This window comes from Equus quagga, chromosome 11, assembly GCF_021613505.1.
Source record: "Equus quagga isolate Etosha38 chromosome 11, UCLA_HA_Equagga_1.0, whole genome shotgun sequence".
Lineage (NCBI taxonomy): Eukaryota > Metazoa > Chordata > Mammalia > Perissodactyla > Equidae > Equus > Equus quagga.
The window spans coordinates 66,545,681-66,674,567 of record NC_060277.1 but is presented as its reverse complement, the minus strand read 5'-3'; the positions used below and the strand labels follow the sequence as shown (position 1 = coordinate 66,674,567).

Here is a 128,887-nt window from a genome sequence, read left to right as displayed (position 1 = left end):
TCTGACCCCCAATTCTTCTTGGCTCCTAACTCCTGTCTTAGGGAAATAGCCCTGCCCACAATAATGACCACCCAGAATAATCCTCACCCTAAATCAGGAAGTGGAAGGAGCAGACTGGTAAAGGAGAGACTGAATCCAAGTCCAAGCCCATTCCTCCAAATCAACAAGTCAACCACCACTACCACCCAGGGCTTTCTGGAAATTCCATGACCTAGGCAGCCCCGACCTGGTTTTATTCTTTCAAGTTTTACTGAGGTATGTCAAAGACTACAGACCACAGAACCTCTGCACCCCAACTCACTGAATTCTCCCCAAACTCCTTTGGAGTATTCTCCCCAGTGGGGATGAGAACATAAAAGCACATTTGTTAAATGATGTTAGCCTAAGGAGCTTTGACCTTGGAGAAAAGCCATGAGGGAAGGAACCCGCAGATATTTGGGTACAACCACACAGTCTCCACTCCCCATAGTATCCTTCACAATGCTAGGGTCTCCTGGAGAAACAAGCGTGCCCTCAGATCCAAGCCCTACAATGACAAGCACCGTCTTCTCATGGGGACATCCAAACTTTAATGTGCTCCCTTCCACAACTAAAGCAGCCCATATCATAAATGCATCGTTTTTAGTCCGGGGTCTCAATAAATCCAGATACTAACACTATGAAATAAGTTTTCAGGGATTTTTTGGAGTAGTTCCCTTAATGCCAACCGCAGGGGTTTCTCCTTCACAGAGCTTTTCCCAAGTTCCCATCCTTGTTTGCCACATATGCCCTCCCACCCGCCCCCACCCTTGACACATAAGCCGGTCTCTCCCTTGTTATAAGACCAAACACACACGGAGGTTCCGAATACCAGGAGGGTCTTTCATAAACCCACATCAACAGATTTACTGCCATCAAACAGGTGTTCCCCGCCTCTCGGTTTCTTTAGCAACAACTCTAGCTTTCTTACAGAGCGCCCCACCCACCACCTTAGCCCCCAAGAGTTGCCAAATCCTGTCCCCGGCTAGCCACCCCCATCTCGGTTCTACTACAAGGGTCTTTTTCCACCCCATGTCCAGCTAACCGTGCCCTAATTCTCTAATAGGAGAAGCTGCCGGCAGGACTCCGTTCCTAGGCCCAAACAGGGGCCCGACACTTTCCGAAAACCCGTGAGCACCGCTCGCAGAGGTCCCCACCACCACAAGCGCCCACCCAGGCTCACCGTGCGGATCTGCCTCCGCAAAAGGTAAATGAAGAAGCTCCAGAGCTTGGCGGCGAAGGCCACGAACGTGCGCAGCCCCAGCAGACACTGCGTCCGCATCATCCCGATGACCCCGGCACCGCCGGCCCCGGGGCCCCCGCGGCCCAGCTCCGCCAGCCCCCCGGGGGCAGCCCCCCGCCGCCGGGAGGGGGAATGGGGGCCCCGAGTGGCAAGAGAGGCTGCAGAGAGGGGCACGGAGCGGGCAGCTCAGAAAGCCACCCCGGGCGAGGGGAAAGCCCAGCAGAACCGGGAGCTGGGGGACAGGCGTGGGCAGCCCGCGGGGGCCCACATGGGCGGGGAGTGGCACCGACGGCTTCGCGGAGGCTGCGGGCCGAGACAGGTCGGGCTAGGATGGGGTCCTCCGAGACCAAGCGAGAAGGGGATGGAGAATTGGGGGAGGGGGTAGTGGGGGAGGGGGCTAGGGAGAAGGGAGGGAGGGAGAAGGAAGGGGGAGGGGAAGGGGGAAGCGGAGGGTGGCCCGCTGCGCAGGCGCGCTGGGGGGCTGCCCGCGGGAAAGGGGCGGGCGGGGGCAGCGGCGCGCGAAGGGCCTCGGAGGCGATGAACAGGCCCGCTGAGCGAAACAGCGGGGAAGGAGGGGGAGGGGGAGCCGAAGGACGCGGACGGCTGGACAGGAGCGGCCTCCCCCTCCCCGAGGTCGGGGGTGCCTTAGCCGCTGGGGAGCGGGGCTGCAGCCTCTACAGCTGGATTTCCCACTCTGACAGACGCCATTTTACCGCCCAAAGAGCTCCCTCCTCCTTTCTTCCCCCCTCCTCTTCCCCTCTGACACTACTTCCGGTGGTGACGTGTATTCGCTTCACCCAGACTAATGTTCCCCCTGCTCGGCCTATGGGGGCGGGGACAAGGAAAGTGGACTGTACCCCCAACAAGGCCGCAGTACCGCGCACGCGCGGAAGGTGGCAGTGGGGCGGGGCCAGGGGCGACGCAGACCCCGCCTTGAACGGCATGGGCGAGGCGGGGTGACATCACTTGCCACCCCGCCCAAGGCTCGGACCCGTCGGACGGGCTCGAGCGGCTTCCTCCCCCTCCCGCCGACAACTGCCCCAACGGCTCTTCCCGCCTAGTCGGGGTAAAAATGCAGAGAGGGACGTCGTCCCTACGTGTGTGCGCCAGGGCTCAGGAGGGGCCCCTCCGCTTGAACACCCCTGGGATATTGCACATAATCACCTCTCATTCCAGACTCCGGCAGGTCTTAGCGGTGGGAGGAATCATGGATGCCCCGCCCCTTTCACCTGGAGGGGGCGGGGCAGCTGTCCGTGACGCCATCAGAGAGCGTCCGAAGAGGGGCAGAGCGCGAGTTGGAGATGTTGGAGTCGCTGTTGGCTCTTGGCGGCCTGGTTTTGCTGCGGGGTGAGAGCCACGGGCACAGGGGCTTCGGAGCCGGGCTGAGGGAGCGCAAGTGGAGAGGAAGGGCCATGGGTCACAGGCCAGGGGTGGAGGTCGCGACAGGTTCGTGAAGGCGGAAACATCAGTGTTCTCACGCTGTTCATCCCTCGCTCGCTCTCCCCAGACTCCGTGGAGTGGGAGGGGCGCAGTCTCTTGAAGGCGCTTATCAAGAAGTCTGCAGCCTGGTGAGTATCCTGCAGCGTCTCCTTGTCCTCCCCGGGAAGGGAGCCTGGGCTCCGCTCTGACACTCCCCCTCATCTCTGCCTCAGTGGAGAGCAAGTCCACATCCTGGGCTGTGAAGTGAGCGAGGAAGAGTTTCGTGAAGGTTTTGACTCACATGTCAACAGCCGGTAAGTACGAACTGGAAGAGATTTAATTAGATGGGGGACCTCTGTTGCTAAACAACTTCCCTTACAGCAGTAGGCACAGAACCTCGTATGTATTAGCAACTACTTAAATATTCGTAGAATGAATGGATATGGATCTTTCAGGAGGCGAGAATTAGTAAGAGGAATGATGAGTGGTATCTGGAGAATTCGAAGCGGAGACCGTAGAAGTTGAGAGAAAAATAGAGAGTAATAAAAGGCCGACAGTACAGGTTAGCACGAGAGGCTGAACTGAAGGGTAAGAATAAACATCTTCTGCCTTTTGAGTTATTCAAAATCTAGCGATGCTTAATCCAGACGTGAATTCCAAACTTGCATCAACACCAGCTGTAAGCTACTGAGAGACTTGTCCTATGGGCAGAGGGAACAGCTTATGCAAAATTAGGGAGGTGTGGAAGGCATACTTGTTCATGGGAGGTGGAAAAGCTCTCTGAGGTCAAACAGATAAAGAGGTACCTGATAGTAAAAGGTCTTACAGAACATGAAAAGGAGTTTAGATGTTATCCTAAAGGCAGGGGAGACACATCTTCAATTTGGGGAGGAGAGTGATAACATCATACCTGTTAGATTAGTCCAGGGTGGACCACGTGTGGAGAATGTGTTGGAAGGGGCAGCCTGGAGATAGGAAGACTAAGTGGGAAGGCTATTGCAGTAATCCAGGTTCACTCAGGTGTATATGTACTGAGCACTAGTATATGTACGAACCAGGTGCTGTGCTGGGTACTGGAGATACAGCGGTGAATGAGGCAGACATGGCCCCTGCCCTAATGAATTTTAGAGAATAATGAAAGGAGATGACAGAGGGCTGCCTTAAGGCAGTGGCAGTAGGGATGAAAAGTTTAGGACAAACGTTAAAGGACTTTATCAGGTAGAATTTCCAGGACTTATAGACTGATGTGGTGTAGAGGAAAACATCCAGATCAGGAGGTCCCTGAACCCATCTAAGTTGCCTGGTTAAGAGAGATTACTTCCCAGTCTGGCAGTAGCTCAGTGGATAATAATAATAGTTTACATCTGTCTGTTGAGCCCTCATTTTGTGTCAGCCATTGTGATAGAGGTGGTGGTGTGTGTTCAGATGGCATTCACAAGAGAAGCAGAACATAGTTGTGTGGGAACAAGTTCTGCCACCATGAAGCTTTTCCAGGACTCCTAGCCCATGCCAGACTCCTTGTCCGGAAGTGGTATTTTATTTGTAGTTACTACCACATGACTTAGTTCTTGACTTTCTCTAAGCTATTCTACAGGCAGGAACCATGTCTCATGTCCTCTCCTTTCTCTTTATCCATCCAAAAAATGATACACTTTCGGCACCACTCAGGAAATATTTGATAGTGATGATAGCTAACATTTGTCAAGTATTTAGTATCAAGTACTGTGCTAAATGTCAAGAAGTTGATATCCCTATTTTACAAATGAAGAAACTGAGTCTTAGATTAAGTGCTTTATGAGTTAGGTGACCTTGGGCAAGTAGCAAAGCCAAGCTTGGAGCTCAGTTGTCTGACACCAAACTCCGTGCTCTCAATCACTATATTCTACTTCTCAGTTATTACCTTTCACTAAAATTTAGAATATTAAATCAAGAAAACGGAGCCACATAGATCAGAGGATGAAGTTCAAGATTAGGGGGAGGGGGCAGTATTATGTTGTCTCCTGTTTTTCTTTATGCAGGCTGGTTTACCATGACCTCTTCAGAGACCCTCTCAACTGGTCAAAGACTGGGGAAGCCCTTCCTGAGGGGCCCCTGGGAGCCTTGAGAGCCATGTGCAGGAGGACAAATCCTGGTCCTGTCACCATTGCTCTGGATTCACTCAGCTGGCTGCTGCTTCACCTTCCCTGTACCACACTCTGCCAGACCCTGCATGCTCTGAGCCATCAGGACTCCTGCCCTGGTGAGACCCCTCCTTTGTTACTCCCCTCATACATCTTCCCCTGCTGAGGCAAGTGCCCCTTTCCACCCTAAGAAAAGACATATCAGGGATCTCCAATTGGACCTTCTTTCATCTCTTCAACCTTTATTCTAGTTCTTGACTTCTCCATAATGCCGTCCACCAGTCACTTTTTTTTCTTTTCCAAGTTCTTCCTTACTCATCCATTTTATTCATTCATTCAACAAACATTAAATATATACAATATGTCGGGTACAATTCTAGATAACGGAAAAATAAAGACTAACCATAGTCAGGTCCTTGCCTTCCACGAGCTCAAAGTCCTATTAAGGATACAGAAAGTAAAGAAGCAGTTACAAGATAGTCTGATAAGGGCTGTCATGATAAAGGAACATGCATAGAGTACCTTAAGGAAGGAACTGTCTTGAAGAGCAAGGGGTTAGTCAGGCAGATTTGGCCAGGCCAGGGGCACTGGGACTAGCCCTGAAGTACACTGTAGGTTCTAGAACGGGCTTTGGAGTCAGACACTCAGCTTTATATTAAGGTGCGTGATCTCTCAGTGTTTTAGTTTCCTCTGTAAAAGTGGGGGAGTTTGTAGTATTAGGATTAACCACTTGGAATTGCTGTTTTTGTAGGTCAGATATGGTCTTTTTTGTAGGTCACATGTCAAATGTCAGCAATTTCATATGATTCAACCTAAAAATTCTGACTTTTGTAAGGATTGAAACATTAAAGTGTTTAGTGCAGTGCCTGACGCTCTGTAAATGCTCCCGAAAAGGGAGGGAATCAAAGGCACTCACTGGGATCTTGGCAAGTTCCCATAACTGCAAGTAGTTCAGTGTGTAAGAATTGAGGCTGGAAAGTAAGCAGAGACCAGGTGATGAAAGCATTTATTCCATCCTGAAGGCCATGAGGGGGTCCTGAGGACTGAAATCAGAGTGGTGCCTTGATCAGATTTACATTGGAACCAGAAAGTGTGTTAAAGGTGAGAGCTGACAGAGGCTCAAAGCAGGGCAATGAAACTAGTGAGGTAAGTCACGATTGTGGCAGAGCTGTGATGGAATGTGGGCCTCTCCTTATTTTTTCCCTCTTCACTTTGATCCCAGTCCTCCTGCTGTCTTTTGTGCCCTACATTTCCTGTCCTTCTCTAGGTAACAGCACCCCAGTGGAGCCGGTGCATGTGCTGGGCTTGCTACATGAAGAGCTTCATGGCCCAGGCCCCGTGGGAGCATTGAGCAGCCTTGCTCAGGCTGAGGTGACCCTGAGTGGTGCAATGGGTCAGGCCTCTGCCCACATCCTCTATCGGAGGCCCCGACAGCGCCCGACCCATCAGGTCAGGAGAAGCATGAGATGACTGGAGGTTGGGGTCAGACAGAGGGTAGTCTTAATGGGAAAAGCAATAAAAAAAGGTGTGATTGAGCACTTCCCTGTGCTTTCGTTGTTTCATCTTTTCCCTCATTTAATCTTCACAGCTACCCTGTGAGATAGATTGTTTTATTATCCTCATTTTACACCTGGGAAATGAAGTCCAGGAAGGTTTAAATTTCAGTCACTTACCCAAGGTTACAGAGAGCAAGTGGTAGAGCTGGGATTTGAACTCAGGATTACCTGACTCAGATCTTGTGAGTTTAACCAATGAAAGATACTGCCTTCCGGGAAATGGAAAAAGAGGAAAGACTGAGAGTAGTTACTGCAGGGAGAAGGAACAAGTCTATATGGAGAGGTTTGAAGGAGGGGTGAGATGTGGAGAACAGTAGCTGAAAGCAGCCAGTTGCATAGGTGACTGGGCGCTGAGGGTCAGTCCCGAGTTCTTCTCTCTGGTTTGTTCAGTAAGATGGAAAAAATCTTTTTGATACTCTTCTTTCTTCTCCCCAGACTCAATGGTTCTCCATCCTGCCTGACTTCAGCCTGGATCTCCAAAGGGGGCCCCCCCTAGAGTTGCAGCGCCACCCAGATCCTCACACCCCCCCGGTATCTAAAAGTGCCAGGGCCAGAACAAGGGAATGGAGTTTGGGGTCTGGCAAAAGGAGAGAGGAGAATAAAAACTGGAGAGGTTATGGGTGGGATCAGGGATGCCAGTGATGGGGCAGAGTGGCAGCATCCTTTGTACCCACAGGTGGACCCCACGACTCAACTGACATTTAATCTTCACCTATCCAAGGAAGAGAAAGAAGCCAAAGACAGCCTGACCCTGCCCTTCCAGTTCAGCTCTGAAAAGTAAGGTTGGGGCCTAGGTGCTCAGATCCCTGAGTAGAGCTGAGCATCCAGGCCTGAGAGGTGGGGCGACATCAGGTTATTGATTAATCTCTCTGACTTTATAGGGGCTGAAGTCCACTCCAGAGACAAGTCTGGGGAGTGGTTCTCTACCCACCCATATCCCATCAGTGGCAAAGGGCTTTTATGTCTCTTCTCTCCATTAGAGCCTTGGGTCCCAGCTCCACAGTTGTCCAGAGTAATCTGGGCCTGGGCTGAGCCAGACCAGACCCTGGGGAAGTGGCCCTGTCTCCAGGCAGTGGTGCTAGGACAGGAAACTGGATGGGTATGGCAAAAGCAGGTTAATAGGGCTTAGCAGATGCCTGTTGTTCTGTGCCCAGTGTGTGGGTGGGTGAAGCAAGACTACAGCAGGATCCTTGCCCTCAAGCTGCTAAAAACTTAGGGTATTATTAGGAGAGCGGTATAAGAGTATCTATCACAGTACTGAATGGTGCTTCAGGCCTAACTAAACAAGGAGGTCAGAGAAAGGGGCTTGGACCAAGAAAACATAGAGGCCAAAGAGGGAGTCATAGGTGCCGGCCCAGTGGCGCAGTGGTTAAGTTCGCACATTCTGCTTCGGTGGCCAAGGGTTTGCCAGTTCAGATCCCGAGTGCAGACATGGCACCACTTGGCAAGCCATGGTGTGGCAGGCGTCCCACATACAAAGTAGAGGAAGATGGGCACAGATGTTAGCTCAGCGCCAGTCTTCCTCAGCAAAAAAAAAAAAAAAAAAAAAAAAAAGGGCCTGGCAACAGATGTTAGCTCAGGGCTAATCTTACTCAACAAAACAAATAAATAAATAAAAATAAAAAGAGGGAGTTATAGTCACCAGGAAGAGGATATCCAGATATGACCTCTATTACCTACCCTTACCCTCACCAACTCTCCTCTTCTCTCTCCTCAGACAGCAGGCTCTACTGCGCCCTGGGCCAAGCCAGGCTACCAGCCGCATCTTCTATGAGCCAGATGCTTATGATGACCTGGACCAAGAAGACCCAGATGATGACCTAGATGTTTGACTGGACTCTAATTGGAAGGGGAGGAGGAAGACCTCCGGCTCATAACCATCTTCCATTGGTCTTACCCTGTCCCTGCCCCACCTTTGTCAGTGTGTCTATGAAAGCCTTGCCCCGTGACCCATGAGCCAGGGAGCAGCATCCAAGTAGACCAAAAGTGAGATGGGGGTGTAGGGGAAGGTGAGAGAGTAGGAACTCCCCCCCAAAGCCTAATAAAATATTTTTTTATTAAAAAAGAAACTTTGGTAGCTATTTAAGCAAGAATTGGGAATGGAAGGGACTGGAGGATGGGAAGGGATGAGGGGAGCCAAGCACCTGAGTCTTCTATAGTCAAAAGTCAAAGTATTATATTAGGCCTTGAATATCAATGAAATTTGGGGGCAGAGATGACCTTGCACACTATTGGTGCTCAATAAGTGTCTTTAACTGAATTAAGTGTACTTTAGTTTCCAGGCTCCCTGCAAGGATCTGGACTGGAAGAAAGCAAAGGCCCTGAAGGGGGAAACAAAAGAAGCCTACTTTCCAAAACATACTGTTTATTACTGTACAAAAAGCACACCCTCCCCTCTTTTTGGCTCCCCCATCCAACCCCCCAGGGAACTGTACATGGTGTGCAGGGCTGGAGTGACCAGAGGCTTCTGCTCCGCACCCTGTCCAAGGGCTGAGTTGTCTACCCCAGGTCCTTTCAGGTGTCTGGGCACACCCATAGGCTGCCAGGCTGGGGCGAGGGGGTCCTAGATCACACGTACTCCTTGGCAGAGTTGGGCTTAGGGTAGGAGCGGGGTGCACGGTACCCAGCTTTGCTCTCACTTCCAGGACAGGAGCAAGAGAGCAGGGCACCTCCCAGGAGGACCAGAGCGGACCCTGCCCAGCCAATGAAGATGGCAGGACCAAACTCATACCTGTAGAGAGAGGAGAGTGGGGTCAGAAACCCTGGCCTGCCTCTCCTGACCCCAGAACTCCAGACCTGTCCTCTTCGTCAGGGCTCTCATACTTACTTAGTATTCATGGGGACCAAGGGGTTATAAAAGTCTGTGACGATCTGGTGGCCATACCAGGAGCAAGCTATCAAGGCAGCAAGACCTGGAGAGAAAATGAGGATTCACATATTCTGGCCCTCAAACCAGCACCTTGCCCACCCTGGCTCCTACAAGATGCAAGAGAGGAGAGCTCTTAGACTCGCCTTGGACCTGTGGCTCACCTGCCACGATGAAAATGATGCCTCCGGCCATGGCTATACGGGCCTTCTTCACTTTGTCGTCTCCCCCGCAGTTTGTACACTTCATGCCCATCGTGGCCACGAACATGGCCAGGAAGCCCAGCACCAAGGATACCACCATTAGGGCTCGGGTGGCTTGCATGGACGCTGCGGGGAAGCATGAGGGATGAAGGATGCCGTCGTTGCTGGAAATGCAGGCGGCACTCCAACGGCTCCAGCCTTCGAGCCGCCCACCAAACACAATAACTAGGCCCACTAAGTAGCCCGGCGCTGGATCCCGCCGCCGGCCTGCCCCCTCCCGCCCCGCGCGCCCCCACCACCCCGCACACAGATCTGCAACCAAGTCCTGTGCCAGAGCTGGGTGGATCCTGCCCCCTCCCGACTCTGCAGCCTTCCTGCTCCGGCACGCCCTCTCTGCTCTAGGACCCGCCCGGGGCGCCAGGGTTTCGATGAAACTGCCCCAGGCAGGGGGAAGGGTGAAGGGGAACAGCGACAAGAAGCGGAGGCGCCCGCCGAAGCCCCCGCGCGGGCCGCAGGTTCCGGCCCGCATCCCACCTCTGACCCCACTATCGGAGCCAGCGGGTTTGTGGCTTCGGCTAATCGGCCGATAAGATTAGAGGCCGCAGGCGGCGGCCCAAGTCTTACAGAGCGCACGGCTCCTCGGCCCTCGGCCCGACCCCGCGGCCTCCGCCCCGCGGGGCCTTTTGTCGGAGAGAAAAGGGCGGGAGATGGCGAGGCCCCTGCCTGCCCAGGGCAGTGGGGGAGGGGAGACCCCGGCCTAGGACTGGGCTACCCGCGGAGGGGCTTGGGCCGCCGGACACCAAGCCGAGGAGGAGGCCCGGCTGGGGGCGGAAGAGGGACGCAGCCTGCCGGCGTGCAGGCCCACATGCAGCCGCCGGAACCCCGGCCCGCTCCGGCCCAGCCCCACGGCCCCGGCCCGACCGCTTCCGCTTCCTCCTCCCCCGCCTGCTCCCCGGCAACCTAGGGCGTCGGGCCGTGGGGCCTTGGGCCCTGCGCCGCACCCCACCCCGCGACCTCGGCCCTGGGCGCGTCCGCCCCGTCGGTCCGCGGCCTTACCCGGCAGGGAGAGCACCGAGTCGTACATTTTGCAGCTCATCAGGCCCGTGCTCTGCGTGACGCAGTCCATCCACAGCCCCTTGTACATGGCCTGGGCCGTAATGATGTTGTCGCCCGCATACGAGCTCATCTGCCACTGCGGGATGGCGGTGGCGGCCACCAGGCCCACCCAGCCCAGCACAGCCATGGCAAAGCCCAGCAGCTGCAGGCCCGAATTGGCCATTTCCGCCCTCGGAAAAGACTCGGGGCGCCGGGCGGGCGACCCTGCAGTAAAACAAACAAACCTTGAGGAGCAACCCCACAAAAGACAACTTGAGGTGGAGTTTTAAGTCACCCAAAGAGTCAAAAAAGTTTCTGGTCGAGTGACTGCAAGTCTTCTTGACACCCGAAGTAAACACAAACCGACCCCGCCGGCGGGGCGAGGGTCTCACAGCAGAGGGAACAGGCTACGCCCGGAGGACTGGTGGCCGACAGAAGCGATCCGCGAAGGCCAGGCAGTTCCCTCCCGCGCTCTCGGCGACCCTACCTAAACAAAAGGTGGAGGGGCTGTATGGGCGCGGTCCCGGGTGCTGGAAGTCCCCCAAAGTACCCTGGCTGCGCCCGAGGCTGCGGTGCGAGGGAGAGGCTGGTCAGCGGTCAGCAGGCAGGTGCGGGCGGACAGGTGCGGCGCGCCTGAGTATATGTAGGGCGTCGGGGGCGCGTCCCCGCGGGCACCGGGAGCGCGAGATGGGGGGCGGGACTGGAGGGGCGGCCGAGGGTGACCTGACGTCACCGAAGGGACACTCACCTGAGCCGGAAGTCCTGGCCCCCACCCCTCCTTGCCCAGGTGAAGAGGAAGAAACCTGAGCACCAGGGTCACGCCCCTTCACTTGCCGGGCTTTGACCGCAGGTGGGGAGGTGGCGGAGGCTTCTCAGGAGTCCCCAGCTCGGAGTCAGCCGCTCTGGACTCGACTTCCCTCGGGCACCAAGATGCCCCTTCCCCTTTCCCCAACAGGTGCGCCCGGGACGCAGCCGAGCCAGAACGGGAGGGGGGGCGGGGGGCGGGAGGGGCGGAGGGGACGCCTCCGGCCAGCCTTGGCTCCGCCTTTCACCCCGCTTGGACTCTTGGTTTCTACTCTAGGCGCTCTTTGCCCCGCCCTACTTTCGCCCCCACCCTCTGCTCTTCTGCTGCTTCAGTCTCCTGTCCTAGCCGATCCCACCTTCAGGAGCCCTGGCTCCAATCCCTCACAACTCCCCACTTCAGTAGCCCTGTTGGAGTCTCCACTCCCAGAGCCACTGTCCCAGCACCCACCCGCCCCGGGCCCCTCTCCGTCGCCCTCCTGCCCCGCCCTCCAACAGACACCGGCTTCCAGACATGGGGCCCCAACACCCCAAATCTTCTTGACCCCCCCATTCCGATCCCTGACATGATTTAACGCCTGGGCCCTTCACACCCCATCTCCCGGTGGTCACTATCCCCTCCCGCATCAAGGGTCCTTGTAGCAGAAGGAAAAAAACGCTGAGGCCAGAAGCCAGCAGAGGGTGGGGAGCAGGGTAAGGGCTAGGTCAGAGTCTTGGCCACACCCATCATTCCCCTCCCTTGGAGCCTTTCCAAACCTGCCGTCCACCTTTCCATCTTCCTCCCTCCCCCTAGCCGTACACACATTTCTTGTTCCTTCATTCTGAGCCTGGACCTGCCTACTTGTGTGAGCTCTCCCGTCCTCTCCCGGTTCTGTCTACTCTAACGTCTGGCTCTAATGTGACCTGAGACACCCACCTCACCCTCAAGTTTCTTCTCTCCCTCTCCCCGAGCTATTGCCTATCCTTCCTCCAGACAGCTCTTCCAAGCATCTCCCATTTACTCGTTCCTCCCTCATCTTTAATCACCTCCCCTTTCCTGGCTTTCCCGCTTCCAGTTTCACTCCCCTCTTTTAGTCTACCTTGGTTCCCTATCTCCAGCTCCTTGGGAGGACGAGTATCGCCAAGTAGTCTTTCTCTGCATCTTCCTACGTGCACATCGCTGGCCCACCTCTTGCCCAGTTTCCTCCCAATCTATTCTTCTCCAACCTCCTCACACCTCTTAGACTCACACACCTTTCTTACTGTCTCTCTCATTTCATTTTTCTCTCTCCTTTTTTTACCTCAACTCTCTCACATTTACCTTCTTTGTTCCTCCTTCTCATTCTCTGTAAGTCTTTCCTTCTTTTATTCAATAAACTTATTAAAGGGCCCCTCATGCTAAGCTAATTAGCCTGCTTTTCTGTAAAATGCAGTCTTTAATGAACTCTTTATTATTAATTTTTATTGTTCTACTTTTTGATTAATGGTGAGGTTTTTTTAAAGTGCTTTCCAGCTCTCAAATTCCATGTTTTTCATTACTTGAGTAGATCCAACTTCTCTCCAAGCTCACTGCCACCATCTCAGGCCCAGCCACCATCACCCCTTGTCCGGACACTGCGACTGCCTCCACACCAATCTCCCTGCTTCCCCACTATTCTCCGGAGGGACCTTTTTTTTACAAACTTTGATCTTGTCACTTCCTGTTTAAAATTTGTTTTCATCTTCCAATGACACTCCTTTGTTCCTATTGTCTCACTGAATTTGGCAAATAAATGTCATACCGTGGCGTACCAGACTCTGTGCTTCAGCCACCCTGGCCTTCTCTGTTCCTGAACGGTAACTAGCCTCCTTGCCACCAAAGCGCCTTGCACACTCTCTACTCTATGGCTGGATGCTCTTCTCCATCTTCCCCACCCACCTTCCTCCGCCCAGCTAACCAACTCTTCCTTCAGCTATTAGCTCCACTATCACTTCTCCCAGGAAGCCTAGCCTGACTCCCCACCCCAGACTGAGTCAGATCACCTGCTGAATGCTCTCACCGCTACCTGTACTTATCTTTCAATGTCCTTATCATAGACTGAAACTGTTTACTTCGTGTGGTTCTTTATTCAGTGCCAGTCTCCCCACTGCACTATAAGTTCCAAGAGCAGAGAGATGTGTCTGCATTGTATCACTAATAAATATTTGATAAACGAATGAATAAATCTCAAGTTAACAATATTTCCATCCACTTGTTCAACAAATATATTCTGAGTGCCTATATAATGTCCCAGGCACCATGCTTGACACTGGGGATAGAGCTGTAAACAAGACAGATACAGAGACTGCACTCATGTCACTTGGATTCTAGAGGGAGGACGCAGGCAATAAAGACATGAAGAAAAATGGCGCATGTTTTGAAAGCAATAAAACAGAGCAATGTGAAGAGGTCTTCTCTAGAGTGAGGTCAGGGAGCACTTTCTGAGGAAGTGACTATTAAATAATGAGCCAGTCATGAGAGAAACATGCTATAGGCAGAGGAGACGACAAGTGCTATACCCTGTGTTGATTGCCTCTTTGAGACTTGTAATATTAATTAATAGCAGGATCTCTCAACGTCGGCACTATTGACGTTTGGGGCCAGATAGTTCTTTGTTGTGGGTGACTGTCCTGTGCACTGTAGGATATCTAGCAGCATCCTTGACTTCTACTGATTAGATGTCAGTGGAACCCTCCCCCGAACCCCAGAGTGACAATCAAAAATGTTTCCAGACTGCTAAATGTCCCATTGGGGGGGTGGGGCGGTGCAAAATCAGTCCCGGTTAAGATCTATCGATTTAAAGTGTGACCAGTCAGCATCGTTGTGGATTTTTTTTTCTCTAGAAGCATTCAAGTAAATAGTTGGGTGCAAAAGAACAAGCAGATGGATGGTTGGAATTAGCCAGGGGTGGGGTTTTGCTAAAAAGAGAGAAAAAAGATTTTAAAGTATTTGCATGAGAGTGATTATGTGTTAGATCATGGATATAAATTGGGTAAGGAGAGTAAGCATAAAAAGGTGTTGGTGGATAGTGAAAAACCGAGAGAGTCAATGGTTTAGAGATCTCCATGAAGTGAGAGGAATGGGGATACTTGTGAACTGGAAGGCTAGGAGGCGATCATCAAGGGTAGGGGGCTTGAATTCAATAAATTGAAAGAGGTTGTTTTTGGAGATGACAAAGCCCAGGGTGTGAGTGTGAGGGTGGGCTAAAGAGAAAGATCATTGGAGATGAAACTGAGGACCGAGAGGCTGCAATTAGATGGAATACCCTGATGGATTTTGAAGTCAACAACAATGATGATAGGAACATAGGTTAAAGAGGATGACTATGAGCCAGGTGTTAAAGTTATCAGTGAATGCGGGTGAATGACCAGGCTGGAAGACCCCAGCAACAATTAGATGTGGTAGTTGATATTACTTCCAGACGTGAACTTCAAAGGCACAGAGGATTTTGAAGGAAGAAGAATGGTCTAGAAGTAGCATTTGGGAGCAACACTCCCGGCTCTGGACCCTCAGGTATGTGAAGTGAAACCAAAACACAAGCCTCTATTAAGAGGGCTGCTGGGGAAGTGTGTCCTCCAAGAAAACCAGGCTTCAGTAAGGTCTAGGAAAGGAACATTCAGAGAAGACCCCGGGCATATAAGGATGATGACAGACGCTGAGTCCAGAGGTCACACTGGAAGAGTTTGAAAGATCGAGTCTGGTTGGAAAATTGGGTTAGATTAGGGGATATACACCACAGCAGGGCATGACAGGTCATATTATGAGGTAAGCAACCCGGTCTGGGAACCAAACCAACTTCTTTGCCTCTATGGGAAAATGTGTTCTGAGTTCTGAAAAACTTAACCAAATATAGAAGTACATTTAAAGAGTAATACATCACAAACAAGGACAGTTTATCCCAGGAATGCAAGTGTTTCAATATTAGAAAATCCATCAATGTAATTCATGACATTAATAGACTAAAGGAAAAAAAATTACAGTTACCTCAATCAATAATTTTAAAAAGCATTTTTAAGTTTCAACACCTGCTTAAGATAAAAACCCATAGCAAACAAAGATTAGAAAGAAAATTCTCATACTTAATGAAGAAATTTTAGACTCATCTCTTTTATGATTAAGAAAGGCACAAAGATGCCCACTGTTAGCACTTTTGTTTGACAAAGTCCTGGTGGTCTTGATCAATACTACAAGGAAAGAGAAGAAATAAGTAGTGCAAAGACTGAAAGGGACAAAATAAAACTGATTTTCAGATGATATAGTCATTTACTTAGAAAAGCAAATGACGTCAATAGGGAGACTATTAGAACCAGCAAGGGTGTTCAGCAAGGTTGCTGTAAATAAGATCAACCTACAGGAAAAAACCACTAGTATTTTACCACACCAGCAATAATCATCAGAAAATGTAATAAAAAATAACATTTCAATTTGCATCAGTGACAAAAATTATAAAGCATCTAGGAATTAACCAAGACCTCAGTGGAAAAAAACTTTTAATTCAAGTAAGGCACATAAAAGATGACCTGAATAAATAGAGAAATAATCCATGCTCTTAAAATGGGATCATTCAACAGTATAAAGATATCAGTTGTCTCCAGAATAACTTATAATTTGATATATTACCAATAAAAATCCACCTTTCTTTTTATTAAAGGTCTTGATAAGTTTACCCCCAGAATTGTATGGAGCAATAAAAGACCACAGATAGTTACGTCAACTTTGAAAGCAAAGAGTAACAAGAAGGGTCTTGCCCTTCCAGAAATTTAAACTTGCTACAAAGCATCCTGAAAGACAGCAACAATAACAGTATGATATTAGTGCAAGAACAGACAGATACACCTATGGAACAGAATACAAACTCAGAGACAGACACTGTATATATCAGAATTTGATATGTGACTCAATAAGAGAAAAATAAATTGGATCCCTAACACCCAAAATAAGTGTGCTCTAGATGGATTAAAAAGACATAAACGTGGGGCTGCCTGGTGGCACAAAGTGGTTAAGTTTTCGCGCTCCACTTCAGAGGCCAGGGGTTCGCTGGCCGGATCCCAGGCTCGGACCTAGCACTGCTTGTCAAGCCGTACTGTGGCAGGCATCCATATAAAATAGAAGAAGATGGGCACAGATATTAGTTCAGGGCTAATCTTCCTTACTAAAAAAAGAAAAAGAAAAAGAAATAAAAGATATAAATTCAAGAGTAAAACTCTAAAGTTATTGGGGAAAAAATGGAAAAGAATACCTTTGAATGTGCAGAGATGGAAAAGAACATATGTACATTTTCAAAATCACAAACCACAAGGGGAAAAAAAGATCATTTTGATTATATCAAAATTAAAGATTTCTATTCAATGAAGTTCACCAGGGAAAAATTAATAGGCAGACATAGAATGAGAGAAAATATTTGCACTGTCCAAATCTGACAAAGAACTGATTTTCTTTTTAATGTCTTGCCAATCAACAAGAAAAATACTACCAGAGAAAGCAGGCAGACTATAAGAAGGGAATTTACAAAAGAAAGCCAAGGTGCTAACAAGTGTTTAAAGGGATGCTCCAAACCGTAAGTAATCAAAGAAAACTGGTAAGATATCACTGTTCATCTACTGAACTGACAAATAGAAATCCAAACAATTTCTCATGTATTTGATTAAAATCTTGTATAGTCCATTCTGGATTTAAAAAGACCCTCGTCAACACTGGTGAGGGAACAGAGGAACTGGAACCCCATACATCGCTGGTGAGAATGTAAAATGGTACAACCACTGTGGAAAACAGTTTGGCAGTTTCATGAAAAGTTACGTATACACCTATCATATAATCCAGCCATTCTACTCTTAGATATTTTGCCAGAGAAATGAAAGCATGTGTCCATACAAAAACTTGTACATGAACGTTCCTAGCAGCTTTATTTACAAAAGCCTAAAACTGAAATAACCCACATGTTCATCAACAGAAGAATGGATAATCAAACTGATTATTACTGATAATCAAATCAATAATTTCAGCAACAAAAAGGAATGAACTCTTGATCCACCAAACAGCATAGATGAAGGTCAGTAATTATGTTAAGTGAAAGAAGCCAGACAAAGAGTACATTCTGTATGATTTCGTTTATATGAAATGCTAGAAAATGCAAACTAGTCTATAATGACAGAAAGCAGATCAGTGGTTGCCTAGGGGTGGGGTAAAAGGCTGAAGGGAGGGATTACAAAGAAGTACAAGGAAACTTTGGGGGATAATGGATATGTTCATTGTCTTGACTGTGGGGCGGTTTCACGGGTGTTTACATATCAAGACTTATCAAATTGTACATTTTAAATATGTGCACTTTATTGTTTGTCAATTATACTTCCATAAAGCTGTTTAAAAAAATAAAAAACCTTATTCAATTCAATCTACTCTAAGCACTATATGAGTATTACATTATTCACCTTTATTAAAACCCTAAAATGCAGGTACTATTATTATCTCCCTTCTCATCTTACAGATGAGGTAAATTAGGCACAAAGAGCTTAGGTAACTTTCTCAAGGGCACAAAGTTAGTAAGTAGCAGAGCTGGGGCTCAAACTCAGGCAGTTTGGACCCAGCATCCTTAACTCTGCTGCCTCTGGGCAGACACTGACTGAGAGGGTGAGGTGGTGGCAGACCCCTCCCACACTGCTGATGGGAGTGGAGACTGGGACAGCCATTGTGACCAGCGAGCTGGCAGTTCTTAGTCAAATTAGGTATAAGTATACCCTGTGACTCAGCAATTCTGCTCATGGAGATGGATATAAACAAAGACATGGACATGGGCATAGGCAGAGATATATCTCCCAAAGAAGTTCTCATAGGACTCCATAGGGAACCTTGTATGAAAATGTTCTTTGCCACATTATTTGTTGCGGTTGGGAACTGGAGGTCACATGGGTGCTCATCAGTGACTTTGTGAGCAAGTAAAATGTGGTGTGACTGATACTATGGGGTATTATGCAACAATAAATTTGATAACCACAGAACATGAATGGATTTTTTTTTTTTTTGAGGAAGATTAGCCCTGAGCTAACATCTGCTGACAATTCTCCTCTTTTTGCTGAGGAAGATTGGCCCTGAGCTAACCCTGAGTTAACATCCGTGCCCATTGTCCTCTGCTTTCTATGTGGGACGCCTGCCACAGCATGGCTCGATAAGCGCTGCCACCGTCTGCACCCGGGACCCAGAACATGCAAAGGTAACCTCTGGGCCACTGGGCTGGCCCCTGAATGGATTTTTAAAACGTAGCGCTTGCTGAAAATAAGTAAGATCAGGATGAAATTCATAACAAGATACTATTTATATAAATTAAAAATGTTTGCACAGGGGCCACCCCCATGGCCGAGTGGTTGAGTCCGCGGGCTCCGCTTCGGTGGCCCAGAGTTTCGCAGGTTTGGCTCCTGGGCGCAGACATGGCAACGCTCATCAGGCCACACTCAGTCGGTGTCCCATGTGCAACAACTAGAAGGACCCACAACTAAAAATACACAACTATGTACCGGGGGAGCTTTGGGGAGAAAAAGGAAAAATAAAAATCTTAACTAAAAAAATATTTGCACATAAAACAATTCATATTTTGCAAGCGCAGAAAGAAAAAAATGAGCATACTAAATACTTGGAATGGTTGCCTTTTGAGTGAAGACAAATGAGAAATGGGTATGGAAATAAAAGAATAGTTTTAAAAATAAAAACAGACTAAGACATAGATCAATGAAGACAATGTACCAAGAACTGTGTCATTAATTCAATGCTCTGCACCTGAGACCCTAACACACAGACAAAATGCAGCGAAGGGACGGAAGGGAGGAGACAGCATTGCTGGAGCTCAGGAGTCAAGGTTTCCCTCCAGAAGCTGGAAGTAAAGTGGGTCTGTAGAGTTGGAGCTGGAAGCAGAGAGAGGGACGGAGAAATATCCTGGCTTTCTCTTGCCCTCTGATCACTCACCTACCGTGGGCTGAACCCAGTCAGAAGGCACTGAACACACGAGCTTAGAAAACAAAAGCCTGCACGAATTAGCTCCCTATGAAATAGGGCAGAATTTAGGAAGGGCGACAATTGGTTCCGAGATCAAATGGGCCAAGGATTACTATGCGAGAACACACACACACACACACACACACACACACACTCACTCCAATGCAAAGTTCCCACTTGTGTCATGTGTCTCTCCTTCCTTTCCAATCCTCTATCAATCAACCTCTTTCCCCCACCTTCCATGACTTTTCTTCCTCCCTGCCAACTCTCTCCTTATTCCTCTCTTGTCTCCTCTTCTACTTCCCCATCACTTTCCCCACACTCTTTAAACTACTCCAACTCCTATACCCAGCTCTGACTGGCTTTCCTTGAGTCCACGTTCCCTGGAGTTTAAACACCTAAAAGGGACCCTGAGAGACATCTAAATGAAAGCAGGGATGTGCCTGGCCCCAAGGGGCAGGACAGACCCCAGGGTGCTGGACCCCAGCCCTGCACTCCACCTACTACACTGACTGATCATCTGCCCCCAACTTCTGCCTCCCTCCTAGTCCCTTTTTCCTCTGGGCACCTTTCTAGGCTTTTCCCCTCTCCCTTTGTGGTATTTCAGAATCCCTGGTTCTCCTTTTACCTTCCTGATCCGTCCCTCTTTGCTCCCATCAATCGCTTCTGCTCCTTTCTACTCGTAAATGATCCTCAATATTCAGACCTTAGTTCTTCATCTATATCCCCTTGGTCAGACAGTTAGAGCCATTCACCAAATCACAAAGCCATTCTCCTTTGCGATTGCTCCCCAGTCTGCATTCTTGGTCATCAGGAGCAGACCCTCATTTCATTCATCCGGCAAACATTTACTGAGTGCCCGTCCCTAGGCTGGGTGCTGGAGATACAGAGGTAAACAGGGTGACTTTCTGTCCTCAGGGTTGAAGTACAGAAAAGAAATGATGACAACATACTACACTGGGGACACATGGCTTTCTGGAGGAAAGCCAAGGGAGGTTTCAGAGAGGAGTTGAGGGTTTTTTGAGGGATGAATAGGAGTTTCCTGGTATTCCAGACTGGGGAATTAGTATGACAAAGGCACCAAGGAGTGGAACGACGCTGTGTGTTCTGGGTGCAAGAAGGAGTTAGGTATTGACTAAAACTTGGAGAGGATAGAAGGTGAGGCAGAGATAGGAAAGGAAGGAGGTTTTGTTCACTCTGAAAAGGGGTTTGAACTTGACAGAGGGGGCAACAAAGAGCCAATGATTTGGGGGGCAGGAGTGATGAGGCTGAACTTTTGGTACTATTGTACTCTGCCCTCCATTGTAAGGAAGAGGAGGAGCAGGAAGACCAGTCAATCAGGTGATGGTCTGGACCAAAGAGGCAGCAGCGCAGGTGGAGAAAATGAGATGAATTGTGACTTTAGGAGGTCAAAACACCAATGTTGGTAACTAACTGAATGGGGGGGGGGGGGCTGTGCAGGAGCGGAGGAATCAAGCATGACTTCCAGGATTCTGATAGGAGTGATAGGGTGGCTAATGGGACCATTCACTGGGATGAGAAAGGAGGAGCAGGTTTGGACCTGCTGATCGTGTGAGCTGCCCCATCCAGGCACTTAGCTCTGGAGCTCCAGAATGAGGAGTGGGTAGGATGTAACTGAAGCCTTAGAGAGGCAGAATGGCGAGGGACACTGGGCCGGAGACTACCCTGGCCGATGTGCTGCGGAGCCTCGCTCTCCCTCCAGGTGGCACTACAGCTCCGCGCTTCGGAGCCGCGCGCCCTGGGTATTCAGAGTGTTCCGCTTCTCTCAGGACACGCCGACTCTAGGTCGCGCCCTCCTGGCTGTGCAGGATTTAGCCGGGAATTCAAACCCCGAGCAGCCTCCAGAGAGTGTGTCCAAGTTGTCCACGCGGCCAGCACATGAGTGACGACTCAGAGACCTCAGGGCTGGTGGCGTGGTTGATGTGACCAACTGTCCCTCGGGCCTCCTCCAGAAAAAGTGGGGAACAAGTGTGGGGGAAGGGCCAAATGGACAGGGCCGGGAGCTGGGATGCATGGAAAGAGGACCACCAAGCCCAGACACCCGACCCACTAGGAACGGAATTTCCTGTCCCCCAAGGCCACCCCCGCGTAGAAAGCGTGTCGCGGACCCTTTAAGGCTCCATCTCCCTGCCCTCCCCTGCCCGGGACAAGCCAGGACACCCGGGACCTGACATTTGACGTCTCCAGACATGTGAGCTAAAAATAACCGCTCTGGGTTACTTCAGGCCATTGCTCCTCACCCACCCCGCGCGCCGCCGCGCGCGCCGAGTCTCAGGCCGCCAAGTATACCTGGCCCATCCCCTCCTCTCAGACCTCGCCGTCCCGAGCCCAGGAGCAGCACTTTTAAGTCGCTTCTTCAGCCCAGAACTTTGGCTGGTGGGCGGAGTCTTCACACGAGGAGGGGCGGGGCCGTCTGAGCTCCCGGGACCCTTTTCCCAAACCTTCCCAGCCGGCTGCTGGCGGGAACCTGAGGGGTGTGTCCCGCCGGCACGCTGAGGGGGCGTGGCCTCACTGGCAGATGCGAAGACTCTGCCAAACTCCAAACCCAGGGCTCGGGGAGGAGGCGTGGCCTTCTGGGGTGTGCGGGCTCCTGGCCAATGAGTGTTGTGAAGGGCGTGGCCGGGGGGCTGCGGGGGCGCCTCGGGTCTTTTCCCCTGGCCCGGCTGGGCCAGATCTCCCGGAGCTGCTCTCCGGCTCCTTGGCTTGTGGCTGTGGATCCCGCCAGGCCCGCCCTCCACACATCACTCCAGGACCCCAGTCGTCCCCGCGTCCTCTGCCCGCCAGGCCGGAACCGCAGACCCCCTGTCGCCTCGCTCTCATCTACTGCAGCTCCTGCGCCTCCAGCTCCTAAGACGAGATGCCGTCGGGTTTTCAACAGATCGGCTCAGAAGTAGGGTTCAGCATGCGAGGGCGGGACGGGGACATGGGTCCGGCTTTTTTGGGGCTGGGGTCGCGATTGGGGTCAACTAGGGGGCGGTCCCTGCGCAGGCGCAGGGGGTGAGGATGGAAACCTGGCTGTTTATGCCCGGGCTGGCCAACCCGTGACAGTCGGATTCCAGTCCCTCCAAGAGGCAGGGTGGGTTTGGGGTACCGTCCAGGGCCACAAGCCGCAAATGGATTCTGCGAGTCTGGGGTTCGGGCCATTCTCTAGTGTGCGGCGCGTTGCGCCGGGATTGGGAACACCCTGCCCTCGATCCAGCTTGAGAAAGCAGGTCCAGACAGGTCTTGCCCTCCAGGAACTGTCCGTCTGTCCCGGCTCGCGGGTAGTTTTTCGAGGACCGGAGGATCTCCGTGGGTCCCCACCCCCACTCCTGGCTGTCCTCCCAGACGCTGAACTTTCCCTTGGCCCCATGGTTGGTGGAGGGACCGGGGGGTAGTGTCAGCCCCCCTTCCCCGAGCTCAGGTTTCTGCTTGGAGACAATCTGTGCCGCCAGAGGCCACCACCGCCACCGCCCCTCACACCACCTTCCCGCCCCCATCCCCTGAGCGTGATTCTCCCAGGCAAAAGCCGGGCATGGCCCCCTGCCTTTCATTGGAGCTTAGAGGGGGAGGGGAGGCCCAGGGCGGAGACAGAGAAGGCCACCCCAAGGGCCATAGGCTGGAAGGAATGACCGCGATGTCCTTTTTGGAATTGCCCTTCTTGAGCTTGTTGGGGGCTTCCAGGAGCCGCTGAGAGAACCCCCGGAGGGGAGGGAAGAGGACAGAGGCTGATGATGATAAGGCTTGGGTCAGTTTATGAAACCAGCACTGTCGGGGATACTGTTAACACTTAATTTTGATTTTCACACTTTCTCTGACAGGTAGGCAAAGCAGGCGACATTAGCCCTGTGTCCCCTAAGCTAGAGGAAGCCTAGGTTCAGAGTGGGGACGGGACTTGCCCAAAGTCACACAAATCTGAACTCAGGGCTCTTAAGGCCAAGCCTGTCCCAAGGTCACAGAGGAATTGTGAGTCCTAGGTCCCAAACATTTCTCTGCCTGCTGATCTCAAACATCCAGTTTCTCCCCCATGCCCTGGTTACTGTCTGGTTCTTCCTGCTCCTGTTTACACTGAGCTCTTCTGGCGATTCCTAATATGGCCCAGTTTCCCTCACCCAGCACGTTGGATGGAACCCAGCATCTTAAGGCTCCGGCTCGGCCTGGGCCCCTGGAAGAAGGCAAGGAGCCACTATTCAGTGTGATGTGCCTCCTCTCTGCTTCTGCCTGCCCAGGATGGGGAACCGCCTCAGCAGCGAGTCACTGGGACCCTGGTCCTCGCAGTATTTTCTGCTGTGCTTGGCTCCCTGCAGTTTGGCTACAACATTGGGGTCATCAATGCCCCACAGAAGGTGAGGCCTCTGCAGCTGGCAGAGTAGGGGTGCCCAAACAAGGAGGCAGGGGATGTCAGGGGTGAGCAGAGAGGGAAGGGTCTCCACCGAATCACTCCTATGCTGTGCCCCCAGGTGATTGAACAGAGCTACAATGAGACATGGCTGGGGAGGCAGGGGCCTGAGGGGCCCAGCTCCATCCCGCCAGGCACCCTCACCACCCTCTGGGCTCTCTCCGTGGCCATCTTTTCTGTGGGCGGCATGATCTCCTCCTTCCTCATTGGCATCATCTCTCAGTGGCTGGGAAGGTATGGGGCTGAAGGACAAGGGTGGGAGACAGGAACGTAGTCACAGCACGGGTGCCCTGACTCTTACGTCTCCACTCTTTGCCTGCCAGGAAAAGGGCAATGCTGGTCAACAATGCCCTGGCAGTGCTGGGGGGCAGCCTCATGGGCCTGGCTGACACTGCTGCCTCCTATGAGATGCTCATTCTTGGACGGTTCCTCATTGGCGCCTACTCAGGTACCCACAGGCACCATGGCCTGCCTAGTGCCTTGCTCTCCTTCACTATCCCTGGGTTTGGGGGTGGGAGTGGGCAGCTGCCCTCAGCCTTCTCTTCTTCCCTTTGTCCAGGGCTGACGTCAGGGCTGGTGCCCATGTATGTGGGGGAGATCGCCCCCACTCACCTGCGGGGTGCCTTGGGGACACTCAACCAACTGGCCATCGTCATTGGCATTCTGATCGCCCAGGTGACTGGGCCTGGCCTCGTGTGGGGCTAGGCAGGGGTTTGGGATGGGGCTCTGGGGAATGGGCTGAATGGCCTGCCCTCCTTCCCATCCTTCTCCCACAGGTGCTGGGCTTGGAGTCTATGCTGGGCACTGCCACCCTATGGCCACTGCTCCTGGGCATCACAGTGCTGCCTGCCCTTCTGCAGTTGGTCCTACTGCCCTTCTGCCCAGAAAGCCCTCGCTACCTCTACATCAGCCGGAACCTGGAGGGGCCCGCCAGAAAGAGTGAGCTTCTACCCTGTCTTGCTAGCACCTGTCCTCCCAGGCCCCCTCCCTGCCCTCTCAGGCTGACCCTCCTCACCTTCAGGTCTGAAGCGCCTGACAGGCTGGGCTGACGTGTCTGGAGTGCTGGCTGAGCTAAAGGAAGAGAAGCGGAAGCTGGAGCGTGAGCAGCCACTGTCCCTGCTCCAGCTCCTGGGCAGCCGTGTCCACCGGCAGCCCCTAGTCATTGCAGTTGTGCTGCAGCTCAGCCAGCAGCTATCGGGCATCAACGCTGTATGTATGCGGCACCTCTGGGAGGGGCAAGGGTTAGGGAACAGCCCAAGAGGAGGGGAGAAGGGAGCCAGCCCCCTCCATTAAAACTCAGGGTCAGTCCAGCTTGGTGTGGCTGCAGGGGAGGAAGGGACATCCCTGCCATCTCCTTTTCTTCTCCCCCACCTCTAGGTTTTCTATTATTCAACCAGCATCTTCGAGAAGGCAGGAGTAGGGCAGCCAGCCTATGCCACCATAGGAGCTGGTGTGGTCAACACAGTCTTCACCTTGGTCTCGGTAACTGCTGGACTCTGGAAGGGCCCCCACCATTGGCTTCACATCCCTGGGTGTCCTGGAGGTCTACTCTTGGTGGCCCCCACACACCCAACCCCTTCTACTTCCTGTGCACTGAAGGCCCCCTGCCAAGCCCATTTCTCTGCCCACAGGTGTTTTTGGTAGAACGAGCTGGGCGCCGGACACTCCATCTCCTGGGCCTGGCGGGAATGTGTGGCTGTGCCATCTTGATGACTGTGGCTCTGCTTCTGCTGGTGAGGCCTAGGGAGATGGAAGGGGACCGGAGGCCCAACTCATGGGAAGTGCCCCAAGAGGCTCTGTGAACAGCCAAAGCCCCTCCTCAACATACATGCCTTCCATCCTGGGGCCAGCCCGTGTGCCAGGACTGTGGTCTATGCTCCTGAGGGACCCAGGCTGTATTTTCTCCCACTCTGGGAGGAAGCTGTAGCACAATTCTGGCAGCCGAGAAGGAGAGCCACTCTCAAACCTCAGGAACAATTCCTAAGGACCCAGCTGTAGAACCAAGGGGGAATCAGCCATCATAAGAGCTGAGAGACATGACATCCCCTCTGCCCTGAATTGGCATAGGGCAGTCAGCTGAATGTCAGCGTTCAGAAATGCTCAATCCCCTGTTCTAACCAAGGGTGGCAGACCCCCTAATCCTCCCCCCCCACGCCCCCCCTCCCCCAACCCCGGGGGGCACCCCCCCCCCCCCCCCCCCCCCCCGCCACCACCACCATGAGCTACTAGGAGGAATAGATTTCAGTTCTCTGGATGGAGGGCAAAGGAAGATCCAGAAAGACCTGACCTGAGTTCCCCACCCTTCCTGCCTGGTCCCCCACTAGGAGCGAGTTCCAGCCATGAGCTATGTCTCCATCGTGGCCATCTTTGGCTTTGTGGCATTCTTTGAGATTGGCCCTGGCCCCATCCCCTGGTTCATCGTGGCTGAGCTCTTCAGCCAGGGACCCCGCCCGGCAGCCATGGCTGTGGCTGGCTTCTCCAACTGGACGTGCAACTTCATCATTGGCATGGGCTTCCAGTATGTCGCGGTAGGTCTCCTGCCCCTGTCCCATTCTCCCACACCGTAAGCCAGAGGAGGGCAACTCACAGCTAGCCCGCTTGCTTTCCAGTCAGGGACTCCCCTGGCCCATAGACTGCTGGTCTGGGGATCACTTTGGTAGATCACATGGGCCCTGAAGACCACCTGCTCCACCAGAATCAAAGGAAAGAAGGGAGCTGGAGAGCCACAGAGGTGTCTTCAAAACAAACTAGTGGCATAACATATGTACGCTGGGAATAAAATTATAAACTTCATATTAATACTGCAAATGTCTGGGAATCCACCCTGAGTTCAATAACTCAGGATAGTAAAGAGAGAGAAACTATAGGAGAGTTGGGGTCCAGAGAATCCTTTTTTCACTAAATTCTCATTCCTGGTAATTTCCATTGTCCTGCAAAGGAGCCACTTGCTTTCTGCAGTATCCCAGCTCCCTATGAGGGTCTTTAGTTCCTGACTTGCCTGAGACCATCCCTCGCTCCCCCCAGTCAACACTTCTTTTTCCACCTGTCCCAGGATGCTATGGGTCCCTACGTCTTCCTTCTATTTGCGGTCCTCCTGCTTGGCTTCTTCATCTTCACCTTCTTAAGAGTGCCTGAAACCCGAGGCCGGACGTTTGACCAGATCTCAGCCGCTTTCCACCGGACACCCTCTCTTTTAGAGCAGGAGGTGAAGCCCAGCACGGAACTTGAGTATTTAGGGCCAGATGAGAATGACTGAGGGCAGGCAGGGGTGGGAGAGCCGGTGCTCTCTACCCCCCTCAGAGCCCCCTCCTTCTCTGCAGCACTTTAACCCTCTCTTCCCCATTACTTCCAGGGTGGAGGAAACCCTGCAGCCTGGTGGAATTGGGAAGCTGGAGGGAAGGGTGGTCTGAGCACCCCCTCAATCCCCTCGTGTGACTCTTGGATTATTTATGTGTTGTGGTTAGGCTGTGGTCATCAGGGTGGGCCATTCTCCCCTCTCGTCCCCTCCGTCCTCCATAGCCCACCCCCACCCCTTCCAGCCTCAGCTCCAGAATATTTTCATCCCCCTGCTAGAGAAGGGGGATTGGAGGGGGGAGGCGTTAGGACTGACTGTTTAGTGGAGGGGCAAGTGAAGCCAAGAGCAGGACTGGAGAAGAGAAACTGAGTGTCCTGCCACCCTGGACTCCTCCCACTCTCTGGCACTTTCTCTGAATTCTTGCCACATAGACTCTGGGTGAAGGGGTGGTCTGTTTTGACCCCTCCAGGGCAAAGGATGCACCCTCCCAAGGTCTAACCTCACCTCTGTCACTGCAGGCTCAGTTCTCTCGCTCCACTTTCCACGGCGAGAGGGAACACATGCCCTTATGTGGCGAAGGGAAGGGACAGCAGGCTCCCACCTCTAGACTTAGGGCTCTGGGTCCTACCCCCACTGCTCCCCAAGGCTTCCAGGTGGGGGTCCCAGCTCTTTCCTCCTCTCTCATCCTAGAAGGGTGTTGCACCCACAGGCTTTTGACCAGCTAAAGGAAACAAGAATTTGAAAGGCTGCCTGTAAACCCTGGGCTTGGAGGAGCCTTCAGATATTTTTGTATATGTCTGAAAAAGGGAGAAGAAACTGAAGGTCTGTTGTACTAAATGTATATATATAGATACGTATATAAAGTCACTGTATGAGACGCGCGTCCTGTCGTGTGGAGGCACTCAAGGATGGCTGAGACAGGGACTGTGACTTCCCTTCCCCCCTCTGCCTCCTCTCTATCCTGCCTTAGCCCGAGGCTGCAGAATCCTCTGGATGCTATCACTCGTGCTTCCAGTTATACTTCTGGTCATTGCTTTTATTAACAGTAGTAAATGCTCCATAAGTTGTAGCTGCAAGTGCCAGACACTGCTCTTGGCACTTTACAAAACACTCATTCTACAAGGGAGGAATCCCCATTTTACAGATGGGGAAAGTGAACGTCACGGGGTGAAGGCACTCCCTCAGAGCTGCACAGCTAGAAACAGGGGCACACGGAGTCCAGAGCAGGCCCTGCCCACTGCCCCACATCCTCCTCCCACCTTCAACAGGGAGCGATCAGCGAGTATCCAAACAGAAAAGAGGCAGAGACCAAGACGACAGGAAAGCCTGTTTTTGTTTTTACTGGAGGCTCAGGTGGCACATGACAGTTCATAAAATGGCTTCAGAGGTCGGGGGTAGGGGTAGAGAGGAAACAAAAAATAAACTGGGGTGGGAAAGAAAAACAACCAGGAGGAGGTAAGAGCTGGCTGGTTCCTTCTCAGCCTGATTTAGGGGAGGGAGGTGGTGCCTCTGAACAATAAAGATGGATCCCTTCCTTCAACCCTTGGTAGGGGAGAGAAAAAAAAAAAAGCAAAAGGCTGTTGCTTTGGCCCTCCTGAGTCTCAAGGAAAAGGGGGAAAAGCCGATGTTTTGATGTCATGAATTATGGGAAAGGGGGGAGGGGGTCCTGGATAGGGTACGGGTCAGTTGGAAAAACTGGCAGATACCTGAGAGAGAAAAAGAAATGGACAGTCACAACAGCCGCTTCTCACGACCCAGTGCCCTGCCCTCATGGCTACCTGCCCTGGGCCTCCCCAAGAGCAGCCACTCACCAGATGGTAGCTCTGGGTATCCTTTGAGTTGGAATCACTCCAGTATGGTGGTGGTGGGGTCCCCACTGTTGATGGGGGCTGAGGTCTAGAGAACAGGACTGTTCTACTGAGATTCTCCTGTTCTTTAGAACCCCAGCTTCAACCTTCTCCCACCTTGTCTCTTCCATGCCCATTGCCCCTTCCCACTCCTCCCCAGTTCTCACATCCACAAGCTGGTGCTGTGGCTCCAAGTGGAGCTGAGAGGGAAGTCTGCAGGGGGTGACACGGGCTCGACTGCCTCTGCTAGGGTTTCTTGGTAGGTGGGGTGCCTGCCAGGAGTGCGCCCAGCAGTACTGGCTCTTGGGTGTCAGGGTGCACAGAAGCAGGTGGGATGGGGGTGGGGGCAGGGCCAGGATGCAGGGGAGCAAAGGAATAGAGTGAGAAGGGAAAAGAAGAGTATAGATGGAAGGAAGGGAAGAAGGGAAGTCGGCCCCAGCTTTTTCTTTCATCCCCTTGCACCCTGGGTAGACAATCCAAGGTCTCACCTCTGGGGCTGTGGGCTGCCTGGGTCCAGGGGGCTGCTGCCGTCGCCGCTGGAAGTAGGGGCGGTTTCGTGGGCGCTGAGGCTCAGGCCGGGAACCATCAGTGGGGCCTTGGCTGGGCTTGGTCTCGCCATCCCCACCTTCTGTGGTAGGCTGCTGGGGTGGCCTGGGGCGGAAGGGCCTGGGGAGAGAAGTGGGGACCCTGAAGGGAGCAGGGAGCCCAGTTCAGACCACCTCTCTCCCTCCCTCCCAGCAGTCCTCCAGCAGAGGAGGACTAGCTGCTTCCCCATCCTCACCCGGACCCCACCCCCAGGAGCCAGGCATGCAGCCCCTAGAGCCTGCTGCTCCCTGGGAACCTCAACAGTAATTGCTCAGCTACCCAGCCCTCCTCACCACTAGCTTCAGGCTCTTATTAGAACTTAGCTCTTCCCCCTCCCATCCTCCTGTCCCCTTCCCCCTGGGGACCAATACTGGATGTGAAGGGGAAGATAGAGCTCCGGAGAGGGAGTCTTACCTTCGGTACCTGGGCCGGAATCTAGGTGGGGGGACCCGCTCATCTCCCTGCTGCTGGTCCCCCTCCAATGGGGCTGTCTCTTTGGGTTCTACCCCATCAGTGCCCTGGGGACATACAAAGGCCTCGGTGAGCAGGTGGGACACCAGGTGCCCAGGACGCAGGTCTCCACAGCTCTTCCCAGGCCTCAGTTCCGCTTCCTCTGGGGACTCTGTGTCTCTATCCTCACCAACTCCCACTCCCTTCCCAGGACTTGGGTAGCTGCTTCCCTCGTTCCCAGTTCCCCTCACCTCCATAGGCTGCTGCTGGTTGGGGGGCCGAGGGCCTCGCACAAAGCGCCTTCGGTAGAAGAAGGGTGGTGGGCGCCTTCGTCTGGGCCGCTGCCCAGAGTCTTCAGCTCGCTCCCCTTCGCTGCCTGGTTCTGTCCCGCCTGATGGAGCCTCTGCCACCATGGGTGGCGGGGCAGCTGGGCGAGGCCGGGGAATGAATCGGCGGAACCGACGTCGATTGGGGGCATAGCGGCTGCCTTTCACTGGCACCCCCCCAGGCCCAGTTACATTAGCAGCTTCTGCACCCTGGGAAGAAGGCGGGGAGGAAACACAACTTGCTCCAACGACAAATGCACAGCATTCCAACACTTCCAACACTTGCTTGAATTAGTCCTCCCCTTCTTCCAGCTAAACTCCCCTCTCTGGCTTTCCCTCGTCTCTAACTTCTGCTTCTTTCCACCCTCCCCAGGGGGGCAATGACATGTGTTTGGACAAGTACAACTTGTCCTTTGGACTAGCTGCTACTGGACCCTTTGGAGTTTAAGACTGGAGTTGGGGATGGAGAAGAGGTCTGGCAGCAACCGTCCATCTTGCTGCAGAGGGCTGCCTCTGAGACCTGGGGACAGGGCCCTGTGTGGAGGGCAAACATGGGAGTGCTTGGTGAACTACAACAAAACCCAGCTATTACTGACTGATGACAGGGACATGTTCTTTAGGACATCCCTTAGAGCAGCTAGAGTGTTAATGACAACTTCGTGGGAACACGTTCCTGCTCCCACAGCCTGGGCTAACCAGCCAGAGGAAGAGCTGGCCTCCAAAGCCTGAAGCCCAAAGCCTGAGATGCCCTCCAGGCCATCCTCCCACAAGCTTGGTCGACTCTATATCCCAGAGCAGCCCCCAAACCTTCTCTCCTTCCACGACATCAAACTCCACAGTCTCCCCATCTCCAACGCTGCGCAGAAACTTCCTGGGGTTGTTTCTTTTAATAGCTGTCTGGTTAGGGGAAAGGTCATGAGAAAGGTGAGGACAGCAAGCCGGGAGCCTCTCTCTCCCCTGCTGGGTCCACCACCCAATTTCATCCTTTTCATCATTTCACTTGTGGGCTGGGGCTGGAGGGCGGAGCAAGAAGGTAGTCAGAGTTTAGGAGGGGAAAAGCCATAAGCTAGGGGCCTCAGGACTGATTGTGCAGTTACCGCTGTCCCCAGGATACACTCCCTCCTCCCCTTACCCCTTGGGGATTTCAAAAAGGGAGGCAAGAAACATGAACTCAAACGCAAAACCAAAAGCAGAGAAAGTCTAAAGTTGCAAAGCGGGTAAAATGGACTGTGCTGCTTACCTCAGTCCCACTGAGCGCTCTTTCCACCAAAGCGGTGGTTCTCAAACTGTGGCGAGCATCAGCATCACCTGGAGGGCTTGTTAACAGACTGCTGGGCCCCTCCCCCAAGTCTGACTGATTCAGGAGGTCTGAGGTGGGGCCTGAGAATTTGGATGTCAGGTGATGCTGCTGGTGCAGGGACCACACTTGGAGAACCACTGCACCCAAGTACTTCTAGCCTGTGTCCTTTCCCTCTGAACACTGCCTATGATTCATTCCTGTAGTGTTAACAGGTCCCAGTAGGTAGTGAGCGTGCTGTGCCTGGAGGGCAACAAGTACATTTCTTACAGAGACAACCCAACACAAGTGGGGCCAATGGCAGTTAATACAGGCACCTGAGGCAGATGGGGAGCAGAACTATTTCCCGGTGGGCATGCTGTTGTGAGAGAAAAGCTGGAAAAAGATGATCTGTGCTGTGAAGGATTATGGCGAAGGCCATCAAAGAGAGGGCGGGTTCCTGCCCTCAGAATGCCAACCTAGCTCTTACCTGGTGAACAAAGACGTCCTCTTTGGTGTCATTCCTGCAGAACAGGATGGGTCGTTAGGGGGTATGTGGTGAGGCGCTCATCTCCACTGAAGCCTCACTAGCTGCCCATTCCTAAGATAGTGGGCCCACTCTCTCCAGCCTTCCATGGCTGCTTGGGGGCAGACAGGGCCCAGGGAGCAAGACAAGAGCCAGCAGGGCCCCTGGAAGCTGGTACAAAGAGAATGTACCTAAAACCTCAGTGAAAAACTTGGGCTTCATGAGAAGGGCGGAGGGGGAAGGCAAAGGCACCTTGAAGGAGCTGGGCCAGCTCTTTACCTGCTGAGCACTCCACCTTCTACCCCAGGGGCACCTTAGAACCTGGTAGTGCTGGGTGTAGGTGTTCCTAGCCAACCGCCCCACTTCCCCAACCCCCATCATGGCTGGAAAATTCCGCTCTGTCTCCTTCCTTCTACAGTCAAGTAGGGAGAAAGTGGGGACAGGGGTAGAGGTGCAGAACAAGTTTAAGGGGACAATGTGTCAAGAACTTGCTCCAAACAGCCACAAAACTTTATTCTCATGCTCAGCCTGGCGGTGAAGCCCAGGGTCAGCCTCCCTCTCAACACACCAAGGGATCAAGGATGAGAGAGAAGATATTGGTTCATTCTCTATAAGTCGTCTGCCTATCACCCCAGTTTATCCTCGCACCCCAAGGAGGGCAGTGAAGAGGTTTTCCTTTAGAACCTCCCAGGGATCTTCAGTTTCCAGAATTAGAGAGGGACCCTTCCCTAGAACAAATGTTCTAGCTTTAAAACACTTGGATCTGCACAAAGGTCAGCCTGCTTAGAGGCAATTGGGGCCTCCCAGGAGGGCCGGGCTGGGCAGGGTGCCCAGGCTGGGGAAGGGCCCACTGGGGGAGACCTGGCTCTGCTCAGATCTACCACTGAGGCCCCGCTCAGTGCTGAGAGGGCGTGGGGCTGCTGAACCAAGAAAGCAGGAGCTCTGGCTGGGCTGGCCCCTTCCTCCCCCACCCCCACCAGCCTCAGTCCCATCAGGTGGGGTATTCAAATGAGCCAACAGCTCTCTAAGGGAGATGAGTTATGAGAGTGCTATGTGTACTGCCTGAAACAGGAAATGAGGAGTCCAGCCTGGAGCCCTGAGGCACAGAGAGCAGGGACATTCTGCCCCAAAAGGGGGCAAACTAAACCAAAAGATGAGACAGACAAGCTGGGAGGATCAGAGCCAGCTTTGCCAACTTCCTAGATCATTAACCCTCTGCTGCCCTTGAAGAATGTAGAGGAGGTTTCATCTTGCCCACATTTGTGCTGTGGTTAAAGACTTTCAATCAGCGTCAGCTGGACATTGCAACCATGTGCCTTGGCAGGGTAGAGATGAGGCTGGGAAGGTGTCCAGTCCCACAAGCCAGTTTGGAAGACACCCGTTCCACCCCCTCCCTGAGTTCCTCGGATACCTGTTGATGAATCCGTAACCATTCCGGACGTTGAACCATTTGACAGTGCCCAGGACTTGGATTGCTGCCAGGCAGAGATGCAGTGGGGACAGTAAGATGGGGGGAAGAGATGGAGTTGGACTCAGTTTTGAGACACTCCAAAATCTAACCTACCTCCCTATTATCTATTAAGCTTAACTGCAAGCCAACCAGGTTTCACTTAGCAGTTTCAAGGCATTCTCATCCCAGATCCATCAAACAGAAGCCCCCACGCAGCGGCGCTCAGGCTTTCAAAATCCTTCCAACTCTAAGGCAAGTTCCTCATATGCTACAAATCCAGGCCCCTCACCTACAACCGGGTACTCACCTGGTCCACGAAGTCCCGCCCTCAGGTCACAACTGAGGGCTTTTCCAGCCCTCCCAATGTCAGGGTCCCTAGTGCACCTGCTTCCTGGGCTGAGATATTTGCCCAGTACTAACCTGAGTCAGCTAGGCCAAGTCAACCGCCCCGGGGGCGTGGCCAGACCCTGAGGTTTTATCCTCCACCCCAAGGCCCTAGCTGAACCTGTCGACCACGCCCTCCTGCCCAGGAAGGCAAGGCAGGATTTCCCACAAGGGGAACTCACTTTGGTCGGCTGCCCCCAGCCCAGCCAGACCTTTGAGCCTCCAGGCCAGGCCCGCTCAGCTTTCCGACCCCATCGGGCTCCACGTTGCCCCTCCCCCAGCCCGCCGACCCTTAAGAGCCGCCCTGGCACGCGCCCCCCCCCTCACCCAGCACCGGCTTGTCCGCCTGACTCCGGGCGGGGGGTGCGGGGGTCCCCAAGGCCGCCGTCGCCGGGTTGCCAGGGGTGCGGGGGCCCGGCGCCGAGGGCGTCCCAGCAGCGGGGCCCGAGGCTGCTCCGACCCCGCCGCTGCCCGCCCCGCCGCCTGCTTTCTGTGGCTCCCCGGCGGGCACCGGTACCACCACCGCTACCACCCCTGCCGCCGTCGCGGGCACCGTCGCCGCGGGGGCCGCTGTAGCCACCGCTGCCGCCTCCGCCTCGCTCATCCCGCCGGGTCCAGTACCGGCCCCCGCCGCCACCTCCTCCTCCTCCGCCGCCGCCTCCGCCACCGCCCCGGCTCCTCCCCCCGGCTCGCGAACCCGCCGCCCCGCTCGGTCCTCGCGCCCCGAGCCTCGCCCGCACGCCGGCAGCGGGCCCTGAGCCGAGGCCAATCGCAGCCCGCAGCCGCGGCGCGCGCAGGCCCCGCCTCCGGGCCACAGGCCAATCCTAGCGGAGCAGCCCCCCGACCCGCACGCCGGCCCCGCCTCCCGGACTTCGCGCCGCGGCCGAGGCCCCCGCCCGGAGCCCCGTAAGTACACCTGGGCCCCGCCCCGAGGCTGTCACGTGACCATTCCCAACCCAGCCCATTGGCCGGCGGGCCCTTTCCCCTCCCCCCTCCGCCCCTTTCCACCGGCCGCGGGAAATCAAACGGGCTAGTTGCGCCCCAACCGCCACCTGGCGTCTGCGCGAAGGGCGGGGCGGCGGGCGCATCGCCAAGGTTGCCCCTGACGACAGAGGCGGAGGCTGGAGCCGGCAGCCTAGGTTCTGGCTGTGAGCGCAGCACTCACCTCCACCCTCGGGACCGCCCTTACCCGTACTGCCGGGTGTGGACGCCTCCTTCCCAGTACCCCGCCATCCCTCTCCCTGCAGGATGCACCGCACGCCCGGGGCTGCGGTGTGCGTCTGCGGAGCAAGCTGGAAGGCGCGGCAGAAGGACTTTCCCAGCTCACGGTTGCTCTCACAAGCTGGGCCTCTCACTTTTGTTTTTGAGCTGAACTACATATAGCAATATGCACCACTCTTTGCTGAGTTTTGATAAATGTGTCCATCCATGTAGTCAACACCCTAATCAGGGTATTTTTCCCTCGCCCGAGAAATTTCTCTGGAGCCCCTTCCAGGCAATCCCAGCCTCCCCGAGACCACCGCTGTTCTGATGTCTACCACGGTGGATTAATTTCAGGGTCCACCGTGGGCTCGGCCTGGCGGGGGCCTCCCTCTCCGGCTTTCTGCCCTCTCCCTGGCCACTGCCCTCCGCCGCCTTTCATTTCTCCAACTGGCTAGGCTCTGCGGACTCAAGGCCTTCCCCCAGGCAGTTTCCACTGCCTCGAACGTGTCCTCCGTGTCTCTCAGGGTGAATTCTTCTAGTACCAGCTTACATATCACTCCTCAGTATCACATCATCTTTTATTTTTCTCATGGCATTTTTGAAAATATAGACGTATCCTGTTCATTTGCTTCTTTATTCTATTCCTCCTCCCGCCCCGTCCCCTGGACAACGCTAGACCGTGAACTCCACAGCAATAAGAGCCTGGTAGTTGTGCCTGACACCTGGAGCAGTGCCTGGCGCAACATGGGCGCTCAATATTTCTTGAATAAATGAATGGTCCCCATTCCACAGATGAGAAGACTGTGGTCCGGTGCGAGGCTTGCGCCAGATTTCGCGGGAACCCGGAAGGTCCGGCCCTGGAGCAGCAATCTCCCTTCCAAAGTAATGAGGCTCCAGAAGTCGCTCCTTCCGAGAGGCGCCTCCCCGACCCAGGGAGGAATCGGCCGGCGCTAGGCAGCGCGTATTTTTAGCCGGGACAGCGCGCTCCGGGGCAGCACTCGTGCCTTCACGCGCTGCTCTGCCCCACGTGCGCTTCCCGAGTCCTGGTGTCCCGGCCAGGCCCTGCGTCGGCTCCCCAAATGCGGCCGCCGCCAATCCAGGTCCAGGCGCGCCCTCTGCCGGCCACTCCCGGAGGCCGCCGGCATCGGTTTGCTCGCGGTCCTTCCACCAGCTACCCCGCCCACCCCACCCCTCCTTGCTCTTTCGGAGTTGAGGATTCTGTTTCCCTGGGCATCCGACACAGTGGACTGAAAAAGAGAAAAGATGAAAAAACAACTAAATCACAAGGCGAAGCCGTGAAGGACACAGACAGTACTACCCTCCCTTAGGACCAATTTACCTGTGCCCAGCCCTGAACTCAAGGAATGCGAGCAGCACAAGACCAAGGCTGGAGGAAAGCAAGCAAGAATCCTCTCAGTGACCCCGGCCACAGAAGAATCTCATGGAAGGTACAGAGGGAGTTCAGGTGTGGACTGGTTAACAATAAGGTCTGATGGTGAGCTGAGGGGAATCTCTTAGGAAGGGGAGCCCTGTTTGTAGTAAGATTAAAAATGTGTCAGGAGACCAGGGGTGGGGGCGCTGCAGGGAAAGGTACTCCCGGCCAACGACACGGAGCCGAGAAACACACATGCAACAGTTACTTGCTCTCTATCCCCATGGATAAGAACTCGCAGATGCCACAGAGAGATGCAATTAATTTCCCTATTCAGGTGAAGGGTTTGTGCCGGTAATTTTCTGGTTATTTAAATATTTCTAAGTGCCGTAGTTAACAAGGGCTCCAGGCAGTCTAGTGAAAAAGCTTTCTCCTTTTTGTCACTCTCTTCCCATTTGCTCCTGCCCACCTGAAGTTGTCTTGCTTACCTTGTTCACTGTTTACAAAAGTAAAAACAGAGCCCTTGCCTCCATAGCTATTGTCCTATACATCTCCAGTAATTGAACACCAAACTTCCAGAGAGCAGTCTTTACTGTCTCTACTTCATCTTTTTCATACCACCAATCCAAATCTGGTTTCTGCCTCATCGTTCCACTGAGATGGGGTCCACAATCCCTTCCTTTTTTTTTCTTTTGCAGGGGAAGATTTGCCCTAAGCTAACATCTGTTGTGAATCTTCCTCCTTTTTGCTTCCTCCCCCCACCCCAAAGTCTCAGTACATAGTTGTGTATACTTGTAAGTTCTTCTGGTTCTTCTCTGTGAGCCATCACCACAGCATGGCTGCTGACAGACAAGTGGTGTGGTTCTGCTCCCAGAACTGAACCCGGGCTGCTGAAGTGGAGTGTGCCGAACTTTAATGGCTAGGCCATCAAGGCTGGCTCTTCAATCCCTTCCTAAATGTGGTTGGTTTTGGGTTCTCTTTTGACTCCATCTGGAGAAATGTTCCTGCCACACCTTCCACGGCCCGATCTTCCCCCATGCCCTCATACCTCTCCTTTTGTGGCTTGTTCTCCTCCACCAGCCTCAATCTTTCCTGGACTGTCTTCTCCTGCCACCTGCCTTCTGGCAGTCATTTTACCCGTGCTCCAGGTTTGGGTGACCACCTGCTATTGCTGGCTCTTAAGCGTGTCTCAGGCCTGAGTCCTTCCCACCATCCAGCAGACTCCGAGCCAGGCCCTCTCTAGCCACTTGCTCCTCAGGCTTCCGAAACTTGACAAGCCCATGTCTGAGCTCCTCTTTTTTTGACCCTTCCACCCCCTCCTCGCTGAGTTATGTCACCACTTACAAACAATCATTCTTTAGTGCCCGTTCATTGTTTGTAGACCAGTTTTCCCTGGACGCTCAGGCTTAGCACAGCAAAGGGAAGAGCTGTGGTATCAAATTGAGATAATCTTTGAAAGATTTAACAGATGGTGTCACCTCTGTCCCCTAGTACCAACTACTCTCAGAACTTTCCCCTCCAACTGTCTTGTTGCAGCCTAAATCAGAGTTCACTTCTTCTCTCTTCTAACGCCCGTGCCACAGAGTGTTCCCCACCTACAGCCTCCATCTTGTCTTCTCTCACTTACTCTTCAGCTGCAGTTACTTTGTCCTTCCCTCTTTCCAGCTTCTCCTGGCTCTCTGCCAAGTCCTTGACCTTCTCTCCACCTTCTACCTCCTTGTCCTACCTGCTATATCTGATATTACTTGCCACCTCCTTCTTGAAACCTCTTCCTTATCTTGTTTCTTTTTGACCTAATAGCAGTAAGGGTTAGTATTTATCGAGCAATTACTATGTGCCGCACGCTGTGCTGAACACTTTCGATGCCTTCAGTCATTTAGTCCTTCCAACAGCCCTGGGAAGTGGATACTATTATAATTACCCCCGTTTTGCAGGTGAGGAAACTGAGGTATAGTGAAGTTAAGCAACCAGCCTAAAGTCATGCAGCTGCGGAACAAGCCAAACTGGGATTCAAATGCTGATCAGCCTAAGTGCAGAGCCCATCTTCTAAGTCGCCAGCCTCCTTCTGCTGCGCTGGGACTACACTTTTCCATCTTCTTCAACAATCCCTTAGCCCCTGATATTCAGGAAAGACTCTGGCATCTGCCATGTTACCTAGTTCAATGGATCCGTTTTTTGCCCTCCACCTCTGTCTCTCTGACAGATGCAGCTTCTTCAGGGGCTCCTCAGTCTTTTACTTGCCCCTTCTAGAGGTCGGAGACCCCGGCTCTTCGTGTTCTTTCGACACTACCACTTCTCCTGTGGAGAGCTCATCCAGTCCCCCTGCTTCAGATAAGACCCATCATGGGTAGAATTGTGTCCCCTAACAATATATATATTCAAGTCCTAACCTCTGGTACCTGTGAATGTGACTTTATTTGGAAATAGGGTCTTTGCAGGTGTGATCAAGTTTAGATGAGGTCACCATTGGTCAGATGAGTCCAATAGGACTGGTGTCCTTAAAGACAGATGCATGGGGAGAATGTCATGCGATGAGAGAGGCAGAGACTGAAGAGCGGGGGCTGCCTGAAGCCGGAAGAGGTGGGAATGAGCCTCTTTTCAAGGCTTTGGAGAGAGGAGAGCCCTGCCAACATCTTGATTTCAGACTTCTATCCTACAGAGCCATGAGAAGAAATTTCTGTTGTTTTAAGCACCAAGTTTGTGGTACTTTCCTACGGCAGCCCTAGGAAACCAATAAACCCAAACACAGATGAATCCCCAGTCTATGCCTCCAGCCCAGACCACGTGAGCTCCAGACCTGCGATAGCCAACCGCCAACTGGAAATTTCCAGGGTCCGCTCTCTTGGTAAAGGGCTCCACCATATCCGGATGTGGAGATATGCACCCCACTGCCCCTACCTGGTTCACATTGTCAGCATCTCTCACCTGCATCACTGCAATGGCCTCCTGCCTACTTGGTTTCCTCGTCTCCAGAACTGCCCCCGCCCAATCTATTTTTCACAAAGTACCTCACAAGCAAAATAGCCTCCCGGTCATTCTGTTCTACCATCCTGCTTTATTTTCACTGTAGTATTTACTAGTACCTATTTTGTTTATTTGTTATAATAGTTTGTTCCTATTTTCTTGTTTATCATTTGTGAGCTTAGACTCTCATCTGTCTTGCTTGCTGCTGTATTCTCAGCATCTAAAACTGTACCTGGCATCTAGTAAGTGACCAGTAAATATTTGGCTGAGTGAATGAAGGCAGCCAGAAACACCTCTCTCAAATGCCTTTTTTTCTGGCAATACTTAGGCATGTTAAACATATACACTCCCTATGACCCAGCAATTCATCTTCTGGGCACGTGACCCACAGAGATTCTTTTTCAGGTCTATAAGGAGAAATGCATGAGAATGTGAAGGTGGGAAGCTAGAGGCAGCCAGGGCCTCCATCACTGGGAGCGTGACGGAGGAAATGTGGTAGGCATGCACCATGGCATATCATGCAGCAGTTAGAAGCAACAGGTTCAGTGTACTTATGGCAACGTGGATGGATCTTAATAACACGGTGCTTAGAGAAAAAGGGAAGGAACACAATGAGATTTACAGCAATCTCACTTATTTAAAAAGACACATTCCCACAAACAACAAATCACGTCCCATCAGAATATACAAAAATGAAAAGATAGACTTTGGCATAATTGCCTATAGAAGGAAAGGGATAGAAATGGGAGAAGAGGTTAAAAATAAAATAAAATAAAATAATTAGGCAAATTTCTGAATGAATGAATGAAATAGTCTATTCTGCTTAAAACTCTTCAGCAGCTTCCCATTGAAGATTCATAGGTAAAGTTCAAACCTCTTAGATTAGCTCTAAAGCCCCAAGATCCAGCCTTCTGTCTCGCCATGGCCACTGAGTCCCTACGCATCCAGGCCCCATCCCTCCGCCCTCACTAGTCTTCTTGACGCTGGTCTGAATTGTCCAACTCAGTAGCCACTAGGTACATGTGGCTATTTAAGTTTAATTGAAATTAAATGAAACAACAAATCCAGTTCCTCAGTCTCACCAGCCACATTTCAAAAGCTCAGGAGCCACATACGGCTGGTGGATACTGTATTACCACAGATATGGAACATTTCTTCATCACAGAAAGTTCTAGTAGACAGCACTGCTACACAACCATCTCTTTATATCTCCACTTCTGTGATACTAAATCTTGTTCTCAGGGATTCCTTATTTGAATTCCAGGCATTTATTGAGAACCTTCCTCTGACCATGTAGTGAGGAAGACAGAGGCACCAGTAACTGTAATGATAATCGCAGTGCTTGTTAGCAACTCTGTGAGTCTTCTAGAAATATTTCAGGTAGTTTAGAAGAAAATGTGCATATTTATTTCTTCAACAAGCATTTATTGAGCATGTACTGTGTGTGCCAGCTACCATAAAAGGTGCTGGGGATAGAGTTGTGAACAAGACATGCAAGATCCCTGCCCTTATGTAACTCATGTCTAGCAAAGGAGGCAGTGAAATATGATACACGTGATAATTACAGTTATAATCAGACCCCTGAGGAAATGCTCAGATTGATGTGATCCAGAACAAGAGGATGTAGGCGGTTATTCTGGAATTGGGCTGTCAGGAAAACACTGCCAGGAGGTGTGTCACTGTTTATGCTCTGACCTGACGGATGAGAAGAAGACAGCCAAATGAAGGGAGGAGGGACGTGAAACAGCTAGTGCAAAGGCTCTGAGGCAGAAAAGACTTGAACCTATTGGAGGAAAAAGTTTAGTGAACGAGGAGGAGGGTGAGGGAGGCGGGACCAGATTTATTCCAAGAGTGATGGGAGGTCTTTGAAGAGTTTTAAAAAGGGCAGTGAGTCATATGGCCTGATTTATTTTTTTAAATAAATTTTATTTTTAAAAGCAGTTTTAAGTTCACAGCACAATTGAGCAAAAGATACGGAGATTTCTCATAAACCCCTATCCCCATACATGCACAAGTTCCCTTACTTGATTTATGGTTGTTTTTCTTTTTGGTTTTTCCCTGAGGAAGATTGGCCCTGAGCTAACATCTGTGGCAATATTGCTCCATTTTGTATGTGGGACGCTGCGACAGCCTGGCTTGATGAGCATGACTTGATGAGCCCAGGATCTGAACCTGCAAACCCGGGGCCACTGATGCGGAACATGCAACCTTAATCACTATGCCACTTGGCCAGCCCCTGATTTATGTTTTTAAAATATCACTTGGCTGCTCTGTGGAAAATAAACTGGAGGGACGCAGAGGTGATGGGGGCATGGATTAGTGTGGGGGTGGTGAGGATGGAGAGAAGGGGACAAGTTTGAAGTCTGTTTTGGAAATAGTGTCTGCAGGACTTGGTGGTGGACTGGATGTGAGGGTGAGGGAAAAGGAATCAAGGAACCCAGGTTTTTAGCTTGAGCCAACTTGGGTGGATGATGATGAGAAACGCTGGAGGAGGAACATAGTCGGGAGCTTGGTTGGAGCTTGTTTGAAACATCCCAGAAGAGAGCTCGAGCCGGCAGTTGGAGGTAAGCATCTGCAGCTCAGGAGAAAGTCCGGGCTAGACTCACGCGTTTGGAGTCCTGAGCACAGATGGGATTTCTAGCCCGAGGGTTGGGTGAGCTCTCTGCGAAATAAGTGTTGATCTCTATTCTCATAGATGAGGAAATGTCCCAGAGAGGCTAAGTGACTGGGCCAAAGTGAAACAAACAGTGCGTGGCCCAGGGCAGGAACAGCACGGCCGTGTCTGGGAGGCACAGGAAGCCTGTGGGGGCTCTTCGGAGGGACAGCAGGGGTAGCTGGTTGGAGCCTAATTCTGTCAGGCCTCGAATCCAGGTGGAACCTTGTTTTGAATGAGTGGCCCCTGAATGATTATATAAAGCCCTTTACTGGGTTGTTCTTGGTTGAACTGAGTCATCTCAGAAGACTGGACGCCATTGGTGGGGATGCAGGCTTCCCTGGCAGGCTCCAGAGGGCAGTGAGGGTGGAGGGATGTTTTTCTGGACAGGCAGGTCTTTGGAGCCTCTCAGATCAAACTCTCACATTACAGCTCAGTCTGGGGAGCCAAGGTAGCGCCTGAGATGGACTGCCTAGAGGACGTGCCGGGCTGACTTGGAGGACTCCTTCTCCCTTCAGGGGTGGCAGGAGGGGAGACGCCCTCCTCTCCACACAGGCCTCAGGTGAGAGGAATGCTCTGTCGTGTCTAAGCTCCACTTTTAAGGCTGTTTCCACTTTGTAGAGACAAGCATTTACTGATTCCCACTCACCTCTGAGCTGTCCAGCCCCCTTTTCCTTCACAGAAATTGGGGGTGCCAATGGCCAGAAAAGTCTGATATTCTAAGCTGGACCAAGTATCCTGAGGAGGAGAGGAGGTGAGCACAGGAGAGAGAAGCGCACGCAGGTCTCAGGCCTGTTCCCTGGGCAGTCAGGACGAGGTGACCTGAAGTGTGCCCAGAGAGTATTCTTTAATCTCTAACTTCAAACTCGCGTCTCACTGGCTTCCAACACTCTTCCTTCCTGATTCCCTCCGAGCATTGGGCAGTTTCTCCTGCTCGGATTGTCCCCCTTCCCCATTCATTTATTCTATAAACATTCAGAGCCAGCCACAGACCACGCTCTGTGGTGGGTGCTGGGGATGCAAAGACCCTGTTCTCACTGAGCTCATGGTCTGGTGGTGTAGACTTATGCATTGTCTGTAAGACAAGTGCTAGGTAGGGGTGAGCACAGAGGTGGTGAGGCAGAGAAGATGCCAACCAAGTCAGCCTGGGAGTGTCCAGGGCGGCATTGGCGGGAGGCGGAGCCAAATCCCAGTTCTGACAGGCACGCAAGAGTTGGCCAGGAGGAGACAGGAATGGGATTAGGGTTGTGACTGTAGCCAGGTGCACAGGCCCGCGACCGAAGATGCAGCAAGGGTATCCCTGTCAGAGTTGAGGCCCCAACCTGCCCTTTGGATCTTTCTGGTCTTAACACAGATGTCATCTGCACCTCACCTCCTCTCTTACATCTTGAGGTATTATTTTTTTTTTAATTTTTTTATGTTGATTTGTTGAAGAATTTTATTTTATTATTATTATTATTTTTTTTGGTGAGGAAGATTGGCCCTGAGCTAACATCTATTGCCAATCCTCCCCTTTTTGCTTGAGGAAGATTGGCCCTGAGCTAACATCTATGGCCAATCCTCCTCTTTGCTTGAGGTAGATTGTCCCTGAGCAAACATCTGTGCCAATCTTCCTCTATTTTGTATGTGGGATGCCACCACAGCATGGCTTGATGAGTGGTGTGTAGGTCTGTGCCTGGGATCCGAACCTGTGAACCCCAGGCCACCAAAGTGGAGCATGCAAACTTAACCACTACACCACCAGGCTGGCCCTTGAGGTATTCTTTTTATTGGCCTAGACAAGCCAAGAAGGATTGACACCCAGCTAATGTTTCTTTATGCCTCACTCACAGAACTCCCAGGCCCTCCCTTACCCTGTTGAGGGCCAGTCCTTCTTCAGGTTCCCCTGCTGTGGTGTCTCTCCTGCCAAAAGACCTGCCAGGCTTCTAGGCTGGGTTTGGCCCTGTCTTGGCGCTCACTCAGCCTCCAAATTCCTTGCAGTGGGCCGCATCACTCTGCTCTGTAGTTGCCTGACTACCTCTTAATTCCCGCCACTGGCTGCAGGGCCTGGCACAGAGCAAGGGATCTGTCAACAGCTGGAGAGTGAATGAATGAATGATCACGATGAACACTCTATAGCCATTTGTGATTGGCTCATTGAGCTCCCTTCCTCTATGAGCTGGGTCTATGTTCTGTCCCCAGCCCTATTCCCTACTCACTTGTTCTTGTTTCTAAGACACTTTCGCTTCTTTTTTTTTTAATTAAAAAAGATGAGCTAACACCTGTTGCCAATCTTCTTTTTTTTCTTCTTCTCCCCAAAGCCCCCCAGTACATAGTTGAGGATTCTAGTTGTGAGTGCCTCTGGTTGTGCTCTGTGGGACGCTGCCTCAGCATGGCCTGATGAGCAGTGCCATGTCCGCGCCCAGGATCCGAACCAGCGAAACCCTGGGCTGCTGAAGTGGAGCGTGCAAACTTAACCACTCAGTCATGGGGCCGGCCCCTCTAAGAAACTTTCTGACTTGTCTCTCTAGCCAGGTTCAGCAAGGCCTCTGGCAATAATGCGTGGGGAGAACTCTGGGGTAGGGCTTTTCCACCAGGCCCAGAAGCACTGTGGTCTCCTTCTACTCCACCTCCACCCTCTTTTTCTTAGCTTTCAAAGAAGCAAGGTCAAAATCACAAAGATCCCTCAGGCATCTGCTCAGGGTGCTCCTCCTGCTCTCATACCAAGTGCCATTCATGAACCCATCACTGACTGGCAGTAGCCAGGTACTGGCCTGAGCACACAGACCAACATTATATATTTTTTTATTATCTGATAAGCTCCCCTGATCCCAGTATGGCAGGGACCATACTGCTAAGCCCGCCACTCTTGCATCCCAAGTATCTCGTGCTTCATGGACTCAGTAAGTATTAACTTAATGAGTGGATGAGTGAGTGAAGGCAGTCAAGGTTTCTGCTATCATCCCAGCAGCTGGGTGCTGGGAGAGCAAGTCCAAGAACCCACCGCCATGACCACCAAAGGGTTACCTATTTGCCCTCCCTCAAAGTTCATTTGGTGTGTATGACTTTTATGCAAGCCCATGATGGTGGAAGGGAGACTAGTCCCTGCCCAGGCCCCCTGATAATGATAAATTCTCACTGTGCAATATTTGTACCACAGAGAAGCCCCCCACCCTGACCTTAACCCCTGCCTGTTTTCCTTGTACTTATATCTGGAAATTCCTTCCATCAGCTGACTTAATTTACCTTCATATGCAACATAGAATCTGTTCACTGTGATCTCGGATGCATTTTTTTTTCTGCTTTTTCTCCCCCAAATCCCCCCAGTACATAGTTGTATACTTTTTTTTAGTTGTGGGTCCTTCTAGTTGTGGCATGTGGGACACCGATGATGAGCTGTGCCATGTCTGCACGCAGGATCCCAACCGGTGAAACCCTGGGCCGCCGAAGCAGAGTGTGCGAGCTTAACCACTGGGCCATGGGTCCGGCCCCTTGGATGCATTTTTAAAAAGGCATAGAAAAAAAGTTGGAGGAAAATATGGTAAAACATTAATAGTTGTCTCTGGGTGTTGGGTTTATGGCTAATTTTTTTCTTATTATTCTCTACATTTTCCAAAACTTTTTCTACAATGGAATCATATTTTTATAATAAAGAAAATTTGACAGAATCTTTTTAATTATGTAAAATCATTCCTCTTGATACAAATGGAACCCTGTCTCTTCCAGGTAAGGGACAAGTGGCGCAGACAACAACTGGTTTGTCCTCAACTCCAGTCTTACCTACCTTCCCAAGCCCAGCTCTGCCGTGAGACTAGTGTGCACAGCCCATCCAACTCTGAGCAGACTCCCCAAGAATCTCAGAATCCCAGAACCTTAAGAGGATTGCCTAATTCCTGTATTACTGCATTTATCTTCAGGAGTGACTTGGTTAATACGTTATGTCCGCCAGCCACACAAACTGAAGGCACCTTTGACCTACCCTTTGACTTCATCTTCCTCATTCAATTAATCACCAAGTTTCATCAATTAAATCTCCAAAATGTCTCTGGTGCTCGTCTTTTCCTCCCTGCCTCATCACCACTGCCTTGATCCAAACCTTCATTCTTGCTCACTTGGGCTACCGTCAAAGGCTCTTTGCTGGTCTCTTGCTTCCAGTTCAGCTCCATTTGTTTCTTCCCAAATATAACAGCTTTGTTTTTTTTAAGCAGTTTTAGGTTCACAACAAAATTGAGTGGGGGGTCGGCCCTGTGGCCGAGTGCTTGAGTTCGCGCACTCCGCTTGGGCGGCTCCGGGTTTCACCGGTTCAGATCCTGGGCACGAACGTGGCACTGTTCATCAGGCCACACTGAGGCGGCATCCCACATAGCACAACCAGAGGCATTCACAACTAGAAACGACAACTATGTACTGGGGGGCTTTGGGGGGAAGAATTAAAAAAAAAAAGATTTGCAACAGTTGTTAGCTCAGGTGCTAGTCTTTAAAAAAAAGAAAATTTAGAGAGTTCCCATATACCTCTCCCCTACCCCCATGCACAGCATCCCCCACGCACAGCATACCCCACCAGAGTGCTACATTTGTTATGACTGATGGACCTATAGTAACACATCATTATCACTCAGAGTTCATTGTTTACATTAGGGTTCCCTCTTGGTGTTGTATATTCTACGGGTTTGGACAAGTTTATAAAGACGTGTATGCCCCATTGTAGTATCATACAGGATAGTTTCACAGCCCTGAAAATCCCCTGTGTTCCACCTATGCATTTTGATCCTGTGTCACCCATGGCTGGAATGAGCTTCCTAGAACCCAGCCACATCAGTGACTGGCATTGCCTCTGTTACCTACTGAAGAAAGACCCTGCTCCTTCGCACAGACTCGAGACTCCACGATCTGGTCCAGGCCTCCCTTCCGCCTCTACCTTTCATTTGCAATCTCTGCCCTCCACCCCAACCACTGGCATGGCTCCTCTTTTCACTCTGCACTTCTTCCTCCACACCTTTGCTCTCACTGGTCCCATTGTTTGGAATGCTCTTTACTCTTATTTCTACCTTTTTCCCCAAATTCCACCCATTTTTCAAGGTCCAGTTATTAAAATTCTGCTTTCCTCAGGAACCCTTAGTCCAAACCCCCATTGTTTGCTATCTGAACCACATGATAGTTTTCTAACCTCCGGTTTCTCACTCCTTCAACCCCTCTCTCACACTATTGTTGGACTATCCTGATCTAACCTTACTTTATATGCATCAGAACCATCTTTCCTATTAGTGGTCTCTATCAGTGGTGTGCTGCTAAAGGTTTAACAACTGGCTCTGGAGAGGGGGCCCTGATTTGCAGCTTCTGCCAATTTCCATGGTGTAAATACTTCCATCATGGCCAATTTCAAGTTACCAATAAGACATTATTGAACATGGAGTTGGTAAGAGATGTACACAATTGGTTCTTATAAGGCTGTAGTGCAACCAGCCTCCACTACACCATTGATTCCCATTCAAAATTTTTCATTGGCGTTCCTTAAAGTACCCTTTGTACTATTGTTGCAACTCTCCGTAAATCTAAAGTTATTTCAAAATAGAAGGTTTAAAAAGTCTACCAGAAAAGATATAGAGTCATTTGACAAACTTCTTTCTCAGTTGAATATGGCTGCCCCTAAACTGTTACCCTTTGAGAAAGAAATGAGGAAATAATAATTGAGATTAATTGTCAGGGTATCATCCAAAGCCATTGAAAATCTACAGAAGGGTAGCTGGAGAATTTTTCAAGAATATCTGAATTCTAATTTTATGAGTGAGTGTAACCACAAGAAGGTGGGAAAGGAATGTGAATGTCATTAAAACAAGATTTAATCTGATCAATTGTATTTGAATCAGTTCTCAAGAAAGAAACTTGCCAGGCTGGCCCGGTGGTGTCGTGGTTAAGCTAGTGCGCTCCGCTTTGGCAGCTCCAGGTTTGTGGGTTCAGATCCCAGGCACGGACCTACACACTGCTCATCAGGCCATGCTGTGGTGGCATCTCACATACAAAATAGAAGAAGATTGGCACAGATGTTAGCTCAGTGACAATCTTCCTCAAGCAAAAAGAGGAAAATTGACAACAGATGTTAGCTCAAGGCCAATCTCCCTCACTAAAAAGAAAAAAAAAAAGAAACTTCTATGTGAACTGAAGGGGAATGCTTGGTATGTAAATCAGAAAAAAAAGCAGAGAGATTCTCCAATAATTTTCAAGTGAGTCCCGATCCAGGGTTATTACTATTCCAGGATTCTTTTTGAAGGGAAGACAGACAGGCCTTTTATACACTGAAGACAAACACATTATGTTCTTACAGCTGTATGGTACTTGTCATGAAGGAAGTGTAGCTAATTCCCTTGCCTTGATTTCGAGGATCCTTGACTGGATTTTATCTTTCCACTTATTTTCTTACAGAAAGAATGGACAGATGGACCACCCAACAAAGATGTTCTATTGCCCTTGGCTATTTCAATTCATTTATAAGTAAGTTGATATTGCCATTTCTTCATCAATCTATTGTGAGTCTGGTTAGCTTGAGTCACGTATACCTTCGCTCAACATTAAATTGATACTTACAGTGTACCAAATATATGCCAGGCACAGTTCCAGGAGCTGGGGACACAATGGTAAACAAAACAGACAGGTTCTTGTCCTTATACAGGGTATATTCTAATGGGGAAGACCAGACATTAGTAAAGCAATTACACAGATAAATAAATATCAACAATCTGTGATAATACTGAGATCTGTTTGCTATGAGAACACAGAACATGAGAAGCTGACTTAGTCTAGTAGTTCAGGAAAGGTTTCCTTAAAGAAGGGACTTGATTGCCAAAATAACATGTTGGGGCTTACAAAGCTGAGGACTCTACCCTGGACTGTGGCGGGTGCATAGATGCAATGCCCCTGTGGTCCCCCCAGGTGCCATCTCATCACTCTACAATACTATGCAAGATTTGGCCCTTCTCTTTCTCAGAGTGTGCATGCTTTAGTCTCCTATCACGATTGTTGGTGCCTCTTCTATTTTGATTGGAAGCTCCTGGGGGCTGTTGTCGCTCAGCCACCTTTAATTATCATGTAGCTGTGCCTTTGCTCAGCTCGGACACTTCCCCAATGTCTCAGAGAAATGAGCCAATTAAGACTGTCACATTATGCACACTATGTCCTGTCATACAAAGACGGCAATATAGATATATATTTTTTCTTTTTCTCCCCAAATCCCCGCAGTACATAGTTGTATAGTTTAGTTGTGGGTCCTTCTAGTTGTGGCATGTGGGACGCCACCTCAGCGTGGCCTGATGAGTGGTGCCATGTCCGCGCCCAGGATCCGAACCAGTGAAAGCTGGGCCGCCAAAGTGGAGCGCATGAACTTAACCACTCAGCTACGGGGTCAGCCCCAGCAATATATTTTTTAAGTAACAGCTTTATTGAGATATAATTCACATATCATACAATGTAATTATTTAAACTGTAAGGTTCAATGTTTTTTAATATCTGAAGAATGCAACCATCACTCCAATCAATTTTAGAACATTTCCATCACCCCAAAAGACACCCTCTCCCCCTTCCCCTGTACCCATTAGCAGTCACTCCTCTTTCCCCTAACCCCTCAGCACTAGGCAACTACTAATCTACTCTGTCTCTATAGATTTGCCTATTCTGGACATTTCATATAAATAGAATCATCTACTATGTGGTCTTTTGTGACTGACTTTCATTTAGCATAATGTTTCAAGGTTTATCCATGTCGTAACATGTACCCAGTCCTTCGTTCCTTTTTATTGCTGAATAATATTTCATTGTATAGATATACCATATTTTATTTACATCTTCATCAATTGAGGGACATTTGGGTAGTTTCCATTTTTTGGCTATTATGAATAATGCTGTTTTGAACATTCGTTGTACGACAGATTTTTATTTATTTTATTATTTTTTTTTTTTGAGGAAGCTTAGCCCTGAGCTAACTACTGCCAATCCTCCTCTTTTTGCTGAGGAAGACTGGCCCTGAGCTCACATCCGTTCCCATCTTCCTCTACTTTATATGTGGGACGCCTACCACTGCATGGCTTGCCAAGCGGTGCCATGTCCGCACCTGGGATCCAAATGGGCGAACCCTAGGCCGAGGAATCGGAACGTGCCCACTTAACCGCTGCGCCACCAGGCCAGCCCCACCATTTTTAAATGAACAATTCAATGGCATTTAGTGCATTTACAGCATTGTCCAACCACCACTTCTACCTAATTGCAAAATATTTCATCACTCTAAAATAAAACCCCAGCCCTGTAAGCAGTTACCCCTCCTCTGGCTGCCCCACAGTACCTGGCAACTACCAATCTGCTTTCTGTTTCTGCGGATTTACCTATTCTGAATATTTCACAATAGAATCATAGAATAGGTGACCTTTGGCATCTGGCTTCTTTCACTTAGCATGTTTTTGAAATTCACCTGCTTGTAGAGTGTATTAGTACTTCATTCCTTTTTGTGTTTGAATAATATTCCATTACATCTGCATACCATAATTTATTTATCAATTCATCTGTTGATGGATATGTGGGTTGTTTCCACCTTTTGGCTTCTGTGAATAATGCTGCTGTAAATATTCTCATACAAGGCTTTTTTGGCATACCCATTTTTATTTTGGGTATACCTAGGAAAGGAATTGTTGGATCATATGGACAACACATCATTAAGAGCAGGAATTGAATTTTTAAACAATGCACCCTAGAATTTTTTTTTTAACAAAGACAAGGGCAGAAATTTCAAAAAATTGAATGGAAGGAGCTAGGGGTGATAGCATAAATGTAGTAACTCAAGATAGTGCTTGCAGTTCACATCTACCGTATCACAGGATTCTTGGACAAAACAAGAACCAGATTCAGGGTTTTGGATTCCAAGACCAGATATTTAGTTGCTCGTCTTGTTCCACAGTACTGTTGTCCGCCTAGCTTACCGACACAAACAAGGCAGCCGTGAAGGTAGTGATGGAAACCTGGGAACTGGAGAGAAAAGACTATAAAGTTTCAGGAAAAGAAGCCGCTTTCTTCCCAAGAGCGAGGGCCAGGGAAACACATTCCGAGAGGTAGCTTGTTTCCAGCTTCACGGTTATCTCCTATGCTATAGAGAACGTCAGTGGAATTTAACATACCACTCTTCTTCATGGAGAATTTTTTCTAAAGGTGTTCGCTATTGTTTTGGAGACCGCAGAGAACAGTTGGGAAAAAAAGAAATGCCACGTAAGTCTCTTTATTTACAAATCAGAGGTAAAAAGGCTTCTATGGAAGCCATAAGGACCAATAAGGACCGAAGGTTTAAACAAGATGGTGGCTGGGACAGGACCGCTCTATCTTTCCGGGTGAAACTCTATGGCAGAGCAGAGGCGTACAGTTTAGAGAAGTGAAGCCGAGATGGGTGGTAACCCGACCACACTAGCGCGCTAGGACTGGGGAGCGGAAAGAGCTCTCTTGCGCATGTGTGGACCGGGGGGATGGGTTTCGAGACAAGGGGTCCACCCACAGTGCAAGTTTTCTGAAACGTGTGAGTCGTTTACGTCCAGTTAAAGCCGAGGTGGGGCATTTCCTAGGACGCATGCGTTCTGGACAAGACAAGCGTACCGTGGCGTGGTCTTTTCAACGCCGGGCGTACAGACGACGTCTGAGGTGGAAGGGGCGTTCAGGATTCCCAACACGCATGCGCTTTGAGGCCGAGGCGTTTCCTTCAGAGGGTGTGGAGTGCAGGGCTCCTTACTGCGCAGGCGCAAGGACTGTCCGGTAGGGCTAGCGGTCTATCACCGGGAGAGAAGAGGTGGTTCAAGGGCTTAAAAAACCGGGTGCGCCTGCGCGTTGCCTACTGGTGGGAAGAGCTCAGGATTTGTGAGGGGCGGGGTCACGTATGAGCGTCATTGGATGGGTAGGTGGGAGGGAGGGTGGAGCTCGGGGAGGATCTGTGCGCTTGCGCAGTGCGGGGGTGGAGGGCCGAGGAGATAGATAGCACGCTTGCGCGGCTGTCACAGGGCTGCTTGGTTGGTCAGTGGGGAGTCGGCGCCTGCGTACTAAGACCCGTGTGCAGCAGCGGCGGCGGCGGTAGAGGCGGCGGCGGCGGCGGCAGCGGCTCGGAGGCAGCGGTTGGACTCGCGGCGAGCGGACGGAGTCGAGTCACTGCGTTCGCGCGAGGTGAGAGCTGGCAGCGCGCGCGTGCGCGGAATCTTGGGTTTGGCCTGGGCACACAGATGGGACTGCGCGGGGGTCGGGGAGGGGGCAGAGGGGAGCGGCGGCCGCCGCCGCACGGGGTTCGGTCGGCGAGCGGCGCGAGTTGCGGAGAGGCGCGGGCGCGCGTCCCGGTTGGCGCGCGGGGTGACGGTTGGGGCCGGCCGGGTGACGTTGGAGCGACGCAGGGCGGGGGACGGCGAGCCGCGAGGCCACCACGCGGGAGAGGCCGCCGGGCGGCCACGCCAGGACGAGGGCCGGGGGCTAGATCGGCCCGCTGGGACAAGGGTACCTGGGCCGTTGAGAACCGGGCGCCGCGCGGCCACGTGAGGTGGGGGAGGGGGCTGTTCGGTGAGAGGGCATGTGGGGGGGGTTGGCGGCCGGCGGGGGGGAGGGGAGGCGGCGTGGCTCCGGCTTTTGAGGAGGGGGCGGCCGCGGCACCGGAAGTGCGCCCCACGGGAGGCTGCCCTCGGGGTCGGAGGCCGCATGGCCGAACGTGGACCGGGGCCGCATGGCAGCGTGGGGACCCCTCCCCCCAGATCCCGGCCACCGGAAGCCCCCGGCGGCCACATGGTGGGGGGGAGCCGGCAACCCCCAGCGCGGGCAGAGCTGGTCCTCGCGGGCGCCTAAGGGAGTGTGGAATTTTGAGGAGTGGGAGAAGCCCGAGGCCCAGATCCTGATCACTCAGGAGAGCCCGCTGCGGGCATATGTTAGCGCGTCCCCACCTCATGGGCCCCTGAAACTTTCCCCCAATCCTCACATGAAGTGAGGCTGCCAGCCAGGTGTAAGTGGCACTCTTCTGCGCTGGGAGATCAGAGAAATGGGGAAACCGAGGACGATTGGACGCGAGCCCAACTCTTCTTGGTTGTACCGACAGCGTCTTAAAGTCCAGGGCAGATGAGTTCCGCGCTGTGATGGGTGCTCTTCACCTTGTCACTGTGTTCCTCGCTGTGTCTGATTTGGGAGTTCTTGATTTTAGAGTCCTTAACTCTACTATCTTAGTATAATTTATACTACTCACTACTACCAGCCTTTTGCTTTCATTTTATTGTCATTCACCACTCCCCACTCCCCCACTTTCTACTGACTGTACAGGCCCGGCCTGAAAAGCCGACAGGACCGATGCATCCTGGGAAAAGTGGGAGGGCCCTCAAGGAGAGGCTGGGTTCCTGGGTTCCCTTTGGGAAACAAGACCGAGGTGTTTGGCAGGGGGATCAGTTTGAAAACAACTTTACTTTCTCCCCCTCCACTGCATCTGTAAACGCGTGTTGGAGAGGCGGGAATCCCCCAAAGAGGCCTTGTGGTTTCCTGTACCAGTGACTGGCTTGTGTGTGGATACGGTGGGGGGGGGGGGGGTGTAACAGAGACGGGTGGGGCCCTGTCCTCCGGTTTCCACCCTCCCTTCTCCTCCCCCCCATTAGCCCCGCCCTTTTGCTGGCTCATAGCTGCTCACCTAATTATAGCCCTGGTTATATGTGGGGAAGAGGGGTGGTTGGTTTCAGTGGCAAGTAACACCTGAGTCCTCCCCCTCCCAGGAATTAGGCCTTTGCCCATCTCAGAGATTTGGCATCCTAACTTCCTGGAGCCTTCTTTTCCCGAGCCACCTCTCACTTTCATTTGGGGGTGGGGATGCAGCTTATTCCTCCTCCCACCCGCACCTCATATATACACCAGTTCTGAAGTATTTTGTGATTCCAAACAGTATTTAATCTAGGGACTTCGACTTTATTTTAGGTGGGTAATGGAATAAGAGGCTGGGGGGGGAAATGAAGTCATGTTTCCAGAGAGTGGAATAGGTTGGAGCCCCTGTTAATCTCTGTCTTTGCTGACCCTAGTTCTCTTCTTGACTCTAGTTGGAATCGAAGCCTCTTAAAATGGCAGATGATTTGGACTTCGAGACAGGAGATGCAGGGGCCTCAGCCACCTTCCCGATGCAGTGCTCAGCATTACGTAAGAATGGCTTTGTGGTGCTCAAAGGCCGGCCATGTAAGATCGTGGAGATGTCTACCTCCAAGACTGGCAAACACGGCCACGCCAAGGTTAGAATTTCACCTCTTCACATCTTGCCTTCCCTGCACCTCCCATATCCATGGGGTTCCTGGCAGCAAGCTGTCATCAGTCCTAGCCCTCTACCTTCCTTTCCTTCCTTTCTTACCAGCCAGTTCCTTGTGTTCAGTACTCAGCCCTGGATGCCTACTATACCTGCTCCCCAGCCTTCAGCCTTTTCCTTGGTTATCCTCCTGTGCCCCACCATTCTCTGGTAATCGCTTCCTTTCTCCATCTTTGTGTAAGTCTCTAACTTCTCTTGGTGGTCCTTTATGCTCAGGCTGTTCAGCTGGTCCTTCCTTATTCCTGACTTTTACTTTTCTCCTTTGTCTCTCTGTCCTTGAGTCTTTGTAGGTGCTCTTGGTTTCCTTCACTTTGCCCACAGTTTCTACAATCCTAACACAGAATGCAGCCTTCCCTGCAGGAACTCCAGGTGTACCTCTGAGCTTCCAGATCACCCTGCTGCCCCACTCTGCAGTGCCAGCTTTCCCTTTGGACCTCTGACGCAGTGTCAAACTGCCTCTGCTTGCCCTCCTCCTTGAGTTCTCTGAGCCTCCTCCTTGGTTTCTTGGGTCCTGACCTTCTTGCTAGTGCTTTCATCACTTCAGACTTTTCTTTTTCATCAAAAGCTCAATCTCGTTCATCCTTGTTGGATTTTTGTAGTTTTGTTCCCTAATCAGTTTTTCTATCTTCTATTGACTTGGCATTTGTCCTGGGTTACCCCTAACGTCTAGATCCTTTTCTGTGTTCTTTCTGGTTTCCGTATTTCCTAATTGCATAGTCCTTTCTCATGCCGTCCTATTTTCTCAGCTCTTTCCCTTCTACCTTTCTTATTTCCCAAGTTCTCAGCCTGTTATGCTGATGTCCAGGAAACTCTTCCAGACTTTTACCTAGACTCCTCCCATCCCCTAGGCTCTTCGCCTCTTGTCTGTCCGTGTTTTGATGGGTCAGGGTAACTGACTGCTCCAAGCCTGCCCTACAGTTTCCCTGGTGCTGTCAACCCCAGTCTCAATGGTGGTCTTATCACCTCAGGTTGTTTTTGGAGGCTTCAGTGTTTCTTTCTCAAGTTGATTGGTTCAATTCCACCTCCCCTAATCTTTGCCCTAACAGCATAGTTTGACTTCCCTCACCAGCTAGGAACAACATGGGCCTTTATCTCCTCCATCCTAGAGCTTGGTTGGGTTTCTCTTTGATGTGATGCATACACACAGGTCCACCTGGTTGGTATCGACATCTTTACTGGGAAGAAATATGAAGATATCTGCCCGTCAACTCATAATATGGATGTCCCCAACATCAAAAGGAATGATTTCCAGGTATGTAGATGGTCTGAGTGTAGGTGGATTAGTGGTTTGTGGGGGAAATACAGATTGACAGGAAGAGCTTGTGCTGGGAGAGAGGAGGGAAATAGCAGGAGGAGAGGGTATTTAGTATTGGCAGTTTGCTGCCCCAGTTTGTCCATCAGACCATGTATCCTCAACCTACCTGGGCCTCATTCAGCTTCCTTCCCTATCTGCCCCCAGCTGATTGGCATCCAGGATGGGTATCTATCACTGCTCCAGGACAGTGGGGAGGTGCGAGAGGACCTTCGTCTGCCTGAGGGAGACCTCGGCAAAGAGATTGAGCAGAAATATGACTGTGGAGAAGAGATCCTGGTATGATTTCCCCCCCTTTCTTTGGTGCCCAGCTTTGTTCTTTGTGCTGCTTCCTCTGAGCTCAGACTTCTGACTATCCCTCTTGCTCCTCCAGATCACGGTGCTGTCCGCCATGACAGAGGAGGCAGCTGTTGCAATCAAGGCCATGGCAAAATAACTGGCTCCTAGGTGAGTGTGACAAACCTCTCCTCCAGCCCTCTTCACACACTGGATTGTCCCAGCAAAGAGTTGCTTTAGTCTTAATTGTTCTGGGCTTACTCTCCACCCCCAACATGGTCCTGTTCATCTCACTCTTTGTCCTGTTGAAGGTATTATGCTGTCTTACCTGGTTTCTCTTTCCTACCCAGGGTGGCGGTGGTGGCAGCAGTGATCTTCGAGCCTACAGAGGCCCCCTCCCCCAGCCTGGCCCAGCTCTGGCCCGGCCCTTGGCTGGACAACTCCTACACAATTTATTTGACGTTTTATTTTGGTTTCCCCCACCCCCTCAATCTGTCGGGGAGCCCCTGCCCTTCACCCTGCTCCCTTGGCCAGGAGTGAGTGAGCCATGGCCTTGGTGAAGCTGCCCTCTTCTTCTCCCCTCGCACTACAGCCCTGGTGGGGGAGAGGGGGTGGGTGCTGCTTGTGGTTTAGTTCTTTTTTTTTTTTTTTTTTTTTTTTAATTCAATCTGGAATCAGAAAGCTGTGGATTCTAGCAAATGGTCCTTGTGCCCTTCCCCCACGCATCCTTGGTCTGGTCTCTTGTTCCCCATGGCCCTTAACCCCAAGTACCACCCCCACAGACTGGGGACCAGCCCCCTCCCCTGCCTATGTCTCTCCCCAGATCCCTATAGATGGGGAGGGAAGAGGAGGAGAGGGGAGGGGACCTGCCCCCTCCTCAGGCATCTGGGAGGGCCCTGCCCCCATGGGCTTCACCCTTTCCTGCGGGCTCTCTCCCCGACACATTTGTTAAAATCAAACCTGAATAAAACTACAAGTTTAATATGAAGCCCCCAACTCAGCCGCTGCTTTGGATTAAATGGGTATTTGTTGACTGGAAGGTAAATTTGGAGACCAGAATATAAGATTGAATTCTGCCACTGAGTTCATTACAATCAATCAACCCACTGTCCCACTGTGACTTGCCGTAGATCTGCCTGCCACCCCCCACCCTCCAAGCAGTCCGGGCCTAGTCCTGGCCTAGTCCAGGTGGGAGGCAACACAGACAGTAGCAGCCAGGGGCAGTGGCAGATAGATTTTATTGGCCTAGGACTGGGACACACCAGGGCCCCTCACCCATGCAGGGAGTGGGGGTGAGGCTGAAGATAAAATCTCGTGGTCACTTGTGGTAGAAGCGCGGATTCTGGCTGTGCTGGATGAAGGGGAGCCGAGGGCCAGGTTGGCTGGTAGCTGCAAAGCCCGACTGGTGGTGATGAAAGGATTGCTTTGTCAGCGTGCATAGTCTCCCTTCTTCACACCCTCACAACTACCCCCAGGAGGAGGGGAAAAGGGAGGTGTGGGCCACCTGTCCTACCCAATCCTATTTTCCTTGGTTAGTGTACAGGTTCTGACAGGTGTGGTTAGCATCCTTACCTTTCCTGCTGGTTGCATCTGCACAGGGAGCTGGGGGGAGGCAAGGAGTCCTGGAGCTGGATGCAGAGCTTGGGGGTGCATGGGACGCAGGGAGGACTGCAGAGAACAGAGTCAGAACCTGAGGCAGCCTAGGGCTCCCCTTAGTCTAACCCTTTCCCTGACTTCCCAAGGCTTCATACTTACTGAGTCAGAGAAGCCAGTCTGCTGGTTAGCATGTTCCATCTGCTTTTGCAAGGACAAGGCACCACCAGGCTGGAGGAACCCTGGGTGGGGAAGAGCAGTGTATGAAATGAGTGAAGAAGAGGAAGGGAGGACTCGGAACTAGGGCCTGTTCGTGGGGTGTTATCACCTGTCTGGGTGGGCTGAAAGTGGCTGTGCACGGCATAGGGCTGTGGCTGTGGCTGAGACAGGTACTGCACTGCAGGAAACGCTGAAGGTGCTGAGAAAGGCAGGAAGCACAGCCATTAGAACCTTCTTTTAGCCTGTTTCTAACACTCCTCCCTCTGGGCCTTAAGAAAAGCCCTCTCCCTCTTTTCCCACCACTCACCCCTGAGCTGCTGACTAGGACTGTAGGCGGGCTGTGTGGGTCCATAGTGAGGTGGGGGCTGAGCAGTCCCATAGGCACCACCTGGGCTGCCTTGGAATTGCCCGTGCTCTGGGGTCCCTGCAAAAGCAGCTGCTGAGCCCACGTAGTGCCGGGTCTAAAAAGGGAGGATGAGAACTCATTGCGTGTAAACTCCTTGAAAGCAGAAACTCAAGTAACTTGTGCATGCCCCGTTTTTACTGATACAGATAAGTGTTACATTCATGCACCGCATAACAATGTTTCAGTCAACAATGAACCACACATACACCGATGATGGTCCCATAAGATTAGCACCATATAGCCTAGATGTGTAGTAGGCTATACTATCTAGGTTTGTATAAGTACACCCTATGGTGTTTCTCAGAACGTCTCTCCATCATTAAGCAACGCATGACTGTAATGGTCAACTGAGGATGCCTAGGTCTGGGTGGAAGTAGGGAAAAACAGTGGGTTAGACACCCAATCCTCTTACCGTAAGCACTTGGGGTCCAAACATCTGTTTGGCTCTGTCAGCTGCCATGAGGGTGCCTGGGCGATTGTGTCCTCCAGGGCTCCCTATGGAGGGAGAGGGGCTTCACTGATGCTGAAATGGGAGGCTGCAACCCCCCAGGAAGGCCCATTCTAACAAGTGGTTTCTATAAAGCTCACCCTGCATGCTGAGGAGGTGAGTTCCTGTGTGAACAGTCAGGCCCTGCTGGTATGCAGCTGATGTCAGAGTGGTCAGGTCACTGGAGTGAAAGGCAGGTCAAAATCAAGGACAAGTACTCCCTCTTTTGCCATTAAACACTGACCTTTTGTTACCTGATCCCCAGTTACACTTTGTCCCCAATCTTATTTCTAGCTCTCCAATCCCACCTCTGCTCCTTTCGCCTTCGTTTTTCTTCCTCATGTAAAACTTTCTTGAGCTGCAGGAAAAGCTGGTGCTTCTCTTCCTGTAGGGCCAAAAGCTTCTCCTGCAACTTCAGGATCTGGGAACGGAAGAGAGAGAAGATAAAGGCAGGAGAGCCAAGGGAAAAAAGAGTTGGGAGAGATCAAGGGACTGCTTACTTGTTCCTTGGTCTCCTCTAGCGACATTCTCTCTTCCATCTCCTTTTTCTTCCTTCTCTCCTGCTCTTCCTTCATTTTCTGTTCCATCATCTTGTCCACCTCTTCTTCCTCTGGAGGAAGAGTCAGGCAGAATGGCAAAGTTGCAGGGTGGTTAAAATATTAGAACGTTAGAGACTGAGGAACAGCAAAAACTAGTTATCCCAGTGCTCCTTTATGCTCTTGGTAATGACTCTCTCCCTCTTGAGGGGACAGGCTTCCCCATCACTGCAATAGGGGATAGGGAGAGGGAGGGTTTTTTAGGTGCTCTCCAAGGTCCTTCCCAGCTCAGGGGTTCTAAAGTTTAGACCTGGCCTCCAACTCCCACCACAACGGGGCTGTTCCATGCCCCCTCCAGCTTCGGCGGCCAGCGTACTGGTCGGCCCATGGGTGGGAGTCAGCCCTGGGATAGCAGTGCCGCCCTGGGCCGTGTGTCCGCCCGCTTCTGCCCCGGCTCACCCTGTCGCTTGCGCTCCCGCTCCATCATGATGTGCCGGTGCAACGCCCTGGCCATGGCGTTGGAAAGCTTGGGGCGCTCCAAGAGCGCAGGCATGGTGCCGCCGGGGGCGCTCGGGCCGTGTGTGCCCGGCTCTGTCACTGACTGCCAGACCTCGGACCGGGCCTGAGGGCAGACGGGCGCTTAGAGGGGACCCTGCCCGGCCCAGGCGGAAGCCCGCCCGCCGCCCCGGTCACGTGTCCGGCGCCCGCCGCCCTGCCCGGCCCGGCCGACAGCCGCGGCTCCACCGCGTGCGCGGGCGGCGCCGGAGTCTCCGGCGCGGCGCTCCCCGCCCCCTGCCCGGCCAACCCCGGGCGCCGGCCCCTCCCTACCCGCCTTCTCTTCGCTTTCTCCGCGGCCTCCTGCGCGCCTTGGCCGCTGCGTCACATCCGGCACCTGAGCTGAGTCCTTCCAGGGCAGCAGCCAGCCTCGCGGCTGGGCGGAAAGGAAGAGGCGGAAGCGCATGCGACGGATGCCCGCGTTGTCCAAACCCCGCCGGGGCGCCCGGGCCCGCGCCGCCCGCAGCCCAGGCGCCGCTCCTGGCCGCGCGACAGTTGCGGAGCGCCCCGCGGGCAGAGCCCCTCATTTTGCGGGGCCGGGCACACCGGGGACAGCCCCGGCAGGCCGGGGCTCCCCTGAGGGGCGCGCGCGAGAGAGGCCGAGGCGAGTGTTCTGAGACGGTGTTTATTGGCTCCTTAGAAATCAGAGTCAGTAACAACTGTACAGAGGGCCCCCACCTTGCCTTGCACCCGCCCTTCCCCACTCCCGCCCGGTGGCCCCGGGAAAAAGCAGCTTCATGTGGGGCACAGGGAGACTCCTCTGGGATTCACAGTAATCAGGAACAAAAACGGAAATAAATTAAGTGATATGGGGGAGGGAGTCATAGGGAGTCGTGTTCCCCAAATCAGTGCATGAAGGGGGGTTACCCAGGGCCTGGAGCTGGGCTCCCCACAAGCTCCCTCACCTCAGAGGGAGTGTTTTGGGCCCTGGACATGGAGATGTGCTCCATTCCCATCTACATCTGAGAGCCTGCCTACGTGCTCCCGTGCTTTTGCCAGACTGAGCACCTGTGCATGCCATGGGTCACTGGAATGAGTTGGAGGCAGTCGTCACTCAGAGTCCACAGGCCCAAGGCCCAACTGTGCTTGTAGTAGTGAGGTCTCACCCCTCATTCCACCCGTACCAGCAAGGCATAGAGGAGCGTGGCCCCTTTCTCCTTGGTTACCCACTCAAGTTCGGCTGGGCTGAAGTGAGGGTCAGGAGGTTCTCTGAGGGCAGCAGAAGGGGGACCAGGAGTGTAGGAGCCAGGGCGCACACACACCTGGAACGCCACCTGGGCCTGATGCGTCCGCTGGGATTTGGGGTCCCGGAATCTGTCAAGCAAGAAGCAGAAATAGGGTGGTGAGGCCCCTGGTCCCCATCTCCCTCCCCCTTGCTAATGGCAACCACTGCACTGGCCCTGCTCTTCCTAGGGGACACTCCCACCTTTCAGAGACCTGGGTCTAGCCATTCTCTCTACTTGAACTGGTCTTCCTCCCAAAGCCTGCTTAGCTAACTCCCTCACTTCCTTCTCCAAGCCTTGGCTCAAATCTCACCTTAACAATTTCTACCCCGGCTACCCCATTTAATATGCACACTCCGACCACACTTCTGATCCACTTTACCCCACTCCACTTTTCGTTTCCATAACACTTACTTTTCACTTTTAAAAATACTAAATACTTATGCATAAACATTCTAGAGTGAGAGAGAACATAAGTTCCACAAGAGCAAGGTTCCCTTTTTTGTTCATTGAAATAGCACAAAATAAGTGGTATTTGTTCAGTGAACGTGTGAAGAAAGGGCTAGGGTGGAGACTGAGGAACTAGCAAGACAAGGTGGGAATGGCAGGGCAAATCATGGAGACCCGAGTCTCCCTGTCCCCCACCGCCCCCCACCCCCATGTACTCACTGCACTTTGGATGCCAGGGTCTCGGCCCCAGCATATTGGAGGGAGGGGGAAAGCAGCACTGGAGGCGGCTGCTCCTCCCGAGGAGGTGCACAGTTCTCGCCAGGCTCCTCAAACCCTACCCGGGGCTCTCCCTTCAAGGGCCGGCAGCTTAGGATGGAGGCAGTGCCTGTGAAGAGAGCTGGGTCAGGGCAGCCTCTGCATGGCCCACAGGCCCAGCCTGCCCTGCCTCTGCCGGTGCCACAGTACCTGCTCCCAGCTCCCCTCGGTCCAGCACCCTCCGGACAGCTGCCGCATTGCTCCCATGATACGCCATGTGCCACTTCTTGGTTAGTGTCCCAGCCTCCAGGCGGGGATTCACCCTAGGGGGTGGACAGATAGGGCACATTGGACAAAGGTCACTGGCTCCCCAAGGTTATCCCCTAAACAAGAAGCTTGTCACTTCTTCCCATACACCCTCTTGGGACCCTCCTTTCTCAAGGGGGCAAAGAACAGTAAAGGAGACACATCACCCTGCTCCACACGTACCTGAGGTTGAACCTGCACCAGCCAAAAGGCAGAGCATATTCCCGGGGAGGCTCCCCACGGCGCCTATGGGCCTCATCCCCTCGCAGCTTCCGGCAAGACTCACAGTAGCACAGGCTACGCTTCGGTGGAGGCATGAAATAATCCTCTGCAGGAGAGTGAGTGGCAGACTTGGTGCTGTGGCTCCCACCCTGGGTCTCAAACATGTGGCCTCCTTCCGACTGACCTCCAGAGAATGAGGCAGGTTCTGGGGGGACTAGGGACTCACCAGGAAGCAGCAGCAGTTCTTGGAAACGGGAGCAAAGGGCATGGTACTCGCAGGTCTTGAGAGGGCTAGCAGCAGGCGGCGGACCCCAGCACACACTCTCCTTGATACCTGATGGGGTAGAGAGGGCACAGCTCATGGGAGCTGGGGCTAGAAGTATGGGGTGGGGGTGAGGTAGGATCCTGGTCCCTTCAGGCTGGCTCACCATCCACCATGTCAGCTTTTTCCATGTCCCCTTGGGTTCCAGCACTCTTCCCACTGGCAGCCCCTGGTTCAGGACTCACAATTGTCACCTGCAGAGGAGTGGTCAGCCAGAGTGTGACCAGCCCCCAGGGCCTGCTGATCCCTTCCCTGGACCAGACTTCCCCTTTCCTCAGACAGCCAGTCTCCCAGGCACTCCCTCCTCCCTTGCCACTCACCTGCTCACACTGCCCATAGAGGTCCACAAGCGCATGGCAGGGCTGGGAGACATCTGGCACAGCTACCCCCTGGTCCATCCCATTGACATGGAGATGCAGCCCCCCAGAGCTGTCTAGCCGCAGTCCCAGGATGGTGCCTTCAGGACATGTGTCCAGATTTGGCCCAAACTTCTCACAGATCTGGGAGGAGAGACACACTGTCTTCCCAGAGATCAGACTCCCACCTGCAGCGGCCACCCCTGCCCTTCACTTTTCTTCAGGTGGCCGGTCCCTGGGCTTTGCCTCTACATCTACCCACTGCCTGGGCTCTACTGCCTCCCCTACAATTACCTAGACTCACCCCGACTTTCCCCACTGCAACATTCTTCACAGCAGAGAAACAGGAGGCAGCGGCAAGCCCGAGAGTGTCCAGGTAACGACACTCATGCCTTTGCCCACTCACCACAGCGTAACCCAACTACAGTTCCCCTTTCTACCTGCGGTCCTACCTGCAGAGCCAGGGGCCCACTTCTCCCTTTTGGCCAGCCCCTCCACACTCAGAGACTTGGCCCTCTCCCTTCTCTCTGCTCCCTACCCACCTTGAGACCGTTGTGGAAGACCCCATGGCCCCGCAGCAGCCAGGCTGCCCGTTTGAGGGCACAGGCAGAAGCAGGGAAGTTGAGCCTCTCTGGTGGGCAGGTGATGACTCCCAGGACAAGGGAAGATGTCCACTGCCGGTTCAGGCAGTCTATCCGCACCTGGGGGAGAAGGCAACTATTCCCCAGTCATGGCCTCCTGGGAAGAGGCCCAGCAGAACCAGGCTCCTCACCCCAGCCAGGGAGGGAAGATAGCATCTCCCAGAGAGGCCTCGGATGCTGCCCCTTCTGATGCTTGGAGGGACGAGAAACTGCAAACTCAGTTGTTTCCTTCCCTCTCTCAGCCTTGGTCTTGCTGTGGCCTCTATAAGGATTCTTGTGCCTAGGGACTTCCTTCAGCTAGCTAACTTTGACATCTTTTAGTTTGCAGCAGAAAGCCCTCCCTGTTCCCACATACAGGATCAGGCATCTCCCGTGGACTCCCCCAGCCCCTCCCTACTGCTTCCCTCACCGGTCACCAGGTGAGCACTTCCTGGTAACTGATCTACAACCCCCACCATAGGGTATGAACAAAAACCCAGGAAGCTCATCTGAGGAGCCTGCTTTCCACTTCGTCCTCAACCTGGAAAGGCCTTTCTCCAGGAGAGCTGGTCCTTAGTCACCCTGAACAAAAGGAACTGGGGATAAGGAGGCAAGGCCCACCTGGACCAGCATCTGAGGCACCAGAGGCTGGTTGATGACAACGATGCCCTGATTGTAGCTGGCCACTCGTGTAGCTGTACGATTCCCATTGGACAGGAGGATATTCTTCCCATGGTTCTCTAGGAACTCCAGGACTGTGGGCATAATGGCCACTTGATTCTGGCCCTGGTATGGAAGAGAAACTGAGCTGCTGGGGTTGCCGATGCGAGGCCCAAGCTACCCTCCGGAGTTTACACAGAGCTTGCATATAAGCCTCTCCCTGTCCAGGGCTGGATCAGAGAATCCCAAAACAAGCTGGTGGTCAATGGCCCACTAAATGCCCATCCATTTGCCCAGCAGGCCCTGCTGTAGCCGCTTACTCCCAGGCCATGCTCCTCGCCCTCGTCGTCATCCTCCTCGCCCTCACTCCCAGTGTCCGAGCTTGGGGAAGGAGGCTGGGTGCCTTCTGGCTCTTCCAGCCTCGTGGAGCTGACAATAGACACACTCCGCACTGGCCCGTAAAGATCCAACACAGCCCAAACGTTCTGGGGGCACACAAGACCTAGAAAGTCAGAGATCAGTGGAAGACCTCAATCCCACACCCAGAACCCAAGGAAGGGTACTGGGTCTACCTTGGCAATGCCAGTGGCTGCAGGCCCCATATCCTCTCCATCTACCAGGATGTGCATCGTGTCATCTGCCCCCCGCCGAACGCCCACACGGCTCCCCACCTAGGACCAAGGTGAGACAAGACAAGGACAGATGCTCAGCCCACCTCTCCCTGCCAGCCTTATGCCCAACCCCACCCCTACCCCTGGAGCCAGCTGCTTCACCCCCAGCCTCTCTAGGTTCCGGCCATAGTTCATCCTCTGGAGCTGCCCGTCACGCCTCACTTCACAGCTGGACACCATCCAGGTGGTCTTAGTCCGTAGCTCTGGCAGGGAGGGAGGCAGCCCCGGACCACCACCTGCTCCAGGCCCCATCTCCCCTGGCGCTAGTGTGGTCAGCCCTAGCCGGAGGGAACCTGCCCATTTCTCATCCAGCTCTTCCACTTTCACCTGTGAGAGAGAAAAGACTGGCTGGCACTAGGTAGGGGCAGGAGAGTAGGAAGCAGTCTGGCCCTGTTGTGAAGGGCCTGGCAGCCTCCTTTGTCACATCTCCGCAGCCTACCTCAAAGACTTCCTCAGTTTTGAGTTCCTTGGTGCTGAAGACAAGGCCATGAGCATAGCCAGCCACACGCACTGCCCTTGTGCCGTCCTCCTCCAGAGTGACATTCTTGCCACAAGTACTATGGAATCGGTGAGCCACGCCAGTCACTGCGGAAAGATGGCACCGGAGGAAGGGTAGGATTGGGGCAGCAAGCTTCAGACAGGACACAGAGCAAAGCTTTTAGGTGAAACAGGAAAGTGACACAAAGGTCCCATCTGCCAAGCCCTGTGTACCAGGCATAACCTCATCCCCCCTTCTTGGCTGCTTCCCACCAGGGGTAGTTCCCTCCCCTTAGCCTGCAGCTGCTGCAGCCAGCCTGTCTTTGAACAGCTTCCCCGCCCTGGAAGCTGTATCCCTCAGGCCCATAGCAGGCAAGGAGAGCCTGCCCTCCCTTCCTCCCTCCCTGCCGACTGAACCTGGGGAGTGCAGGGGGAATGACTTCTCAGTGGCAGTGTTGCTAGTCGCCAGGCTGTTGTCCATGGGACCGGTGGCATTGGTGATGGACACTTGGACACACTGGCCATACAGATCCACTACCGCATATACCTCTGGGAAGGGAAAGACCAGGTCAGAAACCTGATAGCCCAGGGTGAGCCAGGCTGAGGGTGGCAGGCTGAAAGCCACAGAGCAGTCACCTTTACCCGGAGGCAAGCCTGAGCAGGCAGCGCCTTGGTCCTGGCCATTGATGAAGTAGTGCAGATCGCCCTTGGCAGTTCGCATCATGCCAATGCGTGCACCTGTGCCCAGTGCATCAAGGTCACACCCGTAGTTGTTGCGCATCGTGTTACCATCTTGCATGATGGCTGTGCCGCTGGGGGGATGGCAGAAGGGACAAGTCAGCTACCTAGCTTCCTGCCCACACGGGTCCCTGCACAGTCTCTGCCTGTCAGAACCTTCCAGTGCCTTGGATTGGGGTCTTGATCTGGAGTCTGAGGCCTAATCTTATCTCCTACATCCCTGGGAGGCCATCAGGGAAAAGCAGAAACTACCGTAAGAGAAAGGAGGGTTGAGCCCCTGCAGTAGGGGAGAGGGCTCCCTAAATCAAAGGGAAGGGGCACCTATATCCCTTAGGTATGTCATTGTCCATGGCCACCAGAGGCCTCAAACCCTGCTTCCCTCCTCCCAGCCAGTTCCACCCAGCCCCACCTAGCTGATCCCTAGATCAGGCAGCCCGACCTCAGCATCCACGTGTCGTAGTCAATGTCTGTCATAGTGTTGGGGAATTCAAGGTCCTCTGGCCGAATAGCAGTCACTCCTGGGAAGAGACAGGGGTAGGTCAGAGCCAAGCCCCCAGCCACAGGCAGCCAGCACCTCCCCCCAGCGCACATACACACAGGTGCCCCTCACCAGCCTCAATAGAGCCTGACCAGCGATCCACCATCTTCTGAATGACAATTTCAAACAGCTCGCCATCCCGCAGAGCCCTGCCAGGGAGAGTGGCAATCAGACAGGCCCTACTTGGGTAGCTGAGGCTGGGGTAGCTGAGGCTGGGGTAACTGAGGCTGAGCAGTAGGAGAGTGGGGACATGAAACTTTAGGCACTGACCGGTTGGAGATGACGATGGCGTCGTTGAACTCGCTGCGGCAGTTGTGGCGGAGCGCAGTGCGGCCCCCGTTGGTGATGACCGCGTTACTGCCATGCAGCTGGTGGAATCGCAGGTCAGAGCCCCCAGCCCCTGACGACGGGGAGCTTGGAGACGCCTGGTTGTTCGCCTCAGGGAGTGGCTCAGGGACAGGGGGCACCTCTGCAAGAGTGGACATCACCCATCAGGCCTAAGTTGTCTCTGAGGCCTCCCAAGGCCACCCCACCCCCTGTCTCTACCCAGCCCGGCCCTCACCCACGTCGTCCACGATGGTGGCCTGTGCTGCCTGGCCATAGAGATCGACGACAGCATAGACACCGGGGGGCACATTCCAGGCGGCCGGGCCCTGAGTCATGCCATTGACAAAGAAGTGGAGAGTCCCGTCCTCCCGCCGCACCACTCCCACCGTGTCCCCTGCCTTGGAAGAAGGGGGGCTGGAGTGAGGAGTCAGGCAGAGTTCCTGCCTGGGCTGGTCCTGCAGCAGCCCCACCTTGCCTACCTCCCCACTGCTGAGTCCTGGCGGTCCCCCCACTCTCCCACCTTGAGGCGGTCCAGATTGTGCCCATATTCATCCAAGATGGTTGTCCCATTGTGCATCACCCCATTTCCGGTCATCATCCAGGTCCCTGGGGGACAAGGAGTGGCAGAGGACATGAGGGCAAGCAGGGCTCCTCTCCTTTATACATCAGTCCCCATATTACTCCCCAAAGCCATCAGCCCAGCCTGCCTTTCCTTTGACAGTTGGCTTTCTTCCCAGGGCAGGGCAAGAGACCTCTGCAGTTCCCAAGCCAGCTGCAGGCCCTGTCCACGTGGCACTCCTCAGCCACTGAATGAGTCGTCACAAGAGTGACAAAAAACGGGCTGAGAACAAGTGTCAGGGCTTCGGGGACAGCTTCCTCTCTAGGACCCTATCCTGGCCCTGCCCTTCTTGGGAGCTCACCAGAGCGCAAGTTGGTCATGGTGGAGGGCAACTGGAGGTAGGCAGGGTTGTGGGTGGTGACACCAATCTCAATGGAGCCAGCCCATTTGTCCACCATCTTGTCAATGCGCACCTGGAACACCTCTCCATCCCGCAGGGCTCTGCTGCTCAGCACCACGCCATGATTGAAGTCATCGGTGGCACTGAGGGCACAGCAAGTGGGGACTCAGACCTCAAAACACACTCTGAGCATGCCAAAGCTTAGCCTAGTGATGCCTGCCCGACACCCACTGCCCCACGTCAACCAGCTAAACTTCACACTCCAGGAGGCTCCCTTCCTTTCTGTCTAGAATGCCCCAGGCCAGAACTCTCTCTGCCTCCCACTTCCCTCCCTGTCCCCCAATCCTATTAGAGCCCCTTCGGCACGCTTCTCCCCACCCCATGGACCTTACTGGGGCCTCAGTGCTGTGCGTCCCTCGTGGGTGATGGCTGCCTTCTGCCCACAGTTGGGGTGGAAGAGCAGGCGCTCAGGTTCTGCCTGGCCAGCAGGAGCAGCACGGCGGAGAGCACCCTCAGGGGACAGTGCCCGCAGGATGGCATTGTTCCGGCGGAGACGGTCGCTGTGGTTGTTATTGTGGACGATGGTTACCTTCACTGCCATCCCATACAAGTCCACCACACCGTACACCACTGGGGGCGTCAGTGGGGTAGCTACACCTGTGGGGGTGGAAGGCACAGGGAATGGGTGAGTGAAGGGAGAAGAGTCAAATATAGGGAGACTGAGCATCAAAGAGAGGCAGGAGGATGAGGCACAGATCCCCGCCCCCCCAAAAGCCCTGGCTCAATGGCCCTCTCTTAGCTTCCCCTTACCCTGATCGATGCCATTAATGAAGAAGTGTAGGGCAGAGTTGGACTTCCTCGTGAGACCAATGTGGTCGCCCTCCTATTCAAAGCAGAAAAATAACAGTCTAGAATCCATGCACAAATAGGCTCCACACTTGTCCTGGGGGCTGTGAGAAGAGAGCGATCCTAAAACCTTCCCACCATCCTATGGCACAGAGGAACAGCTCTAAAAGGTTCCCATGAGTCTCAGACCACCCTGGGTGCTCAATGCAAGTCAGGCACTGTGTTCCATGTTATAAACATCAACTTTTTTAACCCCCATGACAACCTATAAAATACTACTAACAGGCTCATTTTAGAAATTAGGGAGGAAAAAAAAAAAACTACCAAAGAGGATAAGGTTCTTGCCTCAGGTCACTACCACAAATGGCCAAACAGTAAAAGGAATTAAACCCACGTGACTCCAAAATCTGAGTGCCTAACTGTTGGGCAACCCTGCCTTTTCAGAAGAAACCTTCTGGCAAAAGATAGAAGGCCTTGCCCTAGGTCCCAGAGGGGACTATGGTGCCCAGGCAGGGATGCAGAGTACGGGGGCTCGCTGGAGAGTGGCCCAGGCTCCATGCCCCTCACCTGCAGCTCATCCAGACTGAATTCACAGTACTCTCGGCGGGTCCCCTTGCCATTGGTCAGGATCCCGCAGCCGCTCATCATGATGGTGCCTAGCGAAAAGGAGACACCCGGGTTAGGGTTTGGGCTTCCTTCACCTCACCGACCCCAGGCCCATACCCCGACCCTGCCAGGGGCTGGTACCTGACTGCAGGTTGGTCATGGTCGCTGGGTACTCTAAATTGTTGGGGTTGTGGGTGGTGACACCAATCTCAATGGAGCCCGACCACTTATCTACGAGCTTGTCGATGCGGATCTTGGGTAGAGTGATAGCAGAAGGGAGAGGCAGGGAATGTAAATGCAGAGAAAGGACCCTCAGCCCTTGGTTCTTCCCCAGGCCCTACCCTTCCAGCGTCAGGAATCAAGCCCCAGCTTTAGCTCCCAGCAGGTGAGGTGCCAGCCAGACCCCAGGATCCTGCACACCTCAAACATCTCATTGTCCCGGAGCGGGCGGTTGGTCATGACAACCCCATTGTTGAATTCATCCAGGGGCCGGCGGCGCTCAGCTGTCTTATTATTGTTGCTGAGTTTGATGAGGGTTCCACACTTCTCATGAAAGAGCAGCGCGTCGTTGGAAGTGAGGATGGGAGAGGTGGCAGCACTGCTAGACCCCAGCCCTTCCCCTGCCAGTGGGGAGCTCAGGTTCACATTTAGGAGCCCCCCATTGTAGGCAGACAGGATGGCGTTGCTCACCACCTCAGAGAGCTCCATGCTGGCAAAGTCTACAGCAGCAGGATGGAGAAAAGAAGCTGAAATAAGCCTCTACATCCGCAGGCTTGCCCCTCTTTCCCTACCCCTCTCCTGAGACCCCTCCCTTGTCCACCTCATTTCCCGCTCCCCTTCCCAGGGCCTACCCATAGCCCTCACCATTATGCGACTCAAGGCTGTTAGGAAACGTCTCTGGCCGGGCCTGCGCTGGGGACACCATGAAGGCTGGGGACCAGGTAGGATGGGAGGGGAATAAGGGTTCAGCCCCTGCTGCAGGGCCCACAGCCAGGAGACCCCCTCCTCTAGCCCCTGCTCTCCCCTTCAACAGACTCTGGGGTCTGAGTGCCCCTGCCCACACCCAGCCTCACTTGTCACTACATTTCCCCCATTCCTTCAGCCATTCCCTCCACCCCACTCCTCCACTACTGCCCTAGCTGTGTTCTCACCTTCATCTCCAGAGGTCCCTTGTTCAGCCAAGGCAGAATCTTCCGGGGGGGCAGAGGGCTCGAGGGGAGGTGTGGAGATGGGAGTAGGGGGGCTGAAGCCTGGCTCAGGGGGTAGCACGGTGATTTGAGTGCACTTGCCATAAAGGTCCACAACAGCCCAGACACGAGTGGGCAGGCCCGTGGCAGCCACACCACAATCCCGCCCATTCACCCAGAGCCGCAGCTCCCCAGCTACTGTGCGCTCCACGCCCACACGGTCCCCTTCGCCAAGCTGGTCTAGGTCCTGACCATACTCCTCCAGCACAGAACGTCCATCCCTCAGCACCGAGCAGCCCGACACTACCCATGAGCCCCCCTTTAGTCCCGTAGCACTGCTTGGGAAGTCCAGCACACTGGGATCCAGTGCCGTCACCCCAATCTCAATGGAGCCACTCCAGGAGTTGACCTGTGATGAGAGTGGTGAACAGAGACTCAGGATGGGCCACGAATGGGTCTCCCACCACTGGGAAACATTTCAGAGGCCGTTGCATCTCCCTGTTCCCACCTCTCAGACAGCTGAGTGGCTTTTCTCTCTTGAGACATGAGACACTAATCCAGAAATGCAGTCCCATAAGTAACTTTCTCGACTCTGGCTCAGGGATTGTTGGGCCCGCTCTCCCTTAGCAACTCTGCTCTGTACTCTGGGCGCTCAGTGTCTACAACACCACTACTTTCCCCACCATGCTGGCTAAATTCCCTGGTTCCAACCTCCTGCCCTAACTTCCCTGGTCTCTGTGGCTCCTCAACCACTCAAATTCACAGCTCTCCATGCCCATATATATCCCTGGTTCTTATATATCATTCTCTTCCCCCAGTCTAATTCTCTTCTAGGCTCTGGCTCCACTCACACTCACTACCTTCCCAAATTCCCCCTCTGGGCGCCAGCCCTCTTCAATAAGTCGCACACAAGTATACACAACTCCCTCTCTCTGACTTTCTCTTCTCACCCATCTTTCCAGTCCAACCCGTGCGTGAGTTTGTCCTTTAACGGTTTGTTCTTTCCTTGGTTCTCTCTCTTCTCCTCCCATCACTCTCTGCCATCTCTCCATCCTCCATCTCCCAGAAATTGTTGGAAGAGGTCTGTTCCCTAGTCATTCTAGCGGGTGAGGCCCTGTATCCCTTCCCTGCTCCTAGGTCTTGAAGAAATTCAGGCTCTCCTTGTCTCCTTCGCCTTCAGGATGAATGTTTCTACTTCAGGCTCCTTTCCTGCCCGTCACCTGGTGTCCTAAGGTCTGTCGGTTCCCTCTCCGCACCCAGTGATATGGGCTACCCTGGCTGTCCGACCCCGTCTCCCTCTCGTCCCCTCCCACCACCCTCCACATCTCGGTTCCGCGGCCCCAGCTTCGCACCTTGCGGTCGATGCGGACGGTGAAGACGCGTCCATCACGCAAGGGTTCTCTGCTCAACACAAGCCCGTGGTTAAACTCCTGGCCCGGCTGCTGCCGCCGCGCTATACGCCCACAGGCCGACAGGCTCACCAAGCGCCCAGTGCGCGGGTGCAGTTCCCCGCCGCTGCCTAGACCCCCGCCGGACCCCGGTCCTGGGCCACTCCCGCCGGGGCCCCCACCCCCACCCGGCCCCGGCCCGGGGCCTCCCCCAGAGCCCCCACTCCCACCCGACCCCGCCGCCATCGCCGCTGACACCGGGGCCGCGCGACAGCCGCACTTGGCGGCACCGTGGCAACCGCGGTGCACAGACACCCTGAGGGACTAGGACCAGGGGCTGGGGCCAGATATGCTTTACGGCACTGCCGGGCAATGAAGCATCCCGGGCTAGGGAGCTAAGTCTACCACGGTGGGAACAGAAGGACGACGGGGTCGGAAGGTTTGCTTTACGACACGCAGAGGTGACGGAGTGACTCCGAGAAGGGTGAAGATTTGGGCAGGGAGCTTTTGCGACAGTGGAAGAAGCAACTGCCGCAGACATCTTTACGACGGAGGAGGCGCTGGAGCCCCAACACTTTCGGCTTTGCGACAGCGGCACTGACGACCCCGCCCTCGTCAAGGCAGGCGACACCTTGCAGTGTTCGCTTTACGGCAAGAGGAGGAGGTGTCTTCCTTTCGCGCTATCCTCTTGAAAGTGGTGTGAGCCGGGTCTGGAGGACCCGGAGGAGGGAACTGGTAGTTTTATAAATGAAAATCTCTGCCCTCCACACCGCTGAGACCGAATATGTCTTACGACAGTGTCGCAATCACTCCATTTTGTATCACCTCTCGTGAGAGGCAAAGCGGACCGACTTTTGGAGGAAAAAAGGTTCGCGATGTTTCTATTCAAGTCCACCTTGAACTCCAATCCAACCAAACTCTTAGATTTTAAAGCCACGAATAAAGAGTCCAAAGAAACCCCGGAAGGCAGCTTCACGCAACGACGCTGACGGTCCCAAAAGACCCCCCACAGCTAATAGTAAAGCCCCAGCCCAACCCTCCGATGCTCGCGCTAAGGCTGGAGGACTGTGACGTCACAATTAAGTCTTCTCTACCCTGGACCAGGACCCCTGACTATGATTGGATAATTCCGATAAGGGCGGTGATGGGGGAGAAGGGCGGGAATAAATCCCACAGACAAAGAAAAGTCTTTGGGTGGGACAGAAAGGGAGGGGCTCCCAGCCTGAGGTCCCTATATAGATAGAGTCTTGATTCCGCCCTCCGCGGCGCCAGAGAACAGAGGGGGAGGGGACCAGGCCCTCAGCCCAAGCGGCCCCGCCCGCCGCGGTGGGGGCGGGGCCCCAGGGGGCGGGGCTATGCGGAGTAGGGAGGCAGGGCGGGGTAGCTGAGAGTGGCCCCCTGGTGGGGCCATGGAGAAGCAGAACTCTCTGGGGGCTGCTGGCTGCCTCAACGGGGAATCCCCTGGAGGTGCAACCAGGGGAGTGCGAGGAGGCATCAGAGGAGTAGAGGCAGGCGCCAGGCCGCCCTCCGGAGTAGTCTTGTGTCACGGTTCTGGGCACCCCCCTCACTCCGGGGGAGTCGTAATTCACAGTCCTGGTTCTAGCCGGTCCTCCGGGGGGGCAGCGATCCTCGGTTCTGGGCCCAACCAGTACCCTGGGGAGGTTGCGGGCCACAGCCATGTGTCTGGCACATACGCTGGTGGATTTAATCCCCCCTTTCCTGGAACCACAGTATCCGGGACGTCCAGCCTTGGGTCCGGTGGGTCTGGGGTGTGCCACTCGGGAAGCAGTTCGCGCCCTGGGTCAACTTTCTTGCACCCCCACAAACCTTGTGAGGACCGGCCCCGGGGCATCCTAAAAAACTGCAGCTCCATCTTGATGCAGAAATCCCCCAGTGTGGAGAAGTAAGAAGCCCAGCTCAGTGGGCACGCTGCTCGGAGCCGGGAGGGAGGGGTCCCAGACACTGGAGGGGGCGGAGCCAGAAGGGAACGGGCAGGGTCCTGAGAACTTGAGAGTAGGTGAGGGTGATTGGGTGGGAAATTTGTTTCCCGGCCTTTGGGGGAGAGCAGTAGGTACCCGACAGACCCTGGCCACGTAGTAAGTGATTATCATTAGGTGTGATCCTATCCCCAGCCTCCTACTCCTCTGGAACTACAAAGAGGGTACAAGAAAAAGGTTTTGAATGAAAAAATGAGGGAGGTCTGTAAGGAAGAGGTCACCAGGTTTCCTTCCGTTTTTTGTGTGTCCTTCCCCCACCCCAGGAAAAAGTCTCAGCGCTGGGATGAAATGAATATCCTGGCCACCTACCACCCTGCTGACAAGGACTACGGATTTATGAAGGTGGATGAGCCCAGCACTCCCTACCACAGGTGCTGAGCCCTCAGTCTGGGCCCTTCAGCCCAGACTCTTCCCTATTCAAAGGAAGAGACGTGGGGAGGAGGCAGAGAGGCCTCAGGGACTGGATATTGCCTGATGCCTCCCTCTCAGCACTGCTTCCTCCTTCCTCTGCAGGCTGCAGGACAACAATGAGGACCTGCTTGAGGGTTCCTCCCACACAGTGACTCCAGAGGAGCTAGCAGAGAGGTGAGAGTCCTGCCAGAGCTCAGTAGGGGTGTGGGACCTCTTCCTCCCTCCACCTCTGGACTCTGGGGTCTGAGCCAGCTCTGCTTTTTGGCCCCTAAAATGGGAGGTACTACAATTCCCATCAGAACTGACCAAGGCCAAGGTGGGGGAGTCAGCCAGCTTCGCCCTATCTACCACCTGCCCCCATTGTTGTTCTCGCCCTTCAGTGCCCCCAACTAGTCTCCCTCCCCTTCAGGTTTGCAACAATGGACAATTTCTGCCCCAAGGTCCTCCAGTACAGTGATAATAGAAGCTTAGGGTCCTCAGACAACTTTTCCAAGACATGTGAGATGAGGGTCGGGGATTGAATGAAAAGGGGAGGCGGAGTGAACTTTCAGCGAGAGCTTGGAGGGAAAACCAAGCTCTTACACTGGCCCACAGACTCCAGTGATTTTGAGAAGCGCCGCAAGACACACTACAATGAAGGAAAGTTCCTCAAGACTCAGAAAAACCTGCCCTTGGATAATAAGAAGAACAGCAATGGGGGTAGTGTCAGTATGGGCAGTGGCAGTCGAGGTGTGATGCTGAACCCAGAGCCCAGGCCTGTGGAGAGAAGCTGGGCAGGAGGACTGGCCAGAGGAGTCAAAGTTGAGACTGACCTGGTGACCCGGAACCACATCCTAGAAGCCAAGGGTTAGCTATGGCGGGGCCCCAGGGACACGGGGGAATTGTTGTCCAGAGCCTTCTCCACCATAGCCTGTTTTCCTCAGTGGGCGTCTGCCTAGGGTCCTGCCTAAGAGGGAGGTAATGCTGGATGGTGACCCCAGGGAAGACAGAGTCCAGCTCGGGTGGGATCCCCATCAGGATAGTCCCCAAGGAAGGCTGGCTGGTAAGGAGGAACAGAAAGCCCAAGAGAACGGTGGGGTATGGAGAGGTTACTGAGATTTTCTAAAATGGGAGGAGGTAATAGAAGTGAGATGAGAACCTGGGGCTTCAGCTTCTCCCCTGTGGTGGGGGGCCACAGTGGATACCTGAGGGGCCTGAGACTGAGATTGACTTGGGTGACTCCTCAGATCCCCCTACCTTGAGAAATCAGTTCCCAGCTCCCGTCACCATCATGTTGGAGCAGGAAATTGATCTGCAACGCAAGGAGTATTATAGCAAAGGAAGATACCTGAGGCGCTCTCCCCACCCAGAGCTTGAGGAGGACCCAGAAGTTGAGCAGGAGGACGGTGAGAGCTGGGCTGGGTCAGCCTAGGGGCAGGAGAGCTGAGAACCAACAGACTGATGGGTGCCCCAAACTGTGATGCTTCCAGGTTCCACAAGCTTGAACTGGATGATTGAGAATCCCATAAGCACTGAAGTCCGTCTGCTGGACCACATAGGAAGCCCCTTTCAGGATCCCAAGGCTACCGAGAACTCCCTGACAGTGACACCATCACAGCCTGGTGAGGGCACCAGGCCACCATTTCACTGGACCTGGCTCTTGGCAAGCTCCTTTCCCCCCAACCCTGACCCTTTTCAGGCCAATAGATTGGCAACAGGTGCTAAGGGAGGCCCTAAACATCCTGGCATGCAAGGCCCTTGTTGTGCAGGAGGAACCAGGGAGGCTCAGAAGGGGTTAGGACCCCCTCCAGCTTAATACCACCTGCTGGCCCCATGCCTCCTTCTTGACTCCTCTCTGCCACCCACCCTACTCCAGGTACTGCCCTATCCAAAGACAGTAGTTCCCAAGCGGTGTCCAGCTGGTGTCAGTTGCTGGTATCCAAAGGGCTGAACTGGCGAAGCCCAGAAAGCTCAGAGAGGGTACCTGGAAGCAACCCAAACTCCCCACACCTAAACCAGCACAGACATGAGCCTGAGCCCGGGTTGAGGCAAGGGGCTACCTGCACTACCCAGGGAGGGAGAGGAGCTGAGTGGGTAGGTTCTACGGAATCCGGGGGGTCACATGGGCCAATCTCATGCCTGCTGCACAAAAGCCACTAACCCAACCCCTTCTCTCTCCAGATGCTACTCTGCAGCTTCAGTGGACTCAAGAGGAAGAAGCCAGACAATGGAAAATGTAGCCAGCTGGGGATGGGGTGGGGACCAACCTTCCCCTGCCGTCACCACCTTAGGGGTGGACAATAAAGAGAAGAAGAGCAGGCATCTTGGGGCTGTGAATTGGGGACCCAGGCTGGGCCTGTTCCATCCTTGAGGAGAGGGGAGGAGGGGGGGAAGTCCACACCCAGGAAACCACTGGCAGGGCAAGCTGAGCAGAGAAAAAAGCTTGGAGTAGTCTGGAGAACTGAACTCAACAAGAAACTAGGAGTCTGGGAATGCCCAACTGCAGCAGGATGGCAATGATTGGTGTGATTCAGTCAACCATAAATCGTCTTTAATTCTTACAACCCTTGAGGTAGGGGTTATCATCTCCATCTTCCAGATGAGAAAACTGAGGAATCAGAGAGCTTGCCCAGGGTCACACAGCCTCTAAGTGAACAGAATCAGGATTTGAACCTATGTCTGCCAGCCCCTCAAATTCAACCACTAAAGGAGAAAGACGCAAAGAGAGACCAGGGCCTCCAGTAGGAAGGTGACAGTAGATAGTCCCTGAGGGCGGGGCTGTGGCTTCTCTGATCTCAGGCCCCTCTCCTCCGCCCAAGCGCCGCCTCTGCCCCTCCCAGCGCTGCCTGGAAGTGTGGGGTGAGAGCTCCTCCTAGGACACCCCTTCCCCTTGGGGAAAAAATTGCGCCCCCCCAGGCTCTACCCAGGAGAGGACCCTCTGCTTCTTCCTCATCAACACCCGCCCTGAGGCAGAGAGTGCCTCTACCTGCGTCTCCACCTGCCTGGCCCCAGGGCCCACTGGCCCCCCCGGAGCGGTCAAGCTGAGATGACGGTCAAGCTGGATTTCGAGGAGTGTCTTAAGGACTCACCTCGCTTCCGGTAAGTGCATGCAGGTCTGGAGGGCGAAGCGGGAGGAGGGTCCAACACCCCCCAACATACACAGACACACACACGGCCTTCTCCAGGCCAGATGTCCTTTCAGGGAGTAAGTCTCAAAGGGACAAGATAGAGGTTGGGGCCAAAGTAGGACCTCTGCTATCAAACTGGGTGCTCTGATGCTCTTCACTCCCAGTGCATTGTGGAGGGGGCCTCTCCAGCCTCTCGCACCCCCAGAGTGGCATTCCCTCCTCCCTCTCACTGAGACCCCTGCCCCTCCCCCAGCACCTGCTCTGGGCGGTTAGCAACTTCCTGCCCTCACCACATCCACCCTCCCTTCTACCCTTCCTGCTCTGGCCTGGGCCGGTAGCTCCCACACTGCACAGTGAGCTGAGCAAAAGAGGGCAGATGGGCGAGTCTTCTTAACCCCTCAGTTTTTCCTGTCTGTACCCTCGACTCCCTAACTCCGATCTCTGACCCTGCTGAGTCGGACAGACCACATGGACCCAAGCTCTGTTCCTGTGACCCCATCCCTCCTTTCCCAGAGCGTCTATAGAGTTGGTGGAAGCGGAAGTGTCAGAACTGGAGACCCGGCTGGAAAAGGTGATCCTGACACGGAGAGGTGACCCAGGGTCGGATTAAGAGGAGAGGGACAGGGCCAGGGAGAAAGTTGGAGACTAAGAATGAGTTCCAGGGATTATTGAATGCTATCCATGTGGGGTAAATATCTGGGGGGCTCTAGAGAAGGAGAAAAGTGGTTCTTTGCTTTCAAGGAGCTTAGGATCTTGAAAAACCAGACTCCCCTGTGGACTTACTCTTGAGCTCTGCATTATGCTGGGCCCTGGGCGTTTGGGGAGAGCAAGACTATTTCTGCCCCCAGGGAGCCCACAGATGGCCTGTGGCAGACAAACCAGTGAAACACAAACACAAGACAGTAAGGCCTTCCCTGGCCACTCTATAAAACACGCCTGCACACGCACACGGACACGCACACTCCCATCTACCTTACTCGGCCTTATTTTTCTCTATAGCATTTACCTCAATCTGACATGTTATATATTTATTTGCTGTATTAGTTTTCTATTGCTGTGCAACAAATTATTACAAATTTAGTGACTGAGAACAATACACATTTGTTATCAGAGTTTCCGTGGGTCAGAAACCACCCACAGCTTAGCTGGTCCTCTGCTCAGGGTCTCAGGCTGCAGTCTCCTCTGAGGCTCAGAGTTTTCTTCCAGGTTCTTGTGATTTTTGGCAGAATTCAGTTCCCTGCTGTTGCGAGACAGTCCCCTGCCATGTGGCCCTGTCTGTAGGCAACTTACATCACAGCAGCTTGCTTCTTCAAGGCCAGCAGGACGCTCTCTCTTGTGGGTGCTGGCAAGATGGCATCAATTTATATCAGACGTAATCACAGGAGAAGCATCCATCACCTTTGCCAATGGTGTAACTGAATCATGGGAGTGCCATCCCATTCTCTTTGCCATATTCTATTGGTTAGAAGCAAGTCACAGGTCTTGCTCACATTCAAGGGATGCTGATTATGCGAGAGTGGGAATCATCACCTTAGCGTGTGTCTATAACACTTGCCAAGTTTAGTCTTGTCTGTGTTTCCCCACTAGAATGTAAGTGCCATGAGAGACTTCTATGTTTTGTTTTTGCTCCATCCCCAGTGCCTTTGCTGGAGCCTGAAAGTTAACAGATGACCAGTTAATATATACATATATTTTTTTAATTCAATTTTTTGAGTTAATTATAGACTCACAAGAAGTTGCAAAAATAGTACAGAGAGGTCCCACATACCATCACCCAGCTTCCCCCAATGGCAGCGTCTGATATAGCTATAGTACATTACCCAAACCCGGAAATTGATATTGGCAGGATGCGAGGAACTGTCTACAGACCTTACTTGGATTTTACCTATTTTGCATATACTCTTTTTTAAAAAGAAATCTTTGTGTATACTTCAGTGGCACTTTGCTACATGTATAGATTCTTATAACCAGCATCACATTCAAGATACAAAGCTCCTGTCACCACAAAGGAACTCTTTTGTGCTACTTTTTATAATGATGCCCTCCCCTCCCCCTTCTCAAATCCATGACAACCACTCCTCTGTTCTCCATCTCTAGACTTTTGTCATTTCTAGAATGTTACATAAGTGAATTCATACAATATGTGACCTTTCAAGATTGGCTCTTTTTTTTCACTCAGAATAATGCCCTTGAAGTTTATTCAAGTTGTTGCGTATCAATAGTATCAGTAGCCCGTGTGTGAATAGTTCATTCCTTTGCATTGCTGAGTACTATTCTACTGTATGGATGTACCAGTTTCTCACTAGTTCACTCTTATGAAAGTTCCTTATTCAGATATATGGGGAGGGAGTGCTGGATGAGGGAAGAACTGGACACTCGGTCCCCCAGCTCCACACAGTGGAGTTATGAGCATCAGGGTCCTTGTCCCTGGTCATAGACACCCCATAGTGACATCTCATAAGGCTTGGTCGTGGTCAGTTTTCTGACGATTACTGACCCTGCCGGCCGCCCTCAAGCTGTATTTCCCTGAAGCCTTCACTTGCCCTAGTAAGCATTTTTCATTTCAACAAAAGTTCGCTGAACACCTGTGTGGCCTGAGCTTTCTGAGGCCCTACTGCCTAGGATTTCCTCACAGAACCTCCCTGGTGGTCTCTTGTCCCCTGGACTGAGCTGAAGGGCTCCACAGACATTTGCTCCATCCTAGATGCAGTGACTGAGGCCAGAACCAAGTGGTGTCACCTCAGGAGCAATGCAGTTCCTGCAGATAACAAGAGCCAGGGGTCAGGAGACCTCACTTTGGCTTCTGACACAGCCACGTGGCTCTCCCAGAGACACCCTCCTTGGGCCAGTCATTTGTCCCCTTGTTTATTAAACATCCTTGTTTGTCAGTTGGGGGGGGCGGGGCTAGACAGAATGGGCCCTAGGAGCACCCTAGCATGCTGTCTTTGCCCTTCCCTGTGGCCTTGGTAACTAATTAATATTTAGGAGGGAACTTTCAATTAGCTGAGAATGGGAAAACTTGAGACCGTAAATACTGTAGAATTTAATACCAACCAGGTAGAGTGTTCATCCTGTGAGCCAGACAGTGCATGAGGATGGAGTTTCTGGAGAGCTGGGATCCAAGTAATTGGGGCAGGGCAGGGAGAGATGTGTGGGAGTGGACAGAGAAAGATGTTTGGAGGTGAAGCTGACACTGGCTTTAGTGACAGGCTGGGAGCAATTTTGTTCCAGGCACAGAGCAGTGGGAGCAAAGAAGCAGAGATGAGCAAGCACCAGGTGTGTATTAGAAAGTGGGAGAGCTGGACTGGGCTGCAGGGAAGTGTAGGTGAGGTTGGGTAGGAGGGCACGGCCCTGGGAAAGGGGAGAGGAAGAGGGCAGGAGTGGGGGTGCCACTGGGTCTGGTGGCACATGGCATAACTCTCTATTGCCCTGTTGCTTCCTAGCTCCTCAAACTGGGTAATGGCCTCCTGGAGAGTGGGCGCCATTACCTTGCTGCTGGCCACGCCTTCATTGTTGGCATTTGTGATCTGGCCCGCCTGGGTCCACCAGAGCCCATGATGGCGGTATGTGGAGGGCCTGAACGAGGTGGGATGGGGCCTGGGATGTGGAGAGATCCTGTGGAAGGGGAGGGTTGGCCTGGGGTCTGCAGATCCCAGGCCAGAGCAGGGCTGGGGCTGCCATCTGAGACAGCCATTGCTGACTGGGCCAGAGATGGGAGGGCCCTACTGCCCCATGCCTGGTACTCTCTCTCTGCTCTTCCTGCCTAGGAGTGTCTGGACAAATTCACTGAGAGCCTCAGACACAAGCTGGACAGCCATGCGGTGAGTGGGCATAGGTAGGGCTGGTGGGGGAAGCAAGGTTGTCTGTGGTCCTGACCCCCACCTGCCAATTTCTGCTTCCCCTCAGGATCTTCTAGATGCCACCCAGCACACACTGCAGCAGCAAATTCAAACCCTGGTCAAGGAGTGAGTTGGGAGGGAAAACAATCTTCCAGCCCTCTTCCCATTACCCAAGGGGCCTCCCTCAATGAAGGAGTTGTGAGACTGGGGCGGGTGGGGTGGTGGTGCAGTTCTGGTGGCCTGACTGCTATCAGTCAGGATCCCCCTGGAGTTCTGACTACACAGGCCAACCGAAAGGCTGAGAGGGACTTCTCTGCAGGGGGCAGGTGGGTCCACCTGTGATTCTGTGTTATCCTCCCACCCCCAGAGGTCTCCGGGGTTTCCGAGAGGCTCGCCGGGATTTCTGGCGGGGGGCTGAGAGCCTGGAGGCTGCTCTAACCCACAACGCAGAGGTCCCCAGGCGCCGGACCCAGGAGGCAGAAGAGGCAGGAGCTGCTTTGAAGACTGCTCGAGCTGGGTACCGGGGACGGGCACTGGATTATGCCCTGCAGGTGCCTGCCCCAACCTGCCCTCCTGGGGTACCAGGGCCTCAGTCACCTCAAGGCCGGAGAGTCACCAGTGTGCAGTGGGAGGGGACACTATGTTTTCAAGACTGACCTGAGGTCTTTCTGGTCTCTCAGATCAATGTGATTGAGGACAAGAGGAAGTTTGACATCATGGAGTTTGTGAGTTGCAGTGGTGATGAGGGCAAGGTGGGGAGGAGCCTGCTGATGGAGAGCAGGCAGGAAGAGGGAAAGAGGGGTCCTTCCTCAGCTCTGCCCCCTGCCCACCTTGTCCCCCAGGTGCTGCGTTTGGTGGAGGCCCAAGCTACCCATTTCCAGCAGGGCCATGAGGAACTGAGCCGGCTGGCCCAGTATCGCAAGGATCTAGGTGGCCAGGTAGAGCCCCAGGGAGCAGGCAGATGGTGGAGGATGGGAGGGTAGGAGGTTCTGAGATGACTCTCCTGGCTTAGTTGGGGGAGGCCAGGGACATCTGAGATGCCCCTCCTATGCCCAGTTGCACCAGCTGGTCTTGAATTCAGCTCGAGAGAAGAGGGACATGGAACAGAGACATGTGCTGCTGAAACAGAAGGTGAGGGCTGGGATGGCAGGCAGGAGGCAGATGGGTGTGGGGCCCTGGTCTCTGCCCACCTTACCCTTTGACCCTCTTCTGCCCCCAGGAGCTGGGTGGGGAGGAGCCAGAACCAAGCCTAAAGGAGGGGCCTGGTGGCCTGGTGATGGAAGGACATCTCTTCAAAAGGGCCAGCAATGCATTTAAGACCTGGAGCAGGTGAGGAGAGGACACCCCATTCAGCCAAACTCATCCAATTAAAAATTTTTTTGAGTGGTTATAGTGTGTTAAGAACAGCAGGAAAAACAGACAAAACCCCCTGCCTTCAGACAGTTTACCTGCCATCAGCAAAGACAGACAATGAACATAATAATTAAGTAAGTTATATGTTATCTTAGAAGGTAAAAGTGCCATAGAAGAAAAATAATAGTAAAGCAAGGGATGTAGAGGGCTGGGGAGGGGTAGTAATTTGAAATAGGGTGGTCAGCATGGGCCTGATGAGAAGGCAACTTCTGAGTGAAGACTTGAAGGATATCTGGGGGGAGAATGTTCTGGACAGAAGCAGGAGCCAGCACCAAGGCCCTGAAAAATTTGATGTGTTGGAGGAACAGAGAGCAGACGATGGGTGTGGACCAAGGGAGGGAGGAGGAAGTGGCGGGTGATGAAGGGGGAGCTAATGGAGATGTGAATCGTGATAGGGCCTTGTCCACTTTCGTAGGGACCGAGGCTCTACTCTGAGGGAAATGGGGAGCCATTGCAGGGTCCAGAGCAGGGTGGTGATCTGCCCTGACTCAACTCCTTCCCCTGCCAAGGCCACTGCCCATACGGGATCTTTGTGCACGTTAGAAAATGGAGCCCCTTCCCAAAAATACTTCCATCTGTCAAAAAATTGTAGCAATAGACATTTTATTAGAAAAAGCATTTTACAGCCATCTGCTGGAAAGTTGTCTCCATAAATATATCAACTCTGGGTTGCCCAAGATGTGAATAGCACCCCTTAGATGTCCCGGTCTGCACAACTGCCCTCCCTCCTCTGGAGCATCGCATGAGACAGTCAGCCCACGCCTCCTCTCAGCAAGATCCTTATGAGGGAAAGGGCACAGCCTCTCTGCTGCCCCTGGCCCGAGCCTCATCCCAGTGCTGCCCGTGTCCATAATCTACCTCCACCTCCTCCAGACGCTGGTTCACTATCCAGAGCAACCAACTGGTTTATCAGAAGAAATACAAGGTGGGTAGGCCTGGGTCCTGGATGCCTGGGCCCAGGGAGACTCAGCCCGTGCTGTGGCTGGCTGGACATCTGGCCCCTTATCACCTTCCCTGCCAGGACCCTGTGACTGTGGTGGTAGATGACCTCCGTCTCTGCACGGTGAAGCTCTGCCCGGACTCTGAGAGGCGGTTTTGCTTTGAGGTGGTGTCCCCCAGCAAGTGAGTGCCATCCAGCCCCACGGGTGATACTCTAATATATCTCATTCTTTACCAACTAGAAAGGCAGGCCAATCACACAGGCCTCCTGGAGCAGGGTCTTGGAGGCCCCCAGGCAGCCCCAGGCATTGACCCGTTGGTGGCTGGATTGTAAGGCAGTCTGGGTGTGGTTCTGAGGGGAGGATATAGGGTGATTGGGGATATTTAGAAGGATATGACCAATTGGTACAGAAGTATTTCAATATGACTGGTGCAGTTGAATACTAGCTGAATGTCAATCTGCCCATCCTGCCCCATGGCTTCCCAGGCCTCAGACCCCTCCCCACTCTCCGTCCTCCTTCCTGCTCAGGTCCTGCCTCCTACAGGCTGACTCAGAGCGCCTCCTGCAGCTGTGGATTAATGCTGTGCAGAGCAGCATCGCCACAGCCTTCAGCCAGGCACACCTTGATGACAGCCCCCGGGGTTCAGTCCAGGTACCTTAACATGGGGGTGCAGGGCCAGGCTGCCCAGGGAGATGAGGCATCCCTTCCACTAGGCCCCATGGCCTCTCTTTCTTCCCTTGTCTCCCAAGGGCTCGGGACACCTGGCCATTGGCTCTGCTGCCACCATGGGCTGTGGCGGGACAACCAGGGGAAGGGAGCCTGGTGGAGTTGGGCATGTGGCAGCCCAGGTGCAGAGTGTGGACGGCAATGCCCAGTGCTGCGACTGCCGGGAGCCAGCTCCTGAATGGGCCAGCATCAACCTTGGTGTCACCCTGTGCATTCAGTGCTCTGGCATCCACAGGTCATTCCCTAAGGCCCCAAGCGTGGGCCCCACTCCTTCTGGTTGCAGTGTCGGGGGGGGCAAGATAGAGCCCATCACACCGGCTCCTCCCTTCCTACCCTGCTGTAGCTTCCTCTCTTAGACCCTGGCTGTGACCCTGGGCCGGGCCTGTGGGGCACAATGTGGACCCTAGTGGGCCTAGCCACTCTGTATCCTGGTTTGGCCAAGGTTGGGGGACTCCAAGAGAAGCTTATTGCCTTGACTTGAGGAGATGTGGGGTCAGGGCTGCTGAGGGTGGCGGAGAGAACAAAGAGCAGAGAGAGGTCATGAGGCCTTAGCAAGTCTACACAGCCCTCACCCTGAGGCAGTCAGGTGGAAGCGGGGAAGGGGAGTGACATGGAAAGAGTTGTCCAGGCCAGAGTGCCATGAGAGAAGGGAAATGGCTGAGAGGCCTTTGCAATGAAATGTAGGGGAAGAAGGAAAAGAGGGAAGGGTGAATAGGCAGGATCCTGCCCAACGTGGGCCTCCTTGCCCCGTGCCTCTGCATGGCCCCCATGCATGGCCTTGCCTCCAAGTCTTTTCAGGAGCAGTGGCGGCTGCCCCAGCTGCTGCCCCACAGAGGACCTGACTCCCACTTCGGCCCTCTAGGAGCCTTGGAGTTCATTTCTCTAAAGTCCGGTCTTTGACCCTCGACTCGTGGGAGCCAGAACTAGTGAAGGTGACTTGGGATATCTTGAAGAGGGTGGGGGGTGGGGGCGGGGTGAGGACAGGGCTGCAGAGCCCTGAGGGCTCAGACGCTCAGCCCCACCCTACCTGTCTGTCTCGCCTCTGCCTGGGCCACCGGAAGCTTATGTGCGAGCTGGGAAATGTAGTCATCAACCAGATCTATGAGGCCCGTGTGGAGGCCATGGCAGTGAAGAAGCCAGGGCCCAGCTGCTCCCGGTGAGGTTGGGGCTGCCCTCCTTTTGGGGAGGGAGGAAGGCCTAGGATGGGAGGAGGGAAGACTGTCCCCTTCCTTCCCCCGACCCCCCTAGGCAGGAGAAGGAGGCCTGGATTCATGCCAAATACGTGGAGAAGAAATTCCTAACCAAGCTTCCTGAGATTCGAGGGCGAAGAGGAGGCCGGGGCCCCCCCAGGGGGCAGCCTCCTGTGCCCCCAAAGCCTTCCATCAGGCCCCGGCCAGGGAGCTTCGGATCCAAGCCAGGTATGGGGTTGGGTGGGCATTCATTGAGTGCCTGCTGTGTGCTCAGCACTGTGCCAGGCCTGGTGGAGAGGCACAGAGTAGAAGGCCCAGGCCTTCCCCTTGAGAATGCTGGAGGCGCCAGCCCACACTGGCACTGGTTTTACAAGCCAAGAGTTTCGGGGGTTACAGTGAAGAATGAGAAGGAACATGGGGCTGGGAGTAGACAGGGAGGGCTACATAAGGGTGTCAAGAGCCTGAGAAAAGTCAAGAGTGAGAATGAGCTAGGGTCCCCAAAGGCCTGTGAAGGAGAGTGTGAGTTTGGCTGGAGCAGAGAGAGCCAAGAGAGGCGGGACTGAGCATCAGTGAGTCAGCTCACCTGTGACGTCCCAGCGGGTCAGGATGGTTGGACAGGAAGAAGTGAATGATGTTGTCTATCCCCACACCCCAGGGGCCACACACAAACACACACACACCCCTCCACCTCCCACCACAGTCCCCAGAGTCCTGAAGGCCTCCCCACAATTGAGAAGTGACCTGTCTCATTACAGCATCAGGAGACTGTGCTGAGGGTTTCTTCCCAGACTCACAACTGGTTCCCTCTAACAGAACCCCCCTCGGATGACCTGGGCAGCCTGCACCCTGGGGCCCTGCTGTTTCGAGCTGCTGGGCATCCTCCGTCTCTTCCCACCATGGCTGATGCCCTTGCCCATGGAGCTGATGTCAACTGGGTCAATGGGGGTCAGGAGAATGCCACGCCGCTGATCCAGGCCACAGCTGCTGTGAGAGTCTTGTTGACCTCCCCAACCCACCCTAACGCTCCTTCTCTTTGACCCCTGCTCTGACTCTGGGCCCACCTCTTACCTCTCCTTCCACCCCCACCTACTCCCTGAGAACCCTACCCCGTAGGGAGTGATAACCGATAGAGACAGGTTGCTAAGAGTGTGCAATTTGGAGGCAGACAACCCAGGTTTGAATCCAGGCACTCATCACTTAAAGGAGATTTTGAACAAGTTATGAACCTCTCTGTGCCTCAGTTTCTTCATCGGTAAAACAGGAATAACATATGTCATCAGGTTGTGCTATGGAGTTTAATGTATGAATACATGTAAAGAGCTAGAGCAGAGCCTGACACTTAACTGTGCCCGTACACTCCTGATGTCCATGCCCCACCCTCTGAACTGACCCCACTCTAAAACATCTTTAAATCTGCCACTGAAGATGCCGCCCTCTCTCCCCATTCTCGACCTCTCTATGTAGAATTCTCTTCTGGCATGTGAGTTTCTCCTCCAGAACGGGGCGAATGTGAATCAAGCGGACAACCACGGCCGGGGCCCGCTTCACCACGCAACCATTCTTGGCCACACCGGGTAGGGGCGGCAGGGATGGTGGCCTTGGGGAGGGAGGCTCCGCACAGGGTGAGAGGCTGGCTGAACCTGGCTATCCTCTCCAGGCTGGCCTGCTTGTTCCTGAAACGGGGGGCCGATCTGGGAGCTCGGGACTCTGAAGGCAGGGACCCTCTGACCATCGCCATGGAAGCAGCCAACGCTGACATCGTCACCCTGTGAGAATGCCTGAAGGGGCGGGGTTAGCGCTTGCTCTGTCCACTTAGGCCGGGCTGAGGTGAGGCCCGAGCGTGCCAGGCGGAGCGTCGGGAGGGGCGCGGCCACCTTCTGGACCGGGAGAGGGAAAGAATGCTCCCAGTGTTGTTTGGGGCGTGGAGTAAGAAGGGGGGCGGGGAGGGTCCGCGGATGGTGAGTTCGTGCAGCTCAGTGAGAGGCATCATTGTTGTAGAGCATCTTTTGAGCTCTAGACCCTGGGGAAACAGATGAATAAAACAACCCACTCAAAGTTTGGGAACTTAGGATGGGGGGAGCGGGGAAAATGTCATTCATTCCTTAATTCCTTCCCCTTCAGGCTACGATTGGCAAAGATGAGAGAGGCCGAAGTGGCCCAGGGCCAGGCGGGTAAAGTACCCCCCACCCCACCCCCGTCCCTGGCCCAACATTGTAATTCTGGGCTTCTGGCCCCTGACGACCTGCCCGCCTCGTGCCCAGCTTTATGGATTAATCCCGTTGTTTATTCAACAAATATGTCTTTGGGCGCATCCGACAAGGATCCCGGAACGAAGCAAAGAATAGGCGAGGGCGCTGCCCTGACAGCGCAGATGTCCCCTCCACCCACGCTGGAAGCGCGCGCTCTTAGCAGGCCAGCCCCGCAGTCCCCACCAGGCTCTTTTGCACCAGGGCCCGGCCTTCCGGCCTCCCAGCCCTTCCTCCCTCCCCTCAGGGGACGAGACGTATCTCGACATCTTCCGCGACTTCTCCCTCATGGCGTCGGACGACCCGGAGAAGCTGAGCCGGCGTAGTTACGACCTCCACACGCTGTGATCCCAGGCATTCGCGGGCCCGCATCCCCGCCCCTGCCTCCCCGCCGTCGGCCCCTTCGCCATTAAAGCCTTCGTGCTGTGCTCCCCGCTTCAGAGTTCATTTATTGGGCGCCACCTTCGGGCCGGCAAGGTGTGGGCGCCGCGGCTCCCGGGGTGCGAGAGCGTTTGAGAGTTGGCGACTCCCGGGGAGTGAAGTGGCAGCTTCGGCCTCAGCCCCAGCACCGGACGGCCCTGGGGCGGGGCTCCCGGCTCAGGCGACGTGGCCAGAGGCGGCCGGCCGCCGAGAGGCCGCTGGCGTGGGCTGGGGGCCGGCCTTCCCTGCGGGGGGCTGGCGTCGGGCCGGAATGGCGAGGCTGGCTTTGGCCACCCCGGCCCCGAGGCATCCCCGGAATGCGGCGGCTCAGCACCCACCCCCTCGGGAATTTCCTACGGGAGCGACTGGGAGGGAACTGGTCCCCAAGTCCGGACGGCCGGGCCTCTGTTTTTGAGCGGAGAAAACTCCGCTCTGGGAGAGGGTGGAGACTCGGGCCCTAGCCGAGTTGCAGACGTGAGATGGGGCACACTTGGGGGGCGGCGGCGCTGTCGCGGCTGCTTCCGGAGCGACGCGCCTGAGTCACCCTCCGGCCCCCACCCCCGCTCGCGTCCGCCAGTCCAGCCCGTCCGCCCCGTCTCTCCGGTTCGCCGCGCTCGGCTCCCCCCCTCCGCCCGAGCGGCGCGAGCCCCGCGGGGGCGGGGGGCGGGGCGCCAAGGGGGTGGGGCTCTCTCTTAAAGGGACCCCAGCCACTGCCCTGAGGCCACTTCCTGGGGGCGGAGAGGACTTCAGCGGCTGCGACGGCACCGGGAAGGCGGCGACGCCCGAGTCCCGAGACTCCTGGCTGCTTCCAGCAGAGTCCTCAGACACTCCCAGCTCGGTCTGAGCGTGCATCGTCATTCCCCAGCCGATACAGAGGCACCTCCGCCGTCAGCTCCAATCAGCCCCGCCTCCATCTCTTGGGACCCGCGCCGGAGCCAGGCCAGGCCTCTGACTGGCCCCCGCCCCGGAGCCCTGCGTGGACTTGCCCCCGGCCACAGCGATCTGCCCGGGAACTCGGAAGCTGGACCCTTCCAAGAGTCGGTCTTGTGCTCGCCACCGTCACCTGCTGGTTGGATTCCGGAAGCCCACTGTCTGAAGACCACAGAAAGGAATCGCTGACCACCCAGAATCGGATGCGTCTGGACCGAAATTTCCCTTCCCTCCCTTTTGGCTTCCCTCTGCTCTTTTCATCGGTTCTCAAAACCTTCCAGGAGTTTCTGTGCCCGGAAACCATCCCCCACTACCAAGGTAGCTGGGGTGAGCCCCAAATCTTGCTGCCTTGTACTACAACCTGTGCCTCCAACCCAGAGAATCTGAACCTTACGACCCAATTCTGCACGTACCCAGGAAGTTCTGCCTTTTCTTCTCTTTCCGTGTCTCCAGTACCTCCCAAAATTTCCCCTCCTCCTGTGCCTTCTTCGCCCCCCTCCTTTGGGGGCCCCGTGACCCTGAATGTGGGGGGCACGCTGTATTCCACCACTTTGGAGACCCTGACTCGTTTCCCAGACTCCATGCTGGGGGCCATGTTTAGGGCGGGCACCCCCATACCCCCCAACCTCAATACCCAGGGAGGCGGCCACTACTTCATCGACCGAGATGGCAAGGCCTTCCGGCACATCCTCAATTTCCTGCGGCTGGGCCGCCTGGACCTGCCCCGTGGGTATGGGGAGACAGCGCTTCTCAGGGCAGAGGCCGACTTCTACCAGATCCGGCCCCTCCTGGATGCCCTGCGGGAACTGGAGGCCTCTCGGGGGACCCCTGCACCCACAGCTGCCCTCCTCCACGCAGATGTAGATGCCAGCCCCCGCCAGGTGCACTTCTCTGCTCGCCGGGGTCCACACCACTATGAGCTGAGCTCTGTCCAGGTGGACACCTTCCGAGCCAACATCTTCTGCACTGACCCTGAATGCTTGGGTGCCATGCGAGCCCGATTTGGTGTGGCCAGTGAGGACAGGGCAGAGGGAGGCCCACACTTTCATCTGGAGTGGGCCCCCCGCCCCGCGGAACTCCCCGAAGCGGAGTACAGGAGACTGGGGCTGCAGCCACTGTGGACTGGGGGGCCAGGAGAACGACGAGAGGTGGTGGGCACGCCGGCCTTCCTGGAGGAGGTGCTACGAGTGGCTCTGGAGCATGGCTTCCGTCTAGACTCCGTCTTCCCTGACCCTGAAGACCTGCTCAACTCCAGGTCTCTGCGCTTTGTCCGGCACTGAGAACTGAGAATGCTGCCCTCAGTTTGACTTGGGGGGGAGGGGATGGGCAGCGAGGGATGAAGGCTCCCCTGAAGCCTCTTCCTAGTTCTGCTTTGGAAGCTGTGAGAGTCAGGGCTCCCACTGCACCTGACTGGAGCCCAGATGTGGGCAGAAATTCCCAAGCCCACGTCCACCAGAGGCTCACAAGTGGTCCAGAGAGCCTGGACTGTGGCTCTTCCTGGGAGGGCGGGAAGGCTTCTGTGATTGTTGTGTCCGAGGCTGGGGACGGCCAGTGTTTTTTTGGTTGGAGCTCATTATTCAGGGGTCTGGGAAGGTAGCAGAACCCTGGAAGGACACTGAGGTCTGGGAGAAAGAGGGACTTTGGATTGCTCTAATGTGGCCTCCTGGACTGTGGCTTCCTCTCCTGGAGCTGGGTGGCCTGGTCTGGACTGACCAATGAGAGGCCAGAACACTCTGGAATGTGGGAAGAGATTCTTTGCTGTGTCCCAAGCCACCTACCGAGGGAGACAGAAAGGCTACACCCCACCCTAGGTTGGCATAAGGGAGCTAGGAGAATCCCTGTTAACTATGGGGCTGGAGCATCCCTCTGGAGGGCCAGGTGTTTTAAAGGATCCCATATTGATGGTGGGGCTGGCCATGGGAAAAAGGGTGGCACCTTCCTGGGCCCTGACCATACTTCCTTCGTGTGTATGTGTGTGTGTGTGTGTGTGTGTGTGTGTGTGTGAGTGTGTGTGAGCCAGTGTATCTGAGTGATGTGTGGATCCCTGACATCTGGGTTCCCATCTGTGTTGCTGGAGACAGCATCTATGTGCTGGTCCTTCTGTGGTCTCTGCGTGTCCAGGCCTGTTTGGGGTTGCTCAGCAACTGTTTGGCACCGGGTGTGTCTGTGGTATGGGTGTGAGTAGATTGAGAATTAGTAGTTTAATCACAAGGGGCGTGTGTTTGTGCATGAATGTGCGTTCACATCACCACGTAGGCAGGAGGTGCCTGTTGGGGTTTGAGTCATTAGGATCTTTCTGGTGAAAGGTAAAAGAAGTCACTGGCCTTAGCTGGGCATTGGGAGGCCTGTATAGAACTCTTGGTTGCTAAGGCAACCATGGGCCTGTTGCTAGGAGATAGCTGAGGAAGGCCCAAGGCTGCTTAGGGCAGAGAGGAGATGAACGGAAGAGTTTGGGGAGTTTGGGGGAGGCTATGGGAAGAGCTGGGATTTCTGGGTCCCTGAGGGGATGGGATACTCACACGTAACTTCTTCACTGGGGGAGTCACTCATGATTTATCACTGGTCGTGATTTACAAGAAGAAAAATAAAAGTGCTTATGGAACCACAAACTTGTAAAGGCTGCTGAGGGCCAGGTTGGGGGTGCCATCCTCCTTGCAGCAGAAGCTCTGCTTTCTCTGCCCATCTCCTACTAGAGATGTCCTCTTCTAATCTCTACTTCCCTGGGCCCTATGTTTACCCCAGCTGGGGATGGAGCAATGGCACTGTTCTGGAACACTCTAGAAGCTCCAGGCAAAGGGCTAGAACCAAGATCACAGAGCATTCCAAGGCCTTCCCAGCCTAGATGGGGCCCGCCCCCCTCCACTACCCCCCAGTGGGCCTCATGTGGATGCTGGCACTAGGTGGGGTTTTCCTGGCAGCCGCCCAGGCCTGTGTCTTCTGCCGCCTCCCGGACCGAGATTTGTCAGGCCGCCTGGCTTGGCTCTGCAGCCAGATGGAGGCCCAGTGGAGGGACTGTAAGGCTTCCTGGAACTTCTCGGCCTTTGCCTTAGGTAAGACCAGACATCCAAGGACTGGTCCAGCCCCAGTCACCCCTGTGTCCCAAGAAGAGCAGTATGTGGTTTCCCAGCTATGCCTCTGAGCTGTCAGCTCAGTCCACAGCCCTCTCTGGACACACTAGCCTTTTCCTCTGGGAGAGCTTCTTTGGTCCCCCAGGAAATTCAGGAAAGACCCCAGAATCTCCTTCTGGGCTGATGAGAGAATCGCTGGTCCTTGCTCATCTCCACAGATGAGGTGTCCATGAACAAAGTCACAGAGAAGACTCACAGAGTCCTGAAGGTCATGGGTGAGGTCAAGGGGGAAGGCACGACCTAGGGGCTTGGATGGGCACCAAGGAGGGAGATGGGAGGAAGGGGCCGGGGAGGCAGGACGGGGTGAAGGGCAGGTAGAGACAGAAGGGCGTGACCGGGGAGGTGCTGGGTGAAGGGGTGCAGATGATTTGGCCCTGTTGGGGCCCTGGGCAATATAGCAGCTCTCTGCCTCCCCAGAGATCAAAGGCTCTCTCTCCTCACTCCCTTCATATTGGCAATGGCTTCAAAAGACCAAGCTCCCGGAGTACACCAGGGAAGGTACTGATGTGGTTAGGGATAAGGGGTGCCTATGATCACAGGCAGAGGGCTGTGTGGCTGAGTGGCTCATCTACCCCCACCCCTCCTTGTCTCATTTCAGCTCTCTGTGCTCCTGCCTGCCGTGAGTAGAAAAGGAGAGGGGTAGTGAAGACAAGGGGCCTCGGGGTACCTGAGAAGAGCTTGGCAGTTAGCAGGGAGGAAGTGGAGTCCTCTGGAAGGGTGGAGCTGGTGCTTCCCCTCCCCAGCTCCGGTCCTGCTGTCTCCTGCAGAGGGCAGCACCACCCTGTACAACTGCTCCACCTGCGAGAGCATGGAGGTGTACTGTTGGCCCCGAAAGCGCTGTTTGCCAGGTCCTTACTCCCAACCCCGCCTCACCCTACTCAGACCTCTGAGCTCTTAGGCTCCCCCAGCGCCAACGGGTGTGGTCCCCAGGATCATCCACTGCCTCCTGGGTTCCCTGCAGGAAGACATGATCTTTGGGAAGCCAGGATTCTGCTCCTCTGTGTCTTCGGAGCTGTCCTGCTCCTGGGTGTTCTGAGCCTCATGGTGGAGTGAGTTGGGGGATAAGGGCGGGAAACAGCCTCATCTCCTCTGCCTCTGACCAGCCCAGTGCCTTCCACCACCCATCCTTCCTCCTTCCCTCCCAGCTCCCTTCCCTTCCTCCCCCTTTCCTTCCCCTCCCTTCCCAGACCTCCCATCCTGTCTTCCCTCAGGTCCAGCCACCTCAAAGCAAAAAGTAACTTGTGAAGACGCTGACAGCCTCCCAGCCTCCAGTTCTAAGGAGCATGTACCCACAACTTCCACTTCCCTTGGGCAGGGGAACCCGTCAGCCCCTTAGTTCCAGCCCCAAAGGTTTAGTCTTCCAGACCCTGAAACCCAGCTATCCCCATGATCCCAGTGTCAGATAGCCTCCAGGGACCCAGGCACCCACAGCTGGAAAGTTCCTCCCCTCCAAGTCCTCAACCAATCAGATCGGGGCAGTCCGATGCCAGGAAAATATCTACAGAAGGAAAGAATCCCCTTCATGCACATCACCACTCCCACACCCCCTTCTACCTGTTCCCGGGAAACGGGAGGCTGTGTGCCCCAGAAGCTACTCTTGGCTCATCTGTGACTGGTTGGGAATCCGGGAATGAGTGTTCTGGAAAACTCCCTCCCTCTAGAGTGAGACCACATCACTCAGTCTGCTGGCATGCTATCCCCCCATTGTGAAACCTTGGCTTCCCACAGAGGCCTCCCTCCTGCCAGGCCCAACTAAACCTGCTGTCAAATGGCCTCTACCCGTGCCTGGCCTCTGTCTGCAGCTGGGAAGGGCAGAGGGAGGACAGGAGACTGAGTGTAGCACGGTGGTTCTCAACTGGGGTCAGGGGTGGTTGCACCCCAGGAGACATTTGGCAACATCTGGAGACTTTTTTTTTTTTGAGGAAGATTAGCCTGAGCTAACAGCCATGCTCATCTTCCTCTACTTTATATGTGGGACGCCTGCCACAGTATGGCTTGCCAAGCAGTGCTAAGTCTGTGCCCTGGATCCGAACCGGCAAACCCCAGGCCACCGAAGTGGAGCACAGCATCTTAACCGCTGCACCACCTGGCTGGCCCCTGGAAACATTTTTGATTGCTTTGACTAGGGGGATATGCTACTGGCATCTAGTGGGTAGAAACCAGGGATGCTGCTCAACATCCTAAAATGCGCAGGAGAGTCCTCTACAGCAAAGAACTAGCCTGTCCAAAATGTCAATAGGTGTGGTTGAGAAGCCTCGGTGTTTGGTCCTCTGGCTTTCAGGAGTTTTTGGTTTGGGGGGATGGGAGATGGGACATGAAAAGAGAGGCCTGTCACCAACCACAAGTCTCAGTCCAAGGGCCTGGGCCTGGAAGGGATTCTAGCCCTCACCTAGCCCAGTGGTTTTCAAACTGGGCACCTGGAGGCTCCCAGGCAAGGCTTCTCAACCAGCCACACATCGGAGTCACCTGGGCAGCTTTGAAACTACCCATGCCTGGCCTCATCTACAGAGATTCTGAATTTAATTGTCTCATATGGGACCTCAGTTAACCTTACAGACAGGGTTAGAACCATGGTTTTGGGTTACTCATAAAGGTTCTGGGGATGGGGAGAGGAATGCCAGCCACTCCAGGAGAGTTCCTTCTATTTTGTTTTACACATTCTAGTCCAGTCCCTTCATTTTACACACAAAAAAATGAGACCCAGGGATCATACAGCAAGATCACACAACTTGTCCAAGATCATGCAACTCATTCACCCATTCATTTGACAAATACTTAGTGAGTGCCCACCAGGTGCCTGGCAGTGTTACTGCCCAAGCTGGGATGAGAAGCCACACTCCTGCCCGCCCAGGCACCCCAGCTCTCCTCTGGTCTGCAATAGCTGCTTGTACCTTCCTGTGCTGTACCCTCTTTCTAGACTCAACATTTTGGAGTCGTCCTTGTTTTCACACCCAACAGGCTGTAGGTTGACCAGCTCTCCCCATTCTGGAAGGACTTCTATCCTATCTGTCCCCTGCTCCTGCCCTATGGCCCCTAGCCCACTCTGAAACCCTCTCACTGTGGACCCCTGTCTCCCAGATGTGCCACCTGACTCTGCCCACTCCCCTCAAATCCATCTCACCCTCAGCGGCCACACTGCTCTTCTCAAACCTGCATGTTGCTCACGCCTCCTCTCTGGCATTAAATGATGGTTAAGAAGCTGGGCTGTGGAGTTGGGCTGCCTGATTTCAAATCTGGCTCTGTCTCTTACTGGACTTTGCGCAAATTATTCTCTGTGCCTGTTGCCTCATCTTTTAAATGCAGATCATGTATTTCATGGATTCTATGGGCTCTTTTTTTTTTCTGTTTACGTTTTAACATCTCTGAAGAATCCATCTTAAATTGAAGATATGTCATGGCATAATGGTACATATTAGAACTGATGATATCTTCAATCAATGAAATGCAGCAGTACTTACCCTACAGGATTACTGGGAGATCCAAATAAGTTCATATAAAATGCTTGGGACTGTGCCCCACATGTAATGGGCCCTCATTAAGTGTTAGCCATTATAGTCTCTGACTAAACCCTTCCCTAGCTCTTCCTTGCCTACAGAATATAGACCTGGCCCTTACCCTGACACTCAAGGCTCTCTATCGGCAGCTCCACCCTGCCTTATTTTGTCCTCAGGCCAGAGCTGTCCAAATATGGAGATATCTAGAATCTCTGCTTGAATGCCCACAGGCATCTCAGACTCCACATGTCCAAACCCACCTTCCCCCCAACCCCACCCACCTCATGTAATCTCTCTCACGCTTAATGGCAGTGCCAACAGGGTCACGGACCTCTTTCTCTCATGCCACATGCCCACTTCTCATCAATACGTAATCTACCTTTGTAATACTTCTTGGAATCTGGCCCCCACATGTCCCTGGAGCATTCTCTCGAGGCACTGCCCATCCCACAGCCACACTGAATCACTTGTGGTTGCCCAAACACTCTGTCCTCGTGTCTCCTTCCCTTTGCCCAGGCTTGTTCCTGGGATACCCTTCTCCTTTGGCTCCGACATTGCCTCTTCTGAGAAGCCTTCCCTGAACCCCTGAGACAGGGTAGAGTGCCCTTTCTCCAGGCATCTCTCATGCGGCCCATATTACATCTGGTGGTGGGGTTCTTTATACATCTTCCCTCTACACTATGCTCTGCCCTATAAAGCCACCACCTAAGGTTTTGTGTCTTTGTTTCCTCAGTGCCCTGCACAGAGTAGACACCAGGAAGTGTCCTGACAACTCCAGCCCCTTCCCTGAACCCTTGGGATATGCCCTCACCATGTAAGCTCTTCGTGAGCACCTTGCACAGGAGGCTGGTGGAGTTTATGTTTCTTTTCTGTGTACATAGGGCCAAGCCACCAGAGTGTGGTCTGTCACGGCAGGGCTGGTTTTTCTGAGCCTCTCACCAAACAGGGGAGGCTGCTGCGGGTGTAGCAGTTTGAAACAATGGCCCCACATTTTTTGACACGCCTCCCATTGAGAGGTTGGGTCTATGTATCCTCCCCTTGAACCTGGGCTCCATGACTGGCTGACCAATGAATGCGGCAAAAGTAACACTGGGCCACTTTCTGAGCCCAGGTGCTGGTACCTTCTGCCCTCTGCTTGTGGAAACCAGTCACCATGCTATGAGCGAACCCAGCCTACACGAAGAATCCACATGAAGGGGTTCGGCCAAAGCCAGCATCTACTGTCAGACACATGAGTGATAATACAGCCTCCAGCTGTCAAGTCACCCTCAGAGCTTCAGTCTTTCCAACTAAGGCCCTAGACATAGTGGAGCAGCGAGAAACCATCCCCACAGTGTCCTGTTGCAATTCCAGATTCTCAAAGTCCAGGAGCATAATAAAATGGTTGTTTTATGCCACTAGGTATTATTACTTAACAACAGATAACTGGATCAGTGGGGCAGAAAAAGAAGCTGAGGACTTGGCACGGGTGCCTGACATGGTTGGTCCTGACACTTCTTAGCTATGTACACGAGGAACATCACTTCACCAGCCTGAGCCTCAGTCTTCCTACCTGTAAAATGGAGTTAATGATGGCTTACACGTCTGGAGACTGTGTCCCACACCATTCTAAGCATTTTATGGATTGTATTATCTATAGCTGTTTAACAAATTATTCCAAAACTCAATTGTCTGAAACATTTATTATCTCATAGTTTCTGTGGATCAGAAATTCAGGAGCAGCTTCACTAGGTGGCTCTGGCTTGGAGTTTCATATGAGGGTGCAGTCAAGATGTCAGTCAGGGCTGCAGGAATCTGCAGGATTTGGTTTGACTGGGGCTGGAGGATCAGCTTCCAAGAGGGCTCCCTCACATGCCTGGCCAGTTAGTGTTGGCTGTTGTCAGGAGGCTTCGGTTCCTTGACATGTGGAGGTTCTCCACAGAGCTCCTTGAGTGTCTTCACGTCATAGTGGCTGGCTTCCCCCAGAGCGAGGATTCCAAGAGAGGAGGGCAGAAAGTCACACGGTCTTATATGACCTAGCTCAGAAGTCACACACCATCCTTCCGGCAATATCCCATTGATTACACAGATCAGCTCTATTTATTGTGAGAAGGAACTATACAACAGTGTGAACACAGGAAGGGGAGTTTCACTGGCAGCCATTCTGGAGACTGGCTACCACATACGTAGACACAGTTAATTCTCCAATAACTCATATGGTAGATACTTGTAATAGGCTCATCTTGAAGATGAAAAAACAGAGGCACAGAAACATGAAGTAACCTGCTCAGATTCACAGGATGGTATGAGGTAAAGCTGAGATTCAAACTCAGGCAGGCGGGCTCCAGAGGTAAGGTCTAAGCTACCATGCTGTAAAAGCCCTCAGCTCCACTGGGAGGTTAAAGGAATATTGTGGATCTAAGAGTGCTTCCACTTTGGAAAGCAAACTAACAGATGCATACAAGTCCTGAGATCACTGGGAGAGCCCAGTGATCTCAGGGGTCAGAGCAGGAAAGTAGGAGCTAAGGGGGCATCAATGTGGTTCCCAATGGAAATGGAGAGGTTTCTGCACCGGGACGGGCCCCACTCCCAACCCAAACCCAAGGCCAGGCGGTGGCGGGGGGAGAACCTGGGTGCCCTCTCTGCTTATCCTTCTGGTTCCCTGCTCTGTGAGGAAAGACTTGGCCCTGGTAGTGTGAATGTGCTCATCCTTCTCGGATGCAGAACCTGCAGGGCAGGGCAGAGGTTGGGGAAATGCAGATGGAGGGGGGCGGTGCCAGATCTGGGCCTCCAGGTTTAAATGCTATTAGCAGGATGCTCCATCTCAGCCTAAGGGATCTGCTCCCTGAGGGTGGTTAGGATGGTCTGGTTGTGCTCCCCCTCATCCCATCCTTCTTTATGGGCAAAGGTGGGTAAGATAGTAGCTTAACTCCAAAAGTAAGAAATGAACAAGAAGGGAAGGAATAAGAGGTCTCTGATTCCCTGGGTTTATTCCAAGCCAAAGACAAAGGTGGGGCTGAGCCACTGCCTCTGGTTTCCTGCTGGAGCACAGAGGACCTAGGCCAGGAGTCCAGTCAGTAGCGCCCTCTATCCTCAGCCTCCTCTCCATCCCATAGACAAGGCCTAGGCAGGGCCAGCCTCTCTCCCCTGAACCAATGGTAAGAGCCTCTTCCCTGAGCTCCCTGCTTCTTCTCTCTCCCCTTTTCCCAGCCTCTGACTACAGCAGGCTGGTTCTGTCACTCCCCTGTATAAAACCTTTCAGTGGTTACCAGAGCCTTTAGGTAAGGCCCAAGCTCCCAACCGTGTTCTGCCAGGCCCTGTAGAATGAATCCAATCAGGGCAGGGATCGCGTCTGCTTCTTCACCTGGGTCCCCAGAACCTGGCACAGTGAAAACTTGCTGGAAGGATGAATTGATGCCTAGTTTGGCTTCTGCCAACCTCTCCGGCTGCATCTGCCTTCATATCTCTCCATATGTTCTACACTCATGTAGACTCCCAGATGACCTCCAGTGCACTCAGATATGTAAGAACACTGGACATTCAGAGGAAAATCAGGTTTCACATGCTCTTCTCTGAAGAAGCTCATGGAGCCATTGTGTTTCCCACCAACAACCTGGACGACACCAAGATGAATCTCAAAAATATGTTGAGTGATAGAGGCCAAATGCAAATAATAAACACTGTGTGACTCCATTGACAAGAAGGTTAAGAGCAGGCAAAACTGATCTATGGGTTTTAGAAATCAGAATAGTAGTTGCCTCCGGGGAATTGGGATTGACTGAAAATGGGCACAAGGCAACTTTCGAGATGGTGGAAATGTTCTAGGTCTTCATTTGCATTCATGGATGTGTACATTTATTGAAATGCATTGAGCTGTACAGTTAAATCAGTGCATGTTACTGAATGTAAGTTATACCTCAATAAAGTACTATCAGCATAGAAAAATACAGTAACATTCATATGAATATAACAATGCCAGAAAACCCCTCTGTATGGATTAAACAGCACATCAGACATAACCAAAGAGAGAACTGGTGAACCGGAAGATAGAGCTGAAGAGATTACCTGGATTGCAACACAGAGACACAAAGAATGGAAAATATGGAAGAGATTAAAAGACGTGGAGGACAGAGTGAAAAGATCTAGCACACTTTTTTTTTTAACGATTTTATTTTTTTTCCTTTTTCTCCCAAAGCCCCCCACTACACAATTGTGTAGTTTTTATTTGTCGGTCCTTCTAGCTGTGGCATGTGGTATGCCACCTCAGTATGGCTTGATGAGCAGTGCCATGTCCACACCCAGGATTCGAACTGGCGAAACCCTGGGCTGCCAAAGCAGAGCATGCAAACTTAACCACTCAGCCACAGGGCCAGCCCCTCTAGCACACTTCCAATCAGAGTCCTCAAAGGAAAGGACACAGAGAATGAGGGAAAAAGAATCTTTGAAGTAGGGCTGGCCCTGTGGCCAAGTTGTTAAGTTGGTGGGCTCTGCTTTAATGGCCCAGGGTTTCACCAGTTTGGATCCTGGGCATGGACATGGCACCACTCATCAAGCCATGTTGAGGTGGCGTCCCACATAGCAGAATTAGAAGGACCTCCAACTAGAATATACAACTATGTACTGGGGGGCTTTGGAGAGAAGAAGAAGAAAAAAGATGGGCAACAGATGTTAGCTCAGGTGCCAATCTTTAAAAAAAAAAAAAAAAAGAATGTTTGAAGAGATACTGGCTGAGAATTTTCCAAAACTGATAAAGATGCGAATTCATAGATATATGAAATAAAACATACTGTGCAGAATAAACAGAAAGTAATCTATGCTTAGATACTTTGTAATAGGACTACAAAATACCAATGGTATCTTAAAAGCAGAGAGAAAAGACATCACCTACAAAAGAATGGCAATCAGATGGAGCAGACTTCTTCACAATCAGGATGCATCAGACCCATTGTATGTCCACGCTGTCCCAGCTACTAAGAACACAGGATTAACAACACAGATCCAGCCCCTGCTGGGTGGAGCCCGTAGTATATCAAGGAAGACAGATGTGGAGGGAGCAATTGCAGGGTGATGAGCTGGCCAGGCTGGAGGGCAAAAGACCTGGCAAGGAAACCATACAGGAATAACTGTGAACTATGACGATTTTCCCATCAATGCTGGCATTCCCCGTGTGTTTACCCTTTTCCCTCCAAGGGACTCTGGGGATAGCAGCTGCTATGCTCACACATCCTTCCCTGGGCAGAAGGACACAGGCCAGATGTCCTAAGACTGGTGGCTTCCTCCCTGGGACTCTTGGTAGAAAAAGAGAGGGCTTGCTCCTCCTCAGAGCCTTCTTCAAGGTTTTGGACTGTGACCCGGCCCTAGGGTCAGCAGAGGCTACATGGTGGAGAGGGGTTATGCCTCGAATGAAGCCAGGAAGTGCCAGTGCTGGCGAAGAGTGCCCTGAGGCACAAGTGCTGCCTTTGATACCAAGACCAGGTACCAAGCTGGGATGTGGCTGAGGAGCCACTCAGAAGCTGTGTCCCCATCCCTCTAACACACACACACACACAAGACCTCCCACATGTTCCACCCTGGGGAGCTCCCCTAAAGGTCTTTTTCAGGTGCAGCACATTGGACTGAAGTTCAGAGCTGGGAAAAAGACAACGGCTTCAATCTGAGACTGTTCTAGGCTGGGGGCTGACTGCCTGCACCACGGTCAACACCTGTCTGCCCTGGCTCCCTCCCGAAGCACCCTGCACTGCGGGCCTTCCTCCACTGGAGTGCTAGGAAGCTCTCTCCCCTACGAGGAGACAGGGACCTGTCCTGTTTGGCCTATATTCCCAGTGCCTGGGCAGGATATCGCTATCAGGATATCGCTTATTCATTTAAGGGTGGCGTTCTCGTTGAGAGAGGGGAAGGCTTTGGCGAGAGGAGGCATGGGGGAGGACATCGAGGAGGAAGTCTGGAGAGGGATGAAAAGTTCTTTGGAAAAAGGGTGTGAAGGAAGGCGAGCAAAGGACAGGGGAAGGGAGGTTTCTCAGGGTCCGGCCTGGCGGAGGGAGGGGCCCGCCAGCCGCCCTCGCAGCCTTTACCTGTCCTGCCAGGGGACTGGGGGCGCGGCGCAGCCCGAGTCCCGCCCTCCGCGGCCTGGTCCCGCCCCTCTCGGGATTTAGTGCTGGCAGCCCGGGCGGCTCCCAGCCGCCGCTTCCGCCTTCGCCAGGTGAGGTCTGGATAAGCGGGGCGCCCGGAGCTGGGGCTGGCGGAGCAGCCGTCGCTTGGGTAGGTCCGCGGGTGCGGAATCTGCCCGTCTCCGCTCCGCTCCCCGGGTCCTTCCCTCCCGCGGCCGCGTTTCCTCCTGTCCCCTCTCCCCTGCTTTCACCTTCTCACCTTGCAAGCGGTGCCAACTCTCCCTGGTCCCGGGCGTTCTCCTCCCGGCCCCTGCTCGCGCCCGGTTCCTCAGCCTACGGACGGGTTTCCATCTGGGCCCAGCCTCGGGTCCTCCGCTACCTCCCGGCTGAACGACCGTGCGGAGGGAGGGGTCCCGGTGTGTGTAAGGGAGAGTGTGTTTGCGCAGGCAGCCATCACCCGGCGCACCTAGAGCCTTATTTAATACAGACTGGTGGAGGTGCCTTGAAGCCAAGTTAGATTGAGCGACTCAGGTGTGCGAGCAGGGCTCTCTACCAGGAGCTGAGCTCAGGTGGGTGTGGAAAGGTGGGTGTGGAAAGGACTGTGCACCTGGCAGCCTGGGTGGCTCTGAAGGCCGCCGTACTGGAGTCTAGTGTGGCCTGCCCCTAACCCCCCATCCGGAACCACCGATTTGATTTCAAATGTTGCTGCCCTGGGCGTCTCTGGGCTGATGGGGCAGTGTGCCTGCCTAACTCAGATATGTGTGGACGCTGTACTGTGATGTCTTATGTGTTGTGTGTGTTTATGTGGACCTTGATGTCGCAGACGTGTGGGGCGGTGTGTCTTGGAGGCAGTGAACTGGCGCGTCTCAAGTATGTGTATATGAGGGGGTATGTGGCAGTAAGCCTGGGTGTTTTATGGCAGCAGACGGGAAAGTCTCAGATTTGAGAGGACACGCATCTGGGTGTCTCAGGCATCTTTTGCAGCTTATCTGTAGGTCTGTGTGTGTGTGTGTGTGTGTGTGTGTGTGTGTGTGTGTGTCTGTCTGTCTGTCTGCGTGTGTAGCAGTGTACCTGGGTGTGGGAGGCAATGTATGTTCATGTGTATATCTGTGTATGTGTGTACCTGCATGTCTGAGATTGGGTGTGGTTAGCGTATCTGGGCATCTCTGGTGTGCATAAGGGGTCTCAGGTGTATTTGGGTGAGTGTGTGCAATGGTATACCTCAGGATTAAAAGGGCAGTGCATGTGGGTGTCCTAGAGATGTAGAGGCAGTGTGCCATAATATCTCAAGAGTGAGCAGGCCAACACATCTGAAGACTGCACAGTGCTAAAATCTCAGGTGTAAGGAGGGCAGGTTGCTCAGTGGTGAGGGAATAGAGTAGCTAGGTCTCAAGTATGGGGAGCATTCTTCCTGGGGTGTGTGTGAGAGGCAGGTTTCCTGGCTGTCTCTGATGTGTCCCTCCCTCTGTAGCTGAGTGTTTCTGACGGGTTGAGGGTGGAGGTGGTGACCACATCTCTGGTGTCTGAGTGTCTCAGGTGCCTACCCTGGGCTGTGTGTCTGGAGGAGAGTGCATCATCCTTAGGGGTTCCTTCTCTAGACATGCTCCCCGAGGTGGGCTCCGTGTGGCTGCTGCGGCTGCTCCGGGACATCCAGCTGGCTCAGTTTTACCAACCCATCCTTGAGGAGCTTAATGTTACTCGGCCAGAACACTTCGACTTTGTGAGACCTGAGGACCTCGATGGCATTGGCATGGGCCGGCCTGGTGAGGGACCCCTGCCCCGAGGCCCTGGTCTCTCTTTTCCAGCCTGTTAGTTGCTAACACCACACCCCCACACTCCCACCCCCCCGTGCACACACACACCAGCCCTCTTCTTGCCAGTACATCCCTTGCATCCTGCCCCGACCCCCCACCACTCCAGCCTCTGATTCTCGCTTCCCCCAGCTCAGCGCAGACTGGCTGAAGCTCTGAAGAAGCACCGTTCAGGGCTCAAGTCTAAGAACTGGGTCTACAAGGTGTGTGTTCTAGGGCAGAGGTGAGAGGCTTAAAGGGCCAGCTCAGCCCCAGAAATGGGGTTGGCTGAGTGGCAAGGAAGGGTATGGGTATGCGGGGTTCTGCACATTTGATTCCCACCCCTGTTTCAGATCCTTGGGGGTTTTGCCCCTGAGCAGAAGGAGACCACCCCACCCTCGGACAACACTCAGTCCCTCCCTGAGCCAGAGGGAGGACTCAAGTGTCTGATCCCAGACAGTGCTGTGTGCAGAGGGGAGCTGCTGGGCTCCGGCTGCTTTGGTGTGGTGCACCGAGGGCTGTGGACACTGCCCAGCGGCCAGAGTGTGAGTGTCCAGGGAGCCTACTTCATTCTGGGTACCCAGGCCAGCTGCCCCCTCTATTCTGTGTGCCCTCTCTGCTCTGGCCCTGGCAGAGCTGCTCCCTAGGGTGCATGATGATGCTCTCCCCACCCCCAGGTCCCAGTAGCTGTCAAGTCCCTGCGAGTGGGTCCAGAAGGCCCCATGGGCACAGAGCTGGGGGATTTCCTGCGAGAAGTGTCCATCATGATGAACTTGGAGCACCCACACGTGCTGCGACTGCATGGCCTCGTACTGGGCCAGCCTCTGCAGATGGTGAGTAGTGCCTGACACTGGCTCCTGGAGCAGCCCCAGGGTTGGTGTGCGACAGGAGGGTGGGCGGCCCGAATCCCGTGGGGCTGGACCACTGCTCAGGCGGTGCTGTGCTCCCGCAGGTGATGGAGCTGGCACCACTGGGCTCCCTGCACGCGCGTCTGACCGCTCCGCCCCCTACACCTCCGCTGCCAGTGGCCCTGCTCTGCCTCTTCCTGCGGCAGTTGGCGGGGGCAATGGCGTATCTGGGGGCCCGCGGGCTGGTGCACCGAGACCTCGCTACGCGCAACCTGTTGCTGGCTTCGCCACGAATAATCAAGGTGGCCGACTTCGGTCTGGTGCGGCCGCTGGGCGGTGCCCGGGGCCGCTATGTCATGGGCGGACCCCGGCCCATCCCGTTTGCCTGGTGAGGGGCGGGGCCCGGGGGGTGGTCTGGCTTCGAGCCCGGAAGAGAGGGGGCGGATCTGGAGGGCACTAGCTAAGGGGGAGTGATGAGGGGGCTGGTCCTCCGAGGGAGGCTGGACAGGAGGAGTCGTTGGGTCTAGAAGGGGGTGCAAAGGAGGACTTAAGAGGACAGCGGGAGCGTCAAGGGAGGGTGTTCGGTGGAAGGTGGGAGCTCCGAGGGGCACATATCCGGCCCCCTTCAGCTCTACTTCCGCAGGTGTGCTCCAGAGAGCCTGCGCCACGGGCTCTTCTCTTCTGCCTCGGACGTGTGGATGTTTGGGGTGACGCTGTGGGAGATGTTCTCCGGGGGTGAGGAGCCCTGGGCTGGGGTCCCACCGTACCTCATCCTGCAGAGGCTGGAGAAGGACCGAGCCAGGCTGCCTAGGCCTCCCCTCTGCTCCAGGGCCCTCTACGCCCTCGCCTTGCGCTGCTGGGCCCCCCATCCTGCTGACCGGCCTAGCTTTTCCCACCTGGAGGGGCTGCTCCAAGAGGTGGGAACCCCTGCCTCCCAGATACACTCAGTCTCTCTTCCCTCCATTCTCTCTCCCAGGGACAAGACCAGTAAATATTGACTCCTGGGCTGGGATCTGGGACCTGGCTGTGAACAAAACAGGTTCAGTCCCTATCTGCAGGGAGCCCAGAGCCCTGGGGAGGCAGCTTGGGGCTACATAGATGCAGGCTGAAGGACTTGGGCTGGGGCTGGGCCAGAGAAGGGGAGCACAGAGCAGAGAGCAGTAGGTTACAGTGGGTGTCTGACAGGCAGAGGAAAAGAAGTTCAGAATGGGAGGAGGAATAAAAGTAACTAAAGCGGTAGAGGTGCCAGGGGCTGTGCCATGGGGGAGGTTTGTAAGGCACGATAAATAACCAGAGCTAACACACAGAGCACTTGGCCCGTGTAAGATACTGCACTACATGCTTTACATGCATCCTTATGCCTGTTCACTCACTGAATCCTCACCACCCACCGAGGTCATTATCATCTCGATGTTACAGATTTGGTGGTAAGGCACTGACGGTTTAAGTGACTTGTCTAAAGTCACACAGTAGGTGGAAGAGTTGGGATTTGAACCAGCAAATCTGACTTGAGGTGTTCCCTAAATCACTATACTCTACTGTTAAAGGAGTTTATGTATGTATGTATGTATGTATTTATTTGCTGAGGAAGATTGGCCCTGAGCTAACATCTGTTGCCAATCTTCCTCTTTTTGCTTGAGGAAGATTGTCCCTGTGCTTATATCCATGCCAGTCTTCCTCCACTTTGTATGTGGGACGCCACCACAGAATGGTCTGATGAGCAGTGTGTAGGTCCACTCCAGGGATCCGAACCCATGAACCCCAGGCCACCAAAGCCGAGCGTGTGAACTTAACCACTACACCACTGGGCTGGCTCCAAAGGGTTTTATTTAGTCTTTACTCTGAGGGCACCTGGGAGCCCTGGAAGGGTTTTGAGCAAGGGAGTTACAAGCCATCTTTATATGTTGTATCACTCTGGCTTGGTGCAAGAATGGATTAGAGAGGTGATACTGAAGATGGGCAGACTAGGTAGGTGACAATGGCTGTGAAGCAGAAGCGATATGAAGATGTCTGGGTGAGAGTCAAGGCATGGGACTGGAGAGAAATGGAAAATTTCCAGAGGTGCTTGGGAGGCAGATCTGATGGGCCTGGGTGTGGAGGAAAAGCAGTATACAGGATGACTCCCCACTTGGTCCCCCTAGGTAGAGACAGGGCCCCCCTTTGTTGCTCCCTGACCCCTGGGCTGTGTCCAGTTTGGCATGGCATCCAGTCTGTCTCCCCCACTGGATTACAACTGGGGGACAGGGACAGTCCCACCCTGGGCGAGGACAAGGACATACCTGGTATGGGTTTGATTGGTGGGTGCATAAATTAGAGTCTCCTTTCTTCTCTGCTCCCATGATGTTACCCCTCTGACTCAGGCCACAAGCCCAGCCACCCTTTCCTCCTGTCTCTACAGGCCTGGCCTCCTGAGGGACGTTGTGTGAGGGATGTCACAGAGCTAGGTGCCCTGAGAATGGAGTCTGGGGACCCCATCACTATCATCGAGGGCAGGTGAGGGCCCCATGCCTCCCACCCATCCCCAGGAGGACGACTCCCTCTCAACCTTCCTGACTTTGGTCCCATCTCTGCTTCTCCCCAGCTCCTTGAACCCTGATCCTCTGCCTCATCTCCTCCTCTCCCCACTGGGCCCCGAGAGCTCCACCACAGTGCTGGCCTCCCCGCTGGAGCCACCACAGGCCCATAGAGCCCTTTTGTGTTAGGAAGAAAAAGGCTTCCCTTCCTCCAGGCAGATGTGGCTCCATGGCCCACAGCTTGTGAGCTGAATGTGGGCCAGAGCCCAGTTCGCGTGCCACCCCCGCCCCCATCCCCTTCACCAGTGCCTCTTCCCACAGCCCCGACTCTGCAACCTGGAAGGGCCAGAATGGTCGCACATTCAAAGTGGGCAGCTTCCCAGCCTCGGCAGTGACGCTGGCAGACTTGGGGGGCTTGCCAGCCACCCGTCCAGTCCACAGAGGCTCTCCTGCCCGGGGAGAACGTCGCCAGGGAAGCATAGATGGGTGAGGACTTGAAAGAGTTGGGGGCAGAGCTAGACTGGGGGAGTTAACCAAGTTCAGCAACTTCTCTGGAAGGGAAGCTTGGGGAGGGGGCCAGGGCGAAGCTGATGGGGAGGCTGGACTTGCCTCCCAGCTGGAGCTTCCACTCTGGGTGGGAGCCCCAGAGAGTTTCTTTGGGAGGGGACATTGATCTGTGGGGTGTGTGTGGAGAATGAATGGATCACTCTCCAACAGGGACAGAGTGAAGGCAAAGCTTCGGGATCCCCCTCCAGCCCGGGGCCAGAGAAGGGGTGTGCCCCTGCAGAAGATGAAAGGTGGGCGTGGAGGTGGGGACAGGGCCTCCAGGGTCTCTGAGGATCAAGAACCACCCTCTAGTTCTGCCCCCTGCTCTGAATCCATGCTTTGCATATGCTTTCCTTCCCCCACATTCTGCCTATTGACATCCTAGGTGTACTCTAAGGTCTGCCCTCCTCACTGAACAGCATTTCCCCTCTGTAGCCCCTGCACTCTCAGTTCTTTGGGTCCTCAGCTGCCTGGGCCTGGGTGTCTGTTCTGTACACCTGTCTTACTATCCCACCTAACCCAAGGACCACCCTGAGGGCAGCATAGACATAGAACAGGAGGGCAGGGCCTGGCATCCGGGCTTCCTTTCAGGTCATTTCTTTCTCAACTGTGCAGGCATTTCCAAGAGTCTGGAATCGGTTCTGTCCCTGGGTCCCCGCCCCACAGGAGGTGGTTCCAGCCCACCGGAACTTCGACATGCCAGAGCTGTGCCCCAGGGACCTCCAGGCCTGCCACCCCGCCCTCCCTTTGCCTCAGGCTCTTCTCAGCCCAGTCAGACCCCCAGGGAGCAGCCTCCCTGGCCCAAAAGAGAACCCCCCCACAGTCACCCCATGGGCGTGCCAGGAGCCAGCAAAGCCACCGTCCCCTCTGGAGGCCTCTCACCCGACTCCGAGTTTCAGAGGAGGATTATGGAGGTGAGGTCTCCCTGAAGTGGCCTGGTGTCCAGAAGAGGCTACAGGCTGGGGTGTGGGCCTAAGCGAGGCTTTGTTTCCTGCAGGTGGAGCTGAGCGTGCATGGAGTCACCCACCAGGAATGCCAGGCAGCACTGAGGGCTACTGGGGGAGATGTGGTTTCTGCCATCCGGAACCTCAAGGTAAAGCCAGACCCTTCTCAGGTTCCTGCCTCTCCCGCCCCTGCCCTCTAGCAGTCAGCTGCCCTCCCTCCTGCCTCCACAGGTAGACCAGCTCTTCCACCTAAGTAGCCGATCCAGAGCTGACTGCCGGCGCATCCTGGAGCATTACCAGTGGGACCTCTCAGCTGCCAGTCGCTATGTCCTGGCCCGGCCCTGAGCTCTACTCCCTTGGGCACAGACACCAGCCTGACCAAGGGCCTGGCCACATGGGACCAAGCAGAAGCAGAATAAGGTCCTATCAGAGCAGACTTTCCCACCTGGAGAGATCTTGCTGTAGCTGACACAGGAGGAGCCCAGGGTCGGGCACTGACAAGTGTCTCCTACCCTGCCCCTTGGCCTCTTGAGGGCTCAAGCTCCTTTGGCTGGGTCATAGAAGGATCTAATTTACTCTGCCCACCACATTCCCAACCAAAAGGAGGTCTTGGAGGAACACAGCTGCTATACATCATACCCACAGGAAGCTTCTACTCACTACAAAGAATGATCAAGTAGCCATACTGGACCAGGGGAATAGCCATCCTGAACTGCCATCAGCTACCATACTGGACTTTGGGGGCAGCCATCTTGGATGATGGAAGCCAAACTGCCTTGGCTTCGTCTGGGGTCATCATGGATGATGAAAGTTGCTCTCTTAGACTCAAAGACACTTGATCCTGGCAGCATGGATAATGAGACAGGCCAGCCCCTCCCCAGCCCAGCTGTCATATTTCCTTTTGTTTCTTCCTACACCAAATCTTTTTTCTACCCTCTCCCGTTACATACATTTTCCAATGTCCAAAAAGTTACAAAGTTTATATGAATATAACATACAAAGATGCAGTTTCCTTCCTAGGGCAAGGGAAGGAAGAGGTGGTTAAGTAAGGCACAGGAAGTTGCAGCAAGCACCAGGTGTGGGCAGGGCCCAAGGGGGAGAGGAGGTTGGCACTGGGGTCTAGGCCCTACAGCTGCTGGTGGGCAGGTGGGGATCCCCTCAGAGTGCCATGGTCTGAGGCTGAACTGATTGGCCAAGCTGATGCAGGGGAAGGATGGCCATGTCTGCCATCTTTGGTGCTGCTTACCCTTCCCCACCCCAGCCCTGTTGTAAAACCCCAGAGCCCTGGATTCCAAAGGCCTCATCTGCAGCAGAGGCCCTAGAAGGGGGTGGGAGAAAGTGGGTAGGAAAAGTTTGAAAGCTGACATGCCTGTGTGCTGAGGGACTGCCGGAGACAGTGGTGGGAGGTAGCAGGGGAAGGGCTCTCATACATACCCTTCTGTGGGGGTCATAGGTGAAAGAAGCCAGGGGAGGAGGGTGGGGAATGGGGTGCCACGGCCCCCCGCGCCTCTCAGGCATCCCTGTCTCTCCCCTGTAGTGTATGTACACGGAGGAAAGGTGCTGCCTCTGAGGAGGGGCCAGGCCAGGTGACCATCTTGAATTCTGGTTGAGGTGATGGTCTCCTCACCCTGAGGCAGCCTCTAACTGGTGATGGCAGAGGGCCCAGCGCCTCCTCGCTTCTCGAAGAACATGTAGTCCTGAGGGGAGGGCACTGTCAACAGGAGATCTGGCTGGGCCAGCCTGGCTCAGCTATCACAACCAGGTCTGGAACCATAGCCCCCCATAAAGTCTGTCCCTAACCCTCTCCTAGCGGGAGGCCAGGAAGTAAACGAAGGCTCGAGTGGGAGCAAAGGAGAAGTAGGAGGGCAGGGGCGGAGGCAGCCAACTCACAATGAGGAACGTGGCTCCCAGCAGCACAGCCTTCACCCTCACGTCCAGATCCAGCGGGAACTGTAGGCCAAAGTCATCTGCATCCGTGAGGGCTTCTCGGAGCAGCCCCCCCCACTGCTTGCTGATGCGGCCCACACTTCGGGATTCATCTGGAGTCTTCACCTGTCAGCAGAGAGGAAGGAGGAAGGAAGGACCCAACTGGGGAGGATGCAATTGATCTCACCTGCCTCCAGCCTCACTCCCACAGTTGCCATGTATGAAATGTTCAGGCTCTACACTTAGTGAATCCAACAGCCATGTGACATCTGGGAAAACTGAGGCACCCTAAGTCACACTGTGAGTATAGAGCAAAAATCAGGATTCACACTCAGATCTGTTGCTCTTGAAAGGCCATACATGACAAGTGAACATCTTTGCTGGGAGAAATGGAAGCACAATATAGTCTCATCTCCTTAGTGTGTGGCTGGTTGCTAGGTTTGTTTGGTTACCAAGTCCCTGCCACCCACAGATGGTGCAGTTTGTGCCCTGCACAAAGTAGCTTGGCCAAGAGGGCAAGGGAGGCTGCCAACTCCTGGCCACAGTCCACCAGCCAACCAGGCTCCTAGAAGGCTGTGTCTGCCAAAAGGGGTGGCTTTCCTCTGATCTGTAAAGTAGGTAGGGCCCTGTGCAGAACTGCATGCAAGCCTCATCTAGAGGGGATCCAAGCTCATCTATTAGGGGGAGGGGGCAGCAGTAAGTGGCCCCTGAGGACCATGATTTCCACTGGCCTCTCTGGGCCCAGCAGCAATAGGCCATGCCGACATGGGTGTTGGTAATTCATAGTGACTCCTTCGTCCTTTTTCATATGTTCATTCTCCAGTGGCTAGAACTAGAGTGATATCCTTCTGTGTCCTGCCCCACCCCTTCCCCCAGTCCTCAGCTCTGGGCACTTCCTGCACACCAGTCTCAGGCTGGGCAGGGCTCTCCCAGCCAGCCCTTCGGTCCCAAGAGTACAGCCCCAAATATGGCCCATTCATAATTATGATCCTCTGAGAACCCCACAGTCTACATATTCCCATCCAGAGGTCACCCAGTTATCTCTTTTCCAGCCAGCTCCCATCACAGAAACTTTCCACAGCTACCAAGGTGACTCAGTTTTTAAAAGTAACCTTAGATAGGGCACCTCATCAGCAGCCTTGGGAAGTCTACAGGATTATACCTGTTGTTTCTCCTTTATCCGCACAGGTAATTATCCCTTAAAGAACTCAAGAGACTTGGTTTTCTAGAAAGGAAGGTGCTTCCCAGGCCTCACTCGAAACAGTCACCACTTGGGTTCTCCAGGCCCTAGGCTGGTGATTGGAATGCATGGTCCGAAGGATATCACCTGGATTCCGGGTTGGAGGGGCCATTTGGACTTCTGGGTTGGCAGGGCAAGCGACAGGATGTTAACAAGTTAAATGAGTACTTGCTCTAGGGCCTGGACTCACAGACTCGTGCACAGCAGCCACATGGGCTCAGTCCATGACAGACTCAATAACCATCCTCTACTCTAAATCCAGCCTGGCCTTAGAGTTTTCCTCCCTCAACACAGGGCTGCAGGTAACAATCAGCACTGGTCCTTAAGATGAAACCGTCTTTGCCATGTTTTCGTAAGACCACGGGGCCATCCTCTTTTTGAATGGAGGAAAACTGGAAATGTGGTAGGAGTCACAGTGGATCTGGGTTGATGAGCTCAGGGTCTTGACCTTAGAGTTGGCCATCCTGCCTCATGCATCATCTTGGTTTATGAAGTTCCCAGGAATCTCCCCTTATTCCTGGTACGTACCTCAAAGTTGGTGTCTGTGCCACAGCCACAGGTCCAGCAGGGCCCCACCACTCTCAGGATGGTCTTGCGATTGGCATCCTGGATGGAGAACTTGGGGAGGAAGGGATGCCAGGTCTGTAGCACGTGGCCAATGGTGGTGCCAGGTGGAGCCTGTACTTCCATCTGGAGTGGGAGGCAGTCAGGATCACTGCTGAGCCAGGGCACCCTGGCCCAAGCTCTCATCAGTCCAGGTCTGTCACCTATCTCCCCTCACGAGGCCTCCCATCCCCTTCACTAGACCACCTGTCATCCCCCTCACTAGACCTCCCATCCCACCTGCCCACTCCCACCTGAAGCACGCCTCCTCCCAGGCCTTCTCCCAGATCCTGCCCCACAACTGGCCGGCCCCATTAAGACCGAAGTCTCTCCCAGTCCCCATCCCTCCCCGCCCACCTCCTGGAGGCCACAAGGGCAGCAGCTGCAGCCACAGTGGAGGGGGCGGAGCAGGCGCAGCACCTCTCGGTCCCCGGGGTCCACCATGCGGACACGCAGGGGCCGGCGGGCACCACAGCACAGACGCGCGCAGCAGTTGCTCTCCTCAGCCGCCTGACCCAGGGGCTGTCCGGTCCCCGAGCGCAGTTCGTACCGGTTACTTGTCTCCCAGCCTAGAAGCGCTGCCAAGGGGTGACACGCTGAGGCTCAGGCACCGGCGCCTGCCCAACAGCCCACTATCACTGTCCCCATCACGAGGCCTAAACTACTCCTCCTTCCACTCACTTTCCACTCGCTCAGCCTTCTGGTGAATCAAGATCTGATCAATCTGGAAAGAGAGTAGGGGCCGCGCCGCCGTCAGTTGGCGGGCCTGCACGTCCGGTCCCCTCCCCGTCACTCCTCTCTCCCTCCCACTCACCTGCACCAGGAATTCCAGGCCAGAAGGCACCCCTGGCAGTGGCAAAAAGGGGACAACAGGCCCTGGGGCCCCGGGGCCAGGCGAGGGGAAGAGAGCGAAGCCGGGCGCAGGGGCAGGCGCGTGGGCGGGCACTGGCGCCTGCCCGGGCCCAGGATGCAGCACTGGCTCCGGGTACCCGGCGGTCACAGGGTAGGGAGGTGGGGGCGAAGGGGCGTAGTCTTTGGGGGCCAAGTGGCCTGTGAGGGGACAGGAGTAGATTAGAAAGGGACCCGCGGCCTCATCCCCATGCCCCTTAGCCCACGGGCCGCGAGGCCACGGGGGAAATGCGGTCAGAAGAGACTGAGAAAGATGGGGCGGGGGAGCAGGGCGGCGGCTCCCTGGGAGGAAGGGAGGAGCCCTACTCAGCCAGTCCGAGCACATTCCCGGAGGATGTGTTCGACACCCGGTTCCCAAGTCCGTGGGGGGATAACGGAGACCCTCAGCCTTGCGCCCACTTACCAGCCATGGGGAAGGGGCGAGGGCTGGCGGGATGTCGGTGTCCGAGGAGCTTAGTTCTAGAAGTGGAGGCAAGCTCGGAGACAGCCAGACAGACACAGAGACAGACACAAAGACGGACAGGCAAACGCCGAAAGGCAGCTGCGCCCGGCGCCGGCCCAGGGTCTCTTGGGCGGCGCCTCTGACTCGGAGAGAAACCGAAAGTGTCAGCGGGCGGGGCGGGGTACCTGGGACCCCGGATTCCCTCAGGGGCCCCAGAACCGCCCCCTCCCTTTGTTCTCCCATTCTCCGCGGAGGCGGCTGTAGGCAGACGGCAGGACAGAAGGACCTGCGGTCAGACCGACGACCGGACCTCGAGGGAGGTCTCCTGACCCCTCTGTGCCCCCCGCTCACCTGAAGCCCCTAGAATAGCCGGGGTGCCCAGCGCACCAGGGCTCTCAGGAGCTACTGGAGGCGGGCCCAGGATCTGACTCCGCCCCTCGACCTGTCCGGGCCCCACCCCTCCCGGCCTGGGTGGCGCGCCTGCGCAGAGAGGATGCCGGCTCTCCCGCGGGGCCGCGGACCCTGGACCACCGGCTCCTTCTCGTTGTCTGCGTTCCCGCCCCTTCCGCTCCGATGCAGAGTGCCAGAAAGGAAGCTCGCCTGGGGAGGGCAGCAGGCTGAGACCTAGCCAAGCGACCCCCGCCAGGTCTACGGGCGCGAAGTCCTCAGTGCCCCTTGGTGGGAACGAGGGCCGCTTGCGCGGCGCTAGACCCCAGGCTCCTCCTCCCAAGGGCGGTTCGGGCCTCGCTGACGCAGCGGAACACCCTGCACACTCACCCATTGGCTTCTAAGACTGGCTCCTGGCTCTCTTTCCACCTCCCTGGGGCTGCCTCGCCGTCCCCTCTCCCTCGCGCAGCAGCACCCACACAGACATCTTGCAATTACTTCAGGCGCCCCCAGCCACGCCGGTGACAGGCCGCCAAACAGTGTCAGTAATGAGTGTGCGTGAGGTGAGGCTCGGGGCCAGAGGAGGCAATGCGGTCAGCAGGAAAGGCTTCTCCCAAGAAGAGTCGCTTCGGCTGGGTCCTGAGCCGGGGCCTGCAGGCGTGAGGAGGTCCTGCCCTTTGGGGGCCTATAGGCTGAGGGGCGAGCGGTGAGTTTAGAGAGGGAGTCCAGCCCGCGTGCACAGAGGGCCTTGTGGGAGCTGGGACTTGGCCCCAAGGGCAGCAGGTAGCCCACTGAAAGATTTTAAGACCGGCGGAGGTCAAATGTTTTAGAAAAACCATTAAAACTGCAGTGTGGAGAACAATAGAGGCACTCAGGCTGGGCTGTTGGCAGCAGTCGGGGGGAGAGGATGGCTGTGGTAGTGCAGACAGACGCAAGTGGCGGGTTTTGGAGATATTTAGATAATACAGAATTTGTTTGAGGGGTGAGATGTGGAGGGGAGGAGTCCAGGATGACCCCAGGTGCGCGCCTGGTCACCAGGCAGGTGGAGGTGTCACTCATCAAGATGAATACAGGGAGATGCAAGTTTGGGGAGTTCCTTTGCCTCTATGTCCATGTTCCTCTGGGCTGGTCAGGTGCTCCCACAGCTTCAGTCATCATCTGCTTCAGACCCAAGTGCCTGGCACCCCTTAGTGCCACAGATTCTACATGGCCCAAACCATGGACCAGCCTCCACCACAACACGTAAACATACAGAAATTCAGTTATGCAACAAAGATTTAGTGAGCACTTACTATATGTCAGACAGCATTTAAAGTGATAAGAATATACAGCGGTCAAAAAAAGTTTACAAAAATTCCTGATCTCCTGGGGTTTACATTCTAGTGGAAAAGAGACAGATAATGTAAATAAAATACATTGTTAAGTCAGATGATGATAAACGCTATGAAGAAAAATAGAGCAGGATAAAGAGGACAGAGAGGGGTGGGCAGGAGGTGCAATTTTGAAGAGGGTGGACTAGGAAGGCATCATCAGTAAGGTGATAGTTGAGCAAAGACCTAAGGGAAGGTCAAGGATGGCGCCCTGCAGACCTCTAGGTGAAGAGTGTTTCAGGCGGAGGGAACAAGGGCAAAGGCCTCAAGGCAGAAGCCTGCCTTACTTGTTCAATCAAGAAAAAGGAGACTGGAGTGGCTAGAATGGAATGGAATGAACCAGGGGGAGGTAAGAGAGGTCACAGGAGGCCAGATCACATACGGCCTTTTAAACCATTGGATTATACTCTGAGTGAAATGGGCAGTGCTGGAGGGTTTGGACAGAGAAGAGACATGACACTTACATACTGAAATTGTGGTCTGCAACTGTGGCCACAAGTTAGAATTATCTGGGGTGCCTTAAAAATCCCTCTGCCTGGGCCCCACTTCATAGCAATTTACCTAGAATATGTGGGGTGAGGTGCAGACCTAAGAACTTTTTGAAAATTCCCCAGCAGATTTTAAAATGCAACCAAGGCTGAGGACTACTGTGTTAGAAGGCTCGCTCGCTCCCTCCCTCTCTCTCTCTCTCTCAGGCTGCTCTGTCCAGAGCAGGCTGTAGGTAGGCAAGGGCAGAAGGAAGTTCTTGCAAAAAGCCTGGTGAGATATGAGGATGACTCAGACCAGGTGCTGGAGTGGTAGCAATGGAGGTGGTGAGAAATGGGCAGATTCTGGTTATGTATTTGAGCCATGATGACGGCGTGGATATATGATGTGAGGCAAAGGGAAGTCAAGGTTGACTCAGGCTTGACCCAGGAGACCTTTCAGTGTGAACTCCACCCTACCTCTGTTTGGTCATTTCCTGCCTGCTCACTCTGTCCTGAGCTCCAAGCACTCCTGTTCTCTCTCTTGACTTGTTACCAGTGTGATCTTGTCCCTTTTTTCTGGTGAACTATTCATGCTGAAACCCAGCAGATGGATGGAAGTCTTACCAGTCCCCAAATGCAAAACAAACCCACCTCTGTATCTACTTGTAACACTCAGTATTATTACTGTACAGTATTATTACTGTAATAATTGTATCAAATTATTTTTTAAAAGGTCTGTCGTGGGGCTGGCTCCGTGGCTGAGTGATTAAGTTCGCACGCTCTGCTTTGGCAGCCAAGGTTTTTGCCGGTTCGGATGGTGGGCGTGGACATGGTACCACTCGTCAGGCCATGTTGAGGCGGTGTCCCACGTGCCACAACTAGAGGGAGCCACAACTAGAATATGCAACTATGTACTGTGGGGATTGGGGAAGAAAAAGCAGAAAAAAAAAAAAACATTGGCAACAGTTGTTAGCTCAGGTATGAACAAGAAGGAAAAAACTTAGCTCTGGGAATTGGATAGAAGAGAGACTGAATCCAGCTTACCCAGGTCCTAGCTGTATGACATAGAATAAGTTACTTTGGGCTGGCCCCATGGCGGAGTGGTTAAGTTCTCGTGCTCCGCTGCGGCGACCCAGTGCTTCGTTGGTTCGAATCCTGGGCGCAGACATGGCACTGCTCATCAAGCCACGCTAAGGCGGCATCCCACATGCCACAACTAGTAGGACCCACAACTAAGAATATACAACTATGTACCAGGGGGCTTTGGGGAGAAAAAGGAAAAAAATAAAATCTTTAAAAATAAAAAAATAAAAATAAAAAAAAAGAATAAGTTACTTCATCTCTCTTATCCTCACTTCCCACTAACTTGCAGGACTCTTGAGAAGACCGGATACAATGTACAGTAATAACAGGGACCAATTATCAAGCAGGCCTTATTTATCTTAGTTCCCCAAGAGTCTGGCCCAAAGCAAAGGCATCAGGGATCATATTACAGGGAGGGTGGCTGTTCCGGATGCCGGAGTCTCCTCCACTTGGAGGTTCCATGTGCCCCAGACACTACCTGAGATGTAGGATGGAAATGCAGCAAGAGCACTGGACTGGGAGGTGGGAGCCTGGGGATCCAGTGTGGGCTCTGCCGCTGGCGTTCTGGGCCATTCTGAGGTCCCCTCTGAGGCCTTATTTTTTTCATTTTTAAATGAAGAAATACTGTGATCCTCTACTAATACACCTCCAATCATGCCTCCTCCCTGATCTATTTCAGTGGCTCTCCATTCCCCTCAAGAGGGTCCAACCTCTCAGCATAAGGCCCTCCACCATTTGGGCCCCACCATCCGCATTGTTCACTACTGGCCTTCTCATGCTCTTCAAGCCAGCCACCAGAAATTCTTTCAGGTCTTCAACACACTGGGCTCTCTCCTGCTTCAGGGCTGCCTCAAAAGCTCCTGCCTTGTTCTGGAACATGCCCCCCTCTCTCATCACTTAACTCCTTCAGGTCTCCACTCTTCCACACGGCAGCTGCTCCAGGAATCCGGAGCTCAGTCGGGGCTGGGGTGGAAGACAGAAATTCCGGGTTGAAAAGTATGCAGATTGTAACAAAAGATATGGGGCTGAATGAGATTACCTAAAGAAATGGTCTGTACTTTTCTGAATGTACACCTTCAGAAAAGTTAAGTATACATCTCCAATATACTTTACAGATATGCACTTTATAAAACATATACAAAAATAGAAATTAAAAAGGATGAAATTACAATATGTATACATAAGAGTTCTATTTTTTTTCATTAAAATTTGGAAACTGTTGATTTAAACTAGGTAGAGAAGCTGGCAAAGCAGCCACAAAGACAGAGAAAACCAGAAGAGTGGTATCATAGAAGGAACATGATGTGTTTCAAGGACAGTGTGGCCAACTGTGTCCAATGCTACAGAAAGGCTGAGGAAGACGAGATTGAAAATCACCCACTGGATCTGGCCACCAGGAGGTCACAGTGATTCACAGGATTCTTCCAATGGCATTTATGGGGAAGAAACAGGATGGAAGACTGACCAGAGTGGGCTGCAGAGTAAACTTGAGTCCAAATCTCTCTCTTAAGTTCAGACACCTTCCTGAGCTCCCCAACTACCTGCTTGGGCCCTCCACTTGGATGTCTCCTAAACAACATGTCCAAACTAACCTTCTGACCCGCCTCCCCCTAATCTGCCCCTCCTTTAGTTTTTTTCATCTGGGTAACTGCACCTCCACTCAACCAAGTGTGTAAACCAGAAATCTCCCTCTCATCCACCCCTTATGTCCAATCCATCAGCAAGTCCCATCAGCACTATCTTCAAAATATATTCTGAATTGGACCCTTTCATCATCCTTCCATCCTTAAGCAAGCAACCATCATCATCCCACACCCGGACCTCTTCAGTGGCCTCCCGACTAATCTCCCTGTTGCATCCTTATCTTCCTCCAATTGGTTCTCCAGATCTTTTATACATATAAGTCACATCCTAGCATTCTCTCACTTTAAACCTTTCAATGACTTACTGTTGCACTACAAATAATTTCCAAGTGCTTAACACCGCCTGCAAGGCCTGCACTGACCATCCGGGACCCCTGACTCACTACGTCAGCCACACTGGTTTTGCTCTTTCTCCAACTCACCCAATTTTCTCCTGCTTCAAGGATTTTGAACTGCTCCTTTTCAACATGTTTTGCCAGCTATTCTTTCTGCCTAGAATACACTTCCCCTTCACTTTGCGCATGGTTAGTTCCAGCTGTAGTGGAGGCCTTCTCATCTAAAGGGGCACCGCCTTCCACTGCCCCATTGTTTCACTGCCTCCCTGGGCTTTTCCTCCGAGCACACAATCCAACTCACAATGACATATTCGTGCGTTTCGTTGTTTAAGGTTCATTTCCACTACTAGATGGGAAACTCCACAAGGGAAAGGATGACGTCTGTCTTGTTCACAGTTGAATCTCCTTGTAATGTCTGACTTATGATCAACACTTGATGACTTAAACACGGCCCCCTAAATATCTTCTAGTTCTCTACATGCTGTTGGTGCTACTCTAGCCTGCCCCACCACCTTTCTTCACTCCTTTTCTAACTCAGAAACTTGGCTCACATTGAAGACTCATGTGGCTCCATATTCCTCCCCTGCCCACCTCCATCTCTGTTCAGTTTCCTCCACACAAGAGTTCTCTTAAGGATCATTTCAAGCACTGTGAAGCATTTTCTGCCCCCAATACATGATGTTCTGTCCCTGTTTTGAACTCCAAAGTAGTTTGTAACTAATGGCACTCCTCCTGTCCTGCCTTGCCTTAACCCTGACTTTTAGAGTGAGTGCTCAATAAATTTGTGGAATGACAGGGCTGAAAACCACTGCCCTATAGTAATCTTCAAATTTAACGAGCATCAGAACCACACGATACAGCTTCTCACGCCCCAAAGAAGATTTCAATTAGAACCTGCATTTCAAGCATTCTTTATGACTCTTATGCCCACCAGTTTAAGAACTTCATAACAAGTTAACTTGAAGTGAACAGAATCCCCAGACCCAAGGCTCAGTGATTTAGTCTCAGGAAAAGGAGGGAGTTCAGAGGGTGACAATCTCTATCCCTCCTCCTCCAAGAGGTTAGATGAACAAAGACTCCAAAGTTCTTTACTTGCCTTTCTCTTTTAATCGCCTCCCTGCTCCAACTCTCAAAAAAGTACCCAGAAATTAAATACAAGGAAGCTCAAAGAGCCAAGGCAAGCCAGCCCAAGAGTAGCAGGCTCCCTCCCACAGGGGCCAAAGTCTGGATGCTGGGGTCTCCACTCAGAGCCTGGTAGTAAAAGCTGGTGCAGAATAAGGTGGTTCCAGAGGCCAGCAGTAACCCAGCCTGGAGGAGAAACAAGGAAGAATACGGGCTAGTAAAAACAGAGCAGGAGGAGAAGTGGGTGGGGCTTGATCAGGGTTAGACCAATGGGGAAGATTACCCAAAGGGGCTTTCTGCAGTGCGGCACCCCTAACAGGGCCAGGCTGTGTAAGAAGTGGTGTTTGTTGACTCTGTCAAAGAGCTGTAAGAGAAAGAGAAATGGGGGGACTTCCTAAGCAACGCAGGAGCCTGGATCCCGTGGGGACACAACGGACAAAAGTCCGTCTCCCAACTGAAGTCCCAGCTTGCCTCTCGAGAGTCCCCCGCCTCAGGCTTGCAGCCCTGATGGCTGCAGACCCGCGCTTCGCCCCTCTCCTATTTCCCTCAGGGACCCCAGACATTGTGCCCTCATAGACCCGGAAGTCGGAGAGCCCCAGCGCAGTTACTTCACCTCCTTCCCGTAGGCATCCGGGAACTGGGCGCCTGTGAAAAGAAGAGGCAAAGGTTACCAGTTCTAGAACCAGCCCTGACTACTCCGACTCCCGGGGGTACCCAAATGGACACTGGCGAGAAAGGGGCTCCCAGGAGGCTTCTGATTGTTGGATACATGCATGGCAGTTGTGGGAACCAACTGGACCGGGCTGAGGGACTTGAAAAGGTTTAGGACTCCCCGGGCTGTCTGGTCGATTGGAGCCTTGGCACCTCCTATAGACTCCGCCCCTGCACCAGACCCCAAAGGTCGCCCCTAGCACGATCCCAGCTCCATCCCCAGTCTCCTGACCGTGCGCCCCGTAGGTGGCCAAGCCCAAGGCTCCAGCTCCGGACAAGGCGCCCAAGCGGCGGAAAGTAGCCCCAAGCCCAGCCATGGCTGTGATGGTCACGCGCCGGATGAACACCGCCCAGGCCACCCAGAAGGCCAGCCAACCCTGATCTTCCATGCAAATAAGGCCCACAGGTGCCCAATCCGGGCCGTGTTCATTTCAGCGTCCAGGTCCTCACCCGGGTACTTGCGCCTTTGTAAAGCCTCTGGTGAGTGGCGAAGACGTCTGGCGGGCGGAGAAACCAGAACCAATTAGAAGCGGAGGAGCGGAGCAGTAGGGGGGCGGAGTTGGGGGGGTGGGTGGGACTAGAGGATTTGCGTCACGGATTGGCCCACTTTCCAAGTTGATCGTCCCTTCTAACACCGCCCCCCTCCACCTCCGGCCAATTTCCAAAGATCCCGGTCCCCACGCAAAGTTCCGCCCCTTTCTCCACAGGCTCCTCCTTTTCAGCTTTAAGCCAGACCAGCTCCCCAAAAGAGGCGGCCCCGCAGATACCCAAGCTCCACCCATAGCCATTTACCCCTGCCCACTGTCCAGATGGCTCCTCCTCCAGGTCCGAAGGCTCCTCCTTCTTCATATGATGCGCCGCCCCCTATGTTCACCCACCCCACCCCCCCGCCTCCCCCACCCCCCATCAACCACTAGAACCCCGAGGATGGGAGATCTGGGGGATGTCTCCACCCTGCCCCGGCCCGTTTCGTCCATCCGTCGGTCTGTCCACTCCCGCCCCCTTCCACCGTTTCCAGTCCCCCCACACTCTGGCGGGCGGGCGGGCAGGCGGGTGGGAGCGAGGGGTGTGCGCTGCTCTCTCGGCAGGGGGCGGGGGAGGCGGCCGCGCGGTGACGCGCGGGCCTGCTGCGGCTGCTCCGCCGACGGATCATCACTCTCGGGCTGGGATGGACGCGGGGCGGGCGGGCCCTGGCGCGCGGAACCAGGAGTCTGGGCCTCCTGGCTGCTGAGCATCCCCTGAAGCCTCCCCCTTACCCTTGCTTTCCCTCCTAGGAGCGGTGCCGACCCCCGCCCCGGGGCTCCAGACTCGGCTCCCGCCCTCCTCTGACTCCCCGGACCTCCCCCTCCCGCCCGCCCTCGGGATCGACTAGATCCCTCCCCCTCCCCGAGGATTCCGGCTGGATCCCTGCCCCTGCACCGCGGATCCTGCGCTCCTGGGCTCCGGGCCCCTGGGGATTGCCGTGGACTCCTCCTCCCGCACCCGATCCCTTAGGATCCTCCGCCTGTACCGCCTTCTGGTCCCTTGAAACCGGCCCACGGAGCCAGTGGATACCCAATCCATTGCTGTCCCGTCGCCTCCTCCTCGCCCCGCTGTCCCCACTGCGGGGTTCCCTGTTCTCGGGTTCCTCCTAACCCGATCCCCTACCTCTCTTTTCCCCGGGGATCGACTGGATCCCGGCCCCGCCCCCCGGGGCTGGGGCGATCCCCTTCCCCCGCCGGGTGAGGCGCTGCGGGCGGGGGCTGGGCCTGCAGGGCCGCGGGGGCTCAGAGGCCGCCGCCCCCCTCCCGAAGCCCGTCTGCCCCCTACTCGGAGCCCTGGATGGAGGCACCACGGCCTCAGAGCTGAGCCAGGTAGGAGCTAAGCCGGGCTGGGTGGAAGGGGCTGCGTGGCGGTCCACTGGGGTCTCCTTCTTCCCATCTCTTTCCCTGCGCCTGGTTTCCCCCAGCCTGCTCTGTCTGCGTGTCTCCGCCTAGGGATGCTCTCGCCGTGTCTCTGCGTCTCGGTCTCTTTGTCTCTGCCTCTCTCCAGCCCATGAATGATCCTTTGAATGGGCCCACAGACCCCGTGTGTTCCCATCTCCCCCTCCCCCTCCTTCTCCCCTTCCCGGCCAAGCCATTTTCCCCACTGCAGGAAGGGGGGGGGGGGGCCTGCGGCCTGAGCCCCCGTCCCTCAACTCTCCCCGGCTGGGGGAGTCAGGCCTGGGCAGGAATGGAGAGAGCAAGGCAGAGGGATAGGGAGAAGGAGGGGGGAGCAAGATGTGGCAGACAGAGATGAGAGCAGAGGAGAGAAAATGGGGGAGACAGATAGGGAAAGGGGAAAGAAAGAAATAGAAGGGGCTTGAGAGAGAAATTTGGGGAAGGGATTTGAGAGAGAAGGATGAGAAACACCAGGGAGGGAGATACAGAAGAGAGAGATGAAAAAAAGACTGAGGGGTAAGAGACTGAAGGCAAGAGCCAGAGCAAGCTGGAAGAGGCCGAGGAAAGATGCTCTGAGGGAGTGCTATGGAGAGGAGAGAGATGGGGGGGAGGGCTCCAGGGGGAGGGAAGAAGGGGGAAAAGCTGGCAGGGAGGCGGCCAGGGGCCTAAAGTACCTTAAGGGAGGAGGGGTGATAGAGGCAGACTGTGTTAATGGGAGGGGGAGGGGGCGGCAAGGCCATGGAAGCAGAGCCCAGCCTGGCATGGGCAGAGGAGATCCTGAGGGAGTCAGCCCTAAGCCCCCTCCAGGTGCTGGGGGAACAGGAGCTTAAGAGGACCTGAAGAGCGGGAGGGCATGACTGGGTGTGTGTGGTAAGGATTCCTGTGTCCTCATCTCTGGAATAAATTGACACCTGCAGAGAGCCACCCGCGGGCTGGCGCCTGGCTCTGAAAACCCCGCGTCAGCAAACAGCTCTGGCGGCTGGGGGGGGGGGGGGGGGGGGGCGGGGGGTGCTTGCTGAAATGACCTGGGTGTCTGCCCCTTTGGTCCGATCTCTTCCCTTGTCCTACTCCTGGTGCCCTGAGCACCCAAGCATCAGAGTAGCAACTGTGGGGGGCTGGCAAGGGGAAGGGGAGATGAATAGCTGGGACGGGCCGGAAAGAAAACTGAGGTTTGCCCCCAGGACATAGGTCAAAATGCTGTGCATGGAGGAGGAGGTATCTGTGGCCCAAGGCCATTCAAGACTTGGGGGACAGTTGGTGGGCACATCTGATGCCCTCCAAACCCACCTCAGCACCCCTTCTGCCCAGCCAGAGGCCTGGTCACTAGAGCTAGGCTCTGATTGGCCAACAAGGGGCAAGAGGCGGGTCTTTTAGGGTTCTCTAAGTCCCCAATCTCCTGCACCCCCCAACATACATACTTCTTCCTCTATGCTAAGGTTGGGGGAAACTGTAGCATTCTGACTCATGCCTCTGCTCTCCCCCTCATGCCCTGAATGGACCCCATAACCAAGCCAGCCCCTTCCCCTCTTCCTCCAGACCCCTCCTCCAGGGTTAAAGCTGCAGCCCGTTGCCGAGGTAACATTGCGGGGCAGCATCCTGTCGCCCAGCAACCAGCTGCAGGATCACGCATCTGTCCCTGGATTTGCCCCTCCAGCATCCCCTCCCTACTCTAGCCCCTGCCTCAAGGCACCTTAACTTCTAAGGGAAGAAATGGAGAGGGCCTGGGCGAAAAGGGTCCCCTGCTGCACAAATCCTTAGAGAATGGGATGTTGAAGGGAGGAGAAGGTGCTGGGCTTGTGCAGTCCCAAAAAAGATCTGAGTTTGGCCTGGGGTTGGGGTTCAGTACCACGAAATTACAGCTCAGAAGTAATTAACACGTATAAACAAACCTGCCACTTCCTGCTAATTAATGACTTGGTATTTTTATTTTCTCTTCCTTGTCTATCTCATCCCTCCCAGGGAGGTGGGAACTGGCACTCCTGAGTCCCCTGAGGAGAGCCTGCCTGGGAGGGATAAAGCAGTTGGAAGGGGGTGTCCTGGGTCTAGGGAGCTGACCCTCCTCTGACTCTGTCCTGGACAGTTACCACATCTTGACTCCACCCCAAGCCTCAGACTTTTCTATCTGGGTCCCTGCTGATGGGAAGGGGTTGCTGGGATGGGGGAGGGGTCAGGGGGCCTGGGGGTAAAAGAAGGGGGCAACTTGGTCTGAATTCCAAGTCACTAACCACTTGTCTCTTCTGTCTCCCCATTCCTTTCTGTCTGCCCCGTCCAATTTCCCTTCCCTTCTTCCACCTCTCCTCTGTATTTTTCTGTCCGTCCGTCTGTATCTTGCATACCCTGTCCCTCCTCCCCGCAGGTCGGGCCTGCCTTCACCTTCTCCCACTTCCTTCCCCTTCCCCACCCCTTGCCCCCTCCATGGAGAGGAATAGACCTCTTCTCTGTCCAGTCTAACCCAGGTCCCTCCCCACCCCCCTCCTCCCTCCTTTCCCCGGCCCCCTCCTCCCTCCTGGGGCGAGGGGGGCCTCCCTCCCTCTCCCCCCCCTTCTCTCTCTCTCCGAGGGGGGGGGTCCCGGGGAGGGAGGGGGGGTCCCCCGATCAGCATGTGGCTCCTGGCGCTGTGTCTGGTGGGGCTGGCGGGGGCTCAACGCGGGGGAGGGGGTCCTGGCGGCGGCGCCCCGGGCGGCCCGAGCCTGGGCCTCGGCAGCCTCGGGGAAGAGCGCTTCCCAGTGGTGAACACAGCCTACGGGCGAGTGCGCGGTGTGCGGCGTGAGCTCAACAACGAGATCCTGGGCCCAGTCGTGCAGTTCTTGGGCGTGCCGTACGCCACGCCACCCCTGGGCGCCCGCCGCTTCCAGCCGCCCGAGGCCCCCGCCTCGTGGCCCGGCGTTCGCAACGCCACCACCCTGCCGCCCGCCTGCCCGCAGAACCTGCACGGGGCGCTGCCCGCCATCATGCTGCCTGTGTGGTTCACCGACAACTTGGAGGCGGCCGCCACCTACGTGCAGAACCAGAGCGAGGACTGCCTATACCTCAACCTCTACGTGCCCACCGAGGACGGTAAGGGCACGGGCACCAGGCCGGGCACCCCGTGGACACAGCCCACAAACGCACATGCAGACCCTCAGGCACTGGCATGGCCTGAGCCCGGTGCTGGGCCTTTGTGGGGGCTGTGAGGAGCAGTCTGTCCCTGCAGGCTCTGCACGCCCTCCCAGGGTGGTACAGCGTGCCTGCCAGGCAGTCCTAGGAAGGAATCCCACAGACAGCCACCCCAGAAGTTCTTTGTGCCCACGAGAGTCCATGACTAGGCTGGGCTTACCCACCCCTCCCGACAGAGGCACACACAGAGTGGCTGCTGAGGGTGATCAGGTGATGGAGGCATCCATCTTCTGCCTAGACAGACAGTCACTCACTCCAGCTCTGCCCCACCTCCCACCTCCAGGCCTGGGCTTGTCCCTGGCTGAATATGCACTTTAGCTACATCTACATTTAAAGAACAACATAGACTCCTCCTTTCCGCCAGGCCGGAAGGGCAGACTTGCATCTGTCACATTAGATCCAGAGCTTCTGGCCTGAGCTGAGTGCCGCTTCTCCAGGATGTTCTGTCCCCTGACCCCCATATGCCCTAAAAGGATCAGGGAAGCTCCTTGGCAAAGGCTCCTCCACTCGTGGCACAGCCCACCCATCCCCATCAGCACACTAGGGCTCTTCAGCTGGCTGTTCTTGTCAATGAACTCTGTAGTTCACTACAGCAGTGCTCCTGGCCTCCAGCACACTCCCCCTGGACAGTTCTCCATCTGCCAGCCTTCAGCACGCCAAGATTAATCAGAGTACCTTCTAGGGGTCTACAACACAAGAGCGGTCTCCAGCCACCCCAACACACCACATAAACATCCCCCATGTGATCCTTCTAACACCCCATGTCACTACTCCAAAGCACCTCAACACCTCTACAGAGACCATTCACCTTGCAAGACTCCCACAGGCCGTTTTCCAACAACTTTACACATAGGCCTATTACCCAGGAAACCCCGTATGTACACCCTACACACCTCTTACTGCAACATCCTGTCCTCAAGTCCCACCGCCAGGAATCTCAACTACTCAAAACTCAGGTCATGTACCCAACCAACCTACACATTGACCATGTGCTCCAACACCACACATATCACAGTTCCCAGCAACTTCACACAGCGCACATCCCAACACTTCTCTGAAATTGTCTACCCATCACCTACACAGGCATGTGCCCCCAGTATCCCTGGATATAGATCACATGCCTTGGTAACACCCATACATAGGCCTTTACCCCAATCACTGCACCTACTGCCTGCTCCAACAGCCCACTCACACCACAGCTCCCAATACCCTCAACACTTCTCAAACATTGCTTACCCTGCTTCCTACCTAGAGATCATCTGTATCATACCTCAGGCTGTGACAACATGGCCAGCAACCCTACACTCTACCCACAGATCTAGTATTCCAACGCCTTGCTCCCTGCACTCAGAGTCCTCTCGTGCCAATCACAGAACACCTCATGCACCTCAACCAGTGTCCTTAGCACCTCCCATTTGGACCATCCATCCTATATTCTTCATACCAGTCATGTACCCTAACACCCTACCTACCCCTCCCCATATAAACCATGCCTCCTAGGAACCTGAACACACAATGCACAGAAGTATCACCTACTCCAGTCCTATCCAGATTCCAAGCACCCTAATAGGCCATTTAGCCCAATATACTCCACACATCCTCCCCAATTCCTCAATACTCTCCATATGAGAACCATCCACTTCGCATTTCCCTGCCTTCTCATGGACAACTTAACCCACCACCCTCTTGCCTCTGAATCACTCTCCCCAGTGCCTCCACACAGACTGACTATCTCAATGCTCTCGGCTCATGGACTCTCCACCCCCACATCTTCACGTAGGTTGTCCTACGTGAAGCCCAGTGTCCCCCTCAGTGGGCTATCTGTCTCATGACCCCCCATGTGAAACATCCACCCAGTACTTCCCACCAATTGTCTGTCCACCCCAACACTTCCAAATAAGTTGTCCACTCTTCCCCCACACCACTTAGGCCCACACCTTCTATATTTTTAACCAGCACTTATTGCAGACCTGCTAGGGGCCTGACACATTCAGGTGATCTCACTGAAGCTTCACACCAGCTTTGGGAGGAAGAAGTTGACTCAGGCTCATGCACGCGCGCGCACACACACACACACACACACACACTCTTAAAATTCTCATGTGCACACATGCCCTGCTGACTTCTTTCCCATCCCTATCCTGTTATGGAGAAGAACAGGCCCTGATCCTAATGGGTCCCCGTGGGTCATCATTGCCAGTTGGGAGAAACCTTCCAGAGGCTGGCCTGAGCCTTGCTGACCCATCCCTCCTCAGTCTGTTGAGGAGAAGCCAATCAGCCTGGGGGAACCCCCTCAGGCCTCTGGGTTCCAGCTCTCCCCTGACCAAGCCCACAATCAGAAAGGAGCCTGGAGCCAAACTCTGAGCCCAGTCTGAGGCCTTTCCCTGACAGTGGGCACACTTTGTGCCTCCCAGCACCTCCTGGCACCTTATATGTCAGGCTAGCTCAGGGCACTGTGTTTCCTCTTCCCTCTTTGTGGACTGAACCCCCAATTGGGGAGGGGGGCTTTTGGCATTAGAGCAGGGGTTGGTGGGGGGCTGGTGCCCCTGGTGGGAAGTTTACCATTTTGGGGGAGGAGAGCAGGTGGGTAAGGGATGAGGTTGGGGGTGTGCAGAGGGAAGAGTTGGAGTGGAGGGCAAGACCTGATGACCCCTTTCCCTGCTTCGCCCCACCTTGGGGAGATGGGGCCAGAAGCCAGGCCTGTGAGTACAGATGGAAGAGAAATGCTGGCAGGTGAGAGGCTGGGTAGGTGGGCAGGCAGCCTTAGCTGACCTACCCACAGCTCTCCAGTGAGGAGCTGAGGGCTTCCAGGGGCTTCAAGCTGCGGGGGCAGGCTGCCCCTAACCCCGTCCTACCCTCTGCCCTCCAGAGGGAAGCAGAGTCCTTTCTGCTGCAGCCCCTCCTCTCTACAGCCTGAGGGAGCAGGCAGGTGCTTGGCTGGCCCTGAAGAGGGCCTGCGTGAGTGGTGGCCTGGGTGGCACAGCTGGCCTTGGGCTCCCAGGCTCCCTGGGGGGCTTCCCCTCCCCACCCCCCACACCTCTAACACTGTTTCATTTCCAGCAATTAGCAAACACATCGACAAGCCAAATCCTTTCCAGCCAAGTCAATATGTCTTAAGACAGACCTCAGCCCACTCA

At 54.1% G+C, this 128,887-nt stretch overlaps 16 protein-coding genes and 1 long non-coding RNA gene across 37 annotated transcripts in view; 10 read left to right on the top strand and 7 right to left on the bottom strand.

Annotated features, from left to right (window-relative positions):
- CTDNEP1 (CTD nuclear envelope phosphatase 1) overlaps positions 1-2,006 on the bottom strand; it is a 6,600-nt gene extending 4,594 nt beyond the window's left edge. Inside the window, exon 1 of the mRNA XM_046674778.1 lies at positions 1,202-2,006. Within this exon, the coding sequence (XP_046530734.1) occupies positions 1,202-1,303 (102 nt within the window). The 5' untranslated portion in view covers positions 1,304-2,006. The remainder of the gene's footprint in view (positions 1-1,201) is intronic.
- Positions 2,007-2,209: 203 nt separating this feature from the next.
- ELP5 (elongator acetyltransferase complex subunit 5) lies at positions 2,210-8,573 on the top strand. Its single transcript, XM_046674776.1, has 9 exons — positions 2,210-2,327; positions 2,438-2,608; positions 2,769-2,829; positions 2,914-2,994; positions 4,699-4,919; positions 6,068-6,249; positions 6,792-6,887; positions 7,033-7,133; positions 8,074-8,573. The coding sequence occupies exons 2-9, from the start codon at positions 2,473-2,475 to the stop codon at positions 8,186-8,188; spliced, it is 993 nt and encodes a 330-aa protein (XP_046530732.1). The 5' UTR covers positions 2,210-2,327; positions 2,438-2,472; the 3' UTR covers positions 8,189-8,573.
- Positions 8,574-8,704: 131 nt separating this feature from the next.
- On the bottom strand, positions 8,705-11,475 carry CLDN7 (claudin 7). Of its 4 annotated transcripts, none has more exons than XM_046674782.1 (5): positions 11,269-11,475; positions 10,482-10,745; positions 9,387-9,551; positions 9,184-9,268; positions 8,705-9,087 (listed from the first exon to the last, which is right to left on the bottom strand). In XM_046674782.1, exons 2-5 carry the CDS (start codon positions 10,702-10,704, stop codon positions 8,925-8,927), a joined length of 636 nt encoding a protein of 211 aa, XP_046530738.1. In that variant the 5' UTR covers positions 10,705-10,745; positions 11,269-11,475; the 3' UTR covers positions 8,705-8,924. The 4 variants fall into 4 exon arrangements, with proteins under 4 accessions (XP_046530738.1, XP_046530737.1, XP_046530735.1 ...); XM_046674781.1 differs by lacking the exon at positions 11,269-11,475 and adding an exon at positions 11,071-11,195; XM_046674779.1 differs by lacking the exon at positions 11,269-11,475 and adding an exon at positions 11,008-11,165.
- A 10,247-nt stretch (positions 11,476-21,722) lies between these two features.
- Positions 21,723-27,873, top strand: SLC2A4 (solute carrier family 2 member 4). The gene is made up of 11 exons (XM_046677644.1): positions 21,723-22,213; positions 23,532-23,648; positions 23,763-23,935; positions 24,025-24,149; positions 24,261-24,376; positions 24,478-24,640; positions 24,723-24,910; positions 25,079-25,183; positions 25,333-25,434; positions 26,026-26,229; positions 26,754-27,873. The coding sequence occupies exons 1-11, from the start codon at positions 22,181-22,183 to the stop codon at positions 26,955-26,957; spliced, it is 1,530 nt and encodes a 509-aa protein (XP_046533600.1). The 5' UTR covers positions 21,723-22,180; the 3' UTR covers positions 26,958-27,873.
- Positions 27,874-28,312: 439 nt separating this feature from the next.
- Positions 28,313-35,635, bottom strand: YBX2 (Y-box binding protein 2). 3 transcript variants are annotated; one of them, XM_046677646.1, is made up of 9 exons: positions 34,168-35,633; positions 33,418-33,481; positions 31,971-32,004; positions 31,012-31,101; positions 30,130-30,414; positions 29,843-29,946; positions 29,332-29,530; positions 28,808-28,892; positions 28,313-28,702 (listed from the first exon to the last, which is right to left on the bottom strand). In XM_046677646.1, the coding sequence occupies exons 1-8, from the start codon at positions 34,442-34,444 to the stop codon at positions 28,842-28,844; spliced, it is 1,104 nt and encodes a 367-aa protein (XP_046533602.1). In that variant the 5' UTR covers positions 34,445-35,633; the 3' UTR covers positions 28,313-28,702; positions 28,808-28,841. The 3 variants fall into 3 exon arrangements, with proteins under 3 accessions (XP_046533602.1, XP_046533603.1, XP_046533604.1); XM_046677647.1 differs by having other exon boundaries at positions 29,332-29,509; positions 34,168-35,631; XM_046677648.1 differs by lacking the exon at positions 28,808-28,892 and having other exon boundaries at positions 28,313-28,538; positions 34,168-35,635.
- Positions 35,636-41,796: 6,161 nt separating this feature from the next.
- Positions 41,797-45,995, top strand: LOC124247867 (uncharacterized). The gene is made up of 3 exons (XR_006890847.1): positions 41,797-42,250; positions 42,465-42,594; positions 45,738-45,995. It is a non-coding gene; the product is annotated as an uncharacterized LOC124247867 (long non-coding RNA).
- A 6,012-nt stretch (positions 45,996-52,007) lies between these two features.
- On the top strand, positions 52,008-56,909 carry EIF5A (eukaryotic translation initiation factor 5A). 2 transcript variants are annotated; one of them, XM_046677651.1, is made up of 6 exons: positions 52,008-52,190; positions 54,077-54,262; positions 55,481-55,585; positions 55,793-55,924; positions 56,019-56,092; positions 56,272-56,909. In XM_046677651.1, exons 2-5 carry the CDS (start codon positions 54,098-54,100, stop codon positions 56,079-56,081), a joined length of 465 nt encoding a protein of 154 aa, XP_046533607.1. In that variant the 5' UTR covers positions 52,008-52,190; positions 54,077-54,097; the 3' UTR covers positions 56,082-56,092; positions 56,272-56,909. The 2 variants fall into 2 exon arrangements, with proteins under 2 accessions (XP_046533607.1, XP_046533608.1); XM_046677652.1 differs by lacking the exon at positions 52,008-52,190 and adding an exon at positions 52,420-52,554.
- On the bottom strand, positions 56,558-60,145 carry GPS2 (G protein pathway suppressor 2). Of its 2 annotated transcripts, XM_046677649.1 has the most exons (11): positions 59,991-60,145; positions 59,622-59,784; positions 59,127-59,236; positions 58,935-59,047; positions 58,728-58,807; positions 58,552-58,634; positions 58,041-58,194; positions 57,843-57,932; positions 57,677-57,756; positions 57,494-57,589; positions 56,558-57,323 (listed from the first exon to the last, which is right to left on the bottom strand). In XM_046677649.1, exons 2-11 carry the CDS (start codon positions 59,713-59,715, stop codon positions 57,240-57,242), a joined length of 984 nt encoding a protein of 327 aa, XP_046533605.1. In that variant the 5' UTR covers positions 59,716-59,784; positions 59,991-60,145; the 3' UTR covers positions 56,558-57,239. The 2 variants fall into 2 exon arrangements, with proteins under 2 accessions (XP_046533605.1, XP_046533606.1); XM_046677650.1 differs by lacking the exon at positions 59,991-60,145 and having other exon boundaries at positions 59,622-59,974.
- Positions 60,146-60,326: 181 nt separating this feature from the next.
- On the bottom strand, positions 60,327-72,130 carry NEURL4 (neuralized E3 ubiquitin protein ligase 4). Of its 3 annotated transcripts, none has more exons than XM_046677642.1 (29): positions 71,833-72,130; positions 70,445-70,889; positions 70,158-70,223; positions 69,714-70,012; positions 69,435-69,546; positions 69,255-69,343; positions 68,652-68,724; positions 68,234-68,498; positions 67,803-67,984; positions 67,403-67,488; positions 67,118-67,280; positions 66,826-67,024; positions 66,628-66,704; positions 66,457-66,535; positions 65,922-66,091; positions 65,697-65,828; positions 65,242-65,387; positions 64,905-65,129; positions 64,704-64,802; positions 64,452-64,616; positions 64,093-64,257; positions 63,394-63,552; positions 62,816-62,995; positions 62,602-62,689; positions 62,400-62,507; positions 62,135-62,279; positions 61,856-61,968; positions 61,610-61,775; positions 60,327-61,031 (listed from the first exon to the last, which is right to left on the bottom strand). In XM_046677642.1, the coding sequence occupies exons 1-29, from the start codon at positions 72,112-72,114 to the stop codon at positions 60,827-60,829; spliced, it is 4,683 nt and encodes a 1,560-aa protein (XP_046533598.1). In that variant the 5' UTR covers positions 72,115-72,130; the 3' UTR covers positions 60,327-60,826. The 3 variants fall into 3 exon arrangements, with proteins under 3 accessions (XP_046533598.1, XP_046533597.1, XP_046533599.1); XM_046677641.1 differs by having other exon boundaries at positions 65,916-66,091; positions 71,833-72,129; XM_046677643.1 differs by lacking the exon at positions 70,158-70,223.
- Positions 72,131-73,940: 1,810 nt separating this feature from the next.
- LOC124247013 (protein phosphatase inhibitor 2-like) lies at positions 73,941-75,138 on the top strand. Its single transcript, XM_046675918.1, has 3 exons — positions 73,941-74,236; positions 74,379-74,450; positions 74,871-75,138. Exons 1-3 carry the CDS (start codon positions 74,058-74,060, stop codon positions 74,878-74,880), a joined length of 261 nt encoding a protein of 86 aa, XP_046531874.1. The 5' UTR covers positions 73,941-74,057; the 3' UTR covers positions 74,881-75,138.
- A 1,937-nt stretch (positions 75,139-77,075) lies between these two features.
- Positions 77,076-88,166, top strand: ACAP1 (ArfGAP with coiled-coil, ankyrin repeat and PH domains 1). 4 transcript variants are annotated; one of them, XM_046675912.1, is made up of 22 exons: positions 77,076-77,354; positions 77,897-77,954; positions 80,827-80,946; positions 81,151-81,204; positions 81,290-81,348; positions 81,590-81,773; positions 81,903-81,947; positions 82,065-82,160; positions 82,279-82,353; positions 82,442-82,551; positions 83,509-83,560; positions 83,657-83,757; positions 84,104-84,227; positions 84,326-84,537; positions 85,165-85,234; positions 85,364-85,458; positions 85,551-85,720; positions 86,306-86,478; positions 86,957-87,066; positions 87,150-87,260; positions 87,614-87,663; positions 87,986-88,166. In XM_046675912.1, the coding sequence occupies exons 1-22, from the start codon at positions 77,302-77,304 to the stop codon at positions 88,084-88,086; spliced, it is 2,223 nt and encodes a 740-aa protein (XP_046531868.1). In that variant the 5' UTR covers positions 77,076-77,301; the 3' UTR covers positions 88,087-88,166. The 4 variants fall into 4 exon arrangements, with proteins under 4 accessions (XP_046531868.1, XP_046531869.1, XP_046531870.1 ...); XM_046675913.1 differs by having other exon boundaries at positions 77,077-77,354; positions 77,786-77,954; XM_046675914.1 differs by having other exon boundaries at positions 77,077-77,354; positions 77,786-77,973.
- Positions 88,167-88,308: 142 nt separating this feature from the next.
- KCTD11 (potassium channel tetramerization domain containing 11) lies at positions 88,309-91,668 on the top strand. Its single transcript, XM_046675916.1, has one exon. The coding sequence runs from the start codon at positions 89,292-89,294 to the stop codon at positions 90,366-90,368; it is 1,077 nt and encodes a 358-aa protein (XP_046531872.1). The 5' UTR covers positions 88,309-89,291; the 3' UTR covers positions 90,369-91,668.
- Positions 91,669-91,887: 219 nt separating this feature from the next.
- On the top strand, positions 91,888-93,661 carry TMEM95 (transmembrane protein 95). The gene is made up of 6 exons (XM_046675919.1): positions 91,888-92,138; positions 92,634-92,714; positions 92,815-92,835; positions 92,984-93,064; positions 93,178-93,265; positions 93,428-93,661. Exons 1-6 carry the CDS (start codon positions 91,931-91,933, stop codon positions 93,459-93,461), a joined length of 513 nt encoding a protein of 170 aa, XP_046531875.1. The 5' UTR covers positions 91,888-91,930; the 3' UTR covers positions 93,462-93,661.
- Positions 93,662-101,694: 8,033 nt separating this feature from the next.
- Positions 101,695-109,440, top strand: TNK1 (tyrosine kinase non receptor 1). 2 transcript variants are annotated; one of them, XM_046676639.1, is made up of 13 exons: positions 101,695-101,947; positions 103,395-103,559; positions 103,740-103,810; positions 103,940-104,131; positions 104,264-104,419; positions 104,539-104,822; positions 105,078-105,351; positions 106,833-106,927; positions 107,269-107,433; positions 107,665-107,744; positions 108,109-108,407; positions 108,491-108,586; positions 108,669-109,440. In XM_046676639.1, the coding sequence occupies exons 2-13, from the start codon at positions 103,397-103,399 to the stop codon at positions 108,780-108,782; spliced, it is 1,989 nt and encodes a 662-aa protein (XP_046532595.1). In that variant the 5' UTR covers positions 101,695-101,947; positions 103,395-103,396; the 3' UTR covers positions 108,783-109,440. The 2 variants fall into 2 exon arrangements, with proteins under 2 accessions (XP_046532595.1, XP_046532596.1); XM_046676640.1 differs by lacking the exons at positions 105,078-105,351; positions 106,833-106,927.
- PLSCR3 (phospholipid scramblase 3) lies at positions 109,399-116,593 on the bottom strand. 4 transcript variants are annotated; one of them, XM_046676644.1, is made up of 8 exons: positions 114,335-116,593; positions 113,519-113,696; positions 113,021-113,256; positions 112,888-112,930; positions 112,564-112,784; positions 112,132-112,293; positions 110,328-110,489; positions 109,399-110,134 (listed from the first exon to the last, which is right to left on the bottom strand). In XM_046676644.1, the coding sequence occupies exons 2-8, from the start codon at positions 113,523-113,525 to the stop codon at positions 110,078-110,080; spliced, it is 888 nt and encodes a 295-aa protein (XP_046532600.1). In that variant the 5' UTR covers positions 113,526-113,696; positions 114,335-116,593; the 3' UTR covers positions 109,399-110,077. The 4 variants fall into 4 exon arrangements, with proteins under 4 accessions (XP_046532600.1, XP_046532601.1, XP_046532598.1 ...); XM_046676645.1 differs by lacking the exon at positions 114,335-116,593 and adding an exon at positions 113,909-114,319 and having other exon boundaries at positions 112,627-112,784; XM_046676642.1 differs by lacking the exon at positions 114,335-116,593 and adding an exon at positions 113,909-114,315 and having other exon boundaries at positions 113,519-113,700.
- Positions 116,594-117,055: 462 nt separating this feature from the next.
- On the bottom strand, positions 117,056-121,079 carry TMEM256 (transmembrane protein 256). Of its 2 annotated transcripts, XR_006890718.1 has the most exons (5): positions 120,908-121,079; positions 120,578-120,609; positions 120,248-120,328; positions 119,939-120,150; positions 117,056-117,827 (listed from the first exon to the last, which is right to left on the bottom strand). XR_006890718.1 is itself a non-coding variant. In XM_046676646.1 (4 exons), the coding sequence occupies exons 1-4, from the start codon at positions 121,062-121,064 to the stop codon at positions 120,007-120,009; spliced, it is 414 nt and encodes a 137-aa protein (XP_046532602.1). In that variant the 5' UTR covers positions 121,065-121,079; the 3' UTR covers positions 119,930-120,006. The 2 variants fall into 2 exon arrangements, 1 of the variants encoding a protein (XP_046532602.1); XM_046676646.1 differs by lacking the exon at positions 117,056-117,827 and having other exon boundaries at positions 119,930-120,150.
- A 651-nt stretch (positions 121,080-121,730) lies between these two features.
- Positions 121,731-128,887, top strand: part of NLGN2 (neuroligin 2) — a 15,131-nt gene continuing 7,974 nt past the window's right edge. Inside the window, exons 1-2 of one of the 4 annotated variants that reach the window (XM_046676638.1) lie at positions 121,731-122,528; positions 125,519-125,651. In XM_046676638.1, coding sequence (XP_046532594.1) covers positions 125,546-125,651 — 106 coding nt within the window. In that variant the 5' untranslated portion in view covers positions 121,731-122,528; positions 125,519-125,545. Of the gene's footprint in view, positions 122,529-123,088; positions 125,652-128,887 lie in introns of those variants that run through there. The other 3 variants (XM_046676635.1, XM_046676637.1, XM_046676636.1) reach the window with 3 other exon arrangements.

What these genes read in the sequence shown, in the direction of transcription:
- EIF5A (XM_046677651.1), top strand. Translation starts at nt 54,098, where the DNA reads ATGGCAGATGATTTGGACTTCGAGACAGGAGATGCAGGGGCCTCAGCC. An exon ending in GCAAACACGGCCACGCCAAG is followed by an intron (nt 54,263 to 55,480) that starts GTTAGAATTTCA and finishes GCATACACACAG; the next exon opens with GTCCACCTGGTTGGTATCGA. An exon ending in ACTGTGGAGAAGAGATCCTG is followed by an intron (nt 55,925 to 56,018) that starts GTATGATTTCCC and finishes TTGCTCCTCCAG; the next exon opens with ATCACGGTGCTGTCCGCCAT.
- TMEM95 (XM_046675919.1), top strand. Translation starts at nt 91,931, where the DNA reads ATGGGGCCCGCCCCCCTCCACTACCCCCCAGTGGGCCTCATGTGGATG. An exon ending in CCCGGAGTACACCAGGGAAG is followed by an intron (nt 92,715 to 92,814) that starts GTACTGATGTGG and finishes GTCTCATTTCAG; the next exon opens with CTCTCTGTGCTCCTGCCTGC. An exon ending in TCTCTGTGCTCCTGCCTGCC is followed by an intron (nt 92,836 to 92,983) that starts GTGAGTAGAAAA and finishes TGTCTCCTGCAG; the next exon opens with AGGGCAGCACCACCCTGTAC.
- CLDN7 (XM_046674782.1), bottom strand. Translation starts at nt 10,704, where the DNA reads ATGGCCAATTCGGGCCTGCAGCTGCTGGGCTTTGCCATGGCTGTGCTG. An exon ending in CTCGGTGCTCTCCCTGCCGG is followed by an intron (nt 9,552 to 10,481) that starts GTAAGGCCGCGG and finishes GCTTCCCCGCAG; the next exon opens with CGTCCATGCAAGCCACCCGA. An exon ending in CATCATTTTCATCGTGGCAG is followed by an intron (nt 9,269 to 9,386) that starts GTGAGCCACAGG and finishes TTTTCTCTCCAG; the next exon opens with GTCTTGCTGCCTTGATAGCT.
- GPS2 (XM_046677649.1), bottom strand. Translation starts at nt 59,715, where the DNA reads ATGCCTGCGCTCTTGGAGCGCCCCAAGCTTTCCAACGCCATGGCCAGG. An exon ending in TCCTAGTCAGCAGCTCAGGG is followed by an intron (nt 57,933 to 58,040) that starts GTGAGTGGTGGG and finishes TGCCTTTCTCAG; the next exon opens with CACCTTCAGCGTTTCCTGCA. An exon ending in CTTTCAGCCCACCCAGACAG is followed by an intron (nt 57,757 to 57,842) that starts GTGATAACACCC and finishes TTCCCCACCCAG; the next exon opens with GGTTCCTCCAGCCTGGTGGT.
- TNK1 (XM_046676639.1), top strand. Translation starts at nt 103,397, where the DNA reads ATGCTCCCCGAGGTGGGCTCCGTGTGGCTGCTGCGGCTGCTCCGGGAC. An exon ending in ATCACTATCATCGAGGGCAG is followed by an intron (nt 106,928 to 107,268) that starts GTGAGGGCCCCA and finishes CTCTTCCCACAG; the next exon opens with CCCCGACTCTGCAACCTGGA. An exon ending in TTCAGAGGAGGATTATGGAG is followed by an intron (nt 108,408 to 108,490) that starts GTGAGGTCTCCC and finishes TGTTTCCTGCAG; the next exon opens with GTGGAGCTGAGCGTGCATGG.
- LOC124247013 (XM_046675918.1), top strand. Translation starts at nt 74,058, where the DNA reads ATGAGGGAGGTCTGTAAGGAAGAGGTCACCAGGTTTCCTTCCGTTTTT. An exon ending in CCCAGCACTCCCTACCACAG is followed by an intron (nt 74,237 to 74,378) that starts GTGCTGAGCCCT and finishes CTTCCTCTGCAG; the next exon opens with GCTGCAGGACAACAATGAGG.
- ELP5 (XM_046674776.1), top strand. Translation starts at nt 2,473, where the DNA reads ATGCCCCGCCCCTTTCACCTGGAGGGGGCGGGGCAGCTGTCCGTGACG. An exon ending in CCATCAGGACTCCTGCCCTG is followed by an intron (nt 4,920 to 6,067) that starts GTGAGACCCCTC and finishes GTCCTTCTCTAG; the next exon opens with GTAACAGCACCCCAGTGGAG. An exon ending in GACAGCGCCCGACCCATCAG is followed by an intron (nt 6,250 to 6,791) that starts GTCAGGAGAAGC and finishes TCTTCTCCCCAG; the next exon opens with ACTCAATGGTTCTCCATCCT.
- PLSCR3 (XM_046676644.1), bottom strand. An exon ending in GCCCTTGTGGCCTCCAGGAG is followed by an intron (nt 112,294 to 112,563) that starts GTGGGCGGGGAG and finishes CTCCCACTCCAG; the next exon opens with ATGGAAGTACAGGCTCCACC. An exon ending in GCACAGACACCAACTTTGAG is followed by an intron (nt 110,490 to 112,131) that starts GTACGTACCAGG and finishes CTCTGCTGACAG; the next exon opens with GTGAAGACTCCAGATGAATC.
- TMEM256 (XM_046676646.1), bottom strand. Translation starts at nt 121,064, where the DNA reads ATGGAAGATCAGGGTTGGCTGGCCTTCTGGGTGGCCTGGGCGGTGTTC. An exon ending in GGCCACCTACGGGGCGCACG is followed by an intron (nt 120,610 to 120,907) that starts GTCAGGAGACTG and finishes TTCTTTTCACAG; the next exon opens with GCGCCCAGTTCCCGGATGCC. An exon ending in ACTGCAGAAAGCCCCTTTGG is followed by an intron (nt 120,151 to 120,247) that starts GTAATCTTCCCC and finishes TTTCTCCTCCAG; the next exon opens with GCTGGGTTACTGCTGGCCTC.
- ACAP1 (XM_046675912.1), top strand. Translation starts at nt 77,302, where the DNA reads ATGACGGTCAAGCTGGATTTCGAGGAGTGTCTTAAGGACTCACCTCGC. An exon ending in GGGAGCCAGAACTAGTGAAG is followed by an intron (nt 85,235 to 85,363) that starts GTGACTTGGGAT and finishes GGCCACCGGAAG; the next exon opens with CTTATGTGCGAGCTGGGAAA. An exon ending in AGTGGCCCAGGGCCAGGCGG is followed by an intron (nt 87,664 to 87,985) that starts GTAAAGTACCCC and finishes CCCTCCCCTCAG; the next exon opens with GGGACGAGACGTATCTCGAC.
- KCTD11 (XM_046675916.1), top strand. Translation starts at nt 89,292, where the DNA reads ATGCGTCTGGACCGAAATTTCCCTTCCCTCCCTTTTGGCTTCCCTCTG.
- SLC2A4 (XM_046677644.1), top strand. Translation starts at nt 22,181, where the DNA reads ATGCCGTCGGGTTTTCAACAGATCGGCTCAGAA. An exon ending in AGCTATCGGGCATCAACGCT is followed by an intron (nt 24,911 to 25,078) that starts GTATGTATGCGG and finishes CCCCACCTCTAG; the next exon opens with GTTTTCTATTATTCAACCAG. An exon ending in CAGTCTTCACCTTGGTCTCG is followed by an intron (nt 25,184 to 25,332) that starts GTAACTGCTGGA and finishes CTCTGCCCACAG; the next exon opens with GTGTTTTTGGTAGAACGAGC.
- YBX2 (XM_046677646.1), bottom strand. Translation starts at nt 34,444, where the DNA reads ATGAGCGAGGCGGAGGCGGCAGCGGTGGCTACAGCGGCCCCCGCGGCG. An exon ending in TTCCGGCCCAGGTACCGAAG is followed by an intron (nt 29,531 to 29,842) that starts GTAAGACTCCCT and finishes TGCTCCCTTCAG; the next exon opens with GGTCCCCACTTCTCTCCCCA. An exon ending in GGCAGCCCACAGCCCCAGAG is followed by an intron (nt 28,893 to 29,331) that starts GTGAGACCTTGG and finishes CCTGTTCTCTAG; the next exon opens with ACCTCAGCCCCCATCAACAG.
- NEURL4 (XM_046677641.1), bottom strand. Translation starts at nt 72,114, where the DNA reads ATGGCGGCGGGGTCGGGTGGGAGTGGGGGCTCTGGGGGAGGCCCCGGG. An exon ending in AGGCTTGCCTCCGGGTAAAG is followed by an intron (nt 65,829 to 65,915) that starts GTGACTGCTCTG and finishes TTCCCTTCCCAG; the next exon opens with AGGTATATGCGGTAGTGGAT. An exon ending in CCGAGGGGAGCTGGGAGCAG is followed by an intron (nt 61,776 to 61,855) that starts GTACTGTGGCAC and finishes CTCTCTTCACAG; the next exon opens with GCACTGCCTCCATCCTAAGC.